At 50.2% G+C, this 142883-nt stretch overlaps 2 protein-coding genes across 7 annotated transcripts; one reads left to right on the top strand and one right to left on the bottom strand.

Moving 5' to 3' along the window:
* Nucleotides 1-37297: 37297 nt before the first annotated feature.
* LOC135875253 (GTPase IMAP family member 9-like) lies at nucleotides 37298-68831 on the bottom strand. 3 transcript variants are annotated; one of them, XM_065400260.1, is made up of 4 exons: nucleotides 68493-68831; nucleotides 56442-56624; nucleotides 54254-54353; nucleotides 37298-38154 (listed from the first exon to the last, which is right to left on the bottom strand). In XM_065400260.1, the coding sequence occupies exons 3-4, from the start codon at nucleotides 54297-54299 to the stop codon at nucleotides 37508-37510; spliced, it is 693 nt and encodes a 230-aa protein (XP_065256332.1). In that variant the 5' UTR covers nucleotides 54300-54353; nucleotides 56442-56624; nucleotides 68493-68831; the 3' UTR covers nucleotides 37298-37507. The 3 variants fall into 3 exon arrangements, with proteins under 3 accessions (XP_065256332.1, XP_065256331.1, XP_065256333.1); XM_065400259.1 differs by lacking the exon at nucleotides 56442-56624; XM_065400261.1 differs by lacking the exon at nucleotides 56442-56624 and having other exon boundaries at nucleotides 37298-38151.
* Nucleotides 68832-68937: 106 nt separating this feature from the next.
* On the top strand, nucleotides 68938-101432 carry LOC135875252 (GTPase IMAP family member 2-like). Of its 4 annotated transcripts, XM_065400254.1 has the most exons (6): nucleotides 68938-69084; nucleotides 73010-73103; nucleotides 77541-77640; nucleotides 89815-89883; nucleotides 96458-96494; nucleotides 100637-101432. In XM_065400254.1, exons 4-6 carry the CDS (start codon nucleotides 89851-89853, stop codon nucleotides 101401-101403), a joined length of 837 nt encoding a protein of 278 aa, XP_065256326.1. In that variant the 5' UTR covers nucleotides 68938-69084; nucleotides 73010-73103; nucleotides 77541-77640; nucleotides 89815-89850; the 3' UTR covers nucleotides 101404-101432. The 4 variants fall into 4 exon arrangements, with proteins under 4 accessions (XP_065256326.1, XP_065256327.1, XP_065256328.1 ...); XM_065400255.1 differs by lacking the exon at nucleotides 73010-73103; XM_065400256.1 differs by lacking the exons at nucleotides 73010-73103; nucleotides 77541-77640.
* The last annotated feature ends 41451 nt before the right edge of the window (nucleotides 101433-142883 follow it).

Raw genomic sequence — 142883 nt, 5'->3', positions numbered from 1 at the left:
GCGGCAATCATGGAGCCTGCACAGATCTCCGATGTAGTTTTGACCATTGTAAATACCTCGTGCATTATCTAGCAGTATGTGCAGTACCTGCAAAACCGGGCGAGGAAGCGACAACAGCGCGATTACTATACTGATGAGGACATGGACACAGACGTTCCTAGAAGCACGGCATGTGGCGATTGGGAGATCATGGTGGAATTGGGCCAGGTTCATGCTATGGAACGCCGCTTCTGGGCCTGGGAAACAAGCACAGACTGGTGGGACCACATAGTGTTGCAGGTCTGAGATGATTCCCAGTGGCTGTGAAACTTTCGTATGCATAGGGCCACTGTCATGGAACTTTGTGACTTGCTGTCCCCTGCCCTGAACCGCAAAGACACCAAAATGAGAGCAGCCCTCACCATTGAGAAGCGAGTGGCCATAGCACTGTGGAAGCTTGCAACGCCCGACAGCTACCGGTCAGTCGGGAATCAGTTTGGAGTGGGCAAATCTACTGTAGGGGCTGCTGTGCTTCAAGTAGCCAATGCAATCATTGACCAGCTGCTATCAAGGGTAGTGACCTTGGGAAATATGCAGACCATTGTGGATGGCTTTAATGCGCTGGGGTTCCCTAACTGCGGTGGGGCGATAGACAGAACCCATATCATAGAATCATAGAATATCAGGGTTGGAAGGGACCTCAGGAGGCATCTAGTCCAACCCCTTGCTCAAAGCAGGACCAATTCCCAACTAAATCATCCCAGCCAGGGCTTTGTCAAGCTGGGCCTTAAAACCTCTAAGGAAGGAGATTCCACCACCTCCCTAGGGAACCCATTCCAGTGCTTCACCACCCTGCTAGTGAAAAAGTTTTTCCTAATATCCAACCTAAACCTCCCCCACTGCAACTTGAGACCATTACTCCTTATTCTGTCATCTGGTACCACTGAGAACAGTCTAGATCCATCCTCTTTGGAACCCCCCTTCAGGTAGTTGAAAGCAGCTATCAAATCCCCTCTCATTCTTCTCTTCTGCAGACTAAACAATCCCAGTTCCCTCAGCCTCTCCTCATAACTCATGTGCTCCAGCCCCCTAATCATTTTTGTTGCCCTCCGCTGGATTCCTTCCAGTTTTTCCACATCCTTCTTGTAGTGTGGGGCCCAAAACTGGACACAGTACTCCAGATGAGGCCTCACCAATGTCGAATAGAGGGGAACGATCACGTCCCTCGATCTGCTGGCAATGCCCCTACTTATACAGCCCAAAATGCTGTTAGCCTTCTTGGCAACAACGGCACACTGTCGACTCATATCCAGCTTCTCGTCCACTGTGACCCCTAGATCCTTTTCTGCAGAACTGCTGCCTAGCCACTCGGTCCCTAGTCTGAAGCTGTGCATGGGATTATTCCGTCCTAACCTCATCAGGTTTGAACCTTGTTGAACCTCATCAGGTTTCTTTTGGTCCAATCCTCTAATTTGTCTAGGTCCCTCTGTATCCGATCCCTACCCTCCAGCGTATCTACCACTCCTCCCAGTTTAGTGTCATCTGCAAACTTGCTGAGAGTGCAGTCCACGCCATCCTCCAGATCATTAATGAAGATATTAAACAAAACCGGCCCCAGGACCGACCCTTGGGGCACTCTGCTTGATACCGGCTGCTAACTAGATATGCAGCCATTGATCACTACCCATTGAGTCCGATGATCTAGCCAGCTTTCTATCCACCTTATAGTCCATTCATCCAGCCCATACTTCTTTAACTTGCTGGCAAGAATACTGTGGGACACCGTACCAAAAGCTTTGCTAAAGTCAAGGAATAACACATCCACTGCTTTCCCCTCATCCACAGACCCTATCTTGGCCCCGGAACACCAGGACGGCCAGTACGTAAACCGCAAGGGGTACTTTTCCATGGTGCTGCAAGCACTGGTGGATCACAAGGGACATTTCATTACATTCATTCATTTCATTACATCCCAACATCAACGTGGGATGGCTGGGAAAGGTGCATGACGCTCGCATCTTCAGGAACTCTGGTCTGTTTGAACAGCTGCAGGAAAGGACTTACTTCCCAGACCAGAAAATTACTGTTGGGGATGTAGAAATGCCTATAGTTATCCTCGGGGACCCAGCCTATCCCTTAATGCTGGCTCATGAAGCCGTACACAGGCACCCTGGACAGTAGTAAGGAGCAGTTCAACTATAGGCTGAGCAAGTGCAGAATGGTGGTAGAATGTGCATTTGGACATTTGAAAGTGCGCTGGCGCAGTTTACTGACTCGGATAGACCTCAGCAAAACCAATATCCCCATTGTTATTAGTGCTTGCTGTGCGCTCCACAATATCTGTGAGAGGAAGGGGGAGACGTTTATGGCGGGGTGGGAGGTTGAGGCAACTCGCCTGGTGGCCAATTTCACACAGCCAGACAATAGGGCGATTAGAAGAGCACACCAGAAAGCGCTGCGCATCAGAGAAACTTTGAAAGCCAGTTTCATGACTGGCCAGGGTACGGTGTGACAGTTGTGTTTGTTTCTCTTGTTTCTCCGCCCCCTATATATATATGAAAGGAAATAAAGTCACAATTGTTTAAAAACCATTCTTTATTATTTATTGCACAACACATTGAGAGAAATCAGAAGGTAGTCCGGGGGGGGCGGGGAGGGATTTGGTTAGGGGGGTGGAAGAGGAGGGAAGGAAAAGTCCAGAAACCAAATCAAAAGTTCGCATATGCTGCTTGGGTGATCCTATGGGGTTGAGTGTGTGGGTCTCCGTAGCCTCCCTCCTCGTGTTCTTGGGCATTTGGGCGAGGAGGCTATGGAACTTGGGGAGGAGGGAGGGCGGTTATACAGGGGCTGCAGCGGCAGTCTGTGGTCTTGCTGCCTTTCCCGCATTAGATCCACCATACAGCAGAGCATATCAGTTTGCTCCCTCATGAGCTTGACCACAGTGTCCTGCCTGCTCTCATCACATGCGTCCCTCCTCTCTTTGTGTTCCTGTAATGCTTTATGGGACACCACAATTGTTTGCCTCCATGCATTCAGCTGGGCCCTATCAGTGCGGGAGGACTGCATGAGCTTGGCGAACATGTCATCCTGAGTTCATTTTTTCCGCCTTCTAATCTGGACCAGCCTCTGGGACGGAGTAGATAGGGGCCGAGTTGAAACATTTGCACCTGCGGGAGGAGAAAAAGGGAGGGTAGTATTTTAAAAGATACATTTCAGAGAACAAAGGGGACACTCTCAGTGAAACAGGCAATTCATAGTACACAGCACATGTTCTTTCTGTACAAGTTAGCATTTTGCCTCTTATACTGAAGTGCCTGCCACTTTGGTGTGAATAAGACATCACACACGTCCGGGCAACAGAATTCAGCTTGCAGGCAGCCATGGTAAGCCCTAGGGGCACACGGGATTCTGCTTCATTCATTTCAATGCTTTCAAACTGCCAGGCCCCCTTTCCCATAGCAAGCAATGCCTGGTGGGTTTGCCATATAAAAGGAGGGCCTGCGGGATGTCTGGGATGATCGCAGAGGGCCTGCGGGATCTCTGGGAATCCTGCCACCCCCTCCGACCATGTGGCTCCAATGAGGCTCTGAGCAGGGATGAGCCCTTTACTCTAAACGTGAACAACCCAGTGCGGCTGGGTTTCCCCCCGCCCTCCACCGTGTGGCTCCGATCAGGCTCTCACTCACCAGAAGTATCTTCTCCAGGGTCATGGTCCAGGAGCCCACCTTGGGAGTGGGGGGAGGCTATTGGCCCCAGCGTTAAGAATAGTTCCTGGCTAGGGGGGGAAATGGATTCCCCACTTGCCACCTGTGCACTGTCCTTCTCCTCCTCCTCCTCCTCTTCGTCCTCCAATAACTCATCTTCCTCGCTCCGTGCAACTTCCCCCTTGCAGGTGTCCACGGACAGTGGTGGGGTAGTGGTGGTGTCACCCCCCATAATTGCATGCAGCTCATGGTAGAAGCGGAATGTATGGGGCTGTGACCCAGAGTGCCCATTCGCCTCCCTGGCTTTTTGGTATGCTTGCCTGAGCTCCTTGATTTTTGTACGACACTGCTCTGTGTCCCTGGAGTAGCCTCTTTCCGTCATGGTCCTGGAGACTTTAGCGTATGTATTTGTGTTCCTTTTTTTGGAACGTAGTTCTGCCATAACAGATTCGTCTCCCCAACATGCGATGAGATCAAGTACCTCCCATTTGGACCATGCTGGAGCTCGTCTGCAAATCTGGGACTGCGTGATCTCTTGTGATGGTGGACTCTGCATGGTCGCCTGTGATGGTGGACTGTGCTGATGGTCACCTGTGCTGATGGTGACCAAATAGGAAATTAAATTAAAAAGTTCCCGGGGCTTTTCCTGCCCTCCTGGCTAGTGCATTGGAGTTGAGAGTGTTGTCCAGAGCGCTCACAAGGGAGCATTCTGGGATAGCTCCTGGAGGCCAATAACGTCGAATTGCGTCCACAATACCTTTAACCCAGGATTGCGATCTCGATTTAAGTGCTAATCCACTTGCCAAGGTGGAGTACAGAAATCGGATTAAAGAGCCTTTTAAATTGAAAAAAACGATTTGGTTGTGTGGACGGAATCTTTTTTTTTTAATTAACTCGGCTAATTCCAAAATAACCGACTAATGTAGACCAGGCGTAAGTCGTTTTTGAACCCAGTTATACTTATAGCCGTCACAACATTCCCTGGCAAGGAGTTCCACAGGTTGACTGTGCGTTGTGTGGAGAAGTACTTCCTTATCTTTGTTTTAAACCTGCTGCCTATTAATTTCATTGGGTGATCCCTGGTTCTTGTGTTTCAGGGGGCTGGTCAGGACACAGGGACTGAGAGGAGGAGCAGAGACCCGGTGAAAGGGGGATGAGGATAGCGTGACCAGGTGACCCGGCCGAAAAGGGACCCTGGCAGCTCTGGTCAGCACTGCTGACACAGCCATTAATGGTTTGGTCAGCAGTGCTGCAGCACTAAGTCAGGCTAGTCCCTACCTGTCCTGGCTCCGTGCTGCACCCTGGAACTTAAGTGGCCAGCAGGTCCAGCTCCTAGGCGGCGGGGGGGCCATGGGGCTCTGTGCGCTGCCCCCACCCCAGCACTGGCTCCGCCCTCCCATTGGCCAGGAACTGGCCAATAGGAGCTGGAGGGCGGGACAGTGCCTGTGGGCAAGAGCAGCATGCGGAGCCTCCTGGCCCCCCGGCTACTAGTGCTTAGGGTTACCATATTTAAAAAATAAAAAAAGAGGACACTCCATGGGCCCTGGCCCCGCCCCTTTGCCACCCCAACTCCACCCTTCCCCGCCCCTTCCCCAAAGTCCCCGCCCTAACTCCCCCTCCTCCCTCCCAGCCACGTGAAAAGGGCTGCCCGAGCGCTACCGGCTTCACGGTTTGCCGGGCAGCCCCCAGACCCTGCGCCCCCGGCCGGCGCTTCCACAGCACAGCTGGAGCCCGGGAGGGGAAGCGCCCAGCTGGGGGCGCGGGGTCTGGAGGCTGCCCGGCAAACCGTGAAGCCGGTAGCACTCGGGCTTTGGGCAGCCCCCATGCCTCCGGACCCTGCGCCCCCGGCCAGGCACTTCCCCTCCCGGGCTCCGGCTGCTGTGCTCCTCCCCTGACTCTTCGGCTCTGTTTAAGAGCCGAGCTGCCCGAGCGCTCCGGCTTCGGGCAGCCCCCATGCCTCCGGACCCCGAGCCGCCGGAGCAGAGCAGCTGGAGCCCGGGAGGGGAAGTGCCCGGCCAGTATTTTTCCCGGACATGTTCGGCTTTTTGGCAATTCCCCCCGGACGGGGGTTTGATTACCAAAAAGCCGGACATGTCCGGGAAAAAACGGATGTATGATAACCCTACTAGTGCTGGACCTTCTGCTTCCAGGGCATGCACAATGTGGTGTCAGCTCAGGCAGCCTGCCTTAGCCTTGCTGCATCACTGACAGGGAGCCACCCGAGGTAAGCACGCACCTCAATCCTGAGCCCCAAATCCCTGCCCCAGCCCTGAACCCCCCCAAACCCGGAGCCCCCTCCTGCACCCCAAAGCCCTCATCTCCAGCCCCACCCCAGCCCCTGCATCCCCAGCCAGAGCACTCACCCCCTCCTGCACCCCAAGCCCCTACCCCAGCCCAGTGAAAGTGAGTGAGGGTGGGGGACAGCGAGCCACCAAGGGAGGGGGAATGTAGTGAGCGGGGGGGCAGGGCCTGAGGGAAGAGGTGGGGCTAAGGTGTTCAGTTTTGTGCAATTAGATGGGGAGAGTGCAGGGCAGCAGGGCACTGGGTGAGCAAGAGGCAGATTTCGGGGTGCAGGGAATGGGGATCACGGGGATGTGGCAGCAGGAGGGAGGCTGAGGGGGGCACAGAGGACAATGATGGGGTGAAAGATGGAGGAGATCAGCTGGCAGCTCTCCCAGCCTGAGGCAGTGGTGGGGAAAGGAGTCCCCTCCAAGCAGCCAGGGGAAGGCCGTATTGCAGTGTTGCTAAGCTCTCACTCCCCACTGCGCCTGGGGCCATGGCGGGAGGGACAGGGCTTCACCGGTCGTGGGGTTGCAGTGTGGGGGGGGACAGAAAGGAGCAAACGGGGTTGTGGGGCTGTAGTGGGGGGTGGAATGGGGGACCCTGGGTGGAACAAGGGTGGGCCCCGGTCAAGTGGCAGACAGGGGTGGGACTGTGGGCGGGGCTGCAGGCGGAAGGGGTGGGGAGGGGTCCCCCCACTTGCTCTGGCCCAGGGCCCCAGGAAACCTTAATCCACCCAGAGCACACTGGGTGTTCTGGCAGCCCCAGCCCCCCAGCTGAGGAGGAGGAGAGGGTCCTTCTGGGGGTGACAAGCTCCAGCAGCCCTAGGAGGCTATTGAAGGCCCCCTACACCACAGTAAATATTCAGAAGGCAGCCGATGCCCCATGACACTTCCCGGGGTACCCAGGGCTGGGAGGCCCCTCGCTAGCACCTGCCCTTAGCATGAGGCAGCCTTGTCTGTGCCTGGCAGGGGTCAGCTCCCGGCACCCCCAGCCACAGGCCGCACCAGCTCCCGGCGCCCCCAGCCACAGGCCGCACCAGCTCCCGGCTCCCCCAGCCACAGGCCGCACCAGCTCCCGGTGCCCCCAGCCACAGGCCGCACCAGCTCCCGGCGCCCCCAGCCACAGGCCGCACCAGCTCCCGGCTCCCCCAGCCACAGGCCGCACCAGCTCCCGGTGCCCCCAGCCACAGGCCGCACCAGCTCCCGGTGCCCCCAGCCACAGGCCGCACCAGCTCCCGGTGCCCCCAGCCCAGGCCGCACCAGCTCCCGGCTCCCCCAGCCACAGGCCGCACCAGCACTCCCCTCTCAGCCTACGCAGGCTCCGCTCCCTCTGCAGATTAGCAACAGACACGCTCCAGCCCGCAGGCATCAGAGCATCCCCTGCAGTGTCCAGCCCTGGAGCCACTGGACACGCACAGAATTACAGACCCGCTGGTCCCAAAGGCGCAGTACAGCACCGCTTACGAGTTACCCTGGGAATACAGCTCCGCGTAGCACACAGCGCTGAGATTCGTATCTAGAGAAGGCGAGTGTACGTGTATTGAACAAAGATCAGAGAGTCCGATGGCAGCCGGCAGCACTGGAAACAAAGGGTGTCATAACTATAAAGGGAAGGGTAACAGCCCTCCTGTGTACAGTACTATAAAATCCCTCCTGGCCAGAGACTCCAAAATCCTTTTACCTGTAAAGGGTTAAGAAGCTCAGGTAACCTGGCTGACACCTGACCCAAAGGACCAATAAGGGGACAAGATACTTTCAAATCTTGGTGGAGGGAAGGCTTTTGTTTGTGCTCTTTGTTTTGGGGGTGGTTCGCTCTTGGGACTGAGAGGGACCAGACATCAATCCAGGCTCTCCAAATCTTTCTGAACAAGTCTCTCATATTTCCAACTTGTAAGTAAACAGCCAGGCAAGGCGTGTTAGTTTTTATCTTTGTTTTCTCAACTTGTAAATGTACCTTTTTGCTAGGGTGTTTACCTCTGTTTGCTGTAACTTTGAACCTAAGGCTAGAGGGGATTCCTCTGAGCTCTTTAAGTTTGATTACCCTGTAAAGTTATTTTCCATCCTGATTTTACAGAGATGATTTTTTACCTTTTTCTTTAATTAAAAGCCTTCTTTTTAAGAACCTGATTGATTTTTCCTTGTTTTTAGATCCAAGGGGGTTGGATCTTGATCCACCAGGAGTTGGTGGGAGGAAGGAGGGGGGATGGTTAATTTCTCCTTGTTTTAAGATCCAAGGGGTTTGGATCTGTATTCACCAGGGAATTGGTGAAAGGTTTCTCAAGGCTTCCCAGGGAAGGGAATTAGCATTTTGGGAGTGGTGGCAGCGGACCAGATCTAAGCTGGTAGTTAAGCTTAGAAGTTTTCCTGCAGGCCCCCACATTTGTACCCTAAAGTTCAGAGTGGGGAAGCAGCCATGACAAAGGGTTACAGATAAAATAAAACGGTAGCGCACAGACTAAAGCCTCAACTTAATTCATGGCACTTTATGATGTCATGAGAGCAGAAGCTCACCCAAAATCCTCCCCGTGTGTTCCAGCCTGCCGTGGCTGTGAGCTTCCGTTCATGAAGCAAGGCCACTGTCAGCTCACATCCTAGGTGAAAGATCCCGTGTGTCTCCCTGCGTTCTCCTGATAGACCTGACTAATTCTTTGATCTTAGTCATAAACCAGACACCCGCCTGCTGCACGTTCCTTCCTTTTTTTGATCTCTGATCGACTTTGCAATCTTGATTAGCTGGTGATTCCATGTGCACTTTGACTTCTACTGTCAGACACACACTACACAGTGGTCAGCCAGGCATTGTCTCCTGTCCCTCATCTGAACAGAACCTGTCACTCTCTGGTGACCTGTCTTACCGACTATGATGGGTTGGATCACAGAAACCCCCTTGGGAGCTGCCACCCGATGTGCCAAGACGACTTCTACCCCTGCTTTCCCTGCCAGCTCAGGACTCCAGCACCTTGTCTTGCTGAGCCAGACACTCCCGTCTGCTCCAACACAGACCCAGGGTCTGAATTACTTGCCCCAAAGCTGCAGGCTTCACTGAAAGCAGCTAACAGAAGTGTTCTTGTCTTTAACACTCAGATGCCCAACTCCCAATGGGGTCTAAACCCAAATAAATCTGTTTTACCCTGTATAAAGCTTATACAGGGTAAACTCATAAATTGTTCCCCCTCTATAACACTTATAGAGAGATATGCACAGTTGTTTGCTCCCCATGTATTAATACATACTCTGAGTTAATTAATAAGTAAAAAATGATTTTATTAAATATAGAAAGTAGGTTCCAAGTAGTAACAGACAGAACAAAGTAAGTCACCAAGCAAAATAAAATAAAATGTGCAAATCTATGTCTAATCAAACTGAATACAGATAATCTCACCCTCAGAGATGCTTCAGTAAATTTTTTCCTCAGACTGGACACCTTCCCGGCCTGGGCACAATTCTTTCCCCTTGTACAGCTCTTGTTCCAGCTCAGGTGGTAGCTAGGGGATTCTTCATGATGGCTCCTCTCTTTAGCCAGCTGAAGACAAAATGGAGGGGTCTTCCAAGGGTTTAAATAGACTTTCTTTTGTGGGTGGAGACCCCCCTCCTCAGTCCTATGCAAAGTGCAGCTCCAAGATGGAGTTTAGGAGTCACCTGGGCAAGTCACATGTCCATGCATGACTCACAGTTTTTACAGGTAGCATCCATTGTTTACATGCTACCTTGAACGTCCTCAAGTAGACTTCTTATGTGGATTGGAGCATTCCAAGATTCATTGTCCTTTAAGTGTTTCTTGATTAGGTACTTAACTTCAACATTCCTTTCTCCAGGAACTGACCAAATGCTCTACTAAGGTTATTTAGAAACCAAGCCAGTGCACAGCCAACATTCATAACATTCATAATGTTGAATACAAAAATGATACATGCATGCAAATAGGAGGAATAGATTCAGTAGATCATAACCTTTACGGAGATATGTTACATGGCATATGTAGCATAAAACACATTCTAAGCATATTTCCATAAAGCCTTATGGGAGGTACCATCACACAGACCTTGTACATTTTCAGTGTATATATTGGTGAGAACAGGTTATTGTGGCTGAGCCTGGGCCGAGCCCTGGTGCACACATGTTACCTAACCCAAACCTAAGACGAGCTTTTCCCTAGTCTAGAATCAGGTTAACACCTTGTACCTTGATTTCACTGGTCAAGATCAGCCTTCGGGGATCCTGGGGGTCAACATGGACCAGTGAAATCGAGGCAGGAGGTGTTGGCCTGCATCTAGAGTAGGGCTAAAGTTGAGATTAGTCCAGGCTTAGCTAACCCTGACCTATCCTTGACCCATTGTCCACTGCTGAGCCCCAAATGGGGCTAGGGTTACCAGACATCCCGATAAAATCGGGACCGTCCCGATTTTTAGCTGTTTGTCCCGCGTCCCGACCGATCTCTGGTCGGGACGCAATTTGTCCGGATATTTCACTCCGCCGGCGGCACTCGGAGGCAAGAGGCAGAAAGGGGGATTTCCAAAGGCAGAAGGAGCCACTAGGCTCCTAACTCCCATGGAAAGTCAATAGGAATTTGGCACCTAACAGCAATGGTGCCTGGAACTCTGCCCCAGATTGCCCAGGCAGCCTGCTCACAGCTCTGCCCCCATCCTCCACAGCCTTCCCAGCTCCTGCCTGGCTCTGCCGGGACTCCAGGATTTCCCCAGAGTTCCCCTCTGCAGTGTATTGAAGGGAGGTTGCTGAAGGTTTGGGGCCTCAGACTGGGGTTATTTATAATGGGGTTTTGCTCGTTCTGTCCTCTCCCCATCTGACCCCCCATCACTCGCTCATTCACTCACCTGCCCACACCGGTGACACCTGCTCCCAGTTTTGCAGGACCAGCCTGGTTCGGGGGATCTGGACAGTGATCTGACGAGGGCAGAACCGGCACCTGTGTGCGCTGCACCCCCTGCCTGTGACGTCACTGTGGGGGTATTGCTGGTGCAGCCCCTCCCAGTGCAGGGTCCCGTCCTGTGGGACTAATACTCACATGGCAGCTCTGAGTCTCTGTGTCCCGTCACTGCCCCAGTGTGGGGGCTGCAGCAGGCGCCCGGGTTCACACTGTGTCCTCACGCGGGGATGTGACACACCAGCCTGGTGCCCTAGTGTTGGATGCTGGGTGGTGATGCCAGTCTCATTGTAATAAAGCGCTGACTCACCAGAATGGCACCTCTTGCTGGTTGCCTCAGGGAATTAGCTCTCGCAGCCCTGGAGCGCCCTCTATGGGCCGGTGTCTCCCTCTGTTACCTGTCCTGTTGTCTCCCCCACCTCTGGTCCCATGTCCTCCCGGACCCTGGTGCCCCTTACCTTAGGGTGCTGCCCCACAGCAGAGCTCCCACACTCTGGGTCTCCCCTCCCAGGGGAATCCCAACCCCCTATAACTACCTCGCCTCAGTGGCTACTGCCAGTCGTCATCTAGCCCCTTCTCTCAGGGGCAGACTGCGGTCTGTAATGGCCACTCGTCACTGGCAAGGGTTGGACCTGCTGCCTTTCCATCCCCAGCTGCCTCCCTGCAGCCCTAGTACCTCCCCTGGCCTTTAGCAAGGCCTCAGCCTGGGGACTCACCAGGGCAGAGCTCCTCAGCTCTGCCTGCCCTTCCCCAGCCCTGCTCTGCCTCAGGTGCCCTGCTCGCTCTCCCAGGCAGCCTGTGCTCTCTGCTCCCAGCTGGAGCAAGAGTCTCCTCCTGCTCTCTCTCAGCCTGCCCTTTTAACCCCTTTCTACTGGAGTGGGGTGACCGCCCTGCTACACTCATGTATGGAGCCGCGTGGTCCCGGCACAACACGGCACATCAGGAGACTCAAAGCACCTGGGACCCTGCTTACAGAGGCAGGACGGACACCTGAAACCAGGCCTGTCCCCTGATCTCAGTGGGGCTGGAGCCCCCACTTGGTGCCTGGCCAAGGGGTGTGGTCTCTGCTCTCCCTTTCCAGGGTGTGCTGGCAGGTCTAGGGATGGGGTGTTATGGGGGGGAGCAGGTAACAGGAGCCCCTAGCACTGCAGCTCTGACGGCATCAGGCTAACAGCGCACCTGGGGCTCCCTGGCTCTCATGGCCTTTCTGCAGGTCCCTCCTCAGCACAGGGCGTGTGGCAGGCAATGGCCCAGCTGTAACCGCCTCTCCTGGCACGGGACTGATGGAGGGAGCGAGGAGCAGCCAGAGAGGGGATGGGGCCACCCAGCCACTGAAACACAAGACAGACACCCACAAACCCACCGACCCCAGCTACTGCCTGCAACGTGATCCCAGAGACAGAGCCAGCGAGCACCTTCAGCAGCCGCAGGGGGAGGAGGAACCCTGGTGTGAAATGGAGGAGCAAAAGGGAATGCACTGCCCAAGGTTTAGTCTTGTGCTCTGGCTCCACGTTCTCCCCTGCGAGGGTCACGGTGCTGGTCTCAGTTCGGTTCGCTTGGCAATAGAATATTAGCTGGGCCCTGGTGCAGTGTTTCCAGGTCACTCTGTGCTGCAGGGAGCAGCCTGCTCTGGAGATGGGCAGGGGGCTGGACAGGCCTTTCCCACCTCTAAGGGCTGGGACTAGAGGAAAACGTCTCTCCAGAACCATCTCTCCCCATGGAAGGGAAGGCAGAGAAACCAGGTCTCTCTGTGTGGTGGGCGGCTGCTTACCCACTGCTGGGGTTTGACACCACCGTGTGGCCTTTTGCTTCCCCAATTCATGATGTGGCCTTAATTGTCATTGTTCATCCAGGCTGCTGCTACGATACGAACAGTGGGAAAGACAGAGGAGTTCTTCACAGATTGTATCTTATACCATCCACAGATTGTATCTTGCTCCACTGGTGGATCTTGGCCTGTTTCACGTAACAGCAATACAGAGAGGAGACAAGGACAAAACAAGAAGCTCGGTACCTTTAGGTTTCAGCGTGGCAGCCGTGTTAGTCTGTATCAGCAAAAACAACGAGGAGTCCTTGTGGCACCTTAGAGACTAACACATTTATTTGAGCATAAGCTTTCGTGGGTTATAACCCACTTCATCGGATGCATGTAGCGGAAAATACAGTAGGAAGATATGTATATACAGAGAACATGAAAAAATGGGGGTTGCCATACCAACTCTAACGAGACCAATCGATTAAGGTGGGCTATTAAGGTGGGGCTTAGCAGCCATACTGAGGAACACGCAAATCACCAAATTTCTTATTACAGACACTTATGATCATCAATCATCAGTTCCTTAGCACCTAACCCAGTCATCACATTTCCAGGATTTCCTCCAGGAGGAAGGATGCACTTGTCTCTAAGGCACCTCTATCTGACTGGTTCGGTATGAAAAGGACAAGCTTAAAATATCACAAGTAATTGCTTAACGTTATGGTTCCAATCTCTCTGGGCCTGTCCACACAGCAATGTGAGGCTCAACCCTAACCCCCCTTGCGTCCACACACCGATTGTGTTAACTGAGGGCTCAATCCTAGGATCCCATGACCCTGCAGGGCTGGAGGGTCTAAGCCCTTGTTAAGCTGGGACCTAGGGTCCGAGCCCTATTGCTGTCCTGTGTGCACATGGCCCCAGCTTGACACAGGTTCCAGAAGTCTTCTGGATGTATCCCAGAGTTCCTTGGGTCAACTTCCTTAGTCCTCTCTATGCCGACAAGCCAAAATCCCTTATAGTTCCTCTAAACCCTAAATTCAGTGGACATAGTCTGTCCGTTGACTATGTCTAAGAGTTTTCACTTCACATGTTCTGAGGTGTATCACAGGATGAGGCATTTCATTGGCGGAACAAGACAGATCGTTGACATAGAGAGCCATAGATCTTATTTATAAGACAAATGTACAGTTTGGGGTGATGGCCAGGCAGTTTGGATTTCTTGGGGAATTGGCAGTTTGCCCCATTTGACCTTCACTTTTCTGGATCTCACAGCAAGTTATTCCAAACTGGTTTAAACTTACATTTTCTACCCTGTTAAAGCTGTAGCTTAATTAAGGCTCCTTGTTGGGATGGGCCTATTGACTCTCATTGTCTTTTCTCCAAGAGGAAGCCAAAGGTTTGGAAGATGCATAAAGGTGATTGATGGCAATCTGAGAACAGATTGAGACAGAGTGCGAACCACCACTTAGTAATATATTTTCAGGAGAGACAAGGTGGTGGAGGTGATATCTTTTACTGGACGAACTTCTGTTGGTGACAGAGACAAGCTTTCGAGCTACACGGAGCTCTTCTTCAGGTCTGGGAAAGGTACTCTGAGCAATCACTCTGTATCTGACCTATCAGTCTGCACCCTCATCAAACCCGCACAACACTTTCAAAAGATGAGCCAGAGTGTAAATTCACAACTCTGCTAGACACTAAAAACCATGGGCTGAACAGAGACATGGGAGTCCTGGCTTTTTACAACACTCTGTAACCCACTAACCCCTGATTTTTTGTCCTATGACTGCAAAGTTGTTAATGGGCCACTCTACCTTGAATGGTCCCTTGGAAGATGTGTGAACTACTGATGCTAAACAATTTGTTCTACCTGGCATTTAGCTGTGATGCTCGGGGTACCCTTTTAAAAAAAGTGTTAATATGTTGAACATTTTAAGATCTTGTTGGATTGTATGTATGATCATTGTATGTGATGTTATGAGGTATTGCGATATGTGCTACTGAAATACTTTGTGAGGTTGGGAGATGCCCACAGCTGGCCTTTCAGTAGGGACAAAGGAGCACCTATCACTGGCCAGACAGGTGTTAATGGCTCATCAAGAAGAATTACTCCTGGGGGAATTCTGTGCCACTGTCCACGTGCAGAATTCATGTGTCCCGCAGAACTTTTTTCCAGAAAATACATTCTGCCCAAGAAGTGCTGCAGTTCTGCCTTTCACCCACCAGAGGCTGCTTTGGCACCAGAACAGCCAGCAGCATGAACGCACCCATTCCTCTTCCTCTTTATAAGGTTTGTCTCCAGTCTTGTACAGAGACAAAGCCAAAGATAATTTGTCTGTTACCAGACAGGAGATGTCATTGTGAAGAGCGTGCCACTCCACTCCTGCTGCCATCACCTTACGTGCACAGGGCATGCCAGGTCACACCGGCTGGGGTGGGCCAGCGAGCTCTTCAAAACGGCGTTCCCCATGAGGTTTGATGGTGCGTGCAAGGTCACACCAGTGGGTGGGATCACATCAGAGGGGGCAGGGTCACGCCGTTCCCAGAAGTACCAATATGTCTGGTATTCCAGGAATGCATGAGTGGCCACCCTACTTGGATCTTCCATTTGAGTCAATCTGGCACCTGACCACTCCTTGACCCTTCCCAGCTGTGTCTAATTACCCCAAACGCCTGTCTGGGGCAGCTGGGAGAGGGGGAACATTGCCCCACCCACTCTACAAAGCTTTTGGTCCAAGGCCTTTCCAGGAACTGTGGTCTGGGTTTTTCTGTACCTTCGATCTCCCAGAACAGCCCCTTCCCCAGGACCAGTGTCCTCTCTCCCAGTGACTGCTTCAAGGCCTCCATCCGCTTTTCCCTGGACACATGGTGTCACGGAGTCCCCGGGCGATGCTCTGGAACTGCTCCCCACAAAGCCAGTCAGGACTTTGGGGAGCCTCCTCTCCCATGGAGCAGACTGTCTTCAGGGCAAGAAGCTCACACGGCTTCACCTCCTGGGTCTGACCTTGGAGCATTCAGCATATGCCCCTCCGTGTGCTTCCCACAGCGAGTCCGCCCAGGCGGGGTCCTGGGGAAGCCAGAGGGTCCTGCACGCACCCCCAACTTCGCAGTCAGACGTGACTCTCAGCCAGCCAGTAAAACAGAGGTTTATTAAATGACAGGAACATGGTCTAAAACAGAGCTTGTAGGTACAGCGAATGGGACCCCTCAGCCGGGTCCATTCTGGGGTCCAGCGAGCCAGACAACCCCATCTGCACTCACCCACTGTCCCCAGCCCGCCCCCAACTGAAACCCCCTCCAGCCCCTCCTTCTATGCTGAGTTCCTTTCCCGGGCCAGGAGGTCACCTGACCTCTTTGTTCTCCCACACCTTTAGCATCCCCTTGCAGGGGGGAAGGGCCTGGCCATTAGTTGCCAGGCGACAGAGGGTTGGTCAGAAACTGAGGCACTGACACAGTATTCAGAGGAAACATTAAGAACAGTCCCACTTCATCACATCTCTCCCCCCTTTGAGACCGAACTGAGCGAGGTCACTTTAGCCGGTGACCTGGGGAAGTTCGAACCCCCAACATTCCCATGGATGCCCCATCATCTCTCCCATTCCTTGGTGGGAGTTACACCAGGACATTCCAGTTTCACACCTTCCCGTGGGTCTGTTGTGCTTGATGGCACTTGTAGGCTGCATGTGGGAAGGTTTATGCGGCCCGTGCCCTTTTTCCAACCCAATACCCCTGGGATTGGGTCTTTTCCCAATTCAGGCTCTTTTGGTTAAGAGCCCCCATCTTGACCTTGGCCACCCTCTGAACAGGTGTCTCTGTCCCCAGCAGCTCGGCATCAGCCCCTTGCATTTGACACCGTCACGTCAGAGGAGAGTGGTCGGTATACACAGTAAAGCGCCGCACAAATAGATACAGCTGCAGCTTTCTAAGGGCCTGCACCATGGCTGGGCATTTCTTCTCCGAGGCCGCATAGTTCTGCTCCCGGGGCAGCAGTTTCTCGCTCCGGTACCCGATGGGGTGTCTCCCCTCCTCAGCATCGGCTTGCATCAGCACCGTGCCTAGCCCTGCGTCTGAGGCGTCGGTGAACACTGCAAAAGGCTTGGCAAAGTCTGGGTTTACCAGATTTACTGGGCCCTGGATTAGAGCCTCCTTCAGTATACAGAGAGCCCTCTGGCACGCTCAGATCAGACCACCTTGTCTGGCTTCTCCTTTTTACATAGCTCAGGGATGGGGGCAGCTAGAGGGCTAACCTGGGGTACAAACCTCTGGTAGCACCCCGCCATCCTGATAAAGGCCTGGACTTGTTTCTTGGTCTGGGGAATGGGCCAGTCTCTGATCATCTCCACCTTGCACTTTTCAGCTTTTACCATCAGTCCTGCCTCCTTGAGGCAGCCCAGCACCCTCTTCACCTGGGACACGTGTTCCTCCCAGGTCTGGCTAAAGACACACATGTCATCGACATATGCCAGGGCCAAGTTCTCCATCTCCCTCAGCTTGTCTAGAATCTCCCCAGGCCTAGGCATGGGGTTGGCATTGGCATCGGACACTGTGATGGCTTTAAGCTTCCGATAGTCCCCACAAAACCAGATCATCCTGTCTTCCTTGGGGACCAGCCCCACGGGTGAGGCCCATGGGCTGTTGAATGGATGGATCACATCTAAAGCCAGCATGTCCTTGACCTCTCTCTCCAGGTTCTGGGCTGCTTTCCCAGTGACTCTGAACGGGGAACACCTGATGGGGAGATTGGCTCCCACCTCAGGGAAGAGATCCACCAGGGGGTCTTCCCCCTTCTCCTCCCAATCCTCCCCTTCCGGGTCTACGGGTCCCCTCACTTTCCTCCCATACAGCATCTTGAAAGGGAAGAACCCTGTGGATTCCTGGGGCACCACCAGCTGCCTCCCGATTCCCCCCAGTTCTACTTCCCTTGGGGAGCCCATTCCTGGTACAGGAATCCCTTCTCCCACAGGACTCTGTCCCTGCAGCCTTCCCCAAGGGAATTTGCAGCGCTGTGGCCAGCAAGTTCCCTCAGCTTCTCCAAGGAGGGATCCCTCTGCAGCTCGGTCTGGAATTCAGCTGCTGGGGAAGGGAGTGGGACCTGCTCCCTCTCACTGGCTGGGCCTGGGGTCACAGCTCCCCTGAGCCCAGTCCCTGGTAGCTCCCTCCCTGCCGTGTAATCACTTCCCAGCAGCACGTCTGGACCAGGCAAACCTGGCTGGCAGCCGATCTGCCCTGCCTGTATCCTCCCCCACTCAGCTGGGGTCTCAGCTCCCCCCGTGCTCAGCGCGGCCCTGGCTGTCCCAGTGGGGCCAGGCAGTGAGCTCGCTGCTCTGGTCACAGCATCAAAGCCAGCGTGAGCCCCCTCTCAGGTGTGCCGGGGGGCGGAGAGCATTTCTCCGACACACTCAGCCCCAGGGGTCTGGTTACAGGTAGGCAGGTATCCTGAGCCCAACAGCTCCTCCCCCCCTGCCAGCCAGGTCATTTGCATTTTCACTGACTATTTCCATCTTAGCCAGTTGGTTCCCTGGATTCAAATTCAAATCCTTGGCCGTTACAGGAGCAGGGCCTGGATCCTGTCCCAAAGAGACACAGTTACCCCCCAACAGGACCTCACAGCCGATATCCTGGAGAACCCCAATGGCCAGCCAGCCCGACCCCTCCTGTGTCTGCACAGGGATCCGGGCAATAGGCAGGGCAAGGGGCTTCATCCCGGGGACCTTCACCCAGGTCACACAGCCCCTCAGCATCTGCGGCTGCACCACCCGGGGCCCGACAACAGTTCTCTCTGTCCCAGGGTCTCGCCACCCCAGGCATGTCTCCCCTTTGACCACCACCTTCCGCTCCCACAGAGGGTCTGAGGGGCCTGAGCCCAGGAGACTCCACGCAGACTTATAGGCCGGGGCCAGGAGTGGGAGCCTGCCCACCACCCCACCCATCTGGCTGACATTGTCTATGGCCTTGGGACCCAGCAAGGGAGCTAGATACCGGGGCTTTTCCGCAGGGTCCCCCTGGTTCAAATCGCCAGCCTGCTCCAAGGCCGTGTGGTGGGCATCCACATCCCCCCCCCCCTTAACCAGGGGCAGCAATTTAGTGTTGAGATTCCCTGTGGAACTGGCAGTACTACGCATTCACTACAGAATGGATGGGCGGCTCATTAATCTTTGACGTCTCCACTCGAAGTCCAAAGTCTTCAGGGCGTCCATTATTGATCTTCAGTATGCTGATGATTGTGTCATCCTCACGCACACTGAGAATGACCTTCAGTCCACACTGGATTTTTTGCACAAGCTTACCAAAGCCTAAGGCTAGGTCTACACTGCAGCGGGGGTCCGACCTAAGATACGCAACTTCAGCTACGTGAATACCGTAGCTGAAGTTGCGTATTTTAGGTCGGCTTACCTAGCGGTGAGGACGCGGGAAAGTCGACCGCTGCCGCGCTGCCGCCGACTCCGCTGCCGCCTCCTGCCGAGGTGGATTTCCGGAGTCGACGGCAGAGCGATCAGGGATCGATTTTACCGCGTCTTCACTAGACGCGGTAAGTCGATCCCCGAAAAACCGATTGCTACCCGCCGGATCGGCGGGTAGTGAAGACAAAGCCTAGGACTCTCACTCAATATTGAGAAGACTAAAGTGCTCGATCAACCTGCTTCAGACCTTGCACATTGTCAACCACAAATCACCATCGAGGGACAGACTTTGGAGACAGTTGAGCACTTTTTCTACCTCGGTAGCCAACGTTCTCAAAACTCAGAAATCGTCAGTGAAATCCAGCACAGGATCCAGTGCACAAGTGCTTCCTTTGGGAAATTGCTCTGATGTGTTTTCACGGACCGTGGCCTACGGCAGGACACCAAGATCCAGGTCTAAGACGATTTTTATTTCTAAACTCCTCTATGGATGCGAAACCTGAGTGACAACACCTCAAGAATTTGGAGAGGTCTCACCAACAATGCCTCCGGAAGATCCTTCGCGTCAAGTGAGAAGATCGCCACACTAACACCAGCATCCTCCCTGAAGCCAATGTCACCAGCATTGAAGCAATGGTCCTCCTGCACCAACTTCACTGGTCTGGACATTATGTGCGGATGCCAGACTCTCGCCTCCCAAAACAAGTCCTCTACTCTCAGCTCACCCATGATCAGTGATCCTGTGGTGGTCAGAGGAAACACTACAAAGACACACTGAAAGCGTATCTTAAGAAAACTGATATGGACATCATAAGCTGGGAGGTGAAAGCCACCAACCGACCCCAATAGCACCACATCCTCCATCAGGCAGTGGCCCACTTCGAGGAGAAGTGCCTTGCACTCTAAGCTGAAAAGAGAGAGGGAAGGAAGGAAATAAGAAAGAACTTTCTCCCATCAGGCAGCTGGCCCACCAGAAAATGTCTGTACCTACTGCGGGCGGATCTGTGGTCCCAGGATCAGACTCCTGAGTCATCTCAGGACCCGTACGTAAATCTGTGGTAGAGATCAGCCCTGAATTGAGGGATCGCTGATGATGATGATGGGCCCAATCCTGCTTTTCCTTGCAGAACCATCCCTTCCCATGGGTGTGGCCTTGTCCCACTACCCATTTAGTAAGGAGGGTGGTCTATTCAACTAGCCCCCCCCATTTCCCCCCCTTTTTTTGTATCTGGGGTGATCATTCTGCCACTAGGTTGTGAAATGTGGCTGGCAGAAAGACATGGGTTTTCTGTCCAACTGCTGTGTTTGATTCAATTAACTCAATCCAAATGACCTATGTTGCCTGCACAATTTAAGACTCCAACTCCTACCCTTCCTCTTGGGTACTCAGGGCATAGGGGACTCAGGTCTACCTCTTCTTGGGCTCCAGGCACACACCCGTTCCTGGTGGAGGCAGGTCACACGGGTCTGCAGGGTCTTTTTCCAGCGAATATTCTTAAACAGGAACATGTCAACACATCAACAGAATACACATGCCAAGCATCTAATGCTCACCACTCCCGGCTCTGCCCCAACATTTGTAGGCTCTGTCTCCCTTTCCTTTCTTTTGTCCCCTTTAGCTCTTGTCTTTCTTTAAAGTCTTGTCTGGGAGGGCTGTGATTTTAAACAAGCTTGCTAGATCCTTATAGCCATGAAATAAACGGCAATGGGCTCGATCCTTTTTTGCTAATGTACTACTTCCCTTAACCTTTAAAACAAAAAGTGCACACCCAAAAGAAAAGAAGATGCAGCGAGGAGGTGCGTGGAAAAGAAGAAGTGGGGGTGGGGAAATGAAGAGGGGCTTGTGTAGAATGACTTAGGAAGGAAAACCTTAATCCAAAAACTGAAAGTACAGACAGCAACTACAAATCTCACAAACTAAAGAAAAGTGAGGGCTCCATGGGTCCAAGCATCGGGGAATCCCACCCCCTATCAACTACCATTCCCTCTAATTGCAGCCGCTATTCCCTTCTGCTCTTCCAACATGGCTCTGAGAGCACAACTTTGTCTCTGACCTTCCCTACAATCTGCCTGGTCTTATCCGGGGATTCTAACCTCACTTCTACCCGTCTGCTTTTCCAACTCAAATACTTCCTGCTGCAGCCTGTCACTCTCTCTCTCAGGCCTTGGCTACACTTGCGAGTTACAGCGCTGTAAAGCCGCCCCCAGCGCTGTAACTCACTCCCCGTCCACACTGGCAAGGCATTTGCAGCGCTGTATCTCCGTGGCTGACAATCTATTAAAGAGAATGAGAAAGCACAGAACTGGAGGGAGAGAGAAAGCAGGATCCGCCAGGAAAACGCAGCGCACTGGCGGCAAAGCACGGAGCACCGGCAGCAAAGCACGGATCGGCTCATAAGCATCCTGGAGCGCCAAGCAGACACTATCCAGGAGCTCGTAGCCATGCAGAAGGAGCAGTACTGGAAACGCAAACGCCACCCCACCCCCCACAGCCGTTGTCCCAAAAGTCTTTCCGTTGTGCCCCACTGTCACCTCCAACCCACTTTCCCCAACTTCCGTGTTCTTCACGCCACCCGCTGCCTCCAACACCAGTATCTTCACCACCCAGCCCTGAAAACCACGACCCTTACCCTCTGCACTCAACCCCCATCACCATGCAGTATAGCTGTCCTGAAGTGCAGCACTCACTGCACAGCACACCAGACAGGACATACGCGGATCTGTGATTGAACTGTTCCCCACTTCACCCCCTTCACTCCCTTGCCCTTTCTGATTCCCAGCAGTTGTGTTTCTTTTCAATAAATACATTTTCTTTTCAATAAATGGATCTTTTGGCTTTGAAAACATTCTTTATTATTGCATAAAGTAAAAGACTCCTTAGCCCAGGAAATAAACAGGCACTGCAAGTCTGCTTGTCTGCTTAGCAAACACTGATTCCTAAAGATTGGAACTACTGCACTTCACTCCCATGCAGGGCACCAGATATCACTGCTGGTTTTCAGCCTCAAATTGCTCCCTCAAGGCATCCCTAATCCTTGCAGTCCCGCACTGAGCCCCTGTAATAGCCCTGCTCTCTGTCTGTGCAAATTCAGCCTCCAGGTGTTGAACCTCAGAGGTCCATGCCTGATATTATGGAGGGCACAGCACGTGGACATAACCGCGGGGATGCTGTTTTCGGCCAAGTCCAGCTTCCCATACAGAGATCGCCAGTGGCCCTTTAAACGGCCAAAGGCACACTCCACAGTCATTCGGCACCGGCTCAGCCTGTAGTTGAACCGTTCCTTGCTGCTGTCAAGGCTCCCTGTGTAGGGTTTCATGATCCATGGCATTAACGGGTAAGTGGGATCTCCAAGGATCACAATGGGCATTTCAACTTCCCCTACCGTGATCTTCCACTCTGGGAAAAAAGTCCCGGCCTGCATCTTCCTGAACAGCCAAGTGTTCCGAAAGATGCGTGCGTCATGCACCTTTCCGGGCCAGCCTGTGTTAATGTCAATGAAACGCCCACGGTGATCCACAAGCGCCTGGAGAACCATAGAGAAATACCCCTTCCGATTAACGTACTCGGATCCTAGGTGGGGTGGTGCCAGAATAGGAATGTGTGTCCCATCTATCACCCCTCCACAGTTAGGGAACCCCATTTGTGCAAAGCCATCCACTATGTCCTGTACGTTACCCAGAGTCACGGTTCTTCTGAGCAGGATGCGATTAATGGCCCTGCAAACTTGCATCAACATGATTCCAACGGTCGATTTTCCCACTCCAAACTGGTTTGCGACCGACCGGTAGCTGTCTGGAGTTGCCAGCTTCCAGATTGCAATAGCCACCTGCTTCTCCACTGGCAGAGCAGCTCTCAATCTCGTGTCCTTGCGCTGCAGGGTGGGGGCAAGCTCCTCACACAGTCCCATGAAAGTGGCTTTTCTCATCCGAAAGTTCTGCAGCCACTGCTCGTCATCCCAGACTTCCATGACGATGTGATCCCACCACTCGGTGCTTGTTTCCCAAGCCCCAAAGCGGCGTACCACGGTGCTGATCATGTCCATGAATGCAACAAGCAATTTCGTGTCGTACGCGTTACGCGGCTCGATAGCATCATTGGACTCCTCAATCTCACTGTCATTTTGGATCTTAAGGAATAGTTCGACAGCCAAACGTGACGTGCTGGCGAGATAAGTCAGCATACGCCTCAGCAGTTCGGGCTCCATTTCCCGCAGACAGATCGCGCTGCACAGAAACCGTTGAAAGATGGCGCCAAAGGTGGACGGAAACAAAGGGATTTCTGGGATGCGAAGCGATGCATCATGGGGCGTTGGAACAGGACCCAGAATGCCCCGCACCCACACCCCCTTCCCACAACCCACGGCGCCAGAATGGGAAGAGGTGCTCTGTGGGATAGCTGCCCATAATGCACCGCTCCCAATAGCGCTGCAATTGCCGCAAATGTGGCCACGACAGTGCGCTGGACAGCTGTCAGTGTGGACAGACTGCAGCGCTTTCCCTACTCAGCTGTACGAAGACAGGTTTAACTCACAGCGCTGTAGAGCTGCAAGTGTAGCCAAGGCCTGAGTCAATGGGGCAGCTCTGAGGGTGTCTGATTTGGCTTCCACTGACTTCAGCTTGAAAGCCAGTGAAAGCGCCAGACTTCCAAGGTCCATTGTCAAAATCAATCACTCTCCTGCACAAAATCAGTCACGCTCTTACCCATGTCTCGCATCTCCATCTTTCCAGGTGTTCCCTTCTCTTTGGACATAGTTTCTCACCCAACCAACCTAAGCTTAGCAACCTAAGCTCTTAACCCACGAACTATGACACAGTTCCTGTAGGAAGCAACCCCACCATCCTCTATTTCCTATTGCAACAAAACAGATTGTTTGTGCCAGCCATCTCCTTCCTCTCAACCATCCTCGCTGGGGCCTCCAAATCTGTTACCAGTGGGTCCCTTGAACTCAACGCTCTCGGTAACTCTGCTCTCTGCGAGGCGGTATCAGGACAGACCAAGAGAGACACAGCGATTCTCTCTGCTATAGGGCTAGCATGGATGAGCCAAACCCTGTGCTTTCACTTAAAGCCAGTACTTTAAGAGTTTCCAGCATTCCCACTTGAATGCCTTTCCCCCAAGTCACTGGTTTGTTTAGTCTCAAGCACATACAGACACAGGAGGTTAGAGAGCACCCCAAACTGATAATTACCCCTGGGAGTTTGGAGTGGTGTTTGGGTGATCAGCCGCAGATTTCCAGGGGCCAGCTTTCCATCTGAAGTGATCCGCTTGACCCAGATCCATAATCCCCCTCTTACACTCAAAAAGTTACAGACAAATGTCAATCAATTGTTCCATAGCTGACCAAACAAAATCAGTCACTAGGCAAAAAGCAGGGGTTACAAAAACATGTCACTAAAAACACTGTTAAGCAAGTGGTTTCCGAGCAGTTAGTCTGGCAGTGATAGTTTCCCCATAACGATAGTCTTACAATCTATCCCAACTTCCTGTTTTTCACAGATGCTGATCCCAGCATGTACTGAGAGGGGGTAGGGTCAAGCTCAGTTCATTTGATCGCCCCTCCCCCCACCCCCATTGTCTTGCCTTAGTTATGGTAAGTTCCATAAAAGTCCTACTAAATGGCTAAATGCCACAAGCAGAGATATTGGCCAGTCCATCCCAATAACTGCAGTGCCTGATTGCTAAAATGCCTCTCTACAGTTATAAAACTGACTTTTGAAATCTAAAACTCTATTGTCATTAAATAATTCTTGTCTGACCCTGCCTCATAATTTCCCATAACTGTGCAAATTCAAATCAAGAAACATCTAAAGAAATGCTTCCAAATAAACATTGATATTATCTGTCAAAATTATCAGCAAATAAAAACTGATTTCTGCCAAGCCTACCTATTGCCAGGGGTAGTGCTGGGGGAGGGGGTTGTGGGGGGTTATAGTCCCCCCAAAATTTGCCTTAGCCCCTGTGACAAAGTGGGAATGTTCTTAATGTTTTCTCTGAATACTGTGTGGGTGCCTCAGTTTCCCGTATGCATTTCTTAAGTATCTAGGTGGTGAGATAAGGGTGTTTGAATGTTGCAGAGCCCCAGAGGGCAGGTGTGATGCGATCTGCACAGAGAATGGCCGACACCCTGGCATCTGATGGCCTGGGCCCCTCCCTTGCAAGTTGCCAATTGAAGGTGTTGGAGAACAAAGAGATCAGGTGACCTCCTGGCCCAGGAAAGGAAGATGAAGACCAGAGGAGGGGCTGGAGGGAGTCTCAGTTTGGAGCTGGCTGGGGAAACAGAGGGAGGCCCAGAACTGGGGTCTGGGCTCCCTACTCCCCCAGATGGACCTGACTGAGGGGTCCTGTTCTCTGTACCTACAAGCTCTGTTTTAGACTGTGTTCCTGTCATCTAATAAACCTTCTGTGTTACTGGCTGGCTGAGAGTCATGGGGAATTGCAGGAAGTGGGGGGTGCAGGGCCCTGACTCCCCCACACTCCGTGACAGCCCCCCAGAGCCACTGCATAGCAGCCACTGCTCTCCCGCCACCCAGTTCTAAAGGCAGCGTGGAGAGAGCAGCGGCTGCTCCCCGACAGAATTTGCTGCTTGGCTTGTATTGAGCAGGCACATACAAACTGAGCATGCTCAGTAACATCTGCTGAAGCCGCTGCCCTCGCTCTGCCCTTACTTGAGGTTAAAATCTGCTGCCTGCTGTTCACAGGGGTTCAAAGGGGCAAACTGGAGTTGGGGAAGGGGGATGGGCAGAGTCTGACTGTGCAGGGAGGTCACACAGCTGGAGGCAGGGGCAGGAGAGGAGCCAAGGGGCAAACTCAGGGTCGGGTGTAGGCGTCAGGGTTAAGGCCAGGGTTGAGGCATTTCCAGATGGTGGCAGAGGGCAAAACCCTGGCACAGGGAGGGGCAGTGGGGTAACTGTTACCCTGCTGGGATGATCCACCTGCTGTGTTTGCAAAAATAGGGTGTAGGGCAGGACAGAATGTCACAGCACATGCTTCCCACGGCTGGATCCTTAAAGCAGAGGTGGGCAAACTACGGCCCGTGGGCCATGTCCGTCCTGCCAGCCATTTAATCTGGACCTCGAGTTCCCGCTGGGGAGCGGGGTCAGGTGCTTGCCCTGCTCCGCAAGTGCTGTGGCTCCACGTGGCTCCCGAAAGCAGCGGCACATCCCCGATCCGGCTCCTATGCGTAGGGAAATCCAGGGCGCTCCGCACGCTGCCCCTGCCCCAAGCACCACCCCTGCAGCTCCCATTGGCTTGGAACCGTGGCCAATGGGAGCTGTGGGGATGGCTCCTGCAGACGGGGCAGCATGAAGAGCTGCCAGCCAACGCCTCTGCATAGGAGCTGGCGGGGGACATACCGCTGCGTCTGGGAGCCGCTTCAGGTAAGCGCCGCCCAGAACTTGCAATTCAGACTTCCTCCCGCGTCCCAGCCCTGATCTCCCTCCCGCCCTCTAAACCCCTTGATCCCATCCCAGAGCACCCTCCTGCACCCAAACCCCTCATCTCCAGCCCCACCCTAGAGCCTGCACCCCCAGCCACAGGCCTCACCCCTTCCCGCACCCTAACCCCAGTTTTGTGAGCATTCATGGCCCTCTATACAATTTATATACCCTGATGTGGCCCTCGGGCCAAAACATTTGCCCAGCTCTGCCTTAAAGGCTTAGGGCATCCCAATGCCTAGACATGGCAGCTCTTCTTTATCTGTAGTGGTCCATGTTTTCATGGTGCAGGTGGCCACGACACTGCCCCATCTCCTCCTCCTCATGCTGCACTGGCTGGTGCCATGGTGGGGACAGCTGTGAAGCTCCCCCATCTCCTCTGCTGGTGGTGCCTGGGGCCACGGCTGATCGCAGCTGATAAAAGCTGCCTGGGTTGGGGGACCCGGCTCTGGGGCTGGCAGAGCCCTGGGGGAGCAGCGACTGTTGGAGGAAGGGCCCAAGGGCCTAAGCCAAAGCAGGTCAATCCACTCCACTGTGAGGAGCCCTGGACCCTCCATCTAGCCTGGGTGACGCACCTCAGCAGGGCACCGTCCAGGGGCTGCTCTTGGGCACTCTGGCCCCTGCCCAGATTTACTTCTTCACTGCAGCTGGAGCTGGGCACCAGGTGTAATGTCAGAAACCACTACCAGCAGGTTTTGCTACCAGTAGCAGTTACTGATACCCGCGGATGTTCTTTTTCTACATTGTCACCATTTGCTACCTCCTTTCTCATTGGTCTAAGGCAGGGGTCGGCAACCTTTCAGAAGCGGTGTGCCGAGTCTTCATTTATTCACTCTAATTTAAGGTTTCACGTGCTGGTAGTACATTTTAATGTTTTTTAGAAGATCTCGCTCTATAAGTCTATATATTATATAACTAAACTATTGTTGTATTGTAAAATAAACAAGGTTTTCAAAATGTTTAAGAAGCTTCATTTAAAATTAAATTAAAATGTTGATCGTACGCCGCCGGCCCGCTCAGCCCGCTGCTGGTCTGGGGTTCCATCCGCCGGCTCCTGCCAGCCGGGATCTCAGCTGCCGGACCCGCTCAGCCCACTGCCGGTCTGGGGTCCCAGCCCTGCCCACATACAGTGGGTACCTACCTTCTCCTTGGTTCTGGCCCATTCTCTTCCTCTCTGTCTGCACTGAGCTGAGGGTGGGAGTGCACTGAGCACAGGGCTGGGGGTGAAGGAGCAGGCTGGGGGTTGGGGTTTAGGGTCTGGCCAGGAGCTAGAATGAGGGAGGGGGCTCAGGGTTGGGGCAGGAGGTTTGGGTGTGGAGCACTTACCGGGGCAGCTCCCATTTAGTGCGAGGGGTGCAGGTGGGAATGTGGTGGGGGGCATGAAGGAGCTCCCATTTGGTGCTCAGGGTGGGGTTGGGGATGTGGGGGGTGCAAGAGTCAGGGCAGAGGGCTGGGGGCATGTGAGGGGGTGCAGGTGTCAGGGCATAGGGTGTGGGGGGCCTGGGTATGTATGGGGGTGCCAGAGTCAGGGCTGTGGTCATGGGGGGGTGAAGGAGTCAAGCAGAGGGCTGGGTGTGTGTGAGGGGGGGGCTCAGGGCAGGGGTCTGGGGTGTGTGCGGGGCGCAGGGCTCAGGGCAGAGGGCTGGGTGTGTGTGAGGGGGTGTCAGGGCAGAGGGGGTGTGAGGGGGGGTCAGGGCAGGGGGCTGGAGGGGATATGCCCCCCTTCCCCCCCCCCCTTCCCCAAGGCCCTGCCCCCGTTTCTTCTCTGCCTCCGCCGGGAGCAGCCAGTGAGCAGGCTGTCTCTGCTCCTTCCTGACCCCCTCCATCGCAAGGGCCATCAGCTGATCAGACGGCAGGGAGGGAGAAGAGGAGGAGGAGGGGCAGGTACCCAGCACACTGCTGGAAAAGACAGAGGAGCCGGCAGGAGTCGGCAGGACCCAGCTTCTGCCCCCTGCCCCTTGCTCCCTGCCCCCGCGGGAGGGGTCGGGGGGGGTGGTGGGCGCAGAAGAGTGGGCCGGGCCAGGCTGGGCAGGATTTTTAATGGCACGCTGCTGCCTGCCGGGACTCCAGCAGGCAGCAGCGTGCCATTAAAAATCGGCTCGCGTGCCGTCTTTGGCACGCGTGCCATAAGTTGCCGAACCCTGGTCTAAGGTATCAAATGCTGATGGGTTTGTTGTGCCGCTCACAATTTGCTACCTCTCACCTTTGTCATCCTCTGGTCCAGGGGGTGCAAATAATTACAAAGGAACCTCACTAGTTGAATTGCTAGAGACCACCTCCCTCCATGCTAATGGTGGGACAGGAGAAAGCATTGCAGGGGAGTGGGCTGGTTCAAGGGTCAGGGAAGATTATACAGTAGTGGAGCTTTTATTGTGCGTTTAAGTTGTAATCTCTGTGAGGCAGGCACTGTCTCTTGCTGTCTCCGTGTAAGGCCCAAGACAATAGGCCCACAACTGGACATTACTGGAATACAAATAATAAATAAATGTTAGTGATGAAGGTTTGGGAGCTCCAGGAGGGGAGAAGGTGCCAGGCTCAGAATCCCACTCTACCTCTTTGTTGACCAGTTCTTTTCCCCGTTACCCAGAATGCCCAGGTTCACAGACTGACTCTTGAACTGAAGAAGTATGTCATTTGTTTGTTGCTTCAGTGAGTGATCAGCCCACCGAAACCGGGCAGAGCACAGGGTTAAATGCAAGCGCACCCCCAGATTCATATGCTCAGCTTAAATACACTGTTACAAAGTGGTTCATTATCTATTGTATAAACACTTTTCTGCCTAACACTGAGATTAATTTGCTAACTCAGTTGCTCACCAGATTGGATGACTGACCAAGTTGTTTATCTGATCAGGATGCTGGCTCAGCTTTTCACCTCGCTCTTCTTTCCTTCCCAGACAAGCAGGCATCTTTTCACATGACCCAACCCCTAAAATAGACGTTCTGCACATTACATATCCTACACTCGTGCTCTCCCTCTTCTGTTTCTCTTCTCAACCCACATCCCCCAAGCTTCCTCTTCTTGTTTTTCTAGCTTTCCCTTTTCTCTTATCTCCTTGTCTTCTCTTCCTCCTTGGTCCTCGCTGGGCTCACTCCCCACCTCTCTATCCTGCTTCTCCTCACCCCAACCCCTCACTTATCCTCACCCCCCTTCCATGCCTGCAGGATGCCTGACCCTGAGGAGGAGGAGAAAGAAAAGGAATAGGGAGGACATGTTAAGCAAGATCCTGCAAGCCAATGCTGCATCAGACTGCAAACCAAGGGCTTGGATGACCAACTTGGCAGATGGCATGGAGAAGGACAGAATGTAAAGAGAGAGAGGCCAGGAGTCCCAGCAAGAAAAGAAGCAGGAGATGCACTAGGACAATCTGGGTCTTCTCAGGCAGCAAACACAAATGCTGCAGCTCCCAGTTGACCTACAGGCCCAAAAATCCCAGTCACCCTCCCTTTGCAGTCTGTGGAGAGCTCCATGGTAGCAGCTCCTTACACCCACCAACATTTCATTGAGCACAGGAACTACCCTAACCCTAACCCATGCCTCACCAATCTACTAGAATTCTTTGAGGGGCTCAACAAGCATGTGGACAAGGGGGATCCAGTGGACATAGTGTATTTAGATTTCCAGAAAGCCTTTGACAAGGTCCCTCACCAAAGGCTCTCAAGCAAAATAAGCTGCCACGGGATAAGAGGCACTTCACTATTCTAAACCAAGGACCTTAAAATACTGTATTCCACTTGACTAATAAATGCTGGCTTGTTTTGACATGGCCTACACTGCTGCAAACACCTGCTGGCTGCATCGCTCCCAAAGGGGTAAAGTCTCCGGCAGGATCTGAACTCATTTGAACCCACTCGATGAGCCACAGTGAGAAACAGGTGTGCTAAGGCCAGAGGGCCCCGTCTTGGAGTAGTGGAGACCCGGAACACATTCTTGCTAAAAGTGGAGGCCGAGGGCCTAGTATTAAGATGGGGACATTAGACAGACTGTTTTAAGGTCAGAGGCAACTCATACCTGTAAATCTTTAACATGATGCATACTGGATCTCTCAAGGTACACACGCACTTCTGTCCTTCCATCACACACATGGGAGGGGAGCAGGGAGAGGGGCCCAGGCCCTTGCCAGCTCCAGGGGGCAGAGTTAAGGTTGTGTGGGTGTTTACCTTAATGCTATATATATCCTGGTTCTCAGAGGTCTGAGTGTAGCTGAACTTAACATTCTGGAAGGGCACAAGATATCACCAAGCAACCGTAACTCTGTGTTAACAAAGCTTTTTGTCGCTGTAACGCTGGTAATTGCCAAGAGCATCTTCATGGGGTATCCTGAGGCTAAGGCCTGGCTCATGTGGCCACAGCTGAGGAGTGTGGAGCTCACAGGGTTTTGCAGGTCCCAGCTGCAGGGGCTGGGCTAAGCAGTTTGGTGTAAAGCTGCAGGAATCTCTGTGTGTCCTTGGTGAGAAGCAGAGATTAAAAGTCAGCTTTTGCTGGGAACAGGCTGGGCCACCTTCTCTGGGATTTCTGCAAAAGGGGGCTGCTGGGCATAGTTTGCCCTGCTGCTGTACAAGGAAATGGGACTGTGACGCTTCCCAGGGCACCCAGGGTTCTGAAGCACCTCACTACCACCCGCCCCTTAGTGTGAAGAAGCCTTGTCTGTGCCTGCCAGGGGTCAGTCCCCCAACTTGACTGGCCATGAGCAACACATCCTGCTCTCTGTCTACGGGTTAGCAATAGGCACTCGCCAATCCCTGAGCCCTCCGAGCCTTCCCCCTACAGTGTCCAGCTTCTGGGCCACTGGACACTTGCAGCATTCACAGATTTGCTGCTTCCAAAAAACATTCCCCCTGTGCTCACCAGTTCCACCTCAGATCACTGCTCCGCTTCACACCTAGCACTGAGACATATTCATAGTGATAGGGTTGCCAGGTGCCCGGTTTCTGACCGGAAAGTCCGGTCGAAAGGGAACCTGTACCATGTCCAGTCAGAAGTATTGATCAGACACCAAAAGTCCGGTTACTGAATGGGTGCCAGAACAAGGGGGTCGTTGCCTGAAAACACCACCACCAGCCTGCCAACCGCCCCCTGTGAGCCTGGCCCAGGGTGTGGGGACCAGGAGGGGTCAGGGCAGGGGGCAGAGCAGTGCTGCAGGGGAGAGCCAGGTCAAAAACCCATGCCAGCCCCTTCTCAGCCAGAGCCACCTTCTACCTGCATCTCATGGGCAGACAGGCAAGCAGGCTCTGCGTCAGCTCCCAGACCAGCTCTGCAGGCGGCAGGTGAGTGCTGAGGGAAGGGGGGAGGAAGAGATGGAGGAGGGAGGGGGGGAGGGAGTGAGCAACCAGGAAGAAGGGGGAGCGAGCGACCGGGGAGGGAATTGTAGTGTCCACTTTTAAGAAATTGGAGATTTGGCAACCCTATATAGTGAGGGCAAGTAAAAGTTTATTAACAAAGAGCAGAGATTCAAGTGATAGTGAGGAGAAGTATTGGAAACAAATAGTTACAATAAAATCACAACCTAGACTGACATAACTAGATACTTTCATGTCTTACAGAGCAATGCAACCCAAAGTCCTTCCAGTGTTTTACATTCAAGCTTGGCTGTGATCTTCCGTTCAAGAGACAAGTCACCCCGTCAGCTTGTTGTCTTGGTGAAAGAGCCAGGGTGTCTCTTGGTATCCCTAGAAGTATCAGGACAGTCCTTTGTTCTGGTTAATAAAGAGGACACTCACTGCTCATTGTTTCTTTTTGTGACTTTCCTCTCTTGTTGATTTCACAACTCGGTTAAATGTTGGTTCACATCAGACTTAGAATGCAAATAGCCCTGCCGTGTGAGCAGACAGTACACATGTAACAAGACCTGGAGACAGGCCTCTGCTACCTCCTGCCTGACAGGAACATCTATCTCCGAGGTATATCGCCTCCTGGGGACCTGCTCTACTCCCAAATCTTACACAACATATTTTTCAATGTAGATACATAACTCTGTAAATATTAGCCATATGTACATTTCGCAGTGATTATGATGGACAGAGGGATATTGGGTCTCCATAGAGACCTCATCTGCCATCCTTCTGTGAACTACTATACAGATATCTGACCCATGGTATCCCCGTAAAGCCTTAGGCACCCCCGTGCCCTCTGCCAGTTGGCACCAAGAGGGCCCTGGTCACAAGGACTTGTTTTATGCTAACAAAATACCCTGACTCCATGTGACCAATTTTTCATCCAAATGGAAACTAACCAGCAAGGCCCCAGATTTCAGCTACTGTTTTGCTGAAGGACCAACACCGGCAGTCACCTCAGTTGTGCTAGAATTAGCAATAGACTTAGTTTGCGAAGCAAGGAATAGGGTTGTTTGGATTCAAGAGACCTTTGTTCAGCTGGGTGACATCAAGGAAGGAAAAAGTCAGCCCACAATTAACTCTTTCCCCGTTAAAATGGAATGTCTGTCACCAGCGTGTTGGGAAGAATTGAAATGTAAAGGGTGATTATTGTGGACCCAAATAAATTAACTGTATTTTATTGGCGTCTAAACAATTTCTATGGTTTTTTTTAATTAATTTTTATTTCTCAGGGGCCGGGCTGGTGCAAAGATATTTTGTGCCCTAGGCGAAACTTCCACCCTCTGCCCCCCCATTCCCTCCCCTCCCCCAGGAGCATCGCTTATTATAAACTTTCAAAAATGAATACTGCATAATATGGCATTGTTCATTAGAATTAATATATGTTCAGCTTGAACATTTATTAATTTCATTATTTAGTCTACATATTTAATGAAAATAAATGAATAACCTGACAGTGCTGACATTGTTATTGTTTTCACTTTGCACAACATAGCATGGATCTTAAAATAAATCACATACATTGTACACAATACACTGTCACTTCCTTCATTCTTTCATATCAAAATCTACTACATTTTATTCTACCTTTATAATATCCAATTATTGTTATTAATAAAATTGATAAAATTAGAGCCTTACATGGTGTCAAGTATCAGGAGGTAGCCGTGTTAGTCTGTATCCACAAAAACAACAAGGAGTCCACCAGCAACTACACACCACACCACAGAAACACTAACCCAGGAACCAATCCCTGTAGCAAACCTCATTGCCAACTCTGTCCCCATATCTACTCTGGCGACACCATCAGAGGACCCAACCACATCAGCCAAACACACCATCAAGGGCTCATTCACCTGCATGTCTCCTAATGTTATATATGCCATCATGTGCCAGCAATGCCCCTCTGCCATGTACATTGGCCAGACCAGACAGTCCCTACATAAAAGAATAAATGGACACAAATCGGATATCAGGAATGGTAACGTACAAAAGCCAGTAGGTGAACACTTCAATCTCCCTGGTCATTCTATTACAGATTTAAAAGTCACTATTCTTGAACAAAAAAACTTCAGAAACAGACTTCAAAGAGAAACAGCAGAACTCAAATTCATTTGCAAATTTAACACCATTAATCTGGGCTTGAATAGGGACTGGGAGTGGCTGGCTCATTACAGAAGCAGCTTTTCCTCTCCTGGAATTGACACCGCCTCATCTATTATTGGGAGTGGACTACATCCACCCTGATCGAATTGGCCCTGTCAACACTGGTTCTCCACTTGCGAAGTAACTCCCTGCTCTCCATGTGTCAGTATATAATGCCTGCATCTGTAACTTTCACTTCATGCATCTGAAGAAGTGAGGTTTTTACCCACGCTAGCTTATGCCCAAATAAATCTGTTAGTCTTTAAGGTGCCACTGGACTCCTGGTTGTTTTTATAACATTAGAATGGCGGATACTCCGTCATACTGGGGGATCAGGTTTGGTGGGGAAGGGAAGCAGACCGGGTTCAGTCAGTCGGGGGGTTCGGGTTTGGCCGAGAGGAGAAGGAAGCAGACTGGGTTCCAGTCAGTGGGGGTTTGGGTTTGGCTGGGGAGTGCAAGGGGAGCAGACTGGGTTCAGTCAGTGACAGTGACGGTTCAAGTTTGGCTGGGAATTGGGTTTGATAGGGAAGGGAAGCAGACTGGGTTCGGTGACTGGGAGGGTGGGGTTTGGCTGGGGAGGGGGAGGGGAGCAGACTGGATTCGGTCAGTGACAGTGACGGTTCGAGTTTGGCTGGGAGGAGAAGGAAGCAGACCGGGTTCGGTCAGCGGGGGGTCGGCTTTGGCTGGGGAGTGGAAAGGAAGCAGACCGGGTTGAGTCAGTGGGGTATCAGCTTAGGTGGGGAAGAGAAGCAGACCCGGTTGAGTCAGTGGGGTATCAGCTTAGGTGGGGAAGAGAAGCAGACCCGGTTGAGTCAGTGGGGTATCAGCTTAGGTGGGGAAGAGAAGCAGACCCGGTTGAGTCAGTGGGGTATCGGGTTTGGCTGGGGAGGGGAAGGGAAGCAGACCAGGTTAAGTCAGTGGGGTATTGGGTTAGGTGGGGAAGGGAAGCAGGCTGGGTTCGGTCAGTGGGGGTTCGGGTTTGGCTGGGGAGGGGAAGGGGAGCAGACCGGTTCGGTCAGTGGGGGTTCGGGTTTGGCTTGGGAGGGGAAGGGGGAGGGGAGCAGACCGGGTTTGGGTGGGGAGGGGGAAGAGGGCGCAATCTGGGTTTGGCCAGGGGGCGGGGGACAAGGTAGGATTCAAAGAGCAGCAAGGTGAAATGGGCGCTCTCCTCTCCAGTCCCTGGCATGCAGCAGCGGGCCAAGTGCAATTGCAACAGGGCAATGGGAGCGTGTCGCCTGCTTTGCCTTCACGAGTCCGTCCTGCGCCTGGGCCAGGGAGTTGAATGCTGGGCTCTCGCTCCAGCAGGGGGGCGTGGGGCAGGCAGGACTGTGAGGTAGAGAGTGCGCGGCCCTCACGCCAAAGCAGGGTCGGGAGGGTAGAAAGCTGGGGCGCAGGGAGGTGGGTTAAAGGGGCTTAGCCGCCCCTCCATGCAAGCGAGCCCACAGAGCTGCCAGCCCCGGCCTCCCTCCCTTCTCTCCCCAGGGAGCAGCAGAGCCCCTGCCTGCAAATCCTGCAGCCCGCTCTCCGAGGAGTTGCACGGCACTGACAGCACAGCTCAGCCCCGGCGGGGGTCTTACACTTCCCCCCGCAAGCTGCTCCACTCTCCTTCTGGCTGCTGCTGTGCAGTCTACAGTACAAGAGAAAGGAGCTAGTACCGAATTGTACCTACCAACACAGTAATCAAATCAAAGGACTTCCCTGACTTTCTAAATGGCTGGAGAGCAATTCATTGGGAGCGTGGTTCTTATCATAAAAAGAACAGGAGTACTTGTGGTACCTTAGAGACTAACACATTTAAAACACGTTGACGGAAGCAATCTATGTAGAAATCCAGTCTGTTGTTTCGACCATCCGGAGGAGTCCACGCAGAATCCTTCTGTGGGTTAGTATGCTGTTCAGAGGTATGTTGGAAATATTCTTTGAGTCGGAGACGTCGAAAGTAGGATTCTAGGTCACCGCAGAACTGTATCATGTTCGTGGGTCTGGAGGGACAAAAGGAGAGGCCCCGAGATAGGACAGACTCTTCTGCTGGGCTAAGAGTATAGCTGGAAAGGTTAACAATATTGCTGGGTGGGTTAAGGGAACTACTGTTGTGGCTCCTTGTGGCATGTAGCAGTTTAGATAGTTTAGTGTCCTTTTTCCTTTGTAGAGAGGCAAAGTTTGTCTTGTAAATGGCTTGTCTAGTTTTTGTAAAGTCTATCCACGAGGAAGTTTGTGTGGAAGGTTGGTTTCTTATGAGAGTATCCAGTTTTGAGAGCTCATTCTTAATCTTTCCCTGTTTGTTGTATAGGATGCTGATCAGGTGGTTTCGCAGTTTCTTTGAGAGTGTGTGACACAGTCTCTCAGCATAGTCTGTGTGATATGTAGATTGTAATGGATTTTTTACCTTTAGTCCTTTTGGTATGATGTCCATCTGCTTGCATTTGGTGCCACAAGTACTCCTGTTCTTTTTGCGGATACAGACTAACACGGCTGCTACTCTGAAACCTGTTCTTATCATATACGTCCTACCTCCCTACACGCTGCGATCTGCAGCCGGCGGCTGCTTAGTGGTTGCACCGGCCCTGCTCAGGGACAGCAGCATGTTGGAAGTCCCTGGGAGTGACAGGATTCTCTAGCAGCTGCTTTGACTGACAGGAGTTACCCAGGCACTTGTTTGCCAGGTGCAGTGCAGAGATCTGAAAATCATATCCCCCAGGGCTGGCAGCATCCAGTGCTACAAGGATTGTCTGGTTGGGGAGGTGATTTGCAGCTGTTTTCTACTGCAGGGAACTGAAGTGTAACAGCAACACGTCTACTCTCCTAGATCTCTTCCTGTACAGAGAGGTGTGCATCTCACAACCTGCTCCCTTTGGGAGCCAGCTGGGGGAAGGAGGAGCCGGGATTGTTTGGGCAGATCAGAAAAAAATCCTGGATGTCACTGTTCAGTCTCTACTGCTTCCCACCCTCACCGCTAGTCCCTGGGTTTGCTGGAAATCAGCATGAAAGCTGGCTCTTTGGGAAGTAGGAGGCCCCCACTAAGGGTATTCATATGCAGCCTTTGTGCCTAGGGGGGCAGGCTTAGAAGGATACAGATACACAGTTCAGAATCACTAAACACCCCCATTAAACACCCCCAGAATGTGGAGCTGCAGCAATTTTACACTTTTGAAAATTTAGTTCAAGTTGGAGGAGTCACAAACCTCACGTTTCCATGAGTGTAACTGTTATTTCACTGAAAACCAGGGGCAGAGGGATTTCATTCCACTATGCGTCTGGAAATCCAGGCAGACAGCGTCGTGCTGGTGAATGAGAACCACACGAGAACAAACAAAGGTAACTGACTGGTCTGGTTTCACTGCTGAAGCCGAGAGAAAGATAAAAAGTACAACCATAAAATGATGAAAATTAAATTTGATTTAAAATTCTTTCAGGTTTTGCTATCCAAGATGAAATTAGTGATACAATTAAGGGAAATGTAAATATGTTATTTTAATCTCAGTGTCGAAGATTTTAATACCAATAAAAGCCTTGACATTAAAACAAACGTTCCAAACCCCCTTCTAAAATGGTAGAAGTACAACAAACCCGTCTCAGAAGATCATTTAGCGATTAGAGTATAGTACAAAACCTTTCTAAAAATGACTTGTCCTTCTTAAACATTTCTTCAGTATAACAGGGCTGTCCACCGTTTCCACACACCATGTCATCCACCATTTCAAGCAATTCAGTCACCTGAGCAGACTGTTCATTTCCTTCGGCTCTGTTGTTGAAAGCGAGGCGTCGGTTTCCACAAGTCTGAACCAGACTCCAAAGCTCTTTATCACCATTTGTTAGGAACACGTCCAGTGTTTTCTCCTCTAAATCTTCTTTTCGGGTGAACAGGAAGATTATGTAATTCTTTGCTTTGAACCTGAAAATCCTCTCTATTTCCTTAGCCACGTCCTTTTCTTCTTGGGTGAAGTGACCCAGCTGCATGACGTGAATAATGGCATGGATTCCTGGAGCGAGGAGTTTAACAGACTCACCTACTTTTTTGGAAGTCTCTTTGTTACGTGCGTAAGTGTCAAAAAGGCCAGGAGTATCGACCACTGTAATTTTCCTCCCATCAATGAACACTGCCTGTCTTTCACACTGCATTGTAACTGAAGACGATGAGATTTCTGAACGAAATTTTTTAGCACCAAGAATCGTGTTTCCTGTTGCACTTTTCCCAGCTCCAGTTTTACCAACAAGGACGATTCTCAGATCAGATTCTGCTGGGAACAAGTAAGAGAGAGTACGCCAGCCGGTCAGTACAGCTTACTTCAATCATGGGAAAAAATTGTTCATGAACAGTTTGTTGAACAGGAAATCTTAGCTCAGGTTCCCTTGTCTGTGATGGTTAACTATTTCAAAAGTTTACTAACCATAAAGAAACTTCACTCCACACCTGCCCCGCCCCCAGCCTCTTCTCCCTGCCCCCTTCCCTTCACAATGATTTTCATTGAGCTGATCCCCTCCTAAATAACACCCCACAAAAATATATGGCACTAACATGCTGTTTGCTGCCTTCACATTGTTCACTCTGCTGGTGTGTTCTACCCCTTCCCCCGCCCGCTGTCTGTCCTGTCTATTTACAGTGTAAGCTCCTCGGGACAAGGACCACCTGCTACTCAGCATTGCCAGCGCTCGTGATTCTCCATGAGTGACGGGATTGCAGAGGGGCTGGAGCCTGTCTGACGATGCTGTGAAAGCGCCAGCCCCTTGGGAAGTGCAGCCCTGCCAGAAGCCGGCAAGTCTCCCCTCCACTGGCCGCTCTCACATGGGGGAACAAAGATCCCAGCGCTCAGGGCAGCGCCCCTCCCTCCTGCCCCCTCCCCTGCTGTGAGCAACAGGGACAGGGTGGAGCTTCTGCTCCTCCCCCTGCCCTCCCAGCCTGGAATGGAAAAGGGAACCTGCTGCAGCCACCCCAGGCCCGGGAGAGGGTGAGGAACCCCAGGAGGAGCAAAGGTGAGGCTGGGGGTGGCTGAACAGACGGGGACTGGTGCTGAAATAATTGCTGGGCAGGGGCTGGGCAGCTGTGGGGTGAGAGCTCCTGCAGCAGGGGCCACACTCACCTCACCCAGTACATGTGGGGGAGGGGGCAGCACTCAGTGTCACCCCCCACGTTCCTGGCCTGGGCAGGGGGAGTTCACCAGCGAAACACCCCAATGCCCGACAACAGGCTGCTGACACAAGTGTTTCTGTGGTGCCCCAGGGTAAGAGACAGAGAGGCCGACCTACCCAGAGGCGCATTGTGTAGCCCAGTAATGGCTGAAATGGCATTACTAAGCCTGAATGTAAAAGACCTGGGAAAATGAGCCCAGCATAGGAGTGACTGACACGGTTTGAATACTGCTTTATGCACCTGTAGGTGCTGGGCATATGATGATGTTGCTGGGGTTCAGACTATGGGACTGGTCTGCACCAAACGGAGCTTGTCTCAGTGGATTTTACTTCAGTTAGTGTTTGATCCTGTTTAAAGTTAGGGAAACAGTATTTTAATAGTTAAAATTCGGTGCTGTGATGGCTGATAGGGACTGAACTGGAGCAGCCCTCGCAGGGGCCGAGCTAGGGCTCTGTGGGTGCGATGTGGAGGACACAACCCTAGCTCTGTGTTCCCTGCTTCTCAGAGGTTTCAATTCAGCCACCTCCATATTCTGCATGGTCACAAGGCTCTGTCATGCAACCGTAACTCTGCGTTAAGAAGTTTGTTGGCAATTAATTGCCCTTGCATTGTGATGAAGTGTTGGTGCTGGGGGCCATGGCTGAGGGGTACCTGTGAGGAACGCAAAAGGGCTCCCCGGCAGAGCCGTAACTAGCTATTTTTGAGCCCGAGGCAAGAATATAAAATTGCGCCCCCCCCCAGCGCCGCCCAGCCCCCCCGAAACACACACACATACCCCAGTGCCGCCCTGCCGAAATAGCTGTGGGCCAAAAAGGAAAGTTGGGGGGGGGGGGGTAGAAACAGCATGTATAGGGTGACCACATCACAGCAGTAAAATAGGACCCACCCCCTCCCCGCTCGGCCCCACCATCACACCCCTCTTCACCCCCTAGCCCCTCGCTGACCTGCTGCATCCCTCCTAGTCAGTCCCCCACCCACCACTCGCCTCCTTTCACCTCCTCCCTCCCCTTCCAGAAACCCCCATGCCCGCCCCTAGAACCCCTGCTGGCTCACTGCTCGCCTCTTTGCCCACCTGCTCGCCCCCGACTCGCCACTCGTCCCCTCCAAGTATAAAGCCTCATTCAAAGACCCAGGGGTCACTATATTACTGCACATAGCAGTCAATCAATGCAGTTTTAGATAAATCTCTGCATTATGCATTTTTGTATAAGGTAGTCTAATTAAGGTAAAAGAAAAATGTCTTTTTGCTAGAAGTAGAATAAGATCTTCCCCCCCACCCCACTTTGTAATCAATTGACCTGTTGAATGAATGAGGTGTGAATGAGGAAGGCATGGAAGGCAGGCACCTCCAGACAGCTGCAGCCCTTGGACAATCAAACTTGTCAAGTGGGCTGACTAGAGAAGAGCAGACATACTGATGGCTTTGGGGGTTAGAAGCAAGCACCTTCCTTTGGGAACACCCTCTTTGCAGCATTGGGACAACACCCAGCCCAGAGAAAAGCAGCAAAAAGGACCAATGGACACAGTCCCAGATTTTGAATCTGGGAGATTTGCCCTCCTCCAGCCACCAACTCGCCGCTCACCTCCTCACCCCCCGCCCCAGTAGAAAGCCTCATTGAAAGACCCAGGAGGTCACTATATTAATGCACACAGCAGTCAATCAATGCAGTACCAAAAATTAAAATACTGAAACTGGATGCCCCCCTCCATCCACCGACTCGCCGCTTGCCTCCTCACCCCCCCTCCAAGTATCAGGGGCGGCAGTTTTGTAGAAATTTTGGTGGTGCCCAGAACGCTCAGAGCCCGCCCCCCCAAACTCTGCCCCCCACCTGCCTAAGGCTCTGTGAAGGAGTTTGGGTGGGGGGAGGAGGTCTGGGGTGCAGGCCCTGGGTTGGGGCAGGGGATTGGGGTGTAGGACGGTTGAGAGGTTGGGCTCTGGGATGGAGTCTGGGGTGCAGGCTCTGGGATGGAGTTTGGGTGCAGGCTCCGGGATGGAGTTTGGGTGCAGGCTCCGGGCTGGGGCACAGGGTGGGGGTGCAGGATGGGTGGAGGGGTGCAGGCTCTGGGAGGGAGTGCGGAGGGCTGGGTGCAGGCTCTGGGACAGAGTTTGGGGGCCGGACAGGGGGTGTGGGCTCTGGGAGGGGGTGGTGGGTGCTGGGGGGGAGGGAACTGCCATCACATGTGGCTTCCTTCCTCCCCTGCTGCCCCTCACCATAGCTTCCCTGGGGGTGGGGGATGGGGCTGCCCCTTGTCCAGTGCTTGCAGGAATGGTGGCTGGGGGGAGGGAGGGCGGATCACAGGGTCAAACACTCACCGAAGCCCTAGCCGCTGCTCAGGTGAGTGACGACCACTGGCTGCAGATGATCCTATCTCCCACCGGAAGCCCCCTCGGCGTCTCCTCCAGGTGGGTGCTGGGGAAGGGGAGGGCTGTGAAGCCCGTGCGTGCCTCCTCCCCCCACCTGACGTGCAGCATCTGCCTCAGCCAGCTGCTCGGCTACCTGATGGCGTCCTGTTGCCAAGGCAGCAGCAGCTTTCGTTCCGGCAGGGATGCTCTGGGGCTTTTATGCGCCCCTCAGCTTTCGGAACCCAAGGCAAGTGCCTCATTCGCCTCGCCCTTGTTACGGCACTGCTCCCTGGGCACACTTCACTGCCACTCAGCACCCAGCCCTGCCCTCCTTCTGGCCCCCCAGTGCCCTCAGTATGGCTACAGAGCCACCAGAAGAAGGGAAGGTGGGAGCTGATGGGACAAAGGGAGTATGTCCAGCAGCCGGTGGGGAGCCCCATAGCCCCATTGCACTCTGGGGGTTAGCACAGAGGTGGAGGGGCCCTGCTCACCCATCTTCAGAATGGGAGGATCACAAGGGTGTGAAGTGTCCCATCCATCTCAGCAGCTGTTCTCCTCCTTTCTCTCCCAATCCTAGCACTCTGTGCCAGAGGGGAGCCCCAAGCGTATCCCACTGTCTTCAGTGTCCCACGTTGGTCTCAGAGCAACGTGTCTGAGCCATGCACTCAGTGTACCTGTTCCCCGGCCAGACCTGACCCAATGCACCTGGTGCTGCCCAGCAGGAGGTCAGCCGCCTCTCCTGGCACTGGAGGGATTTATCCAGGCTGGGACTCTCGCGCTGGCCTCATTTTATACCCCAGCCCTGTTGTGCCAGACCAGTTTTCAGCACAGTCTGCCTGTGCAGGTGGATTTTAGAGCACTTTGAAATATCAGCTGATGATGCTGGCATAGCTGGTGCCAGCACTTGCCAAGGTCTCCATGCCTCAATTGAATGCTGCCAACACAGAGCTGGAATCAGTCTATCTCCCCTTGTGTTAGTATTGTTAAAATAGGTATTAGAATTATAAGGGTGGGTTTAGTTGTCAGACTTCATTGAATGCTCATGAGTTGCTGCCGGCACTAATCTCTCTTAGAACATCTGTATCCAGCCCATTGAGATATTGTGCTGTGAGCCTTTATGACGGTGTAAATACCAGACCGAAAGAGACATTAACTAGTGTGAAAGGCGGGTCTCCAACAAACGGTGTCACATCCTGCCCAACAAGGAAGGTCCCTCGACACCAGGTGGCCTTTGGTGGAATATTAAAAGGACAAAAGACTGTTGTTTGCTTCCCCTCCCACCCATGAAATGAGTTGTGCAAGTGAATTCCAACTATCAGATGAGGCTGCAGCTCAGAGCACAAGAGGGGAGGGGAATACAAACCCCTAAGAAGAAGGAACTGGATCTTTATGCTTCTTGGACTCTGGGGGGGAGTTTCTAGGCATAAGTGAGGGATCCCCAGCTGCTTAGCCTGGGTTAGCCCTAAAGGACATATACAGCTTGCTTATTATAGAAGTTTCTATTCCTTTCTGAAAACTAAGATTGGAACTAATTTATATTTACTTGCTTTAACCTTGTAAATCACTCTTGTTTCCTTTTCCTCATGCCAGCACCCCAGGCCAATTCACTTGTGTATTAGTATAGATCAAAGTGATTGTTAAATGTATGAGAGTGTATTTGGTGCTTAAACTTCATGAAAACTAGTGAGATGTTACTTGCATTGTTTCACTTATCTGTATCTTGTGTGACAGACCCAGAGCAGTGGGGTACAGGAGTCTGGTCCTATTGGGATCCAGGATGTGGGCGGGCGAAGCCCGCCCACTGCTAAAGGATCCCCCCCAGCCTAAGTGGGGTCCACAGGGCCTGGAGACCAAAAAATTACGGGGGACAACTAATAAAAGAACAGGGACAGGAGTGAGGTCAAAGGGTCAAAAGAAGGGAACCAGACGGGGACACTGAGCAGAGAACCCCGGACAGCGCCCACTGCTCCTCAAAGGCAGCGAGGGAGCCAGTGGACGCCGCCCAGAGGAACTCTGCCCGGATATGTGAATGAATGGAGGACCTGAAATAGGCCCCACAGTCGCAGGAGACTCCATCGGCCAACCTCCGCACTCTGGTTTTATAGATAGCCAGTTTTGCCAGGGCCAGGAGGAGGCTGACCAGGAGGTCCCGCGACTTTGTGGGGCGACGGATAGGGAGTGCATAAATAAAAAGGTGAGGGGAAAAGTGTAACCAAAACCTTAACAAAATATCCGTGAGGAGCCGGAATAGGGGCTGCAGCCTGGCGCACTCCAGGTAAACATGCACCAGAGTCTCCCTCACGCCGCAAAAGGGGCAGGTGTCTGGGATAGTGGTAAACCGCGCCAAGTACACGCCCGTGCTCACGGCTCCATGAAGGAGCCGCCAACTGATGTCCCCGGTGGGCTTCGGGATCAGAGCAGAGTAAAGGCTGGCCCACCGGGGCTCCTCACCCTCCAGAGGTGGCAGAAGGTCCCGCCACTTCGTATCGGGGCGGGACGCGAGGGTGAGGACATGAAGAACATGGAGCACGAGCGTGTATAGATGTTTCCTTGGCGCGGTCCGGAACAGAACCAGCTGCAGATCGTGCAGCCAGCTCATGGCGAAGGGACGGGAAGGGGGCCGGTTAGGTCCACGGGGCAGGGACCTGATGAAAAGATCTGGAGGGCTCGGAGTGGAGGGTGGGCGGGGCGTGCTCTCTCGTAGGACCCGGTCGAGATAGTCCCGAGCAGCGGGTGGCAAAGCGGCCCTCACCTCCTGAAGTACGCGCTGGGGAGTACGAGGTCTGGAGAGCCCCATGCGCTGAGTGAGCGTCAGGGGATCCAGCCAGTCTCCCCGGTCGTAGTCCAGGAGGTCTCCGACTTTGGTGACTTCTGCCAGGACCAACCTCTGGCGCACCGTGGGGGACTCCGCCACCTGCACACGGAGATGGGGGTTGTGTAGCAGGGGCTCCGCGAGGAGATCTGCCCCCAGGGTGGCCGCCACGGACCTGGTCACGGAGAACAGTTTCCAGGTGCGGAGGAGGTCCTGGTAGAAACCGGCAGCCCGGAGAGGTCTCGCGGAAGACCTCTCGGATGGAGACAAAAGAGCTGCCGGTCATAGCGGAGCCCTCGGAAGCGGCGCAGGAAGGCGTGCGCCAATACGCTCCATGCCGGACTACCTGCACCATAAAGGAGCCTCTGCAGGGCTTGGAGACGGAAGACGTGGACCTGAGCATGCAGACATTTCAGGCCCTGCCCTCCCTCCTCCAGGGGTAGATGAAGAACTCCTGCAGAGACCCAGTGCAGTCCTGACCAAAAGAACTCCAGAATCGACGTCCGGAGGTTGGCCAGGAAACCCGGGGCCGGGACCAGGGTGTTGAGCCGGTACCAGAGCATGGACAGGACCAGTTGATTGAGCACCAGTGCTCTCCCTCGAAAGGAGAGACACCGGAGCAGTCCTGTCCATTTCCGGAGCTGTTCCGACACCCTGCCCTCTAAACCTAGCCAGTTCTCCGGCGGAGACGGATGCGTGGCAGAAAGGTAAATGCCAAGATAGAGCAGCGGACCCGCGCTCCACCGGACGGCCTGAAGCGCGGGTGAGAGGGAGCTCGCCTGCCACCCGTCCCCTACCACCAGGCCAGAGCTCTTGACCCAGTTGACCCGGGCGGAGGAGGCTGCTGAATAGATGGTCTGGCAAGCCTTCACCCGCACCAAGTCGCACGGGTCCTGGACCATGAGGAGCACGTCGGCGGCGTACGCCGACAGGACCAGCCGCAACTCCGGCTCCCGCAGCACCAACCCCGTCAACCTCCTACGGAGGAGACAGAGGAAGGGCTCGATCGCCAGAGCATACAGCTGGCCCGAGAGGGGGCACCCTTGACGTACTCCTCGCCCGAAGCTGACCGGTTCGGTCAGGGTCCAGTTGAGCCTGACCAAACACTCTGCGGAGGCGTACAGCACCTGGAGAAAAGCCACAAACTGGGGCCCGAAGCCAAACGCTCGCAGAGTGCCCAGGAGATACCCGTGGTCCACCCGGTCGAACGCCTTCTCCTGATCCAGGGACAGGAGGGCGAATGACAGACCATCCCTATACCCGAGTTCCAAGAGGTCCCGGACCAGATACAAGTTGTCGAATATGGTGCGGCCCGGGACGGTGTAGGTCTGGTCTGGGTGGATCACGTCCGCCAGCACGGACCCTAGCCGCAGCGAGATGGCCTTCGCTACGATTTTATAGTCTGTGCTGAGGAGCGAGATGGGACGCCAATTCCGTAAATTGTGGAGGTCCCCCTTCTTCGGCAATAAGGCGAGCACGGCTCGCCTGCACGAAAGAGGGAGGACCCCGCCCTGCAAGGACTCGGCCCAGACGGTGACAAGGTCCGGGCTGAGGACGTCCCAAAACACACGGTATAACTCCACGGTCAGCCCGTCCATGCCCGGAGATTTATTGGTGGGCATGCGGCGGAGGGCTTCCGAGAACTCGGCCAGAGTGAGAGGCAGCTCCAGCTGGTCTCGGTCGCCCGCGCTGACCGTTGGGAGTTCATCCCAGAGCTGTCTGCAAGCGTTAGGATCGGTCGGATCCAGGGAGAAAAGGCGAGCGTAGAAGGCCCTGGCCCTCCCGCACATCTCCACCGGATCCGTGAGGGGGGTACCGTCCTCTGCTAGAAGGCAGGTGATGTGCTTCTTGGCCCCCCTCTTTTTCTCCAGGGCGTAGAAGAAGCGGGAGCCGCGATCCATCTCCTGAAGGAGGCGGATGCGGGATCGAACAAAGGCACCTCGGGCTCGATGGTCCTCGAGGGTCCGGAGCTCCTCCCGCTTCTCCCGGCATGCTCCGCAGAGGGATGGATCACCGGGGCTGGCGGCCAGACGCCTCTCCAGCTCTAAGACCTCCCTTTCCAACTGCCCTATCGCCGCATCCCTCCGTCGGCTGGCGCCCCGGGTGTAGTCACGGCAGAAGAGCCGGGCGCGCACCTTCCCCAGGTCCCACCACCGCCGCGCCAAGGAAAAGGCACGCCGCTGCCCTCGCCAGGCCAGCCAGAACTCCTGGAAGGACACCACGAAGCCCACATCCTCCAATAAGCTATTATTAAAGTGCCAATAGGCCGGCCCCGGCCTCTCCGCGCAGAGAGAGGCTGTCACAGTGGCCAAATGATGATCTGAAAAAGGGGCTGGCTGGATGCTGGAGGAGTGGGCTCGTGAAAGATGGAAGCGTGACAAATAAATGCGGTCCAACCGGGAGTGGCACGACCGATGGACCTCCACCCGGACAAAAGTGAACGTCGAAACGTCATCCGGGTGGTGGTCGCGCCAGACGTCCACCAGGGAGTGATGTTCGACGAACTCCCAGAGGACGTCCGCAGCGGCCGGGTGCTGCTCGGTCCCCGAGCGGTCTCGTTCCTCGAGGGTGGCATTAAAGTCCCCGCCCAGGACCAGGCACTCGCGAGGATCCAAGGTGCCGAGGAAGGCGGACGCCTGCTGATAAAAACGCAACCTCTCCGGGCCTGATGTCGGGGTGTAAACGTTGACAAGATTGACCACAAGCCCCTCCATACGGACCCGGAGGTGTGGCAGGCGGCCCGGCACAGCCTTGGCAACCCCCAGCACCTCGGGCCGTAGGTCGGGAGAGAACAGGGTCGCCACTCCAGCCGTACAAACTGTGAGGTGGCTAAAGTAGACCCTGTCCCCCCACTCCAGCCGCCAGCTAGCTTCAGCGGCTGGATCCGTATGGGTCTCCTGCAGGAAAATCACAGAGTACCCCCCCTCCCGAAGGAAGGAGAGCACCTGGCTCCTGCAGAGACCCATCCTACAGCCCCGGGTGTTTAATGTTGCGAAGATGATCGGTGCCATAAGGAGGGCTGGGGGGGGATCCTCGCTGGCAGAGACACCCACGGCCTCCGTCGGGCCGCGCAACAATCCGTGACCTACCCCGTAGGCGATTAAGGAGTCACGGAAGAGGCGGACCCATTGGTAGGCCATGGCGGCCTGCCTCCCGGTCCTCTTACCCTCCCCCATGAGGGCCCTTGTGGCCCGGAGGATCAGATGGAAGTCCCCCCAGCGCTGGAGTGCAAGCTGTACCTTGTTGCGGGAGCCACGGATGTCCTCAAGGAATTCCCGTAGCTCCTCTCTCAGCGTATGGGGGGGTGGGGTTACCGATCTATGGCTATCCCCGAGTGGGACCCCTATCATAGCCCCGTGGCCCACCGAGACGGGCAAGCAGGGGGCAGACCCTCGACGTGGCGTCCGATGGGCCGACGCCACACGGTCTGCCCCGTTCCCCGGTTCAACAGGGGGTGGCGGAGGGAAGATAGCAGCCCCTGGTGGGTCGGGACAGGGAAAAACAAAGGCCGCTCCCTGGGGGTCATCCTCTGGGATATGGAAGGAGACAGCCCCAGGGGCGGCAATAGTATCAGGGGAAGTGGAGGGGACAGGGATGGGGTCGGTGTCAGGGGCAGGGCCGGAGTCAGGAATAGGGACAGGGGAAGGGGCGATAGTGGGATGGGGGGTCTCAGCAGCCAGGCTACTGGGTGGGGGAGATGGTACCCCGCAAATAGGCTCAGGGGTTTGCAGGGAGGGAGGTGGGCCCTCTGTAATGCCGGGCTCGTGCCCTAGGGCAGATGGTAAGGGCACGGCATCCGTAGGTGGAGAATCAATTATGGGTCCCCCACCCGGGAAGGAGGTCGACTGTCCCGTAATTACGAGGGAGTCCCCTGGTGACTCGGGTCCCGGTTGCATGGCACTGGCCGTCACCTCAAGAGGCTCGGCGGCCGCCAGCGGGGTGCCATCTGTAGCCGGGTTGATGGAAGAGTCCAGGGGCTCCTCGGAGGCGGGAGCGGAAGCAGTGGGTAAGGGGACAGAACATGGGGAAATGGGGGCCGAGGTGAGGTCGCTCAGATCGAGGCCCGCTGGCAGAGGGTCATCCTCCCCCTGGGTAACCAGGGTCAGACCCAGGGCCTCGATCTCCTCATAAATGGAGGGGAGATCACCTTCCACCACCCCAGGGCTCTCCCCGCCAGCACTTGAAGCGACGCTCGCCTTGGTGTTTGCAGGGGCGTCAGATCGTAAGGGGGCGAGAGGGGCTCCATCAGGGGCTTCCATAGGAAGGGACTCTGGAGGAGGGGCAGTGCTATTCCCCGAAGCTGCCACGTCTTCCCCAGCCAGCAATGGTGGACAAAAGCCACCCGGGAGCAAAGCGGAAGGCTCAGTATCGGTGCCCTCCTTCCTGGTCTTCCGGGGGGCTACCGCATCAGATGGAAGGAGCGGAGCTCGAGCCTTCCTCTTGCCCCGCTTCCCCTGTACTAAGGACCAGCCCTCCATGGCATCATCCGGGGGCTGGCTAACAGGGGTCGGGTCAGGGAGCAAGGGCGAAGGCTTAGGGACTCGGGGAGGCAATGGTGGGGCAGCATGTAGGAGGGAGGATTTACTCTGGGGCATGCCCTCTTCTATGCCCGGCGATATCCCTACCTCACCCTCCTCCACAGGCCCCGCCAGATCGCAGATGGCAGAGGCGGGGCCCTCCCGCTCGTCCAGGCACACTGTGGGAGATACCCCTTGGGCCCGAGCGGGAGCGTTGGTGGGCCGGAAAGGAGGAGGGGCGGCTTTGGGCGCCGGGCAGCCAGGGGCGCCGGCGATGATGGTGCCGGCGCCCTGCCGGGGCTCGGGGAAGGGACACCCATAGAGCTGGTGGAGGGAACAGCAGGGAGGGACGCCGCGGCCGGTTGCGGGGCCGCGGCAGTGGGGGCACCCCCTGCCAAGGAGGGCCTGGCTTTTTTGGCGGGGCCTTTACCTTTCTTTGTGCCCTGGCCCTTCCTGCCGGCTGGGGGGGCTCCCCCAGAGTCGGAGGGAGCGAGGGACGTGGCAGCAACGGAGGTTACCTCGTTACCCGCTGCTGCCGGCGCTCCAGCAGGGGCGGTAGCAGGTGGCTCGGCAGCGGCAGGTGAGGTAGAGGCTAGGGGGGACGATGGTGGGGCGGGTGGAGGAGGGGCAGCAGTGTCTGCCCGAGGGGTCCCACTCGCCTTGTCCCCTGCCATAATGAGGATGGGGGGAGGACAAATACTGGAGGGGGGGCAGGGAGAGGGGAAACAGGTCGACCACTCCTCCCCGCTAGGCTGCAGGCAGGGGAGGAGGATGCCAAAAAAAGGGGGTGGGCAGGATGGGGGGGCCATTAAGGGCTAAGGGTTAGTCACTGACTCAGGGAGGGATTCTGGCTCCTCTAGTCGCACCAAGGAAGGGGAGATATAACAGCATTAGGGGGTGCAGTGAAGCAGGGCCAAACTAAAACGGGGCAGGGCACAAGCACATGGGAGGGGACATGGGCGCATGAGGAGGGGGCCTAATCAGGGCAAGGGGACCGCAGGGGGAGGGGAACAACCAGGCTGGGAATGGGGTAGGGGAACCACGGGGCTAGCTTCAGAGGCTGGGGTGGGTCAAACAAGAAAGGCTGCAGAGGGAAAGGGCGGGGCAGGCAAAAAAACTGGAGCTAGCGAGGGGCTGGGGAAAGGGAGAGGGGCAAAAGGCTACAAGGGGCAAATAGGTAGGCAGCAGGGTAAAGCTGGGGGCTTGCTGCAGGGGGGAGAGGGTCAGTCCAAAGGGAAAGGCACGTGCATCCACGTGCGCTTGCAACAAAAGAAAGTCCTTGGAAGCTGGCTGCTGTATCAGGCCCAATGGTGGCAACAGGGCGTGGCAAGCCTAGGTGAGCGGCTGAGTCCCAGAGGCAGGAGCTCGAGGTAGATTGTGAGCAGCCAGTAGGGGTGGTGGAGGGGGCAACGATGATGGTGGTGGTGGGGGTTAGGGGGGGCACAGATGGACCAGGGGGCAAGCTCCACGCCACACCCCCTGTGTCCCACAAACACAGTCTAGACCCCCACCACAAGAGCACAGTTCAAAAGTTACTCAGTCTGTGAGAACCCCTTCCACGGTGGTCTGTAGAAGTCCTACGCACTCCCCTACTGGGGGATGGTCCTCTTCTTCCCCTCCTCGGGGCTTCAGCAGCTCCCAGCCGCAGACACAACAGCTGTAGGCGGCAGTTTGGTGGCCAGCAGGAAGGACCCCTCTCAGGCGGTGGTGGTAGTGTCCACAGCAGCAGGAGCAATGGCTGGGGTCCCTCCCTCCCCTCCTCTGGGGAGTGGGCCAGCAGCCCCCCCCCCCAAGGGGCTGTAGCAGCAGCAACCAAGGGTGCGGGGGGGGTCTAGCAGCCAGCTAGCCAGCAAGCAGATAGCAGAGAAGGGCAGGGGGTGTTAGCCCAGCCAGGGGAGTAGCTGGAGCAGCAGACAGCAGTTGTTGTAGGGAGAACCCAGGGCCTAGTAGGAGGAGGAGCAGCCCCCTACCTGCCTCCCTTCAGGCCAGAGGGCTACAGGAGTCTGGTCAACAGCAAACACACCAGCCACTGGCTGAACAGTTTTCTGTTCCCTGAGTGACCAGAGCAGGGGCTGCACTTGAGTAATCAGGAACCTGCTAGAACCAGTTAAGGCAGGCAGGCTAATTAGGACACCTGGAGCCAATTAAGAAGAAGCTTCTAGAATCAATTAAGGCAGGCTAATCAGGGCACCTGGGTTTTAAAAGGAGCTCACTTCAGTTTGTGGTGTGAGTGTGAGGAGCTGGGAGCAAGAGGCACAAGGAGCTGAGAGTGAGAGGGTGTGCTGCTGGAGGACTGAGGAGCACAAGCGTTATCAGACACCAGGAGGAAGGTTCTGTGGTGAGAATAAGGAAGGTGTTTGGAGGAGGCCATGGGGAAGTAGCCCAGGGAGTTGTAGCTGTCATGCAGCTGTTACAGGAGGCACTATAGACAGCTGCAGTCCACAGGGCCCTGGGCTGGAACCCAGAGTAGAGGGCGGGCCTGGGTTCCCCGCAAACCTCCCAATTGACCTGGACTGTGGGTTCTTCCAGAGGGGAAGGTCTCTGGGCTATTCCCCAACCCACATGGTGAATCTCTGAGGCAAGAAAATCTGCCAATAAGCGCCAGACCCACCAAGATAGAGGAGGAACTTTGTCACAGTAAAGCTTTCAGAAGAGGCCTGAAATGAATAGCTGGCCTGTCTTTCTGTAAAGACCAGAACAAAAATCCAGGAAAGGGGAGTGTAACAGCTATGCATCACTCCTCACCCCCTTCTCTTGTTACACATTCAGTCTTGGTAGGTGGGAGTGCACAGAATCATAGAATATCAGGGTTGGAAGGGACCTCAGGAGGTATCTAGTCCAACCCCCTGCTCAAAGCAGGACCAACCCCAACTAAATCATCCCAGCCAGGGCTTTGTCAAGCCTGACCGTAAAATCCTCTAAGGAAGGAGATTAGGTAACCCATTTCAGTGCTTCACCACCTTCCTAGTGAAATAGTGTTTCCTAATATCCAACCTAAACCTCCCTCACTGCAACTTGAGACCATTACTCCTTGTTGTGTCATCTGCCACCACTGAGAACAGCCGAGCTCCAACCTCTTTGGAACCCTCCTTCAGGTAGTTGAAGGCTGCTATCAAATCCCCCCTCACTCTTCTCTTCTGCAGACTAAATAATCCTAGTTCCCTCAGCCTCTCCTCGTAAGTCTTGTGCCCCAGCCCCCTAATCATTTTCGTTATCCTACGCTGCACTCTCTCCAATTTGTCCACATCCTTTTTATAGTGGGGGGACAAAACTGGACACAGAACTCCAGATGAGGCCTCACCAATGTCGAATAAAGGGGAACGATCACATTCCTCGATCTGCTGGTAATGCTCCTACTAATCCAGCCTAATATGCCGTCGGCCTTCTTGGCAACAAGGACACACTGCTGACTCGTATCCAGCTTCTCATCCACTATAACCCCTAGGTCCTTTTCTGCAGAACTGCTTCCTAGCCATTCGGTCCCTAGTCTGTAGCTGTGCATGGGATTCTTCCGTCCTAAGTGCAGGACTCTGCACTTGTCCTTGTTGAACCTCATCAGATTTATTTTTGCCCAATCCTCAAATTTGCATCCCGTATGGAAGAACAGAGGAGTTTGCCCTGCATGAGCAGCCAAAGAGGAGGGTGTGGCAATAGGGTGACAAGATTTGCAAAGTGAAAAACTACGACACCTACAGGGTGTGTCCATCCAAGAGACTGTCAGTGAGGGTGGAGAACCACAGGGGAGAGGGGACTGAAGGAGGTTGGGGTGGATCAGGAAGCAATATTGAGTCAGAGGACACCCAAAGGATGAACCCAGGGGTATGTTTGCAGGTAACAGGGGAAAAGCCAAGATGAATAAAAGTGTGGCTAAACTGAAATCTGTGCACCATTTCTTGCTGTTTGTTTTTCCAGTGATACAGAAGGAAAGAAAGAGGGTAAATCCTGGGAGAGGACACAGAGCGAAAAAATGACCCTGAAGGCATCAATAAAGGTTAATAGCAACCTCGCCCCAGACACTGGACGAGTGCAGCAGCTCATCAGGGCTCCCTATAGAAGACAATTGGCAGGGGTGGGGAGGCTACATGGGGAGTTGAAATCAGAAATGTGTGACTGGAACCAGATTTATAGGATAGAAAAAAAGAACAAGGGAGGAGAAAGATGGAGGCTGGGGAGGATGAAAGAGGCCAACTGGGACAGAACTACAGGAGGAAGAATGGTGGGAGGCAACAGCAGGAGGCGGAATCTTTTGCGAGGGCACAGAATGAGGAGATTATCTTTGAAGCCATCAAAGCAGCCATCAGTTCTCCCCTCAGAAGAAAGCAAATAGTGGGGGATACAGGGTTATCTCAGTGTTCTTCAATTCTTTTCATGGACAAGGGACCTCTAGAAAGCTCTATTTCTGTGCGTGCGCGCACACACACACACACACACACACACACACACACCTGCCTGTGGAGAAATTACTGAGTCAAAGTTCTTCTCCTCTCTCCTCAGAGAGGACAGGCTGAGAAGGTTCATCATGGAGGGACTTAACTGCCATCGGCTCCACAGGGAGAGTGGGAATCCTGAGCACACTCCATCTGCCCCCTGCTCTGTCTCAGGATAGACCAGGAAGAGTGAGCTGGACTTTGAACATCTGTTCATCGGTGATTCTCAGGTGGGAGAGCTGCAGGGCCCATGTGGCCCATTCCATATATGAATATAATGCCTGACCCAAAGCCCACTGAAATCAATAGAAAGGCTCATAAGAACATAAGAATGGCAACATCCTCTGGTAAGGAGATCCACAGGTTGACTGCTGCCTATTAATTTCATTTGGTGGTCCCTAGTTCTTGTGTTATGAGAAGGAGTAAATAACACTTCCTTATCTACTTTCTCTACACCAGTCATGATTTTATAAACCTCAATCCTATCGCCCCTTAGCTGTCTCTTTTCCAAGCTGAAAAGTCCCAGTCTTATTAATCTCTCCTCATACGGAAGCCGTTCCATACCCCTAATCATTTTTGTTGCCCTTTTCTGAACCTTTTCCAGTTCCAATATATCTTTTTTGAGATGGGGCGATCACATCTGCACACACTATTCAAGATGTGGGTTTATATAGAGGCAATATGATATTTCCTGTCTTATTATCTATCCCTTTCTTAACGATTCCCAACATTGTTAGCGTTTTTGACTGCCGCTGCACATTGAGCGGATGTTTTCAGAGAACTATCCACAATGACGCCAAGAGCTCTTTCTTGAGTGGTAACAGCTAATTTAGACCCCATCATTTTATATGTATACTTGGGATTATATTTTCCAATGTGCATTACTTTGCATGTATCAACATTAAATTTCATCTGCCATTGTGTTGCCCAGTCACCCAGTTTTGAGAGAAGTCACTGAGTTTTGAGTTGATTGATGTCAGTGGGTATTGGGTCAGGCCTATATTGAGCCAATGAACAACTGCCTGGCAGCACAACCTGGGCCCATGATGCAATGACTTGATCACATGATTGTCACAACTTTCTCCAAAGACAACTGGTAAAAATCTCACCTTTATGTGATCCAGATGCAGCAGGGGGAGTTGCCTGGTCAGACATTGTCTCTGTTAAGGAGTCTCTCCCCACAGCAGTGCTCAGTATCTCATGGAATTTCTGAATTAAAAAAAAGGAAAGTGGTCACTTAGGCCTGGCTCCACAAAGGCACTGAGGCGTTGTGATGCTGAGTGTTGCAGTGCTTAACTTGTAAACACCTAGAAAATCACTGGGCTCCACAGAGCCTGAGTTAGCTGCCCAGGCTCCCTACACACTGAATGGGGAGAGACAGGCACCTCTGAATGGGTTCCTCAAATGCCCCACACTGGGCAGGGAGCCCCCTAAGCCAGCCAATGGGAAATGCTAATGAGAGAGGTGAGTCCTAAGCCCTTCCTGTCTCTGGGACTTAGGCACTTAAGTCTGGGCTGGAGGAAGGTGGCTGTCTCTGCTTGTTTCAGAGTAGCAGCCGTGTTAGTCTGTATCTGCAAAAAGAACAGGAGTACTCGTGGCACCTTAGAGACTAACACATTTATTTCAGCATAAGCTTTCGTGGGCTACAGCCCACTTCTTCGGATGCACAGCTGGGAACCCTATCCTGGCAGGCCCGGCTCTGGCTTTTTTGCCGCCCCAGGCAAAAAAGCCTGAGCCATCCCTACCCTTCCCCCCCCCCCGGCGGCCAGAGCGCGGCAGGGGAGGGCGGCAAGCCCGGACGGGGCTCCGCTCTCAGGCTGGAGCGCCATGCCGCCCCCCTCCAGGTGCCGCCCCAAGCACATGCTTGGTGGGCTGGTGCCTGGAGCCGGCCCTGTATCCTGGAATCAGGTGCCTCAGCTATTTCTCATTCAAAACAGGTGTGTGTGTGTGTGTGTGTGTGTGTGTGTGTGTGTGTGTGTGTGTGTGTGTGTGTGTGTGTGAGAGTGATGAGTACCCTAACCCTGGACTATTCTGATGTGTTGAAGCCTCTGTATAAATCAAATATTAATTGGTCCAGACAGCAACTGAGTGACTCTATAGTGCAGTGGTTTGGGAATTCACATGAAGGGTGGGAAACCCCAGTTCAAATCTCTTCTCATCAAGCAGAGGGGATGACTTGAGCCTGGGTGAGCTCCCTAACCACTGTGTTAAATGTTATAAGAGTCCTTCTCTTGCCTTTCCTCCCATCCCCCCACATTTTGCGTAGAGGTAGGTGTCCTCTAACTAGATAGATGATTTGTGATGTTGCACAGATTTGATACCTTTCCAAACAGAAGCATGAATTAATAAGTTATGGGTCATAAATTAGCACATGGTGAAGGCAACATAACAGTTTATTGTGAATTAAGATGAGGGTCACAAAACACACGTGTTACACCCACTGGTGAATTTCCAGATAAATCAGAAGTAGCTTTGAATCACTGCATACATACTTAGTGTCAACATGTGATATCCAGGTGTATGTTTAGTGAAAGGAAAAGGTTGGCTATTATGACAGACTATACCCCAGTATTCACATCCTACACACTATTGCAATAACTTTTGTACAAAGTATGTCTTAAATTATGAGTTTTCAAATAACTTAGCTGGTCAGTATCATCCTGATAAAATATATGACAACACTATATGTAAAGTTATAAGATTTCCCTTTATGATGTTATTAACACATGTTCCAAACCCCACAGACATGTGTGATTTGTTGGACCCCCTGTCCAAGATGCCACCTGATGTGCTGGGGTCCCACTGAGCCAGCCCTTTCCACCAGCCTGGGCTCCCGCACCCTGTTCTTGCTATGCCAGGCCCTCAAGCCTTCTCCAGCAGACACACAGGTAGGGACACACGCAGCTGCAGACACAGACTGAAATCAGCTGTGTGTGGGAGGATTCAGCTCGGGGATTTACCCAGCACTCACGTGCACACCCCCTTTGGGGTGTAAACCCAAAATAATATTGTCTTGAGCTGTACAGAAAGATCTGCACAGCACAAGTTCGTAGAAATCACCCTCTCCTTAAATGTGGAGAGAGAGATGCACAGCTTCTTGTCCCACCCCCAGATATGAATTGCACAAACTGGGTTATATTATAAACAAGAAATAAGTTTATTAACTACAAAAGGCAGATTTTAAGTGATTATAAGGGATAGCAAACAGAACAAAGCAGATTGCTGAGCAAATAAAACAAAATACACAAACTAAGCTTAATACACTAAAGAAAGAGTTTACACACAGTAATTTCTCACCCTAAATGTTGTTTTAGGCAGGTTGTAGAGTTTCTGCAGCTCAGAGTCAGGTTATGTCTCTTTACTGGTTAGACCGCTGTTCTCAGCCCTTGCCTTTCCTTTGTTCCTTCAGGTGTTCTTAGCAGTCTTCCTTATTGGGCAGGTAGGCAATAGAAAAGAGTCCTGACTGCCTTGCTTCTCAGCCTTAAATAGAATTTACATAAGGCAGGAAGCCTTTGTTTACAGTGGAAAAGTACCAGCAGCATCCAAGGTGGTATTTTGTACCAGATGGCCATATCACATTATCTTGCAGTGTCAGGACAACCATGAGACTAGGTTTATTTGCAAGGTCAACAGGAAGGAAGTCCTGGGAAGATGGGGGATCCACATCTTCGAAGACTCATTGTCTTTTCCTAGTGGCCCATTAAAGCTGATTGCTTACTGTCTGGTGGATGTTTCCCAAGTATACCCACAGTTATAATTGTTACATAGACAATATTCCTAACTTCAGATACAGAAATGATACATGCATACAAAGTGGATAAACACATTCAGTAAATCATAACCTTTCCAATGATATCTCACATGACCCATCTTCCATAAAACATATCTTAGTTATGCCCTATTCATAGCATAACAATGCTTCTATGAAGAAGACTGTCAAGGGCTGGATCCCCACTCTGAACTTTAGGGTACAGATGTAGGGGCCTGCATGAAAACTTCTAAGCTTAACTACCAGCTTAGATCTGGTCCGCTGCCACCATTCTCGATGCTAGTCCCTTCCCTGGGTAGCCTTGAGAAACTCTTCACCAATTCCCTGGTGAAATACAGATCCAAACCCCTTGGATCTTAAAACAAGGAGAAATTAACCTTCCCCCTTCCTCTCTCCCACCAACTCCTGGTGGATCAAGATCCAAACCCCTTGGATCTAAAAAACAGGAAAATCAATCAGGTTCTTAAAAAGAAGGCTTTTAATTAAAGAAAAAGGTAAAAATCATCTCTGTAAAATCAGGATGGAAAATAACTTTACAGGGTAATCAAACTTAAAGAGCTCAGAGGACCCCCCTCTAGCCTTAGGTTCAAGGTTACAGCAAACAGAGATAAACACTCTAGCAAAAGGTACATTTACAAGTTGAGAAAACAAAGAGAAACTAACATGCCTTGCCTGGCTGTTTACTTACACTAGCTTGAATAGGAGAGACTTGTTCAGAAAGATTTGGAGAACCTGGATTGATGTCTGGTCCCTCTTAGTCCCAAGAGCGAACCACCTCTAACAAAGAGCACAAACAAAAGGCTTCCCCCCCCCCAAGATTTGAAAGTATCTTGTCCCCTTATTGGTCCTTTGGGTCAGGTGTCAGCCAGGTTACCTGAGCTTCTTAACCCTTTACAGGTAAAAGGATTTTTGAGTTTCTGACCAGGAGGGATTTTTAGTACTGTACACAGGAGAGCTGTTACCCTTCCCTTTATAGTTATGACAAAGACTATGAACTGTAACGTCACACCTTGCCCAAACAGATGGTGGCAAACAGATGTGTCCTAAACAAAGGAATGTGTGCTCTGCTTAATTTGCATTTAAGCAGTAAAACACAGTCATCAAGCAGGAGGGGGAACAAAGAAAGCTCAAACAGGTGAGAAAAAGCCAGCAGGGAACATCCTTCCACACTGATTCATTGTCCCAGCTGGAAATGTTTTTCGAAAGAGGGACTGAAACTATAAAAAGGAGAGACAAGCACCCCAAGCCTCTCCTCTCTGCCCACTGCATTGGCTGCACCCGAAGAGAAAAAGGAGCAACTGTTGGACTGTGGGGGCAGGGGGCGGACCTACAGAGTTTAGTCAGTAAGACTTCTGAAAGCATGTTGTGAGACACTGCTTTAATCGGATATAGTTTAAGTTAGGCATTAGTAAACTTTCTATCTTTATTTTTCTTATAACCATTTCTGACTTTTATGCCTTATTACTTGTACTCACTTAAAACCTCTCTTTGTAGTTAAACTTGTTTTGTTGTTTTATGTTATCTAGTGTACTTAAATTAAAATGTCTGAATAGCTATTTAAAATAAAAATAAAAACTGGTACAGAAGGTAGCAGATCTTCGATTGCTAGAGAAGCAAAAAATAGTGGAATTAGAGAAAGAAGCCGATAAAAGAAAGAAGGAGGCTGATGAGAGAGAAGAGAGAGCTCGTAAGGGGCGTCTAGAGCTGCTCGCTGCTGAACAGGAGACTCACAAGATGGAACAGGAGACGGCCAGACTTCAGCTCCAAGTAATGGAAGAGCGGAGAAAGTCATCACCACCTGGTACTCCACTTCCCCACCGCCATGAGAAAAACTGGGAAAGGATGTGTCCCATTTACAATGATACTGAGGATATAGAGGAGTTTTTGTCTACCTTTGAATGCCTCTGCAATCTGTACCAGATCCCCAAGGGTCAGCGAATGCCTGTCCTGCTGACCAGACTGACTGGAAAAGCCAGGGAGGTATTTAATGAATTGGGGGAACAAGAAGCCTTGGATTATGGGCGGTTTAAGGATTCTGTGTTAAGGCGGTTCAGGGTTACTCCTGAATCTTACAGAGTTAAGTTTAGAAAGTTTAAGATGTCTAATGATTGTACTTTTGTAAAATGTGCTCATAAGCTGATGGGTTTTGTTAAAAAGTGGGTTATGGGAGCCAAGGCACATGGGAATTTTGAAAAACTGCTGGATTTAATAACTTTGGAACAGTTCTTAGACATTGTGCCTGACCATGTGAGAGCAGCTGTGTGTGACAGGGACCCTGAGTCAGTCCTACGGGCAGCAGAGATTGCGGATGCCCACACCCAAAACAGGGCTCGAGAAGGGTGTAAAACCCCAGGGAAAACTAATCACCATTCTCCCCAGTTCAAGAGGAGGGAAGGATTTAAAAGTAAACCTGACTCTTCTAAAGGAGTTCAAGGGGGCCCGGAGGATAGGAACTCACATCCCAGGACGGAACAGGTTACATGCTATCACTGTGGTATGCTGGGCCACATGAGACCAGACTGCCCGACCCTGAAGGGCAGCCCAAAACCAGCAACCCCAAATGCCACGGCAGGAGAGTGCAAGAGGGGAGGACTCCTGTCTCAGACGGAGAAAGCGGGACAATCAGCGAGTTATCTAAAGTGCCTATACACAAATGCAAGAAGCCTTGGAAACAAGCAGGGAGAACTGGAAGTCCTGGCACAGTCAAGGAACTATGATGTCATTGGAATAACAGAGACTTGGTGGGATAACTCACATGACTGGAGTACTGTCATGGATGGATATAAACTGTTCAGGAGGGACAAGCAGGGCAGAAAAGGTGGGGGAGTTGCATTGTATGTAAGAGAGGAGTATGACTGCTCAGAGCTCTGGTATGAAACCGCAGAAAAACCTGAGAGTCTCTGGATTAAGTTTAGAAGTGTGAACAACAAGGGTGATGTTGTGGTGGGAGTCTGCTATAGACCACCAGACCAGGGGGATGAGGTGGACGAAGCTTTCTTCCGGCAACTAGCAGAAGTTACTAGATCGCAGGCCCTGGTTCTCATGGGAGACTTTAATCACCCTGATATCTGCTGGGAGAGCAATACAGCGGTGCACAGACAATCCAGGACGTTTTTGGAAAGTGTAGGGGACAATTTCCTGGTGCAAGTGCTGGAGGAACCAACTAGGGGCAGAGCTCTTCTAGACCTGCTGCTCACAAACCGGGAAGAATTAGTAGGGGAAGCAAAAGTGGATGGGAACCTGGGAGGCAGTGACCATGAGATGGTCGAGTTCAGGATCCTGACACAAGGAAGAAAGGAGAGCAGCAGAATACGGACCCTGGACTTCAGAAAAGCAGACTTGGACTCCCTCAGGGAACTGATGGGCAGGATCCCCTGGGAGAATAACATGAGGGGGAAAGGAGTCCAGGAGAGCTGGCTGTATTTTAAAGAATCGTTATTGAGGTTGCAGGAAAAAAACATCCCAATGTGTAGAAAGAACAGTAAATATGGCAGGCGACCAGCTTGGCTTAACAGTGAAATCCTTGCTGACCTTAAACGCAAAAAAGAGGCTTACAAGAAGTGGAAGATGGGACAAATGACCAGGGAGGAGTATTGCTCAGGCATGCAGGAGTGAAATCAGGAAGGCCAAATCGCACTTGGAGTTGCAGCTAGCAAGAGATGTTAAGAGTAACAAGAAGGGTTTCTTCAGGTATGTTAGCAACAAGAAGAAAGTCAAGGAAAGTGTGGGCCCCTTACTGAATGAGGAAGGCAAACTAGTAACAGAGGATGTGAAAAAAGCTAATGTACTCAATGATTTTTTTGCCTCTGTCTTCATGAACAAGGTCAGCTCCCAGACTGCTGCACTGGGCAGCACAGTATGGGGAGAAGGTGACCAGCCCTCTGTGGAGAAAGAAATGGTTCAGGACTATTTAGAAAAACTGGACGAGCACAAGTCCATGGGGCCGGATGCGCTGCATCCGAGGGTGCTAAAGGAGTTGGCGGAGGTGATTGCAGAGCCATTGGCCATTATCTTTGAAAACTCATGGCGATCGGGGGAGGTCCCGGATGACTGGAAAAAGGCTAATGTAGTGCCCATCTTTAAAAAAGGGAAGAAGGAGGATCCTGGGAACTACAGGCCAGTCAGCCTCACCTCAGTCCCTGGAAAAATCATGGAGCAGGTCCTCAAGGAATCAATTCTGAAGCACTTAGAGGAGAGGAAAGTGATCAGGAACAGTCAGCATGGATTCACCAAGGGCAAATCATGCCTGACTAACCTAATTGCCGTCTATGAGGAGATAACTGGGTCTGTGGATGAGGGGAAAGCAGTGGATGTGTTATTCCTTGACTTTAGCAAAGCTTTTGATACAGTCTCCCACAGTATTCTTGCCAGCAAGTTAAAGAAGTATGGATTGGATGAATGGACTATAAGGTGGATAGAAAGCTGGCTAGATCGTCGGGCTCAACGGGTAGTGATCAACGGCTCCATGTCTAGTTGGCAGCCGGTTTCAAGTGGAGTGCCCCAGGGGTCAGTCCTGGGGACGGTTTTGTTCAATATCTTCATTAATGATCTGGAGGATGGCGTGGACTGCACTGTCAGCAAGTTTGCAGATGACACTAAACTGGGAGGAGTGGTAGATACACTGGAGGGTAGGGACAGGATACAGAGGGACCTAGACAAATTAGAGGATTGGGCCAAAAGAAACCTGATGAGGTTCAACAAGGACAAGTGCAGAGTCCTGCACTTAGGACGGAAGAATCCCATGCACTGTTACAGACTGGGGACCGAATGGCTAGGTAGCAGTTCTGCAGAAAAGGACCTAGGGGTTATAGTGGATGAGAAGCTGGATATGAGTCAACAATGTGCCCTTGTTGCCAAGAAGGCTAACGGCATTTTGGGCTGTATAAATAGGGGCATTGCCAGCAGATCGAGGGACGTGATCGTTCCCCTCTATTCGACATTGGTGAGGCCTTATCTGGAGTACTGTGTCCAGTTTTGGGCCCCACACTACAAGAAGGATGTGGAGAAATTGGAAAGAGTCCAGCGGAGAGCAACAAAAATGATTAGGGGGCTGGAGCACACGAGTTATGAGGAGAGGCTGAGGGAACTGGGATTGTTTAGTCTACAGAAGAGAAGAATGAGGGGGGATTTGATAGCTGCTTTCAACTACCTGAAAGGGGGTTCCAAAGAGGATGGATCTAGATTGTTCTCAGTGGTACCAGATGATAGAACAAGGAGCAATGGTCTCAAGTTGCAGTTGGGGAGGTTTAGGTTGGATATTAGGAAAAACTTTTTCACTAGGAGGGTGGTGAAGCACTGGAATGGGTTACCTAGGGAGGTGGTGGAATCTCCTTCCTTAGAGGTTTTTAAGGTCAGGCTTGACAAAGCCCTGGCTGGGTTGATTTAGTTGGGAATTGGTCCTGCTTTGAGCAGGGGGTTGGACTAGATGACCTCCTAAGGTCCCTTCCAACCCTGATATTCTATGATTCTATGATTTCCTTTAAGGAATAATGGACTTTATATATTTTGTACTCTCCAGGAGAGGGCTGGGCTGTACAGGACATCCATTTCTAGGGTGAAATCCAGGACTGTGGGCTGTTGGGGTCACCCTGCAGTATAACCAAGGCTGGTGAGAGCCAGCGGGTAACCCAAGGGTGGCTGGCAGGCCAGAGGCCATACACACAGGGTTTCAGGCTGGAAGGCTGTTTGTGAGAAACCCAGGTGGGAGCTACACAGCAAGGCTTTGTAAGACACCCAAGGGGGCAGGGCAGGGCAGGAGAGTCACAGCTGCTCATTAGTCTGGATTGTGCCCTGGTATGTCATAGATTTGAATAATCATCATCAATCTTAATTACAATTGACATTTCAGTAATTAAGTAGCTGTTTAAAGTCCTAAGTATCTATGTTCAGATTTACTTTGCTGAACTTTCACTACCGGTGCTGTATCATTTGACTGGTATACGGGAAAAAGCTTGACTGGCAAATTGATAAGTATTAAATCATTTAACTTGAAGTAGTGCCCAAGGAGGACCCCATTCAGGGCCCTATTACACAAAGACAGTTCACAGGAACTCAAAGGAAACCAAAATGGGGATCCCAAATGACAATCGACTATTTAATTTTGGGGTCTTAACTTCTCCAAGTTTCAATAATTCTATCTATAAAATTGGCATGTTTTTATTTTAAACACTAACAGTGTGGTTGGAACTGTAGAAGATGCAGAAGAAAATACAGTCCCTGCCTCTGGATCTTCAGTCTAATGTCCCACTCCTCCAACTGACCGTACGCGGATGAACATATTTGCTCACGTGCTGCCCATGTTGCTATTTACAACCACTTTTAATGTTAGGAACATTTTAACTAAGTCATCTGTGGTGCTGTGCACTGGGGATGGAATCCACTAAAGGTTTTTACCACTGCAGTGTTTCTGCCTCTGGTTATGTGCACTGCTGCCTCACTCTGTGTCTGAATGCCTCTCTCATGCCCAAGCTGCAGTGCAATCCACAAACCAGGGGAAGATGCCAGTCCCCTGCCTGCAATCCAGGGGCATGCTCAGGAGGTGGTGGTACTTATAACCAAGTAGTGGGAGCACTTGCCCAGGATGCAGGAGATCCAGGTTCAGTTTCCCATCTCTGGCAGTGGGGGAAGAAAGGAATTGAACAGGGGTCTCCTGACCCCTCACCACAGTGCCCAAACCCCTGGGCTATGGGATGTTCTGATGTTGGGGTCCCTCAATCCCTCCTGTTGAAGCTGTTTCACTTTGGATAAATACTTCCGTAGTCATTGGGTGAGAGACTGACTCCTTAGTCCAGTGGTTTGGGCACCCGGGGGGGGGGGGGTGAGACATTGGGTCCCATCCCCCTGCTCCACTCACTCTTTCATGATGTATCCACAGTGGAACAGCTTCAATAGCAGAGTCTGAGGGAGCCCCACCCCAGATTGTCCCACAGCTCAGTGGTTAGAACAGGGGTGCAGCCTGTAAGGGGGAAAGAAGGAAGGGAGACCACCCCCTTGCAGGTGTATCCAAGGTGCCTTTTTCCAACCAGGGGGGCAAAGGGCCATTGGTGGTGGGCTGGAGAGTGAGCCCGCCCCACACTCACCCAGGTCTGGGCCTGGCTCCCCACTCCCAGCATTGTGATAAGGCACACGGGGTTACATGGTGCTGTGACCCCATGCACCATGCTCCAATGTCACTCACTCATATCTGGCCTGTCTGCCCCTCTGTCAAGCTGGAGGGGTGGCCGGGCGAAGCCTGAATGGCTCTGTGACCCTGTGCACCAGGATGCAATGCCTAAGGTGGGGCACAGGGCCCAGTCTCGCAGGGCAGGAGTCATAGCTGCTGGGTAAACTGAGGCTGGCTCTCTCACCCAAACACTAGAAATGTCCCATCGTAAAACCTGGCTCCACCAGTGGTTAGAGAACTCAGCTGAGAGGCGGGAGAACCCTGTTCAAATCCTCACTCCCATCTGGTGGAGGGGGAGACTGAACGTGGGTTTCCCACATCCCAGGGGAGAGCTCAAACCACTGGACTAAAAGTTAAGGTAGGCAGTGGCTCCATCCCCATTTGCTGCTCCTGTGGAGTCAGCCAAATTTTGAACAGACCCCCTCTGAGCACACCTACCTGATTGGGTCCTGTATATGACACAGGTGGATAAATACCTGTCTTCCCCTGTTTGCTCTGGGGCTTAGGTGGGAGACTGATGCTAGAGGAAGCAGTGCACATTCACAGAGCTCCAGGTGCCAAGGGAACTTGTATCCTAAAAACTTTTGGGCCAAGTAAGTTTAGATACCTACAGGGTTTGGAGGGAGTTTTTTGGATTGTAGTGGATCCAAAACTGGGACTTCGGTGCCTAAACCTGAGCTTTAGACACCAACCTCTGGGGTTTAGTTGCCTAAATACCTTTGTGGATCCCACCTTAAGGGTACGTCTGTGCTAGAATAACTGACTCGTAACACGGCCAAGGCTGGTCCAGGTCAGCTGACTCGGGCTGTGGTGCTAAATATTGCAGTGTACATATTCAGGCTTGGGATGGAGCCTGGGAGCTGGGACCCTCTCTGCTCATGGGGTCCCAGAGCTCAAGTTTCAAATTGAGCCCAAACATCTACACAGCAATTTTACAGCCTCGCAGCCTGAACCTCAGCTGACCAGGGTCAGCCACATGTGTTTAATTGCTGTGTAGACGTACCCTAAGCGACTTGCCCAACATCAAACAGCAATCTCTGGCAGTGCTGGAACCAGAACCTGAGTCTCCCACAGCTCAGCCTAGCATCCTAACCATAGCACCCTTCTGCACAAAACTTGCCAGTGGTGTCACTGATGAGCTGCTAAAAAATTAACAACCGGTTCCCTCCTCCTCACCCCACAAGGGGGTCGTGCCCCCCCACCCCCAGGACTCCTGACCCACCCAACCCCCCAGGTTCCTTCATGCCCCCCTTGGGACCCCTGCCCCATCCACCCCCCTTCCCTGTCCCCTGGCTGCCCCCTGCCACCCCATCCAACCCCTCCTCTCATTCCTGATGGCCCCCCGGGACCCCTTCCCCATCCAACCACCCCTTCTCTCTGTCCCTGACTGCCCCCCACCGCCCCATCCAAGCCCTGCCCCTTCCTGACTGCCCTCCCAGAACCCTTGCCCCCATTCAATCCCCCTGTTCCCTGCCCTCTGACAACCCCGACCCCTATCCACCCCCCCGAACTCCCCTGCCCTCTGTCTAACACCCCCTCCCTGTTCCACACAACCCCCCAGCCCCACCATACCCACCACTGTGCAGACCCTCTCCCAGCCACACAACTCCCCTGCTACACAGCCACCCCACAACACACAACTCTGTTCGCACACACTATACACACACATCCCCTCTACACAGCTGCACTCCCCAAACTGCACAATGCTCTAAGCTGGGGGATGGGAGGAGGCGGGGGCCCGGGCAAATTGCCCCACACATTCCCCCCCCCCCCCCTCTTGCCGGTAGCCCGGAGGGTGGAGCTCAGCAGCTGAGCTGGCCATCCTGCGGCTCTGAGGGGGGAGGGGGGAAGACAACATGATCCTTGTGGGGTTGGGGGCGGGAGCCCCTGCAGGGCCTGGGGCAAATTGCCCTGCCCTCCCCTCCGGGCAGCCCTGGAGAGCTTGCAGCAGCCGCCCTTACCTTGCTGGGGCCGCTCAAAAAGCGGCAGCAGGACTCCTCGGGAGCTCAGCTCAGCTGCCCAGTGTGCAGGTGTGTCTGTGAGTGACCACCTGTGGCTGGCCACGCTGCAGCTCTAGGGGGTAGGGAAGCGGGGCAGGGGCCGGTGGAGCCTCCCCAGCTGGGAATCCTGGAAGCAACAGGAGGCCCGCGGAAAGGAATTCTTTGCCCAGGCCCTTTAAGAACCGGTTCTCTACCTGCCTCTAATTTTAGCAGCCGGTTCTTGCGAACCGGTGAGAACCGGCTCCAGCTCATCACTGAGTGGTGTGTGTGGCATGATGTTCCACTCAGCTCCAGACCTCAGACAGTCCACAGGCAAGGAAAATATACCCACCCCATCTCCTGCATGCAAGAGTTTGGCCTGGCATACACTAAAAATGTAGATCAACATCGCTATGTTGTTCAGGGGTGTGAAAAACTCACACATCTGAGCACCATAGCTGTGCTGACCTAACCCTTGGTGTGGTTAAGTTGACAGAAGAATGCTCCAGTTGACCTAGCTACTGCCTCTCAGGGAGGTGGAGTTACTACAGTGATGGAAAAACCCCTTCCATGATATCTCTGTAGGAAAAGTCTACACTATATGGCTATCTAGCAGCCGGAGTGCAGACATGGCCTTCTGCTCTCTCCTACCCCACTCACTCAGAGACCTACCACTGTCAAGAGGAGAGCACCCGTCCTGCAGACCCTAGGATGTGCACAGGAGAGTGTGTGAGCGCAAGGGGTTGGGTGAGCAGGAGGTTAGGGAAGGGGCAGCAGAGCAGGGAGGCTTGGGTGAATCCAGTTAACTTAATAGTTTTCAGCTCTCGGTTCTCCAGCTAGGAGCTGGACAACAGAAAAAGGTAGAAGTTTAACTGTGCTCACAACTACAGGTGGGATTCATAAAGAACTGCCATTGATCTCAATGGGGGTTAGGGGCCTACGTAGTCAGGGATTCACAAAGGTGTTTATTCAGCTTTTTAAATGTAACAGCTGATCTCACTAGTACCAGTACAGACACAATTTCTCATTTTGAGGTCTCTCGAAGGAAATGGGCTAGAGATTTGCTTTTATAGAAAAAAGAATCATTAGGTGTCTAGCAGTTATTTGACACCTATCTGGCCTACAGCACAGTTTTCAATGAACCTAGTAATAACTTCCTATGTTGTTACTGTAATCAGGTAACAATTAGTTTCATGCACTTGATCTCAGGTGACTCTGGTGAAAAAAAGCTTACGCTTAAGCTCTTCTGCTACAAAAATTACAAAAAAAGTTAGACTGTGGGAGCACTTCCGTTCTTAGCATGCCGTAATTCAGGAAGCTGTAATCGAATTCACTTCAAATTCAGAAGAGAACTTCTGACTTGGTCCCAGACTTAGTCTTCCCACTGTGGGTTATGGGGCTCACCCAAGATTTTAAAATGCAATTGGGTTTACAATGAAAATGCCATTGCAATCATCTCTATAAAAAGAACAGGAGTACTTGTGGCACCTTAGAGACTAACAAATTTATTTGGGCATAAGCTTTCGTGGGCTACAACCCAAACCGATCTCTATAAAAAGATACTGATAAACCCTTGTCTTATTAGCCACCAGTAAAGGCTTCCCAGCAGATCTTACCCGATGGCTAGACATAGCAGTTAAGATGCTGGCTCTGGGATAACCAGATCCCTGGTAATTCTGGTCTTCAAATAAAGCACCAAGTCCAATTGGCTACCATTCATGGGGTCCTACTCAATGTTCACAAGGACACAGGAGACTGAGCTATTCAGTAAAAGATGTGTGAATATCAAAAGCTAAAACAATTTTAACACAAATGAATGTTCACCTGAAAACCTGTTGCATAACTAAGAAATAGTCAAAAAGCAGAGTTTGTGACAAGGCAACATGGAGAACAACATTCCAAGTCTACTTACAAATAACAGGAACATTTGCAGGAGACAGGATTTTGCTTTGGAAGGGATCCATTAGCAAGAAAGCGTGTTTTATCCTTAATGAGCATGTTTCAACAGCTGTAGTTTGAACCACGGACAGAACTGGAAGCCCGAACACCTTGAATACAGCTCTTAGATTTTTAGGACATCTCCCCACTATGATGCCGAAGGCATTAAATTAATGGACTAGCTTGGAAATTACAGGCTGCTTTTAAAAGCTCCTTAACCAAATTCGACTAAAGCTCTTAATAATCACTTCCTATGTGCTTCCAACTCTCGGAAAGTGGCATCCCTGGTGTTATATCCTTGGGGGTAGCAGCTTTAGGACAACCAAATACACAACACCTGGGATCTCGTCCATGTATGTGTACACACACACACACACACACCTGCCTGTGATGTGTTTCTTCTACCTACAACCCAGAGCGTTGTCAGTGACTAATTTCCATTGACAAAATTCTCTGTCCGAACACTGGAGCAAAGTTTAAATCACACAAGCCAACAATACCTCTGTGCTGCCGCCGCAGTTTGCAGAACAAGCAGATGCTTTTCCTGTAGCCTCCGAGCTCCCTCCAGCCTCTGCAGCGTCCTCCCGGGCTGCTGGGGTTTGAACAGGGATATTTATAGGGCTCTTTCTGTTACATAACAAGTTTCGCTTTTACTCAGAATCAGACAAAGTGTTCGCTGGAAGCCAGAACGAGTTCAGCTTCCTTATGCGTTCATGCTGCTGGTCCGGGTGGGGGAAGGAGGGGCCAGCTAGGTTCAGCTTCCCTGCTGGGAGCGAGGGGTACCGGCACTCCCATTGCCCAGTTGAAAGCACTTCTCGGGCTGTGCTGCTGAGGAGCAACACAAACCCAGTTCTTATAACCCCCCTCTGGATCATTTCAGAGCGAGGTGCTGGCTCACCAGGTCCCAGCTGGCCCCTCCTTCCCCCATCTGATTCTGAGTAAAAGCGAAACTTGTTATGTAACAGAAACAGCCCTATAAATATCCCTGTTCAAACCCCAGCAGCCCGGGAGGACGCTGCAGAGGCTGGAGGGAGCTCGGAGGCTACAGGAAAAGCACCCGCTTGTTCTGCAAACTGCGGCGGCAGCACAGAGGTATTGTTGGCTTGTGTGATTTAAACTTTGCTCCAGTGTTCGGACAGAGAATTTTGTCAATGGAAATTAGTCACTGACAACGCTCTGGGTTGTAGGTAGAAGAAACACATCACAGGCAGGTGTGTGTGTGTGTGTGTGTACACATACATGCACGAGATCCCAGGTGTTGTGTATTTGGTTGTCCTAAAGCTGCTACCCCCAAGGATATAACACCAGGGATGCCACTTTCCGAGAGTTGGAAGCACATAGGAAGTGATTATTAAGAGCTTTAGTCGAATTTGGTTAAGGAGCTTTTAAAAGCAGCCTGTAATTTCCAAGCTAGTCCATTAATTTAATGCCTTCGGCATCATAGTGGGGAGATGTCCTAAAAATCTAAGAGCTGTATTCAAGGTGTTCGGGCTTCCAGTTCTGTCCGTGGTTCAAACTACAGCTGTTGAAACATGCTCATTAAGGATAAAACACGCTTTCTTGCTAATGGATCCCTTCCAAAGCAAAATCCTGTCTCCTGCAAATGTTCCTGTTATTTGTAAGTAGACTTGGAATGTTGTTCTCCATGTTGCCTTGTCACAAACTCTGCTTTTTGACTATTTCTTAGTTATGCAACAGGTTTTCAGGTGAACATTCATTTGTGTTAAAATTGTTTTAGCTTTTGATATTCACACATCTTTTACCAGATGATAGAACAAGGAGTAATGGTCTCAAGTTGCAGTTGGGGAGGTTTAGGTTGGATATCAGGAAAAACTTTTTCACTAGGAGGGTGGTGAAGCACTGGAATGGGTTACCTAGGGAGGTGGTGGAATCTCCTTCCTTAGAGGTTTTTAAGGTCAGGCTTGACAAAGCCCTGGCTGGGATGATTTAGTTGGGAATTGGTCCTGCTTTGAGCAGGGGGTTGGACTAGATACCTCCTGAGGTCCCTTCCAACCCTGATATTCTATGATTCTATGAATAGCTCAGTCATGTGGGTCCTAGGCCTCTGTGAATGGTAGTGAGTCCTAAGTGATTCCATGCCAGACTAAGGCTTTGTCTACACTTGCAGCATTAAAGCGCTGCTGCGGTGCCAGCACTGGGAGAGAGCTCTCCCAGCGCTCGAGATAAACCACCTCCATGAGGGGTGCAGATCCCAGTGCTGGGACTGGGAGCCTGTCTACACTGGCAAGTTACCATGCTGAAACTTGCTGCGCTCGGGGGTAACTTTCGAACCCCTGAGCAAGAAAGTTTCAGCACAGTAACATGTCAATGTAGACAAGTCCTAAGAGCACTGTAAAGGAGCCTCTGCAGGGCTGAAGATGGAACATCTGGACCTGGCTGTGAATACTGACCAGTCCCTGCTCTCCATCTTCCAGCCTAGGGGCTGCAGGGACATGCCGGCTGCTTGTGGGAGCTGCATGGAGTTAGAGCAGGCAGGGAGCCTGCCTTAGTGCTGGGCCCCCACTGCGCCACTGAACGGATTTTAATGGCCTGGTCGGCAGTGCTGACCAGAGCCGCCAGGGTCCCTTTTTGACCACGCATTCCAGTCGAAAACTGGACGCCTGGCAACCCTAGAACCAGTGCCAGAGCATGAACAGGACTAGCTGGCTGATGGCCAGTGCCCTCCGCCAAAGAGAAAGGCACTGGAGAAGGGGTCCCCCCCATGCCCACAACTGGTCGTGTTAGAACAAGAGGGACAATTATGTACTCACCCCCCCTTACTACCTGCACGCACCCAAGCTGTATTGGGGAAAGTTAGCATGAGTGACTCCATTTTGGTTTGGGCCCGCCATTAGTTAAAAGCGAGCACATCACGTACTGGAAAATGGGAAGGGGAGAGGGAGGAACATCTGGAAGCAATAAAGGAAGGAATGCAGACAGTATGGCCTTGAGAAGGGGGAAAGAGAGGGGGGCTTGTGCATGAGCTCGGGGGCCTGTAATGCTAGCAGGCACGAGGAGGATGCTTGGTCAGGATAGGTGAGAGGCAAGTAAGTGGCTTATTCATTGGCCAAAAGTTACGATGCACGAGGGTAGCATGCACTGCTAAAAGGTATATAATCTTTGTGTAACCAACAGTCGGTGTGTCTTCCTCTGGCATGAGTCGGGGAAGAGCACCCATTCAGCTGACTGATAAATAAAGGATTTGATGTCTGTCTTCTCGCTTTCCGTGCCTCCTTGGGGTAATTGAGTAAAGCTCCAGGGGGAACGAGCCCGTTTGGCTAACAGTCGGACAGTCTGGTCTCCAGATCGGTCCAAGTTTCCAGTGGGGATATAAAGGACATGGGGACCCAGGTTCAATTCTGTCTAGGGGGGAGAAGGACAATCCCTTTTCAAATCTCTTCTCCCTATCAGGCAAAGGGGGAGATTGAATTTAGGTTCCCCACACCCCAGGTGAGTGCTCCAACCACTGGGCTAAACTTTATAAAGGAAGTACCACCACCACCACCACGTTTTGCATGGGAACTGATCTGGTAGGCGACCTCTGAGCATGCATATTGAATTGGGCCCAACACATGAGGCAGACACTCTGCCTATCTTCCCTCCCAAAAACATTTATGGGCAGAGGGAGTTTAGGCACCTACAGCCATAAGCTGCAGGTGAACGGGAGTTTCATTGATCACAGTGCAGCCTAAAACTGGGCCCTAGGTACCTAAGATCCTTTGTGGAGCTGGGCTGATATCCCACCACACATACATGCAAAGCCTATGTACACCAGCCTGCATGTGTAAGGGGGCTGTTGTCCCCTCACTAACACTCAGTGGGGCAGTTTTGGTTGCTGGCTCCCAGTACCAAAAGGAAGGGGAGGGGTCGATGGGAAATCAGGAGTCTGAGACTGACAGTCCCCAGGGGCAATGCTGCAGGTCAGCCTGATTGACAGGGCGGGCAGGCTAATCAAGGAGTCAGGAGGCCGGGGGGTCCCGTCCTGCTGTGAGCTGGAATCGCCTGGGTCAGTCAGACAGAGTGGGGCCGAGCTAAGGAGAGAGCAGGGGCCCGAGCTGAGCTGGGAGCAGAGCTGGGCCAGCCAGAAAGAATCTGAGAAACCGCCTAGAGAGTAGATCCTGTGCTGGGAGCAGGGCCACACCAACTGTAACTTCGAGATCCCTGGGTCGTTGGCAGATGCACTTAGCTCAGTCTGTAGAGCATAGCCTCACTAATTTCTCATCTCAGTACCTCTGGGTTCCCCCAGGGAAGAAATAACATTAATAACTTTTTTGCAAAATATTTAACAAAATACAAACAAAAAAACCATGAACCCCTTCCAAAATACACAATGATTGATCATTCACTATTTTTAAAAGGAGATCTGCAAATACCAAACAACTCCCCCTCCCGTCTCTTTATACAAAGCTCTGATAGGATTAACATCTCACAAACCCAGGGGCAAACTGCAGGAACGTCTTTGTGCAAAAGTTAATGCATAATCATTGGCAAAAAACTTCATTAACGCAGAGTTAAGGTTGCCCAGTGGTATCTCATGCCCTTCCAGAACTTCCAGTTCAGCAAAACTCAAACCTCTGAAAACCATAAAACACAGAGTTAAGATACATGCCAGCACAACCTAACTCTGCTCCCTGGAGCTGGCAACAGCCAGTGGGAATTATCGACACACACTCCAACTGCATTTACTGTATTCGGCTGTACTGAACAGTGGAGGCATTAGGTAGAGCAGCTTGGCAAAGCTGCAATTTATTTTCATAGATTCATAAATTCCAAAGTCAGGAGGGACCATTGTGATCAAGTCTGACCTCCTGTGTAACACAGGCCAGAGACTTGCCCTAAAATAATTCCTAGCGCAGAGCTTTTAGAAAAATATCCAATCAAGGGACAATCTCTGGGGGTTACCCTCAAGTGAGTGAGACCCTTGGGCCAAGATCAGAACTATGCTTTGGTTCCCAGGCCTGGGCAAAAATATGCTGGTAGAATATGCCAATTTAAGAAAAGCTGTCTTTTTCCCCAGGGGGCTGTATCTCCGGAACCCCTTGGTCAAATGACCCCACATTTGGATCATTTATCGTACCCCACACCCTCAAAGAGACTCATCAAATTTCAAGGTAATCCAAATAATGGTGCAGATTTTAGAGCACTTGGAAGAGTCAAGGCTTTACATAGAAAACTGGTCTTAACCTCAATTATAGCCACGTGCTATGTCTGCTATAATTAAAATGTTAGTAACTTTTAAAATGTGATTGTAAATAGGAACACTGGCTCTGCGTGAGCCAAGCACCAGCATGCAGTGAATTGGAGGAGTGGGACATCAGATTGTGAACTCTGGGAGCAGGGACTCTTATCTTCTGCTGCATCCAATGCAACACTAACGGTCGAGCCACACTGTTAGTGTTTCTCTTCAAATCAAGGTAGTTTAGTTCAGGGTGGTGGCAGCTGTCGTTTTGTTACAGTAGCACCCAGATCTTAAGAGTTTTAAAAGTGCTTAGGTAACGGATGATAGTTTTTAGTTATTAGCCGTAGGAGGGGTCCCATTCTAGATTTCTCACCCTGTGGGTTGAAAGACGTACAAAAATTACCTGCACACTGGCTTGGCTTTTTAATCAGTCTGAGGAGCAAGAGGTTTGCATGGAGGCTTAGCTCTGTGATGGCCAGATCTTCAGTTCCATATAGACAGAGTAAAGCTGTTGTCTGGTCCTCAGCTGGATATGCCAGTGAATTGATTCTCTCCATTCAATGTAGTGAAAGGGATTACAGTCTGAGGAAGCTGATTGGTGGAATTATTCATTGTGATTAATACTAATCACCAAATTTGCTTCTTTTCTTATTCATGAATCTTTCATAAACCAATCCTGATTTATTTGAATGAACAAATTTTAGCTTTAGGGTTATTTGCAAATTTCTCCATTTCACTGTTTGCTATTCACTATTTGTTATTGCTGAGGTGGGATTTGCCACCTAAGTCACATGACAGTGTTCCTGCTCCTTGATGGGTTGACTAACTTTTCTGAGTGGAGAATAATATACAGCAAATGAGGAATACTCTTGGTCATCCACAAATATCTTGGTTTACCTGTGAACTGTTCTGTTTGTATGAACAACACCCATTCTCCAAACACTTAAGGAACCAAAAGTCAGTTCACATTTATGTTATCAAATATCAAAATGGCTTGAACATGTTTGAATCAAGCAGCATTACAAAATTTGAGTCAATGTTTCCAAACAGTCCTGCTATATTCAGTTAGCTCTAGTTTACAGATTTTTATATATTTGGACATCTCTCTCTCTTTGCTTGAACCAGTGTTAGGATTTGACTTCCTCACCAGTAGAACTGGCTGATAAAGGATCATTACCAGTCTTCATCAGTTGGGTCTGAATTAAGAATTTTAGATCTGACAGTTATGGTTCCTGTTCTTGTAATGAGGCAAATGTGGAGAGGAAAAACTCATCCATAAGTAGAATAATAGTTGATATATTTCACCACACAAGATAATATGACTCCATTACAATAAAATAACAGTCACCATGTCACATGGCAGCCTCTACCTCAAGCACACTCCTACAGTGCCTCATGCCTGCCTCAGTTTCCCCTTCCATTCAGCCATGAAAGGACTATAGTCTGTGTCCAATACAAAGCCTGCCCCTGAGCATAACTTATCCATAAACATCCATGCAGTAGTTAACCTAAACCCTTGTGCTGAAGCCATTCTCCACAACCCCCCAGGAAACATATCAAGGTGCAGCAGTTTTTTCCATTCCCTTCTTCAGGGACATCACCTCCAGGTCCCCCACCTGATAATCAATAGCAGCGCTTTGTTCCCAGTTCCTTTGGCCCCTGACCAGGCCCCACTCTCCTGGCCACCCCCGGAGAGCAAACAATCTCCTGACTTTTGTCACAGCCAAAGTCCGGTATCCCACAAGAGTAGAGTTGCCAACTTTGTAATATTTAAAAAACGGACACTCCAGTAGGAATGCTGGAACCAGGGCTGCCGACAGGGGGTGAGGGGTGGAAGAGGGCAGCTGCCCTGGGGCCCAGTGATTTAAAAGGGCCCACGGCTCCCGGCTGCTGCTACCACAGCAGCGACTGGAGCCCCGGGCCCTTTAAATCACCGCTGGAGCCCCGGGGGCGCTGGAGGACTGGCTGACGGAGGCTAGCCCCAGCCCTGCCCCTTCCAACCAAGGCCCAGCCCCTTCCAGGGGCCTGGAGTTGTACTCCCCCCCCATCCCCGCCCCACGTTTGCCCAGGGGCCCGGCAAGTCTGTCAGCTGCCCTGGCCGGAACATCCCTCACCCCCTGCCCTATCTCTTTTCCCCCCAAGGCCCCTCCTCCCGTTCGCTCCTCTTCCTCCCCTTAAGAACATAAGAACGGCCATACTGGGTCAGACCAAAAGTCCATCTATTCCAGTGTCCTGTCTTCCAACAGTGGCCAATACCAGGTGCCCCAGAGAGAATGAACAGAACAGGTAATCATCAAGTGATCAATCCCCTCCCAGCTTCTGGCAAACAGAGGCTAGGGACACCATCCCTGCCCATCCTGGCTAATAGCCATTGATGGACCTATCCTCCATGAATTTATCTAGTTCTCTTTTAAATGCTGTTATAGTCCTAGCTTTCACAATCTCCTCAGGCAAGGAGTTCCACAGGTTGACTGTGTGGTGTGTGAAAAAATACTTTTTTGTTTGTTTTAACCCTGCTGCCTATTAATTTCATTTGGTGGTCCCCTAGTTCTTGTATTATGAGAGAGTAAATAACACTTCCTTATTTACTTTCTCCACACCAGTCATGATTTTATAGACCTCTATCATATCCCCCTTTAGTCATCTATTTTCTAAGCTGAAAAGTCCCCGTCTTATTAATCTCTCCTTATATGGAAGCTGTTCCATACCCCTATTTTTTTTTACCTTTTCTGAACCTTTTTCAAGTCCACTATATATAAATATTTTGAGATGGGGTGACCACATCTGCACACAGTATTCAAGATGTGGGTGTACCATGGATTTATATGGAGGCAACATGATATTTTCTGTCTTCTTATCTGTCCTTTTCATAATGATTCCCAACATTCTGTTTGCTTTTTTGACTGCCGCTGCACATTGAGTGGATGTTTTCAGAGAACTATCCACAATGACTCCAAGATCTCTTTCTTGAGTGGTAACAGCTAATTTAGACCCCATCATTTTATATATATAGTTGGGATTATGTTTCCCAATGCACATTACTTTGCATTTATCAACATTGAATTTCATCTGCCATATTGTTGCCCAGTCACCCAGTTTTGAGAGATCCTTTGGTAGCTCTTTTCAGTCTGCCTGGGACATAACTATCTTGAGTAGTTTTGTATCATCTGCAAATTTTGCCACCTCACTGTTTACCCCTTTTTCCAGATAATTTATGAATATGTTGAATAGGATTGGTCCCAGAACAGACCCCTGGGGGACACCACTATTTACCTCTCTCCATTCTGAAAACTGACCATTTATTCCTACCCTTTGTTTCCTATCTTTTAACCAGTTACCAATCCATGAGAGAACCTTCCCTCTTATCCCATGACTCCCCTTCCCCCATTGCGTGCTGCTTTTCCTCTCCCTCTCCTGCCCAGGTTGGGAGGGACTTGCCTGCAGAGCCAGGGCTGAGAGCTGCAGACGCACACCACAGGTAGGAGGCAGCCCTGGCTGAGCCTCCCCCGCCCACAGTAACTGGACATTCAGTGTCTAGTCAGTAGTACTGACTGGACACTGGAAAGTCTGGTTGAAAAGGGGACCTGACAGTCAAAAACTGGACACCTGGACACCGTACAGAAGAGAGATCCCCACAGGGTTCCACTCTCCTGGCCCCTAAATATGTTAGACCTACCCCTAAATATGAGTCCTTCCCTTGCTGAGGGAACATCTCTCCAGGACCAACCCCTTGTTCTGGGCCTCCTCTCAGAGTCCTCCCCTCAGGTCTTCACCACAAGGGCTCCCCACTGTGTTCCACTCCCCAGGTCCCCTGCCTGGGACTCCTACCCCTGCTCAGAGCACATCCCTCCAGAGTCCACCCTCTTGCTTCCAAGCTCAGCTTCACCTGACCAAACTGGATCTTCCACTTTTACTGAAGGGCCACGGCTCGAGCCTTCCGCTCATCAGGGGTCCCCAGCTGTGGCCAGTTCTCACCAGCAGATCTGTTCTAGCTCTTCTCAGAGCTCAGCTCTCCCTAGCAGATCTCCTGCAGTTTTCTCAAGCTGCTTCCTGTCTGATTCTCTTGGTCTCTGGCAGTTCTCATCTGCTGATCTCCTCCCACTACAGCCCAACTCTTAAGACCTGTTGGAGATCAGCTGATGAATCACACTGGCCTCTTTCCTTTTAAGGACCAGTGTCACCCTGTGACACATCATCTAACTGTGTATTATCAAAGCAGTAATATGAAAAAGAGAGAAATGCTTTTATTGCATGAAAGACACATTCTGCACACACATGAATTTTGGTTGGTGCTAAACTAAAACTGCTATGGGAATACCCCTTTAATACAGAATAGCAATAACTACTTTCTCCTCTTTCTTTTATTTAGAAATCCAGTGAGATACTGAGTATTACATTGGGATTGAACACGTTGCTGGTTACAATGTCTTCCAAGAAATCTTTCCCCACCACATTTGGGCAGCCTGAAGGTAAAGTTTTTATCATCTGCATTCAGGGAGAGTTATGACAATACTGAGTTGCCAGACAACTCGGCACTTGCTCAGTATGGGCTTGATCCATGGGACATTGAAATCAATCCAGGGCAGTGGTTCCCAAACTGGGGTTCGTGAACTCCTGGGAGTTCGTGAAATGTTACAGGGGGTTCTCAGGAAAAAATTCCCTAACAGCAGACAGAGCTGTCCTTAGGGACCCCGGGCACCACAGGCCCAGCAGCCCAGAGCCCTGGGGACTTCCAAGAGCTAAGCAGATCAAAGCTAGCATATCTATCACTCTGAGGAGATTTAAACATCAAGACTCACAAGAAATGGAAAGGGAGGTGGATATTTTTTTGCTGTTTTTAAAATTAAATAGGCTGCTTGTATTGTTTTTAAAATGATTATGAAGAACAAGTTTAAGCTTTGTTGTAACGTGCGTTGTTTGCCTGGACTGCTCAAGACCTGAATGCTTGTGTAGGAGGAACTCTTTGAGTTGGCTTCTTAAATACCTTCATGCTGTTTCACATCTGATACTCCTTGATGAAACATAGGAGCCTTGTCTTATAACAGGCTTCTTCAAATGATACAAGCTACAAAAGTGAGATCTTGGAACAGTGTTGCCGTTTACAATATTTTTATTACATTATGAAATGATAAATAATAATTAATAAATAGTGTGTAATAAGCATGTCATAAAAACAAATTTTATATTTCCAAGGTCACTGCTTTTATATTTATGCTGAGGTAAAGGAGAAAATCCCTGGAAATATTCATTTTTAGGAGGGGGTTCGTGAGACATGACATTTTAGTGAAAGGGGTTGACGGGTTGTTAAAGTTTGGGAACCACTGATCCAGGGGAATCTTTCCATTTGGCCCAGGTATTGTGTTTATATCTAAAATGGGACATCTGGTCACTGCAGCTCTCACAGCAGAGATTCAGTGATGACTAGAATTCAGAGACCGGCTCACTCTGCCTGGGCTAGACTTAGCTCAAGCAGAGAGAGAGATGAAAACTGGTCAGGATTATCACTCAGCCTGGGGATCCAGTGCACGACAACTCCCCCTCCCTCCAGTCTGTTCTCTCTGCGGACAGAGGAGGAGGAGGATCACTCTCGGTCAGCAATCCCTTCTCAGGCAGACTCAGGAGGGTAAGGGGGGAAAGAATTCCCAGTGGCCTCCCCCCATGAAAAGAAGTAAAGAAAACTGAGCTAGCCATGTGCCTCTCCTAGTAGCTTACAGCCTGAGGAGGAGGGCTGGTGGCCTGCTGCCCACTCTGATGGCTACAAAGATAATCTCATCTCTCTGTCTCCTCTCCCAAGGTTTCTCCCCTTGCTGTCCTCTTCCACTGTTCTTTGTTTTCTACCTCTTGAAGTTCTAACCCCCTATCGTCTTTTCCCCCCTCCCAGCCTGCATCTTTCTCTTCCCTTTCTTTCCTTCTGTTCCCTAAATTTGCTTCCACCCACACACCTGATTTTGATGCCTCATGTATCCCCACATTTGTCTTCTGTTGCATTCTGCAGGTGTCTGGGGAAGAGACGTGCTATTAACCTTTGTTACTGCCTTCAGGGTCATCTTTTTCCTCTAGCTCCTCTCCCAAGATTTTTCTTTCCTCACGGAAGTTCTTCTTTTCCTTTGGTATCCCTGAAAAAATAAACCTCAAAAAATGAGACACAGATCTGGGTGCCCACACAAATCTCTCACGGAGACCAGTGGTTTCCAAAGACACTATGCCCTTTGTTTATAAAAAGCTTTTTATTTAGTAGTTGGAACAAAGCAGTAGAGAACAATGATTTTAAAACAAACAAGCTATGCACATTTAGTCCCATCTCATCTTCTGCTTCACTACAAGCCAAGTTAGCCTTTGCTTCAGTTACCTCACAAAGAGCCTGTTTCTCCTCTGACCCCTAGGCTGCTGTTATATTGCCAGTTTGACCCAAAATTCATGAGCTTGGTGCAGCCTCCATTTTGTGATCCCACCCTCCTTTGTCGTCATGGTGATCCAGAAATTAGCCCTTTTGAAGCACCAAGTGTGTGTGTGTATATGTATGTATGTATAAAACTAGTTGGGAAAGTCCTTTGTTTTTCCATACTGAATGTAGTCAGATCATGATCACTGGTCCCTAGGCAACCACCAACTTCCAGTCCAACTTTTAATGTTTTAATTTGCCTTTATCCATCTGAGTGCGGTCCAAAACAGAGTTACCTTGTGCTGGGTGCAATACCTTTTGTATTAGAAAATTATCTTCCATAATTTTTAGAAGATCTAATGATGTTTTTATGACTGGCTGCATGGGACTTCCATGTTTCTCAAACTGAAGTCCCCCAGAACACAATGTTTATTGCCACACAGTATAGAAAGGTGCTTAAGGAGTAGCTCATCCTATTCTCTGATTTAATTAGGTGGTCTGAACCAGGCCACCTCCAGTACCACTCCTGGGCTTTGTTAGTTAGCACATTGACCCATATGCATTCAAGATCCTGTGGTTCTGACTGATCAAAAACTCTAAAACAGGCAATGGTGTCTTTAATATAGAGTGCCCCGCCAGCTTTTTTACCCACTCTTTCCTGCCTAAACAAGTTATAAACAGTAATTTTAACTTTCCAAACATAAGAATCATCCCAACATCCTCAACGAGATAAGAACAGAGATAGCCGGGGGGAAGAGATTGGACATAAGCAGGAGGGGGGGGGGGGTGGATACTAGACTAACAGGTCATACTGGCTGTACGGTGTCAGTACCAAATTGGGTAACAAATGTGAGAGAGGCCAAACGGCATAAATTAAGATGTTTATACACCAATGCGAGAAGCCTAGGTAACAAAATGGAGGAATTGGAGCTCCTGGTCCGAGAAATGAAACCGGATATCGTAGGAATAACCAAAACGTGGTGGAACGGTAGTCATGACTGGAGTACAGGTATGGAAGGGTATGTGCTCTTCAGGAAAGACCGGAACAAAGGTAAAGGTGGGGGAGTAGCATTGTATGTCAATAATGAGGTAAACTGTACAGAAATAATAAGTGATGGAATGGATAAGACGGAGTCTGTCTGGGCAATACTCACAATGGGTTAAAGAACTACTAGAGCCTCCCCTGGGATAGTGCTTGGGGTGTGCTATAGACCGCCGGGATCCAGCCAGGATATGGATAGAGAACTCTTTCAGGTTTTTAGGGAAGTAAATACTAATAGAAACTGTGTAATCATGGGAGACTTCAATTTCCCAGATATAGATTGGGGAACAAATGCTAGTAACAATAATAGGGCTCAGGTTTTCCTAGACGTGATAGCTGATGAATTCCTTCATCAAGTAGTTACTGAACCGATGAGGGGGGGATGCCATTTTAGATTTGGTTTTTGTGAGTAGTGAGGATCTAGTTGAGGAAATGGTTGTAGGGGACAACCTTGGCTCGAGTGATCATGAGCTAATTCGGTTCAATCTAAATGGAAGGATTAACAGAATTAAATCGGAGACTAAGGTTTATGATTTCAAAAGGGGTAACTTTAATAAATTGAGGCGACTAGTTAAAGAAGTAGATTGGACTAGCATATTTAGGGATCTAAAGGCGGAAGGCGCCTGGTATTATTTTAAGTTGAAGTTGCAGGAGCTGTCGGAGGCCTGTATCCCGAGAAAGGGAAAACGGCTCGTAGGGAGGAGATTTAGACCGAGCTGGATGAGCGAGCGTCTCAGAGGGGTGATTAAGAAAAAACAGAAAGCGTACAAGGAGTGGAAGATGGGAGGGATCAGCAAAGAAACCTACCTTAATGAGGTCAGAGCGTGTAGGGATGGAGTGAGAAAGGCCAAAGGCCGTGTAGAGATAGACCTTGCGAGGGGAATTAAAACCAATAGTAAGAGATTTTATAGCCATATAAATAGGAAGAAAACAAAGAAAGAAGAAGTGGGACCGCTTAAGACAGTAGATGGAGTGGAGATTAAGGATAATCTAGGCATGGCACAATATCTAAACGAATATTTTGCATCGGTCTTTAATGAGGCTAATGAAGGGCTTAGGAATAGTGGCAGCATGACGGATGGGAATAAAGGAGGGGGGGTTGTCATTACTGTATCCGAAGTAGAAGCCAAACTCGAACAGCTTAACGGGACTAAATCGGGAGGACCGGATGATCTTCATCCGAGAATATTAAAGAAACTTGCGCGAGAAATTGCAAGCCCGTTAGCGATAATTTTTAATGAATCTGTAAACACGGGGGTGGTACCGTTTGACTGGAGAATAGCTAATGTGGTTCCTATTTTCAAGAAGGGGAAAAAAAGTGACCCGGGTAACTACAGGCCTGTTAGTTTAATGTCTGTAACATGCAAGGTCTTGGAAAAAATTTTGAAGGAAAAAGTAGTCAAGGACCTTGAGGTCAATGGCAATTGGGACAAATTACAACACGGTTTTACGAAAGGTAGATCGTGCCAAACCAACCTGATCTCCTTCTTTGAGAAAGTAACATATTTTTTAGATAAAGGTAATGCGGTGGATCTAATATACCTCGATTTCAGTAAAGCGTTTGATACGGTACCGCATGAGGAATTATTGGTTAAATTGGAAAGGATGGGGATCGATATGAAAATCAAGAGGTGGATAAAGAACTGGTTAAAGGGGAGACTGCAGCGGGTCGTACTGAAAGGAGAACTGTCAGGTTGGAGGGAGGTTACCAGTGGAGTTCCTCAAGGTTTGGTTTTGGGTCCGATTTTATTTAATCTATTCATTACTGACCTCGGAACCAAATGTAGGAGTGGGCTGATAAAGTTTGTGGATGACACAAAGTTGGGTGGTATTGCCAATTCGGAGAAGGATCGGGATATCCTGCAGGGAGATCTGGATGACCTTGTAAACTGGAGTAATAGTAATAGGATGAAATTTAATAGTGAGAAGTGTAAGGTTATGCATTTAGGGATGACTAACAAGAATTTTAGTTATACGCTGGGGACGCATCAGTTGGGAGTAATGGAAGAGGAGAAGGACCTCGGAGTCCTGGTTGATAGCAGGATGACTATTAGTCGGCAATGTGACGTGGCGGTGAAAAAAGCTAATGCGGTCTTGGGATGCATTAGGCGAGGTATTTCTAGTAGGGATAAGGAGGTGCTGGTTCCTTTATACAAGGCATTGGTGAGACCACATTTGGAGTACTGTGTGCAGTTCTGGTCACCCATGTTTAAAAAGGATGAACTTAAACTGGAACGGGTACAGAGAAGGGCCACTAGGATGATCCGAGGAATGGAAAACCTGTCGTATGAAAGGAGACTCGAGGAGCTCGGTTTGTTTACCTTAACCAAAAGAAGGCTGAGAGGGGATATGATTGCTCTCTTTAAATATATCAGAGGGATAAATACCAGGGAGGGAGAGGAATTATTTCAGCTCAGTACTAATGTGGACACGAGAACAAATGGATATAAACTGGCCGTCGGGAAGTTTAGGCTCGAAATTAGACGAAGGTTTCTAACCATCAGAGGGGTGAAGTTCTGGAACAGCCTTCTGAGGGAAACAGTGGGGGCGAAAGACCTCTCTGGCTTTAAGATTAAGCTAGATGAGTTTATGAAAGGGATGGTTTGATGGGATAACATGATTTTAGTTAGTAGGCAATAACGTGCCATCGCTGGTAATTAGTAACAATGGTCAATGATGGGATATTAAAAGTTACTACAGAGAACTTTTTCAGGAGGGTCTGGCTGGGAATCTTGCCCACATGCTCGGGGTTCAGCTGATTGCCATATTTGGGGTCGGGAAGGAATTTTCCTCCAGGGTAGATTGGCAGAGGCCCTGGAGGTTTTTCGCCTTCCTCCGCAGCATGGGGCAGGGGTCGCTTGCTGGAGGACACTCTGCGACTTGAAGTCTTTAAATCATGATTTGGGGACTTCAACACCTGAGTCAAGGGAGAGAATTATTCCAGGAGTGGGTGGGTCATGTTTAGAGGCCTGCATCATGCGGGAGGTCAGACTAGATGATCATAATGGTCCCTTCTGACCTTAAAGTCTATGAGTCTATGAGGTGTCAATAATGCTAATTTCATAGAATCATAAAACCATAGGACTGGAAGGGACCTCGAGAGGTCATCTAGTCCAGTCCCCTGCACTCATGGCAGGACTAAGTATTATCTAGACCATTCCTGACAGGTGTTTGTCCAATGTGCTCTTAAAAATCCCCAGTGATGGAGATTCCACAACCTCCCTAGGCAATTTATTCTTGTGCTTAACCACCCTGACAGGAAGTTTTTCCTAATGTCCAACCTAAACCGCCCTTGCTGTAATTTAAGCCCATTGCTTCTTGTCCTAATTTATAGGATTATAGGCCCACATTAGAGTTGGGTAAACTATGGTTTTAAACTGAGTTGGGATATTAGAATGAGCAATAGGCCCAAAGCATGCAACCAAAAACAATGAGCTCATGAGAAGGAAGAGTTGCTGTCTTACACTTGTAGTGACCCTTCTAAATATCAGTGTTATCTTATTTAAAGTTTGAGCTAAAGTAATAGAAATAAAACAGGGTTAATTGGGTACCAGCTAAAGTAAATAACTGGCTACATAAAAACTGCTTCATCTGGCCTTAGCTAAGGTCTGATAATTGACAATGACGTCACTTGCTTGTTAAGGGGTATAAAAAAGTAAACTCTTTAAGGGTTCACTGCCTGACCATGTTGGAGCTGTGTAGGTCTAAGCTCCCCTGGACCCATTTGTAAGTCTCTTAATCAAATGCATATAAATGTTTTGTTACTGTGTGGAGGTAGCAGATTGCTTATTATTTAGGCTTTTTAGAAATGTTTAGAGCAATTGTTTAAACCCCATTTGGCCTTCGGATTTAATAAAAGAATTTAATATTAAATTAGTGTTGTGGTAATACCCTGCATTAATAACTAAAATTCCAACACAACTATATCAAATTCCTTTTCATCAATGAGAATTTTTAATTCCTCCAGCTTGTCATCCTAACATTGGTATATAAGCAAATAAAAAAATTATTTTCTTCTCATTCTTTGCCGCCTCAGTTCAATTCGTTCTCAACGTGCTGCATTTGAGCTGCATTTGCCTCCTTAGCACCCTCCCTCTGTGTTGTTATTTTAACATCCTCCTGGCTGCTCCAGCTAATCTCCAACCAAAAAGATAAGCGCCCCTACCGTGAGATTTGGCACTGGTGCAACTGCTGCTGGAATACAGGTTGAATTCTGGTGCCCACAATTCAAAAACGATGTTGAAAAATTGGAGAGGGTTCAAAGAAGATCCACATGTATGATTAAAGGATTAGAAAACATGTTTTCTAGTGTGAGACTCACAGAGCTCAATCTGTTTATCTTAACAAAGAGAAGGTTAAGGGGTGACTTGATTACGGTCTATGAGTACATACATGGGTCATCATAGAACTGGAAGGGACCTCAAGAGAAGTCATCTAGTCCAGTCCCCTGCCCTCATGGCAGGACCAAGCACCATCTAGGCCATCCCTGACAGGTGTTTGTCTAACCTGCTCTTAAAAATCCCCAATGATGGAGATTTCACAACCTCCCTAGGCAATTTATTCCAGCACTTAACCACCCTGACAGGACGTTTTTCCTAATGTCCAACCTAAACCTCCCTTGCTGCAGTTTAAACCCCTTGCTTCTTGTCCTATCATCAGAGGTTAAGGAGAATAATGTTTCTCCTTCCTCCTTGTAACAACCTTTCAGGAACTTGAAGACTGCTATCATGTCCCCTCTCAGTCTTCTCTTCTCCAGACTAAACAAACCCAGTTCTTTCAATCTTTCCTCATAGGTCATGTTTTCTAGAAATTTAATCATTTTTGTTGCTCTTCGCTGGACTTTCTCCAATTTGTCCACATCTTTCCTGAAATGTGGCGCCCAGAACTGGACACAATACTGCAGTTGAGGCCTAATCAGTGCAGAGTAGAGCGGAAGAATCACTTCTCGTGTCTTGATTTCAACACTCCTGCTAATACATCCCAGAATCATGTTTGCTTTTTTTGCAACCGTGTAACACTGTTGACTCATATTTAGCTTGTGATCCACTCTGACCCCCAAATCCTTCTCAGTCACTGCTTCCCATGTTAGAGACCCCATCGGTAATTACGGCCTACATTCTCTGTTCCTAGATGTGTACGTTTACATTTAGTTGTATTAAAACCAGGTCTTAATTTGTGCTGGGGCTTGTCGGAGCACTACCCCGGCTCCTCTTCTGTTATAGTGTCCCTGTGCCCCATGTGTGCAAGCTCACACCAGCGGGAGCAGAGCAGTGCTCTGGGCGGCCCCGTGTAGATCACTGATGATGCGTTGGAGAGGTTTAAGCTGAGGACTGTAGGTGATGGCCATTGGAGTGCTTCATCTGGCCTTAGCTAAGGTCTGATAATTGACAATGACCACACGATCCATCGTCTACAGCCAAGCGCTGAGGTACAACCGCATCTGCTCCAACCCCTCAGACAGAGACCAACACCTACAAGATCTTCACCAAGCATTCTCAAAACTACGATGCCCACACGAGGAAATAAGGAAACAAATCAACAGAGCCAGATGTGTACCCAGAAGCCTCCTGCTACAAGACAAGCCCAAGAAAGAAACCAACAGAACTCCACTGGCCATCACCTACAGTCCTCAGCTTAAACCTCTCTAACGCATCATCAGTGATCTACAACCCATCCTGGACAATGATCCCTCACTTTCACAGACCTTGGGAAGCAGGCCAGTCCTCACCCACAGACAACCCGCCAACCTTAAGCATATTCTCACCAGCAACCACACAACGCACCATAACAACTCTAACTCAGGAACCAATCCATGCAACAAACCTCGATGCCAACTCTGCCCACATATCTACACCAGTGACACCATCACAGGACCTAACCAGATCAGCTACAACATCACTGGTTCATTCACCTGCACGTCCACCAATGTTATATATGCCATCATGTGCCAGCAATGCCCCTCTGCTATGTACATCGGCCAAATTGGACAGTCCCTACGTAAAAGGATAAATGGACACAAGTCAGATATCAGGAATAGCAGTATACAAAAACCTGTAGGAGAACACTTCAACCTCTCTGGCCACACAATAGCAGATGTAAAGGTAGCCATCTTGCAGCAAAAAAACTTCTGGAGCAGACTTCAAAGAGAAACTGCTGAGCTTCAGTTCATTTGCAAATTTGACACCATCAGGTCAGGATTGAAATGAAATGAAATTGAAATATCCCATCTCCTAGAACTGGAAGGGACCTTGAAAGGTCATCGAGTCCAGCCCCCTGCCTTCACTAGCAGGACCAAGTACTCATTTTGCCCCAGATCCCCAAGTGGCCTCCTCAAGGATTGAACTCACAACCCTGGGTTTAGCAGGCCAATGCTCAAACCACTGAGCTAGAATGGCTAGCCAACTACAGAAGCAGTTTCTCCTCCCTTGGTGTTCACACCTCAACTGCTTGCAGAGGGCCTCACCCTCCCTGATTGAACTAACCTCGTTATCTCCAGACTGATTCTGGCCTGCATATTTATACCTGCCGCTGGAAATTTCCATTACATGCGTCTGATGAAGTGGGTATTCACCCACGAAAGCTTATGCTCCAATACGTCTGTTAGTCTTAAAGGTGCCACAGGACTCTCTGTTGCTTTTTACAGATCCAGACTAACACGGCTACCCCTCTGATACTTGACATCATTAGGAGGTTTACTTGATCCCTGAACAAATTCCCTGCAGGTTGGAGTACAACAGAAATGAATTATTTTACTAAGAAAGTTACCCCTTCTTTTGGTGACTGATTACTAATTCTTTTTCCTTTTCTGTATTTTTCCTTTTTTGTTTGTTTTCAATAAACCTAGATGTTTACAGAGATCCATAGAACATCCTGAGTGGGATGTAAAGGCCACTGAAGAAAAGATAGAGGAGGGGTGGGGTATTCTTGAGTTTGGTGCTGATCTGTTTTCTCCAAGGGTAGTTATTTTCTTTTTCAGTGGGAGGGGGGCAGTTACATTTAGAGTGGGGATAACTGTTTTCCCCACACAAAAGCAACCATGTTCTGTCAGTAGGAATGACTTATTTTTAGATTAAGGAAACTAAACAAGAAGAAACAGCAGTGAAGTCTGCTTGAGTGTTAGTTACATACATCACAGTCTAATATTCTCTTAGGATGCAACGAATAGCCTTCTTTCTGCTAATTGCTCCTTCTCCTTCCACCTTCTCCTTAACTCCTTTAACATTGGGGACCAGACCATTCTCCTGATCTACCTCCATAATTATGTGAGCATCTAAGCTTCCCTTGTATCCTAGTTATTTACAGGGCCAGCTTACAAAATGCACTCTCTATGTCTGGTGGCAGCTCCTCCCTTTATCAAGGTTCAGTTTTCAGCCCTTTTCCTCTTTGACCATCTTGGGCCAAATTGAGACTTGGAGTAAGCAGCAGGTACACATCTTTTTATGCCTTTAATGATTTCTCACTATCTATCCTCCACCTGCTTTGACCAAATTTGTGGCATTGTCTCATCTTCCTTCAGTTAATGTCTTGTTTTATGCCCTCCTCAACTCAATATTTCCCTTTTATTTCATTACCTAAAATCAGACCAGGGAGGGGGGACAAGGGTAAGTGTGTAGGAATCCATGTTTACGAGGACTTGCTATGTGCACAATTTGCAGGTTTAGAGTCAACTTTTTTTGAAGATGATTTTGTATTCAGTCTCTGTAGGCCACCTGCCTAGCTCCTTTTAGCTATCAATTTCCTATAGACATGCTAGCAGATCAGCTCACTTACACTATAGATTCAAGCTTAGTGTGAGACAAAACAAAAGCAAGCAGCCAGTCCAAAAAAATGAAAATATTAATATATGATTTTAATGTAAAATGAAATCCTGAGTGGTCTATCCTTCCTCCACTCACTGCATTAAAATGAGTCCCACAACCCGTGGTTCCCACAACAAAGCCATAGTGTGATCCTCAAACCAGGTGAAGATAGGCAGGGCAATACCTGTGTTTCCTGCAGGGCCCAATCCAGTAGGACTCTGGAATATTCAGAGGTGGGTCTCTCTCAATCTCTCTTGTTGAAGCCATTCCACTTTTTATTAAATATGTATTAGGCCAGAATGACTCTATAGACCAGGAGTACTTGTGGCACCTTAGAGACTAACAAATTTATTAGAGCATAAGCTTTCGTGGGCTACAACCCACTTCTTCGCATCCGAAGAAGTGGGTTGTAGCCCACGAAAGCTTATGCTCTAATAAATTTGTTAGTCTCTAAGGTGCCACAAGTACTCCTGTTCTTTTTGCGGATACAGACTAACACGGCTACTACTCTGAAATCTATAGACCAGAGCACTCACCTGAGACATGGGGAAACCCTGCTCAGATCCCTTCTCATCAGGCAAAGGAAGGAATTCAGCTGGTGTCTTCCACCTCCTGGGTGAGTTCCTTAACCACTGGGCTAAAGGTTATAAGGGATCTGTTGGCCTCCAACCACCATCCATTTTGTAGGTAGTTAGGCTGGTACCCAAGCTGCCTGATGCCAGGAGAGGGGTTCCTGGCTGTGGGTCACAAATAGAGATCGGTGCCTCCCTGCAGCTTGGGCTTTAGGCACCCTGAGAGTCCAGGGCTTAAAATCACATCCTTGTCATCAGCTTCTCCCATTGGCTCCTTGCCCAGCACGCTGGCTTTGTGAATCCCATTCTCAGGTGCCTGTCTCTCCCCATGCAGAGGGTAGGGAGCCTGGGTGCCTAACCCAGGGTTTGTGGATTCCAGTGATTTTCAAGATGCCTAAAAGTTCGGTGTTGCGACACTCAGCCCCTTTGTGGATTCAGGCCTTAGACCCCGATCCTGCAATTGAATCCACTAGCACAGACCCCTGCCCTCTGGTAAATTATAGTCAACAGGTCTCTAGCCAGCCCAGTATCCATGCCGGCAGCTCCAATTGTAGGATCAAGGCCTTAGCTTCTAAACTCCTGTTGCAGGGACGTGGAGGAAGAGTTTCAAAGGCACAATTATCAGCTAGGGACCTGGCTCCTATGGATGTAAACTGCAATTTATGCCTCTGAAAATCTCCCCCACTGTCTCCTATTCATCTGTAATGTTTCATGCATATTCATGGCACTGTATAAATAAAATAATAATAATTAGGAAATAAATCCCCCCTCAGTGTGCACAAGAACAATGAGACACATACCAGTTGGGATTTGGCTTTGATGTATAATACGTTCTATTGATTTTTCAGGAAGAAGCTGTTTCAGATCCCTGTTTTAGAGGAGAAATGTCAGCCTATCAACTTGGAAAAACTGCCCGGGTATGTACTAGTGATGGACAAATCCACAGAGGTTCTAAGGTTTGGTTATTATGCATCAGACAGAACCCATTTGATAGAGAAACCAGACTTGTAAGCTCATGAGAACAGGCCCTTTTGAGACTGTCAGTATTTGGTGTGTTTGGTCACATACCAGGAAAGAGGCCTTCCACTTCCACAAGTACTGCAGCCACTGCTGGTCATCCCAGGTCTCCAGAACTATCAGGTCCCCCCACTCAGTGCTCTTTGCTGATATAATAATATATGTCCCAAAACAGTGCCCTGCTGGCAGCAAGTGATTGAAAAGTAGATCATCGAGAATTCTGGTTTGGAAGCTTAGGATTACAAAATCAGATGTATGAATAGACTCTGCCTTTGACTCTGGGTCTTCCTCTGCTTTCTTGAATCCCTGCTTGAACAATTGCAAAAACACAGTGCCTCCTAACTAGGTCAGATCATGGTCCATCTTGCCCAGTATCCTGTTTGTAACAGTGGCCTGTACCAGAACTTCAGGGGGAGTGTACAGAACAGGGCACTATCTTGCACTCCTAGCTTCTGAAAGTCAGCAGTTTAGGATCACCCTGAACATGGGGTATTGGCTAATAGCCATTGATAGACCTATTCTCCATGAACGTATCCAGTTCTTTTTTTGAACTCAGTTATACTTTTGGCCATCACAACTTCCTATGGAAATGAGTTCCACAGGTTAGTCATGCATTGTAGGAAAAGTACATCCTCTTATTAAATCTCTGGCCTACTAATTTCATCAGGTGACAGTTTTTCTAGAGATGGATGAATAAAGGGGGTAGGGAGGAACGGGAATTTTTAAGGAAATTTTATACTGATTTTTCTCAAAATTTCAACAGATTTTGATCAGCTTTGTAGTTGGTCAAAAAACAGAGGGAATTTCATGAAAATGTTTTCAAACTTTTTTTTATTATTTTTTAAAAAATAAATTCTAGTTCTATGGCGCTTTGAATATGCTGGAATAAGAGTTTGGAAAGAGTTTGAAAATTGTGATGAAACTCTAACACAGTGTGATGCCACACAGGCACAATAAGATACCTCAGTTTACTACATTGATGAATGTTATGCCAGTGGAGTTTTTCTAATATAGAAGAAAAAGCCAAATACCTTCTCTAACTCAGTTCATTTCAATTTCACAACACAATCTGTCACTCTTATTGCACACATCAAAGATCTGAAATATATTCTGTTTTGTTCATTGGTTCTTATGTCCTCCTAACCACAGTCATATCTGTGTGTCTTCCAGTCATGTATTAAGCAAGGAGGGTAACTTCTGCCTAATGTGGTTTGCTCTTCTTTCATCTTTTCCTCATGAGGTGAATTGTGTGTACAGTGCAGTGTATTGTTTTGGTAGGGTTTGTTATTGTTTCAGTTTTTTGTTTGAATTCAATTTTTTTGTACATTCACATGCTACTATCTTGATATATGAGAGAAAGCAGGTAGAAGGTGTATGACTTGCACTTAATTGGAAAATGGCAAGGTTTGTGATGATTCATAATTCCTGTAGGAGTCCATTCCAGTGTCTTGGACTGTCCACCAAGAAACTTCTGTCTCCTGCACACATGAACTTTACCCTTCTAGTGGACAAGTCCATTGTATCGGAGCAGTGGCACGGTCAACTACTGCCTTCTTCTTGGAGCTGTAGATTGTCTTGCAGCTATCTGGGGATCAAGCCATGGAGACCCTTGAACATTAGGACAGAGGCTCAAAAATTGACAATCTATGGGAAACTAACAGAGAGCAGACTGCTGACTGTTACTTTTCACCTTATTATCTTCTAGGTGTTTTCAAATTGATTGCTTAGTTATTTGCCCCGTTATCTTTCCGGGTACAGAAGTTAAGCTGACTGGTCTAATTCCCCAGGTTGCCCTTATTTCCCTTTTTATAGATGGGCACTGTATGTACCCTTTTCCAGTCTTCTGGAATGTATCCCATCTTCCACGATGTCTCGAAGATAAACGTTAATGACTCAGTATCTCCTCAGTCAGCTCCTTAAGTATTCTAGGATGCATTTAATCAGGTCCTGGTGACTTGAAGATATCTAATTTGTCTAAGTAATTTTAACTTGTTCTTTCCCTATTTTAGACTCTGATCCTACCTCATTTTCATTGACATTCACTATGTTAGACATCCAATCGCTACTAACGTTTTTGGTGAAAACTGAAAGGACAGTGCTTTATTTACTACAGTTCACAGGGGTGGAAGAAAGCACAAAAGATGCTTCTAGGAGGAAAGGACAACTATGCCAAGGCTGAAATCAGCAATAAAGCAGCAGGGTCTTGTACAGCTCCATAGGGTACAAAAGCAGAATGAATAGGAAGGGGCAGAATTTTAAAAAGACTTAAGGATGAAGACAAGACATGTTAACATGATGCTATGGAAAAGAGGGGACACTGGAGGGATTTCAAAGATTGTATCTAGAATAATGAGAAAAGAAGATATGCCTGCAGTAACATTTTGAATGGACTGGAAAAGGGGTGATGGGAGATAGTTACGATGGAAGCCAACGACATATTTTTTACAGTAATTTTTTGGGCAACTATTTATTTCCTCAAGCACGCAACGCTTGAGGCAATTGATATTAAAGACTGCACATTTTCTTCAGTCCTCTCTCTTGCTAGAATCTGCACAATTAACCTAACTTTCCTTAGAGGAAAGTGGTGTCTTAAACAATGACCTGTACTCCAATGTCCAGTTAGCACAGTGTCCAAATAAGAATGCTGGTTGAGGGGGGAGGGGGGAGAGGAAGGGACACATATACACACATCTGTGCAACTTTTCATTAGATAATGAGTTAATTGTTTTCCCCTCTCAGTGAAGTGGGATGTGATAAATACTGACTGCTTCACTTCCCTCAAAAGTGTCCAGAAGTACGTAGAATCTCTTCACTGTCCATGGTCACTCCATTCAGACTGGCTAAATTAGGAGTGGCTTTTGCAGGAGGGGTACATACAAGACGCCTCTTTTTCATGCAGTTGGTATGAAGTCAGACCATAAGAATAGTCCGTGCTCTCAGCGGCTTCTTGCCCCGTCCTCTTCCTGTTGAATACATGGACTAGAAGGAGGTGAGGAGTTGGGGCCATGGTCTTGCCCCTCCCACTCTGCACTAGCCCGTGGAGCAGGGTCAGGGGGTTTGGGAGGAGTGATCTGCTCCATCCTAATGGAGAGTGAAGAATGCACACCACACCCTCACCCCACTCTGTCCCCTGCAGGCACCTCAGTTTCCCCCAGTGTTTGTCCTGGGTCAGTGTTACTGTGCACTGCCCTTATGCAGGGTTGTCTGCAGTTGGCACAATTGAATACATTGTGTTTTGCCAATGGAATTTGTTCTGCTGATTTCCAGTGGCCCCAACTGTGAGGGTTTACGTCCCTCCTTACAGGGCAGCATGGCCTAATGGCCAGAGTCCATGCAAGCACCCCTGGTTGCAGGGCCGTAGGACCTTACTACTGGCTCAGCGAGGGGGTCCTACCGAAACACGCTGAGGCTTACCAGGTCAAGGTACCAGTCCTTCACCTCCCCTGGGTCGCTCCCTACCGGCTTGGGAGTTGGGGTCTCCCATGGATCCCAGGGTTCTCCGCGAGTCTCCAGGTCCATCACCTGCCCTGGTTCCTCCCGCAGTAGGGGTTCGTGCCGGCCTGTAGAAACCTCTGTTCCTGGCAGCTTCAAGAGCGTCAGCTGGTCCTCTGCAGGAGCTTCCCAGTTAGGTCCTTCCCTTGTGGCCGCCAGCCCCGACTGAGCTGAGTTCCCTCCTTTTATACTCAGTGAGCATCTGGAGCATGCCCAGTATGAATGGGGCGGAACTTCCTCTGTCAGAGCTACTGGTCTGACGTCGCTGGGGCTAGTGCGGGGCGGGGCTGCCCCGTCACACCCACAAAGATTTTGGCTGAGATATTGGGAAGGCATTCCACAGGCAGCAATGTTTGGGTTGCACTAGGTGTGAGAATCAGGATAAGAGTGCATTTTCAGCTATTAAGCTTTCCTGATTTCAGGAAACAGGTTGCTCAGTGCTGTACAAATGCATTTAAATGATGTTTTAAACTGAGGTTATAATTAGAACTCTGCAAATAACCAATTTTTTTGTTCAATGGCAGTGTGACGGGTTCAGTCACAGAGACTCCTTGAGACTGTCACTCGATGAGCTGGGATACCACTGAGAACAACCCTCCTGCCAGAACAGGCGCCCCTCCACTCCTGTCTTGCTGAGTTAAACACTCCAGTCAGCTCCAGCACAGACCCAGAGGTTGGGCCACCCATCTGCAGTTCACAGAAATTGAAATTCACTCAGACCAGGGGCTACTCAGTTAACAGGGACTTTCCCAGAGCCCAGTGTTCAGCCTTTGTGGGAGCCTGAACCCCAAATAAATCCATTTTACTCTGTATAAAGCTTATACAGGGTAAATTCATAAATTGTTCGCCCTCTATAGCACAGCTAGAGAGATATGCACAGCTGTTTGCCCCCCTCCCCGTATCAATCACTCTGGGTTAATTAATAAACAAAGGTGATTTTATTAAGTATAAAAAGTAGGATTTAAGTGGTTTCAAGTAATAACAGACAGAACAAAGTAAGTCACAAAAGCAAAATAAAGCAAAAACACCCAAGTCTAAGCCTAATACATTAAGAAACTGATTGCATATAATATGTCACCCTTAAAGATATTCCAATAAGCTTTTTTCACAGACTGGACTCTTTCCTAGTCTGGGCCCAATCCTTTCCCCGGTACAGTCTTGGTTAGATCTAGCAGACATCTCAGGTGGTAAGCAGGGGTTCTCATGACTGGCAGCCATCCCTTTGTCCTGCTCCACCCCCCTTTTTATAGCTTTTGCACAAGGTGTGAATCCTTTGTTTGTGCTTAGACTCCACCTCTGCTTCTCAATGGAAAAGTACAAGGATTAAGATGGATTCAAGTATCAGGTGACATGATCACATGTCACTGTAAGACCCCAGCCTCCGTTCTTCTTAGGTTAGCCCACATGTACACAGGAAGGCTTGCAGGTAAACAAAGCCAGTGACAGCTCATTGTCTCTGGTCAATGGGAGCCATCAAGTTCCTAAACCACCATTAATGGCTCACACTTTGCATAATTACAATGGGACCCCAGAGTTATACTTCATATTTCTAGTTTCAGATACAAAAATGATACATGCATACATATAGGATGAATATATTCAAAAGATCATAACCTTTGTAATGACACCTTACAAGAGACCTTTTGCATAAAGCATATTCCAGTTATATCATATTTACATTCATAAGCACATTTTCATAAAGCATGAGTGCAACGTTACAGGCAGAACTGAAAAAAATCACGTTGAGTTGAAAAAAATATTTTTGGCAAACTGAAAAAAGTAAAAAAAATTGTTTGGGTTAAAAGGTTTTATTTTACCCAACACACAACATTGTTTAATTTGCAGCTTTTTTGAAAGTTTTTTTTTTTTTTTTTTTTTAAAGTAAAGTCAAGGTAAATTTCAAAATGGAAAGTCATTTTGAATAGAAAATCAATACTTCATTTAGAAAATATCAAAATGAAACATTTAAACTTTTTTGAACCCCCCCCACCACCACCACCACCACCACCACCACCACCACCACCAAAACATTTTGGCAAATTCATCCTGAATTTGCAAAATGTTTTGGTCGATCCAGTTCTGCATTTTTCAGAGAAAAAAAGTTTCATTCAAAATTTTTTGTCCAGCCTTTATGCCGTCTTCTCCCAGATTTGGCTCTGACAGAATCATGGCCACTTAGTTTACGAATTGACACCTGCTTTGTACAAGTCAGTGTTGCAAAGGCAGTATCAGTACTGAAGTACAAGCTGCATCCTCTCTGCCTTGTGCATCAGTCAAACTGTTGACTAAGTTCTGAATCCAGAATCTCTATTGCTGATGAAAATGTAGGTATGTACGAGGCTGCAATAACAGAACTGATTTTCAGAGGCTTAGTTTGACCTTACTTGCAGTTAGGACAGCTCTAATGGCCTCACACCTGCTAACATACATGTGCTTAACTAAGGCCTGGTCTACACTAGCCAGGTCTACACTAACGTAGCTGAAGTGAGCGTACTTAGATCAACTTACCGCGCTGTCTTCACTGCAGTGAGTCGACTGCTGCCGCTCCCCCGTTGACTCCGCCTGTGCCTCTCGTGGCGGTGGAGTACAGGAGTTGACAGGAGAGTGCTCGGGAGTCGATTTATCGTGTCTAGACTAGATGTGATAAATCGACCCCCACTAGATCGAGCGCTGCCAACCGATCCGGCGGGTAGTATAGATACCCTTAAGGCAGCTACGTAACTCTTGACTTCAGTAGGACTACCCATGTGCTTAAAGTCAAACAGATGTGATAAAAATGCTGATGGAGGTTAAACATGAACTATCAAGGTGTCATTCAGAAATGCACTTTTCTGATCATAAGCAAACTTCATACCAGTTATTATAATTATTACTATTTATTAATTGTATTACTGAGCTTTTTTAGAAGAGGATTTTTCTATATTCTGAGCTCCTTCCTTAAAGTATGTTTGTAAATAACACATTTTATTACAAATATTTCAGAAAGAGATGGATGGGAAGAAGCAGAAAGGAGATGATGGTAAGACAATTACACAAAAGGCCCTATTCTGGCCTCATTTCTATGTTTTGCTCAGCTCAAATTTTATTGTAAAATAAAAGAGCACCACAAACTCTAGGGGATTGAGACATATTCTGAATATACCTTTAGTCACCGCAAATTATTTTAATGGCTCTAGCATTAGGGGGGGGAGGGGGGAATTGTAGTGACATGTCCCTTGTAACTTTGTCTTATGCTGGGGACAACCATCAATTTTGTTAAACATCTTTATTAATGATCTGGATGATGGGATGGATTACACCCTCAGCAAGTTAACGGATGACACTAAGCTGGGGGAAGAGGTAGGTACGCTGGAGGGTAGGGATAGGGTCCAGAGTGACGAGACAAATTGGAGGATTGGGCTAAAAGAAATCTGATGAGATTCAACAAGAACAAGTGCAGAGTCCTGCACTTAGGATGGAAGAATCCCATGCACCGCTACAGGCTGGGGACCGACTGGCTAAGCAGCAGTTCTGCAGAAAAGGTCCTGGGAATTACAGTGGACGAGAAGCTGGATACGAGTCGACAGTGTGCCCTTGTTGTCAAGAAGGCTAACAGCATATTGGGCTGCACTAGTAGGAGCATTGCCAGCAGATCGAGGGAAGCGATTATTCCCCTCTATTCGGCACCGGTGAGGCCACATCTGGAGTATTGCGTCCAGTTTTGGGCCCCCACAACAAAAAGGATGTGGACAAATTGAAGAGAGTCCAGCAGAGGGCAATGAAAATGATTAGGGGGCTGGAGCACATGACTTATGAGAAGCTGAGGGAAGTGGGGTTATTTAGTCTGCAGAAGAGAAGAGTGAGGGGAGATTTGATAGCAGCCTTCAACTACCTGAAAGGAGGTTACAAAGAGGATGGATCTAGACTGTTCAGTGGTAGCAGATGACAGAACAAGGAGTAATGGTCTCAAGTTGCAGTTGGGAAGGTTTAGGTTGGATATTAGGAAACACTTTTTCCAGTAGGAGGGTGGTGAAGCACTGGAATGTGTTACCTAGGGAGGTGGTGGAATCTCCTTCCTTGGAGGTTTTTAAGGTCAGGCTTGACAAAGCCCTGGCTGGGATGTTGGGGTTGGTCCTGCTTTCAGCAGGGGTTGGGCTAGATGACCTGAGGTCTCTTCCAACCTTAATATTCTATGATTACAAAGAAAATCCCTTTCCTAGTATCTGTAATTTTGTCCATATCTCAGGCTGCTACAGCAGCTGCAAACAAACCAAGACCCTACCAATTTTGATCAAGGAGGTGGTCAGAGTGGAAGCACGGCAGAACTTCGTTCCAATCCAACGACAGTGAGAGTCTATGTACCAGGCACATCCCATTCCCCAGCTCCCTCAATCACTTCTGCACAGAGATGATCAACTTTTTTCAAATTTCAACCAAAAATGGAAACAAAAGTATGAATAGATGTGCTCTAGTGGGACACTACTGAGAGTATCTAATTCAGGACAAACTGATGAGAAAAAGGGCAGTCACAGTCCAAGAAAGAAAGAAGAAAGGAAGGGTGAGAGTTAAAATTGGTTAAAGGGCTCAAATACATACAATAGTTGCAAAGTTCTTGGTTCAGGCTTGTAGCTGTGATGGAATAAACTGCAGGTTCAAATCAAGTCTCTGGAATACATCCCCCGCTGGGATGGGTCCTCAGTCCTTTGTTCAGAGCTTCAGTTTGTAGCAAAGTCCCTCCAGAGGCAAGAAGCAGGATTGAAGACAAAATGGAGGGGTTTCTAGGGCCTTTTATATCCTCTTCCATGTGGAAGGAAACCAGGGGTGAAAGTAACTTAAATTTCTTACAGGTACTGTTTTATAACAACCCCCCCGGGGGAGGGGACTCAGGGCAGGGGGGTTGCAATATGACAGTACCTATAAGAAATTTAAGTGTGGGATGGAGTGGGGGGGGCTCAGGGCAGGGGGTTGGGGAGGCTCAGGGTGGGGATGTGGGGGGGTGCAGGAGTGAGGGCAGGGCGTGGACTTGGGGCAGGAGTGTGGGGGTGCAGGAGTCAGGTCAGGGGTTTGGGGGGGCTCAGGGAAAGGAATTGGAGGGGTGAGGGGAAAAGCTTGGGGCTGGGAGTGTGGCCACTGTGCTGCCCAGCCACCCCAATCCCCCGGGCTGGCCGGGGCATCAGGAACCATGCTGCTCAGTCGTCCGGATCCCCGGGGCCGGGGCGGCAAGGACTGCAATGCCTGGCTACCCGAGCACTGTGGCTGGAGCCTAGGGCACTGTGGCTGTGCTGCCCAGGGGCTGTGGGTGCTGGCTTGGGCCCACCGGGGTTGGGGCCTCGCCCGCCCCATCCCCGTCCATCTGGCACTGGGGCCGGGGCTACTAGGCTGGTTTGGGCTCCTGTGGGGGAGGAGGATAGAAGGGGAGGGAGGGGAGCCAAAAGGCAAGTGTGGGCTGTCCATGCCCAGCACTTGCACTGGAAGCTTACCTGTGTGTTACCCAGCCAGCAGCATTCAGAGCCCCGTCCCCAGCCAGCCACTCTTACCGGTGCACCTCTGAAGGAAACCCATTGTTCTTACTGTGGAAAATTACAGCAACAAGATGGAGTTTGGAGTCACATGAGCAAGTCACATGTCCATGCATGACTCAGTTCTTTACAGGTAGAAGCCATTTACAACATGCTAGTTTGAACATTCCCAGGAAGGCTCATCAGATGTGGACTGGCGTCTCCCAAGGCCCATTGTCACTCCTTGATGGGCTATTCAACTTGAATAGTCCCTTCTCAATATGCTGGCCAAATGCTTTACTGGTGCTTCTCAGAATCAAACACACTGAAATACAAATGATACATGTATACAAATATAATCATAACCAGCAAATTATAACCTTTCCATAGACACCTCACTTCACAATATATGTTGCAAATACACAGTGTTTGCAATAATGATCTATATGGTCATATTTTAATCAGATAATGTCACAAGGTGTATGAAATGTTTTATCCTGTTTGACCAGCTATATAGAGCTAGGGAAGAACAAGAGGTAATTTATAGACAAGTCAACCTGATTCACTGTATGCAGCACAGTAGAAGTGGGTTTTTAAGGGGAACTTTGATGTGGACAGTGATTTTGCAGATGAACTCAGTGAGATCATACCATGCGTTGGGGGTTACAATGAGGAAGGCACAGGAGTGATTATGCAAGAATCTAAAAAACCTATTAGGATCATTAGCAGAGTGGAGGGGATGGGGCAATGCAATGGTTGACAAGGGAGGATATGTAATGGGGTGAAGAGTTCTATAGACATTTGAAAGTAGAGACAAAAAGCTTAAATTTGATGGTCAAATGTTCAGAGATTTGAAAGGCTCTGATCTCCAGCTAAAGGAGGAAGTGGTCTGAGTAGAACACAAGGGTTTGTTTTTATATGCCTCGTGTGTACATCTGATTCCAGGATCCAATACAAAGAGCGTCAGTTCTGTGTGTGGGTCCAGGGGTTATCTGTGTAAATCCAGATACAGAGGTGCTCCAATTCGACAGTTACGAGTATGGTATAAGAACCTATCCTGTTGGACAGGAAACCAACGACAGAATAGAAAGAGAAGCTACATGATCAAATCAACGGGCAAGGAAGACAAATTTACTGTTAGTATTTTGAATGCACTGAAGGGTCTGATGTGTATGTTTGGGAGGCCAGAGAGGAGGATGTTGCAATATCAAGGCAGAATATACTGAGGTTCTGGAAAGAAACTTGGAGGTACGGTTGGAGAGAAAAGGACTGGCCTTGGAGATGCTGAGGATTAAGAAATAGTTGGATTGGATACGACCTAGATGTTTGGGACAAAGGAGAGAGAGGAATAATTTTAAAAAAATCGCCCCCAGATTGTGGGCCGGAGTGATGATGAGAATGGTGGTGTTGAGAAGAGTGATAGAAAAAGAAGGAAGTGGAGAAGGTACGCGTGAGAAGATAAGGAGTTCAGTTTTGGTCATCTTTGGTTTAAAGTGACAAGACATCCAAGAGGATAGAGATAAGCAGAGATGTGGGATTGGATGGATATTATTTATTCTGGGCCTCTCAGTTCAGAGTACATGATTTTAATGCAGGTTAATTAAAAATTGTATAATTAGATGCAACTCCTACTCATTTACTTTTATCTGTGCAATGATGTTCTGACTGTCAAACCTGTTCCCAGAAGCCGCAGATGACAGCAGCGAATCGGAATTCAGAATCATCCTTGTTGGCAAAACTGGAGGTGGGAAAAGCGCAACAGGAAACTCCATCCTTGATGAAAGGAAGTTTGAGTCCACACTCGACACAAAGCCAGTAACTGTGACTTGTGAAAAGGGGGAAAGGACTGTGGATAGGAGGAAGCTTGTGGTTATTGACACACCTGCCATTTTTGACCAAAATGTTTGTGATAAAGACACATATAAAGAGATTGTTCGCTGTATCACACTCTCCGCCCCAGGCCCCCACGCTCTGCTGCTGGTGACCCAGGTGGGCCGTTACACTGAGGAAGACAAGGCCGCAGTGAAGCGAGTACAGGAGATTTTTGGAGTTGAAGCCATGAGGCACATGATTGTCCTGTTCACCCGGAAAGAGGATTTAGACGGTAAAGCACTGCTTGAGTATGTGAAAAACTCGGATAATAAAGATCTTAAGGGGCTGATTCAGAAGTGTGGAGACCGATGTTGCGCTTTCAGTAACAAAGCAACTGGAGCAGAACAGGTTTCTGAGCTGATTGATAAGATCCAGAGAATGGATAAGGAGAATGGGGGCAGATATTATGTCAATAAGATGTATTTGGAACCTAATTTAACTGAAGAAAAAGTGAGAGATTATATTGGAACAAACAGGAAGAAAGCTTTTTTTACAGAATACCAGGAAGTTATTTGTATTGGTGTTGCTGCAGTTATTTTTGTTGTTGCTGGATCGCTCCTGATTTACCTCTATCACTAACAGCCATTAATAAAGTCTCATTGCAGCCTACCCCTACTGCTTCCCGCACCTGCATCTCAGCTTCTCAGCACCCTCACCCTTATGCTAGTGCAGCAGATTCACACAATATGAATAAAGCTCAGCATTTGTTTTTCATTAACAATATATATTGGTCTAGCCTCTTAGATGAGAGAACAAGTTGTAATGGTCTCAAGTTGCAGCGAGGGAGGTTTAGGTTGGATATTAGGAAACACTATTTCACTAGGAGGGTGGTGAAGCACTGGAATGGGTTACCTAGGGAGGTGGTGGAATCTCCTTCCTTAGAGGTTTTTAAGGTCAGGCTTGACAAAGCCCTGGCTGGGATGATTTAGTTGGGAATTGGTCCTGCTTTGAGCAGGGGGTTGGACTAGATGATCTCCTAAGGTCCCTTCCAACACTGATATTCTGAGATATTTTGAAGGGCAAACTTCAAAACCCACCAAAGGTGTGATTATGAAATATGGTGATATGCAGCTTTGTTTTTGTCTTTGTTAAGAGCCTAAATCCCATTGACAAGGTATCTTAAGTGCTGAAATCCCTTTTGAAAATGAGACTTGCACTCTTAAACCAAGTATCAGGGGGTAGCCGTGTTAGTCTGTATCTACAAAAACAACAAGGAGTCTGGTGGCACCTTAAAGACTAAGGGATTTATTTGGGCATAAGCTTTCGTGGGTAAAAACCTCACTTCTTCAGATGCATAGAGTGAAAGTACTTAAACCAGTTAGGCATTGCAACCAGTTAGGCATTGCAACACTGAGTGAAGCAAGGTCTAAATACCTTTACAAGTCTGGGTTTATGTCTACAAGGAAAATGTAACTTACAGAATCAGACTTGTTTTTTTACACTTTTAAAAGTTAAAATGCTAATATTAAGTTCATTAATACTAATATATTATGGCACCACAGTTAAATAGGTTGCAACCAAAAGATTTTTAGCTTACTTACAAATCTGTGATTGTTAAATTAATTTCTCCAAGCAAACCCAGCCTGTGAACCCGAGAGTCCCTCAGTCCCAACTGGCAAAGGGGTCACTGTCTTGTAACAGCAACTCCTGTCTGGCCTCAGCATCTCCTATCTGGCCTATCTACCACATGGCTGCCAGAGTGTTTATCTGTAATGAAGGTCATGTGAGAGATCAAATGAAAGCTTATATCATACTGGTCATCATAAGCATTACATGATGTATGTGTGGGAAATAATTAAGTTGTCTGTACTAAAACATGTTGAAAACAAGGGGTCTGATAAACAGGGTTGACAAACAAGTCTTTCCCGGGCAAAGGAATGTTGTGATGTACCTGTCTGCCTAGGTCTCTGATGTAAGTCAAGTATTGTGAAGCCAAATGCAATGGGAGGTACATTTGCATGTGAGCTAAACAGGAAGATTAGGTTAGCCGGAGGATGAAGAAAGCAGCATGGTGTCAGCACACCAGAGAACAAGCAGCAGGGGGAAAGAACCTTTCTCTGGGGGTACACTGGGAAAATAATACATTTCCAAGATTTACTGGATTGTAAGAAGGAGGAAGAAAAACCCCTTGGTTATCCTCCACTGAGGAAGCAAAAACGATAGTGTCGTTTGTATTCATGAAAGTTGGATCTTGGCCATGTGAGCCAGTGATTCTGGCAGATGACTTAGGTGAAACCTGCTTTAGATAAGAACTTCAGCAAGTTAACAAGTCCTAGTCTTGTAGGAGAGGATTATCTTGTTGTTTTATTTGTAACCAATTGTTTCCGTATCCTTACTCAGTATCACTTAAATTGCTATCATTAATAAACTTCTTGTTTATCACAAGAACCTCTCCGTGTCGTACTATTAAGCCAAGTGTGAATCCTTGGTTGAATCAAACAGGCTGGTGTGCACAATGTCTCTTTGGAGCCAGCAAACTTGGTAATTTCTGGGTGTGTCCAGTGACAAGGGCTGGGCACTACAGGGGGATTGTAGAGGGGCGGACTTACCCCTGCAGCCAGGCCCTTCTCTCTCTGAAGGCAGAGAGAGACTACTCCGAGCTCCTGGCTCCCAGCCTCTTATATAGGGCCAGCTGAGGCCTGATTGGGGCGTGGCCCCAGCTGCAGCCACTTCCCCCAATCAGCTCAGCCTTCACGCTGCCTGCTCCCCAGGCTAGCTCAGGCCCTTCCAGGCAGGAGCAGGTGTCCACCCCGCTACAGAGCGTGCTCAGTAGTCTCTGACTGCCCTGTTGGCTGGAGCTCTCCCTCCTTCTCCTCCTCTCCAGCTGCCCTGCTGGCTGGAGCCCCTTCTCCCTCCCTCCCTTCCTTTCCTGGACTGCTGCTGGCCGCTTCAGGCCATCCGGTGGAGCGCAGGTCCACTGCTCTATCTCAGCGTTTACCTCTCTGCCACGCATCCGTCTCCGCCGGAGAACTGGCGCGGTTTACAGGGCAGGGTGACGGTGCGGCTCCGGAAATGGACAGGACTGCTCCGGTGCCTCTCCCTTCGAGGGAGGGCACTGGTACTCAATCAACTAGTCCTGTCCATGCTCTGGTACTGTCTCAACACCCTGGTCCCGGCCCCGGGCTTCCTGGCCGACCTCCGGAGGGCGATTCTGGAGTTCTTTTGGTCAGGACTGCACTGGGTCTCTGCGGGGGTTCTCCATCTCCCCCTGGAGGAGGGAGGGCAGGGCCTGAAGTGCCTTCGCTCTCAGGTCCACGTCTTCCGCCTCCAGGCCCTGCAGAGGCTCCTTTATGGTGCAGGTAGTCCAGCGTGGGGCATACTAGCGCACGCTTTCCTGCGCCGCTTCCGAGGGCTCCGATACGACCGGCAGCTCCTTTATCTCGATCCGAGAGGTCTTCTGCGAGACTTCTCCGGGATGCCGGTCTTCTACCAGGACCTCCTCCGGACCTGGAAACTGTTCTCAGTGACCAGGTCCGTGGCGGCCACCGTGGGGGCAGATCTCCTCGCGGAGCCCCTGCTACACAACCCCCAGCTCCGTGTGCAGGCGGCGGAGTCCCCCATGGTGCGCCAGAGGTTGGTCCTGGAGGAAGTCACCAGAGTCGGAGACCTCCTGGACTACGACCGGGGAGACTGGCTGGATCCCTTGACGCTTGCTCGGCGCATGGGGGTCTCCAGACCTTATACTCCCCGGCGCGTGCTTCAGAAGGTGAGGGCCGCTTTGCCGCCCGCTGTTCGGGTTTACCTCGACCGGGTCCTGCACGAGGGCACGCCCCGCCCACCCTCCACCCCTGGCCCTCCGGACCTTTTCATCGGGCCCCTGCCCCGTGGACCCAACCGGCCCCCCCGCCCCTTCTCCGTGAGCCGGCCGCACGACTTGCAGCCAGTTCATTTCCTGACCGCGCCAAGGAAGCATCTCTACACGCTCGTGCTCCACACCCTTCACTTTCTCACCCTCGTGTCCCGCCCCGATACAAAATGGCGGGACCTCCTACCATCTGTTGAGGGTGAGAAGCCCCGGTGGGCTAGCCTATATTCCACCCTGGTTCCGCGGCCCGCCGGGGATATCAGCTGGCGGCTCCTTCATGGGGCCGTGAGCACGGGCGTGTACTTGGCGCGGTTTACCCCTGTCCCAGACACCTGTCCTTTCTGCGGCGTGAGGGGAACCCTGGCTCACGTTTACTTAGAGTGCGCCAGGTTGCAGCCCCTTCACTGGCTCCTCACCAATCTTCTGTTGCGGTTTTGGTTGCACTTTTCCCCTCACCTTCTCATTTACGCACTCCCTATCCGTGGCCCCACAAAGTCACGGGACCTCCTGGTCAAATTCCTCTTGGCCCTGGCTAAACTGGCCATTTATAAAACCAGGGAGAGGAGGTTGGCCGATGGAGGCTCCTGTGACTGTGGGGCCTGTTTCCGATCCTCTGTCCGTTCACGTATCCGGGCAGAGTTCCTCTGGGCGGCGTCCACTGGCTCCCTTGACGCCTTTGAGGAGCAGTGGGCGCTGTCCGGGGTTCTCTGCTCCGTGTCCCCGTCAGGTTCCCTTCTTTTGATCCTTTGACCGCACACCTGTCCCTGTTTTTACATTAGTTGTCCCCCGTTATCATTTGAGTTTCAGACCCTGTGGGTCCTCCCCTTAGGCTGGGGGGGATCCTTTAGCGGTGGGCGGGCTTACGCCCACCCACTTCCTGAAGCCCAATACGTACAGGGATGCTCTAAAAGAGGGTCGGGAACTGGGGTGCACCAAGTGTTACCTGCAAGGTGAAGTAAAGGCTAAGGCAGAGGGGTGACAATGTGACTCATAGTTCTGGGGAGCCTGAGAAAGCCTCACAGTGATGTAGTGTTGGCAGGATTTACACACAGTTTGCTGGTTGGCTGAGGTTCACATTCCAAGCACTGGTCAGTGATTGCCCTGACCAAAAGGAATCCAAGTTCACACCCTGTCCAGCTCAGCTTAATGCGACTGTCATGGACACAGGACCCACAGAGGTGCCTGAGATGATCCTGGTGAGTTTTGTAAGGCCTGACCCATATGGAGTTTATTGAAGCTGCCAAGGTGAATGGCCAGGTAAGCCAGGGATGGAGAGACGCTGGTGCCCAGATTTCGCTGGGCATGGTTAGGGAAACTGAACCCTAGGTGAAATGTAAAACTCCTTCCATTGGGAAAATCTGAAACCACTGCGCCTGTAGCTAAACTGAAGTTGGAGTGGGAAGGCCTAAAAGGGACCTTAAAGGTTGGAGTACTGGGTAGCATTCCAGCTGAGGTGTTAATTGGTAATGATAGATTGACTGCATCCAAAGCTGTTAGCAGGGTGACTTGTAGTCAAAAGGAATGTGTCTCTTTGGTCCCAGACGGGGACTACAAAGAAAGAGAAACGGCTGAGTTCGGGGCGGACATTTCCAGCCCTGGCTCAGGAGAGAAAGGCCGTGTGCATCCAGGAATGGGAGGGGAGGAGTCACCCCCCCTCCCATCCTGGAGACAGCTATTGGAGCTGGCAGTAGCCAGGACTTTGCAGCAGAGCAGAAAGCAGACCCCTCCCTATAAAGCAGGGGTCGGCAACCTACGGCACGCGTGCCAAACATGGCACCAAGCCGATTTTGAGTGGCACGCTGCTGCCTGCCCTGTGAGGAGGGGCGGAGGGGCAGGAACGCACCAGGCTGTGGGAAGAAGCGGGGGAGAGGGAAGCTTGGCTGCCCCAGGACCAAGCTTCTGTCTCCTGCCCCCACAGGGGAGAGCGGTGTGGGGGGTGTCCTGGCCCCCAGCCCCACTCAGCCCCCCTCCCCACCGCTCTCCCCTGCGGGGGCAGGAGGCAGAAGCTTGGTCCTGGGGCAGCCAAGCTTCCCTCCTCCCCCGCTTCTTCCCACAGCTTGGTGCATTCTGGCCCCTCCTCCTCCCTCTCCCTCTCCCTGCCGCCAATCAGCTGATCGCCCTTGCGAGGGGGAGGGGGAGTGGAGCCGACCCAAGTGGCAGCGTTCTCCCTGCTCTGGAGAGGAGGCAGAGAGAGGTAGGGACGGGCCTTGGGGAAGGGGGTGGAACAGGACATATCCCGCCCAGCCTGAGCGGCTCATGGCAGGGAGCTGGGAGCACCCCCACGAGCTGAGCACCCCAGCCCTCTGCCCTGACCCCTGAAGCCCCCCCACACACCCAGCGTTCTGCCCTGAACCCCCCCCCACCCAGCCTTCTGCCCTACACTCCCACTGCCCTGACCCTTGACCCCCCCACTCCCAGCCTTCTTCCCTGATCCCCCCACATGCCCACTGCCCTCTGCCCTGACCCCTGAACCCCCCCCACACCCCCTGCCCTCTGCCCTGACCCCTGAACTCCCCCCCACACCCAGCCTTCTGCCCTGCACCCCCACACACCCCCAGCCCTCTGCCCTGACCCCTGAACCCCCCGCCATACACAGCCTTCTGCCCTGCACCCCCCCACACACACACACCCAGCCCTCTGCCCTGATCCCTGAACACCCCTTCCCAGGTCTGGGGTCCTGGTTGCCAGCCCCGGCTGCCAGCCCCGCTCAGCCCGCTGCCGGCCTAGGTGAACAGAACCCCAGACTGGCAGCGAGCTGAGCAGGTTGGCGGCGTAAGATCAGCATTTTAATTTAATTTTAAATGAAGCTTCTTAAACATTTTGAAAACCTTGTTTACTTTACATACAACAATAGTTTAGTTATATAATATAGACATAGAGAGAGACCTTCTAAAAAACGTTTAAATGTATTACTGGCACGTGAAACCTTACATTAGAGTGAATAAATGAAGACTCGGACCACTTCTGAAAGGTTCCCGACCCCTGATATAAAGCATAATGGGAATCCTCTTCAGTGGGCCCTCTCAGCCAATGGGAGCTGTAGATCCGGCACTCAGGGCAGGGGCAGTGCATGGAGCACTGGTAGACACCCCTACACCTAGGAGCCGGAGGGACATGCCGGCTGCTTCCCAGGAGCTGCACAGAGCCAGTTAGGGAGCTTGCCAGCCCCGCACACCTGGACTTTCAACAGCCTGGTCAGCGGTGCTGACGAGCTGACAGGGTTCCTTTTTGACCGGTTGTTCTGGTTGAAAATCGGACTCCTGGCAACCCTAGGGCAGAGCCTAATGGTTAACAAGGGAAAGCCCAGGAAGAAGAGCAAGCCTGACCAATAGGGAGTGAGATATCCTCCCCTGGGAACCCTGGAGAAGGGAGACGCCATTTTGGAGCAGTCTGGAGCCAGCCATGGAAAGGGCAGCGGTGGCTGTGGGGGAGGCTGGTGAGGCCCAGGCCTGCATGCAGGGACCCCCTGAGAACTGGCCTCTGGCGACCTGGAAGCAACATCCCTCAGCTTGGCCCTTTCCCTCTCCAAGGTGACTCCCAGTTTACAGAGCTTTGCTTGGAAAATTTCCCCCAGCCAGGCAAAGTTCTCCCCCCACCTCCCCAGGTGAGATCAGTCACCACAGGGCACCACTGCTCTGGCTGCTAGTCCAGGGCTGCCACCTACTGTGAATCTGAGCGCTGGGGTGGGAGACTAAAGTTAGGATTTTTAGTATAGTTGTTATAACCTGCACCTTGAGCCCTGCGCCCTTTGTGGGGAGGGTAAATCCCGGGAGCAGCACCAGCCTGAGCCCTGCATGAGGCGGATACCAGCAGTGATCGTCAGCCCCTCTGCAATGACTGAGGAGTCCAGAGCCACCTCTCAACCTGAGGATCATTCACGGAGTTCTGAGTGCGCCGTCTCTAGTTAGCTAGTCAGGGAGATTGTTTGGGAGACCCCTTCCTCCCTAACCACTGTCCTCAAGCCAGGGGGTCAGGGTCTGGGGATTTTATTACCTGCTGCCTATTAAACCTATGGAGGGACCTACCACTTTATCTCACATGTGAGTCTTTGGGGCTGCACTGAACCCAGTCACCCATGTTGCTAACTGCTGCACAGAAGATAGCATGGTCACAGATAATCAAGGGCCCTACAAAGTATGTGCACCAACGGGACACTAATTTTACATTTGCTATATCAGGTCATGTGACTGGGGAAATTCATGGGTATTAACAGTGTGGGCACCAGTGACCCTGAAATCAGTGTTTTACCCTGTTACGTTATATTTACCTCCTATTTAATATAATTACTGTGTTGAATATATTGTATGTGTTTGTGTTATTTGCTGGGAGTCTCCAACTCTCTGGCAAGTAAGTGGGGGTTACCCTGTGGATAGAATTTTCCTCCCAAGCTGCCCCAGTGACCCTGCATGATAATGAAAGAGAAACTGCGAAAACAACTAGTTTGTAATTAATAATTCAAGCATGACACAGCAGAGTCCATGGGCTTACATGAGGATTTGTTGCTATAAAAGATAGGCGAGAGCCAAGGGGCTTTGGGTTTCTCCTGCCAAGACTTCCCCCAGAGCATCGTGTTGCGGCCGACAGAACCCATCTCCTCCCTACCCATGATCAATCTGGCTGGCCACTAGTTTGATCCGGACCCTGAACTGGTAACTAGAACATCGACTGGCGGGACAGTGTGTGTGTGTCTGTTTATGTGAGCATATGCTAGCTGCTTTGCTATTGTATTCTTAATAAACGCAGTGTATTGCCTTATCCCCTGAAAAAGATCCCGTGTGCTTCTTATTAGCATAACACAAGGGGGGGTGGGGCTATCACCAAATAAATTCAGATGGGAAGAAAATAAAGAGGCCGCACAGGCCGAATCCCACCAGTGGCTGTATAGGCAGGTGGCTAAGCATCTGTTGGTAAAAGGACTGAAATACGATACCCACCTGAGACCAAGTGTTGAGCACTGCTATACATTCTGTCCCTTCGATCCTCACAGTGACCTCTGCTCAGGGCCCTGTCCGTCCTGAGGGGATCCCAGCTGGACAGACTTTTCCAGGGGACCTTCAAATTCTGAGAGCCTAGGCAGCTCCCTTCCCAAGCCCTATGGCTATTTCCCGACTTTCCCCAAGTTGTTCTCTGCTTTGATACACTAGGACGGGATTCTTTTCATTCTGACACCTTGCTGCTGTGTGTCGACCCTGGCCACACCTGTAGCAGAAGGACTTTGCTCTCCCTTGTCGCCCTGATGAGGCAGTGGCTCTAAAAGTGGGCTTCTGGACCACTGCAGCCAGGGGCTCCTTGTGCCCTGAAGTCTTTGTGGGACTGATGGTACTCTGCGGTTCAGCCATCTGCTCTGCCAGGGCCTGCATTCGTTGGGCTAGTTCCTCTTCCCGTGACTTGCATGCTGTGCCTCTGGTAATGCGACCTAAAATTGCAATTGCTTTTTTTGCAACTACAGCACATTGTTGATTCATGTTGAGGCTGTCATCCACCACAACTCCCAGATCTGTCTCAATAGAGCTGGTGCCAAGCCAGTTATCCCTCATTCTGTATTTGTGCATTTGGTTTTTCTTCACTAATTGTAGCACCTTACATTTGTCCCTGTTGAATTTCATTTTGTTGTCTATAGCCCAGTTCGCCAATTTATCAAGATCCCTCTGAATTTTAGCTCTTTTTGAGTGCTTGTTCACGTCGATTCCAATCAGGTGTGTGTGCACAACGTGCACGGCCATCGGAACATTTTCCCTCGGCAGCTCCCGTTGGGTCAGCTGGGGAGCCCCCTGGAGTGGCACCTTCATGGTGCTCAATATATAACCCTGCCGACCTGACCCCTCTTCAGTTCCTTCTTACCGTCTGTGGCGGCATTGGAACAGTGACTTACGAGTTCACAAATCTTCCCTAGTTACTAGCTTTCAGTCTCCATTTTGTTTTCATTCTTTTCTTAGTCTACAAAATAAAATAATTTTGTTTGTAGGTTAGTGTAGTTAGCAGAGGTAGTGGTGGGCGGAATCGCCCATAACTCCCGCCGGCCCTGGGCATCAGGCCATGCCGAGAGCCCAAGGCTTTAAGTCTTGTGCTACTTGCAGGAAGCCTGTGCCGAACAGCGACCCGCACACCTCGTGCCTCAAGTGTTTGGGAGAAGAACACCAGTCAGGTTGCTGTAAGATCTGCAAGGCCTTCAAGCCCCAAACCAGGAAGGAGCGTGACTTCAGGCTCAAACGACTATTGATGGAAGCTGCTCTTGGACCTTCAGCCCCGGACACAAGCTCGGTGTGGAGCACCCCAGCTTCGGTACCAGCAACGGTGCCGAGAAAGGACTCTGCACCTAGAGACTCTTGGCACCGAAGCCCACCAGCACCGCAAGGTGTGTCAGCATCTCAGCACCATTCCACATCTCTGGTGCCACAAAAACGCCACAAGAAGGTGGACAGAGGGCTCTCTCCACATAGAGCTCGACCCTCACATAGGTCTGTGGCGCACGTGGCTCAGGACCTTGAGCCGTTGACTCCAGCACCCCTGCAGGCACCGTTGAGTCCGGCTCTGAGCATCTCGCTGGAGGGACATGGTCCAGTGGAAGTTCTGGAATCCCCCTCCACCCCAGACACTTTTGAGGTTTCTACAGACCTCATACAAATTTTGGAGTCTGGGGTCCTGGCCATATCACAAAGGCCTCTGGCACCACCACAAGTGCCGCAGTCCAGGGGGAAGCCCGCGATGTTGCAGCATTCGTCGATGCCGGACCAGAACTAGCATGGGCACCAATCCACATCTCCCTCTCCGTGGCGCTCCCCTACCCTGCTACATGACATCTCGGAACCGAGGGAACACCGATCTGCTTCCCCAGCACGGATAAAAGGAGACGTTCCAGGTCGCCGGTGCAGAGCTGGCACCGATAAGCTCAGTACCAATGTGGACACAAGAACAAATGAATATAAACTGGCCATCAGGAAGTTTAGACTTGAAATTAGACGAAGGTTTCTAACCATCAGAGGAGTGAAGTTCTGGAACAGCTTTCCAAGGGGAGCAGTGGGTGCAAAAGACACATCTGGCTTCAAGACTAAGCTTGATAAGTTTATGGAGGAAATAGTATGATGGGATAGCCTAATTTTGGCAATTAATTGATCTTTGACTATTAGCAGTAAATATGCCCAATGGTCTATGATGGGATGGGATCTGAGTTACTACAGAGAATTCTTTCCTGGGTGTCTGGCTGGTGAGTCTTGCCCACATGCTCAGGGTTTAGCTGATCGCCATATTTGGGGTCAGGAAGGAATTTTCCTCCAGGGCAGATTGGCAGAGGCCCTGGGGGGTTTTCGCCTTCCTCTGTAGCATGGGGCAAGGGTCACTTGCTGGAGGCTTCTCTGCACCCTGAAGTCTTTAAACCACGAGTTGAGGACTTCAATAGCTCAGACATAGGTTAGGGATTTGTTACAGGAGTGGGTGGGTGAGATTCTGTGGCCTGTGTTGTGCAGGAGGTCAGACTAGATGATCATAATGGTCCCTTCTGACCTTAAAGTCTAAAGTCTATGATTCATTGCTTCTACATCCTGACTTGCAGAAACACTGGCAAGTTGCTAAGGAAGAGGCACAGAGTCATGGGCACCGTACATCATGCAGCCAACGAAGTTATTCAGGTGTTCGTTAGGGTGGGCCAGGACCTATAACACCGGTGGTGGGAAGTGTGATTGGAGTGGCCCCCACCGGGACAGGAATTCTGAATTTGGCCTGCAACCCATTGTTATGATTTTGATATTCCAAGTGGTCGTGGCTTCCTTTTATTAGCATCATGACATGCTGGACTTGGCGTAAGATTAGAAAGCTGCAGCTCTCTCAAGTCCCCCATCCAATAAGCCAGTGGCTCATACCTCCCCAACCCCCGCCTTGGGGAGGGGAATATGCCACACTTGCTTCTCTCTCGGAAGGGGAGTGCGTGCAGCTTGCCGCCCCATGATCATCACCCTGCTAATCTGGGGTGCGGAGTCTGTGGCACCAACAAGATCATTTGCTCCGTCTCAGCCTGTAACTGATGGGAACTGATTTCAGTTTCAGTTGCTATAAATGCCAAGGTTGCACAAGGATCAGCAAAGTCCAGCTACAAGAAATCCCGGCCTCTCACTAAGTTCTACTCACGGGCCAGTTGGCTGGTTTTTGGCTGGCCTTGGCGGTTTTTCTACTCTCTTGCCAAGCAAGAGATGTAATTAGCTGGGAGGGGTGGGGGGCTGCTGCGTGCTCCATCCCACTTCCCAGCTGGTCCCCAGCGATGAGAGGAACCACTGCGATTTACGGCAGGTGAGGGCCCAGCAAGCTGTACAGGCCGAGTGGGACCAGGTGATGGCTGCAGCACACTCCCAGCTGTGACACGCAGCGCCATGCGCACCATCCTGTAACTAGCAGCCGTGCACATCATAGCGTCATTGCATCCTCTCCACCTCCCAGAGATGCCACCCCCATGTACCTCATCCCCCACAGCCTTGCACCCCATTCCCCTCCATACACTTCTGCACTCCCATTATGTCTCTGTACAGCCCTGTGCCCCCCATATCCTCATGCACCTGTAGCCTTCTGCCTCCCCCTGCAATCCCATCCACCCCACCTACCCCCCACAGCCTCTCCTCTCTCCTCCCTCTCACCACCACCCTGCTCTCATGTACACAATGTATATTTTATTTTCTATAATTGACCTGCTCTGGCCCACCATAAGAGCAAGACTGAGTGATGTGGCCCTGGCAGCTGAAAGTTTGGGGACCCCTGGATTAGAGACTCGGATGACAGGAATGATGGTTGTGTCGTCCACCAGGACAGAGAAAGGTGGGAAGAAGGGAGAATGATCAGGAGCTCAGATGAGGCCATGATAAATTTCATCCTGTGGCTGTAAGGAAAAAAAGCTGGATCTAGATGTAAGGGATCTAGAGGCCCAGAAAGACTTTGGCAAAGAGAATCAGGAGGCTGTCATTGAACAACTCCCTTGAGCATCCCACGCCTCACTCCTTCTGTGCAGTCCGGCTGCAGTTCCTGAGACAATGTGTTTCCTTCAGTCAGCGAGGGGCATTTCAGGGGTGGCAGCTGAGAGGGGTGGGCTGACTGTTCCAAGGGAGATGGTAGAAGGTTTGGCAGAGGTGAGGCTGATTTTCCCTGAGGGTGGGAAGGTTTCAGCAGCAGAGAGCAGTCAGGGGCCCGTCAGTTGCCAGGAGCATTTGGAGGTGCTTGGGTTGAAGCTCCTGTTATGTGTGAGAGTGACTCCAAATTCAAATTATTGCAGAACCAGTTTGGAGCCACCAAAGAGACAGCTCCTGAACTGTATAGAGAACAAACCACATGTTCAAGGCCTGTCCACATTGTTGACGTCACCAGGCATCACCATCACCCCAGGTAACTCAGGAGGGTGGAAAATCACAAGTGTCAATGAAGCCTTCCTGCACTAGGCCTGAACCAAACTCCTTCCATGTTTAAATTCTAATCGACCTCAAAAGCCAGGTGCAAGTGAAATGTGTAAGCAGCCTGATATCAGTGGTAAACCCCCCTTTGCAGTACCAAGCGGTAATAATGAGGCCTGCATACCTCTGGCCAAAGGAAAGATAATAAATCAAAGGAACGGGACAAGATAGTAGTTCAAGAAGTGTTACTAACGAGCTGAACTTATAGCTGCCAACATAATCTAACTGCTTAAATGTAATTGCTATTTGCTTAGTAATTGTTACCAGGGACGGGAGGGGTAGAGAAAGAGGAATGGGGGGAAGGAAGGGAGGGGTAGCGGGGGAAGAAGGGGGGGGGGATGAGGCTTGTCTGCAAAAGGTATAAAGGAAGAAAAACTGTTTCTGTTAGTGTGCTGGATTTGAGACGTGCCTGTCTCCTAGCACCACTTTGAGATCTCAAATAAACTTTGTTTGCTTCTCCACCTGGTGTGTTTATTGGCGCGAAGCACACCGGGCCACGAACATAACCGTTGCCTTGCCTTGGGCACTCTGTGCTGGCAACAACATGCTCCCAGTTCAAATACAGCAAGAGAAAGAAACTCCATCTCACTGTGGGTAACACACACACACACCTTACAACCTCTGCAAAAGGTGCATATAGCAAGGGGGTGGGGAGAAGAGAAACTAGTCTGAGTGGGAGTCAGGGACACCTGCAGCTACTGCTGATTCGGGCATGGGAACAGAAACCTCAAGAGTGTTGTTCATCTGACAACTATTCAGAGATGTTTCCGTGCACATTTTACAAATACAAAAACAGGAAACTAGCACAGTCTTGGTAACCACCCTACCCCAGTTATCATGCTGCAGAGAGACTGAAAGGAAAGCCTCGCCCATGAATGTACTTAACTATATTTCAACAAAAACAAAATGACTTTTTCCTCTCAGTCTGCCCTTTCAGTCATCCTCACACATGAGATTATATGAAATACGTTTCAGATAGGTTCAAATTCGTTCCATGTTCACTTTTATATGGTTATGATATATTTTGTGTAAAGTATGCTTTGTGAAGTGTCATTTGAAAAGTCATAGAATCATAGAAGATTAGTGTTGGAAGAGACCTCAGAAGTCATCTAGTTCAACCCCTTGCTCAAAGCAAGACCATAATCATAATTTGCTGAACATCTTCGTCCTGTTCAAATTTGTACAACATTGAATGTGGGACTATGAGATTTTACTATATGTTTGTTATGAAAATACTTTGTAATTCTGGGGAATGCCCGCACACTAGCTCCTTAGAGCTCACAAAGGACTGTAAACAAAGATCTTGCATGTCGTCCCCAAAAATGCCTCAACCATGACATACACAGAAGGTGCAAGCAAAAAAATTGCAATTCACCTGAGAGGCTTTGAATCTCATGTACATAGGAGACAGCTTTGCTACACCTGGACAGGGGGAAGCGGCGGTGCGGGATGATATTCCTCAAAGAGAGGGGGAGGGTATAAAATAAGACCTCTACCTGACCTCCTCTCCTCCCCCACTTCTACTCACAGCCACAAGAACATTTGAAAGGTAAGAACCATCACTGAACTGTGGGAAGGGGTGTCCCAGGCTGGAAGAGGACACAACCTGTGACGTGTATTGCAATTTATGGTGAGACAATCTGTTTTGCTTTAAGAACTATTAGCCTTGGCAAAGTGTAGGAATTAGATTTCTTTTATTTCTTTTGGTAACTAATTCTGACTTTTATGCCTCAATCACTTAAAATCTTTGTATAGTTAATAAACTTGTTTTAATATTTTATCTAAACCAGTGTATTTTGACTGAAGTGTCTAGGAAATCTCTACTTAGGTTAACAAAGATTGTGGCAGACTCATTTCCTTTGATAAAATGACAAATTAATTAATGAGCTTACACTGATCAATGGGGTCTTAAACAGTGTAAGGCACATATTTCAGGGATGTGAGACTGGGGTTGGAAGAGGTGCAGGTGTCACCCTGGATTTAATTCATGAATGGCTGGGCACAGCACTCCTCTATTCAGCTGGGTTGAATTTACGATGTTGAAGGCTGCATGAGCTGGCCAGGAGTGGCTGTTCTGATAGCACGGCAGTGTAAAAAGCACCCTGGGCTGGAGAATGAAGGGGAAGCAGTGGTTCCATAGGGCAGATTCTACCCTGGGAGAAGTCACAGGAGCGCTAGCACTTCCTTGCTCCCTCCACACAATGAACCCCTCAAGGTCCATCAGAGGGAAGTCCATTCCTGTAAACCCAGGAGACATGTTGGTGAAAAAAGCACAAATGTCACTTCCCTGATTTCTCCCCTTGTACATCTGAGCTGCCCCTGACACAAGGAAGAAAGGAGAGCAGCAGAATACGGACCCTGGACTTCAGAAAAGCAGACTTTGATGGGCAGGATCCCCTGGGAGAATAACATGAGGGGGAAAGGAGTCCAGGAGAGCTGGCTGTATATTAAAGAATCCTTATTGAGGTTGCAGGAAAAAAACATCCCGATGTGTAGAAAGAATAGTAAATATGGCAGGCGACCAGCTTGGCTTAACAGTGAAATCCTTGCTGATCTTAAACACAAAAAAGAAGCTTACAAGAAGTGGAAGATTGGACAAATGACCCAGGAGGAGTATAAAAATATTGCTCAGGCATGCAGGAGTGAAATCAGGAAGGCCAAATCACACTTGGAGTTGCAGCTAGCAAGAGATGTTAAGAGTAAGAAGAAGGGTTTCTTCAGGTATGTTAGCAGCAAGAAGAAAGTCAAGGAAAGTGTGGGCCCCTTACTGAATGAGGGAGGCAACCTAGTGACAGAGGATGTGGAAAAAGTTAATGTACTCAATGGTTTTTTTGCCTCTGTCTTCATGAACAAGGTCAGCTCCCAGACTGCTGCACTGGGCAGCACAACATGGGGAGGAGGTGACCAGCCCTCTGTGGAGAAAGAAGTGGTTCGGGACTATTTAGAAAAGCTGGATGAGCACAAATCCATGGGGCCGGATGCGCTGCATCCGAGGGTGCTAAAGGAGTTAGCGGATGTGATTGCAGAGCCATTGGCCATCATCTTTGAAAACTCATGGCGATCGGGGGAGGTCCCGGATGACTGGAAAAAGGCTAATGTAGTGCCCATCTTTAAAAAAGGGAAGAAGGAGGATCCAGGGAACTACAGGCCAGTCAGCCTCACCTCAGTCCCTGGAAAAGTCATGGAGCAGGTCCTCAAGGAATCAATTCTGAAGCACTTAGAGGAGAGGAAAGTGATCAGGAACAGTCAGCATGGATTCACCAAGGGCAAGTCGTGCCTGACTAACCTAATTGCCTTCTATGAGGAGATAACTGGCTCTGTGGATCAGGGGAAAGCAGTGGATGTGTTATTCCTTGACTTTAGCAAAGCTTTTGATACGGTCTCCCACAGTATTCTTGCCAGCAAGTTAAAGAAGTATGGGCTGGATGAATGGACTATAAGGTGGATAGAAAGCTGGCTAGATCGTCGGGCTCAATGGGTAGTGATCAATGGCTCCATGTCTAGTTGGCAGCCGGCATCAAGCGGAGTGCCCCAAGGGTCGGTCCTGGGGCCGGTTTTGTTCAACATCTTCATTAATGATCTGGAGGATGGCGTGGATTGCACCCTCAGCAAGTTCGCAGATGACACTAAACTGGGGGAAGAGGTAGATACGCTGGAGGGTAGGGATAGGATACAGAGGGACCTAGACAAATTAGAGGATTGGGCCAAAAGAAACCTGATGAGGTTCAACATGGACAAGTGCAGAGTCCTGCACTTAGGACGGAAGAATCCCATTCACTGTTACAGACTAGGGACCGTGTGGCTAGGAAGCAGTTCTGCAGAAAAGAACCTAGGGGTTACGGTGGACGAGAAGCTGGATATGAATCAACAGTGTGCCCTTGTTGCCAAGAAGGCTAACGGCATTTTGGGCTGTATAAGTAGGAGCACTGTCAGCAGATCGAGGGACGTGATCATTCCCTCTATTCGACATTGGTGAGGCCTCATCTGGAGTACTGTATGCAGTTTTGGGCCCCACACTACAAGAAGGATGTGGAAAAATTGGAAAGAGTCCAGCGGAGGGCAGCAAAAATGATTACCGGGCTGGAACACATGACCTATGAGAAGAGGCTGAGGGAACTGGGATTGTTTAGTCTGCAGAAGAGAAGAATGATGGGGGATTTGATAGCTGCTTTCAACTATCTGAAGGGGGGTTCCAGAGAGGATGGAGCTCGGCTGTTCTCAGTGCTGGCAGATGACAGAACAAGGAGCAATGGTCTCAAGTTGCAGTGGGGGAGGTCTAAGTTGGATATTAGGAAACACTATTTCACTAGGAGGGTGGTGAAGCACTGGAATGGGTTACCTAGGGAGGTGGTGGAGTCTCCTTCCTTGGAGGTTTTTAAGGCCCGGCTTGACGAAGCCCCGGCTGGGATGATGTAGTTGGGAATTGGTCCTGCTTTGAGCAGGGGGTTGGACTAGATGACCTCCTGAGGTCCCTTCCAACCCTGATATTCTATGATTCTATGAAGTCCCTCAGATCATTAGGCGTCTCTGTGGGGGAGTCACTGGGAGATGAAGACATGGCCCCAGAGCTGTGCAAGGGAGAACCTCCCTCCAAGGGCACTAGGACCCATGTGGCCTGGGGAATGAAGGAAAGAAATTGCAGTGAGGGGCCAGCCAGACTTAACAGCAGAAGGCCTAGAAGCAGCCTCAGCAGGGATTGGCCCACTACAGTTTTCTCTCTGAACAATCTCTCCCCTGTGCTCTATGCATGTTTGTTCCAACGCCCTCAGCCCCTCCCTCATAGACTTTACCTCAGCCTCACTCCACCTGTCCCCCGAACCCTCCTTCCCTCCCGCCTTCTGCCCCTTTCTCTCCCTTCTATGTTCCCCTGTCCCTTCCTTTAACTTTCTATTTAGCTTAACAAACTCCACCCAAAGAATGAAACAAACAAAAAAACCCACAACCAACCTCCTCTCCCTCCAATAACCTTGTAGCACTAGCATGTTTTGCAAACCACCACATTGCTTCGTCTGTATGTTCTAACCCTTTCCCAGAACCTTCATCTGTCTTGTCGATTTACATTGTAATCTGTTTGGCACAGAAACTGCCTCTTACTTTCTCTTTCATAGATTCCAAGGTCAGAAGGGGCCACTGTGATGATCGAGTCTGACCTGCTTCCTGCTGTGAAGGAAAGATAGGAAGAGCAGTGAGAGATCAAAGTGGCTCCTTCAGGAGTTCTTTAATTAAGAGAAAAATAAAAAAGGAATGCTATAAAAAGTGGAAACATAGACAATGGCTAAAAAAGAATATAAAAGAATAGTAGAAGCATTTAGGGAAAAATCAAAAGAACTAAGGGACAAAATGAGTTACATCTAGCAAAAAGACATAAAAGGCAGTAAGAGGAGGTTCTATAAATACATGAGAAGCAAGAGAAAGACAAAGGAAAGTATAGGCCCTCTACTTAGCAAGGAAGAAGAGAAGAACAAAAATAATGCCTATTTTGCTTCAGTCTTTGCTAAAAAGGTTAATGATGACCTGATACTTAACACAATTAATATTAACAACAAGGAGGGGTGGGGAGACATCTGCTAAAATAGGGAAAGACCAGGTTAAAGAATGTTTAGGTAAGTTAGACGTATTCGATTCAGCAAGGCCGGATGAATACGTCTAGGGTACTTCCTACGGTACTTAATGAACTAGCTGAAGCAACCTCAGAACCATTAGCAATTATCTTTGAGACCTCATGGAGAATGAGGCCTTGTCTACACTGGCAAGTTGGAGCGCACTAAATCAGCCCTGAGTGCTATAACTCCTGAGGTGTCCACACTGGCAAGGCATGTAGAGTGCCCGGACTCCGCGGCTGGAGCGCCCCTGGTAATCCACCTCCACGAGAAGTATAGAGCTTGCTGGGCCCTGGCTGGAGCCCCGCGGTGCCAGTGTGTACGCCCTGCTCTATTGCTGTGCTCTGATTGGCCTCCAGAAGTGTCCCACAATGCCTTTTCTAGCCACTCTGGTCATCACTTTGAACTCTACTGCCCTGTCCTCAGGTGACCAACTGTCAGACCTGCCCTTTAAATTCTCTGGGAATTTTGAAAGTCCCTGTCCTGTTTGCTCAGCAAGGCGGAGTGCTCTCAGCGCATCTTTCCAGGTGACCACGCCTCCCCGCGCCAGGCGATCCCCAGTATGGAGCAATGGCGAGGTGCTGGACCTCATCAGTGTTTGGGGGGAGGAAGCCGTGCAGTCCCAGCTGCGCTCCAGCCATAGGAATTACGATACCTTCGGACAGATATCAAGGGCCATGATGGAAAGGGGCCATGACCAGGACGCACAGCAGTGCAGGGTCAAAATGAAGGAGCTGTGGAATGCCTACCACAAGGCGTGGGAGGCAAACCACTGCTCCAGTGCTGCCCCTGTGACCTGCCATTTCTACAAAGAGCTGGACACAATACCCCACCTCCACTGCCAGGGCCGGCTCCAGGGTTTTTGCCGCCCCAAGCAGCCCCCCTCCCTCTCCAAAAAAAGCCGCGATTGCGATCTGCAGCACTTTGGTGGGAGGTCCTTCGCTCCCACGGGAGTGAGGGACCTGCCACCTAATTGCCGCCGAAGAGCCGGACCTGCTGCCCCTCTCCGGTGTGGCTGCCCCAAGCATCTGCTTGCTAAGCTGGTGCCTGGAGCCGGCCCTGTCCACTGCAAACAGCCCCGTGGACACTTCAGGGGTTGTGCCAGCCCAGAATGCGCCGAGCCAGGAGCAGGAGGAAATCAGGGGCAAGGGTGCTGAGGAGGAGGGTGCAGAGCCAGAGGATGACTCGGCATCCATAGATGCATGCAGCCAGGAGCTCTTTTGTACCCCAGAGAAGGATAGCCAGTCACAGCAACTGGAACTTGGGGAATTGCAAAGATCAGAGGAGGCACCTTGTAAGCACCTTTGATTTTGGGAAGCAAGTTGTTGGGGGCGGGCTGGTGGGGTGAGGAGAGTTGCAGAAAGCAGGATTGGGTCTGAGTAGTGCCTAGAAATGGAACAGGGCATTGATGAATCTCTCACATCTTGGCACTCGGCCTCACAGATCTTATCAAAGGTCTTGTGCAGGTACTGGGCAATCCGATTCCATAGGTTCCTTGGCAACACTCCTGTGTTCATTGTCCCATTAAGGGTAACATTCCCGAGCCATTGTGCCATCAGGGGTGTGGGGGTTGGGGACCATTGCTGCACAAAGGGAAGCCGCATAAGTGCCAGGGTGGAAGCCGCAGTCTTGCAGAAAACCCTGACTTGCTTCCCTGCTCACCCTCAGCAGCGAGATAGCTTCAATGGTGAACAGGGCCGGCTCCAGGCACCAGCCAAGCAAGCTCGTGCTTGGGGTGGCAGATTCTATGGGGCGGCATTCTGCCCAATCCTAGGGCGGCACAGCCGCTTTTTTTTTTTTTTTTTTTTTGGTTCGCCGATCCGGCCGCCCTGTAGGGGGCGGCAGCGCGGAGGAGGGGAGCACCCTGCTGGGAGCGGGCTGCGTGCTCCGTCTGCCCCAGCCAGTGCCAGGTCTGTAGCAAGCCCAGCAGGGCAGCCTGCATCCTTCCCTCCCCGCCGACCGGAGCAGCGCGGAGCCCTCCCGGCAGGCGGCGCGGCGGTCGGGGCCGTGTGGCGAGTGCTCTGCTGAAACCCTGGCCGTCCCCCTTCTCTCTCTCCCCCCACTCCCTCCCCCTCCCCCCGCTAGCCGGGGCATGTCTGCAGTGCAGGGAGTCCCCCTGCACCCTGTGGAAAATGTGAGGATAATGTTGAGTATAAGGCCCCCCTGCAGTGTTAGCCCTCCCCATAACATCCAGTCCCTGAGCAATGACTTTTACGCTCACCTTGGGACAGCCGGTTGGGATAGGTATGTGAATTGTGCTTGTGTTTAAGACTGGCTGTATCATTGCTCTGTCTAGTGTTAACAATGGTGCCTCTGTAAAAAGTTGCCTTTTGCCTTCACAGAGGCAACCTTGGCATGCCAGTCGTCCTTGTTATCGCCAGCTGAACAGCTGTGCAGACTCAGGAAGCAGCCGCAAAAAAGTAAAGAGGACCTGCTGCATGAAGTTATGCAGCAGGCTGGTGCTGAGAATAGAAAAATGCAGGATTGGCAGGACAGCACGATGAGGGAACGGAAGGAGAACTCGGAGCGGCTCCTAAACATCATGGAGTGGCAAGCGGACTCGATGCAGGCACTCCTAGCACTGCATATGGAGCAGCTCTGCGCCCGCCCTCCCCTGCAGCCAGTGTCCCAAAACTCTTTCCCTTGCGCCCCCATGTCACGGCCAGCAGAGTTTGGCCACCAGCCTTTCCTCTCTCGCCACCCGCTGCCTCCCACCCTGGCCACTTCACCATCCCAACCCTGCAGACTCCCACCATTACCCACTGCACTCAACCCCCCTCCCCGTGCAGTTTAGCCAGCCTGAAGTGCAGCACCCGTTGCACGGCACTCCAGACAGCAAGGCTGAATATGATACCTGGACATACGCAAATCTGTGAATGCTCCTTTCTCCCCCCTGCCATTCCCTCCTCCCACACAGTACAGATGTGTCACGCCATGTGTGTTTTTCCAGCTGTTGTGTTTCTTTTCACTAAATGGTTTTTTTTCTTTTGGAAACATTCTTTATAGCATTAAGTGAACGCAAGCGTAGCCCAGGAAAGCAACAAGCACTGCTAGTCAGTGCCTCATATGGAGCACTCATAGATGCCGACTAGCATTACAACCACTGCAATCCTGTGCATGGCACCAAACATTACTGGCTTTCAGCATCAAATTGGTGCTTCCAGGCATCCCTAATCCTCACAGCCCTGCACTGCGCCCCTCTAATGGCCTTGGTCTCTGGCTGCTCAAATTCAGCCTCCAGCCACTGAGACTCAGCGCTCCAGGCAGAAGTGAAACTTTCCCCCTTCCCATCACAAATATTACGCAAGGTACAGCACGCAGCTGTAACCATCGGGATGTTGTCATCAGCCAGGTCCAGCTTCCCATACAGACATCTTCAAAGGACCTTTGACTGTTGAGTGGGCCTTTGGCCATTTATTCTTCACCTGCTCAACCTGTTGTTGAACTGCTCTTTGCTGCTGTCAAGGCTTCATGAGCCACGGCATCAAGGGGTGGGTGGGATCTCCCAGGATCACAATGGGCATTTTGACTTCCCCTACAATGATCTGGTCCGGGAAGAAAGTCCCAGGTTGCAGCTTCCTCAACAGGCCAGTGTTGCGAAAGATGCATGCGTCATGCCCTTTCCGGACCAATCTGCGTTAATGTCTGTGAAATGCCCACAGTGAGTGATCCACAAGCACCCAGAGAACCATAGATAAATACCCCTTCCGATTAATGTACTCGGAGGCTAGGTGGACTGGTGCCAGAATTGGAATATGCGTGCCATCTATTACCCCTTCGCAGTTAGGGAAACCCATTTGTGCAAAGCCATCCACAATGTCACGCAGGTTGCCCAAAGCCAAATTTTTTCTGAGCAGGATGCGATTAATGGCTCTGCACACTTCCATCAACACAAGGCACACGTATATGTTACATATAACACGTATATGTTACACAGTATTGTTCCTAAGTAGGTGAGTGCAGGGGGGGGGAGAGAAGATTCTGAGTCTCAGGTCTGGCCCAGCCGATCCTTTCGCTCTGTCATTGACCCACGTCTGCCAATAACGCTCTGATTCTGTCTCTCCCCAGCAAATGTGACTCTGGATCCAGTCACGGCACATCCTGAGCTCGTCCTGTCTGAAGATCGAAGAAGCGTGAGCCGGGGACACAAAAAACAGAGTTTGTCTGACAATCCGGAGAGATTTGATTATTTGCTCAGTGTGCTGGGCTCTGAGGGCTTCACCTCGGGGAAACATTCCTGGCAGGTGAAGGTGGAGGGAGGGGCAGACAGAGACTGGGCTGTGGGGGTAGCTAGACAGTCTGTGCAGAGGAAGGAAGAGGTTGGCTTTACCCCTGAGAAGGGGGTCTGGGTGGTGCAGAAGTGGGGCAGTGCCACAGACTATCGGGCTCACACCTCCCCTGTCACCCGCCTGTCCTTGAGTAGAGAACCCAGCAGGATCCGGGTCTCTCTGGACTATGAAGAGGGGTTGGTGGCATTTAATTATGCTGATGATCTGGCCCCGATCTTCACTTTCCCACGGGCCTCTTTCAATGGGGAGAAAATCTTCCCTTTCTTCTGGGTCTGGGGTACAGGATTCCAGCTTAGCCTGCATCCCTGAGACTCAGGGTAGCCCGGGGCCCTGTCAGTACCAGAGAGAGCAGGGTATACCTATCTCACGGTTCTGCAGTGACTGCCCGGTCTGCTTGTTCTCATGTAGGATTATATCAGAGAACAGAGTCAGAGAAAGGCATGGGGGGTGGGAGGGGAGAGGAAAGAAAAAGTATGTCCGGTGCGTGGGGAAGGAGGGGATGGGAGATGGGAACTGGGGGCTTGGGGGGAGGGATGGAGGATGGATAACAAAGCAAACAGCTAGAAGGGGGAGGGGCACAGACCTTGAGATGAGGGTTTAGTACTTCTCCTTGTGGAGTCAGTGGGGGCTTGTCTACACTTCAACAGCTGTGCCGGTGCAGCTGCGCTGCTGTAGCGCTTTAGTGAAAACGTTACTATGAGAGAGCGTCTCCCGTCAGCGTGGTGACTCCACTCCCCGAGAGGCGGGAGCTACGTCAGGTCGGTGTAACTGCGTCTCTTGGGGGGTGGGTTCACACGTAGTTATACCGATGTGAGTTTGTTGTGTCCACCTGGCCTGAGAGTCTCTGTCCCAGGGCAGGATCCTTGTCCGGAGCCCGCTCAACGCACCAGTACATGTGACAGAAATGGATCCCTTAGAATGAGTCTGTGGGAGGTTCTGGCTGGACCCTGCACGGGCGCGGAGGGTGGAAAGGAAAGCTGAGGGGTCTGCAGGCAGTGCCAGAATGCCATTGGCAGTGCGATCCCTGTGCCATCCTAGAGCCAGCTGCAGAACGGGCACCAGGAGCTCCGCCCTTTGAGCCCTGTGCAGGTCTTGGCCAGAACCCCCGTGGTGCTCACTGTCTGAAAGGGGCGAAGTAAAACCAGGGCTCTCGCCCTGCATCTCCACCCCCTCTTCCTGTACAGGGCACAAGGGCTGGCAGCTCACTGCACTGTCTCCACGTGCTCATCGGGGGCTTCTAGCTGATTCACGTACAATTGCTCCACTCGCAGCATGGGCCCTTTGCACAGCCTGAGGGGGCAAGGTGTAGCCAATTAGCTCATTTTATTATCCATGTATGGTTGTGCTGTGTGATGTAATGATTAACTCAGATGCTAAGTTACTTCTAATTAAGGTATGCTAACTAGATTTAAGGTGTAGGATTATAGAAGTATAAGAGTGATAAGTAGCATTAGGTATATACGTGCAGCAGGGCTGAAACGCAAGGCCTGCAGGCTGAGGCCTGTCAGATTTCAGCTTAGCCATACTAGGCCATAGGTTTAAGAATGCCTGACGTGAGTAAGTGACCAAAGATTGACCCTATGCCAGTAAGATCACAAGACTACTGGAAAGATGTGCCAACAGGTGATGTTGCGGAAAATCAACTGCAATATACTGTTCAAAATCACGAGATACCTTATCGTAACATCATTTACAACACGTGTCCTGGACGCAGGGTACATGTTGTGTGTAGATGCTAAGGAAAATAAGAGGAACTACAGACGACCTGTGAAAAACAGGGCACCCCGATATCCATGGGGTGTGGAAACACAGATAAGGGAAAAAGAGTGAAATTGGGAGTAGTCAAGAGAAAATTCCCAGCAGGAGCCATTTCTCTACTGATGCTCAGTTGGTGAGGAATCCATCAGACTCTCAGAATATCTTTAAGGAAATGCAGTTCATCCTAATTGAGTGACCACAGCAGGCTCCCCACTAGGGCCCCGGTCACACTTGGGTAATTAAAACCTTTCTTGTGGCTCTAAGAAAACGTGTAATACACACTAGATGTGGTACTTGTGAATGTGCGTGTCACTATCCATGGTCTTCACGTGTTCCTAGAGGCTCTAACTCTGAAGCAAGTAGGTGATTGTCACTCTGTTGATCTCGACACTGTGGCAACCAGAGCCGAACCCAGGGTGATGTAGGATCACATCACTACATTTATTCTAAATAAAAGAAAAGGCTACAAAGGGCAGACCCCTGCCCCAGGATCAGCCCCTACCATTGTGCTAAAATGACTACTCACATCTTCTCTCTGGGTTGCTCAGAAGTGTTTATATCCTACTGTAAACATGTCGTTCTCTTGCAGCAAGGAATGCAAAGTATTTTAACAGCAGAAATTACGAAATAAAATCCTACTTTATGTTTTCAGACCATTGTCAGATTGTGTGTTAGGTATATCGTACTATGCAATGTGTGGCTTTCGGCCAGAGCTAATCAAAATTTGGAAATCGTTTGACATTTCAAAACACAATTTCCTCCATCATTCCACACAGCTACACCTAACACAGTGACTGCAGCCAGAGTGCAGGCAGATCATTCCCAGTGGCCATTGCCAGCTCCAGGGGGCAGAGTTAAGGTTGCGTGGGCGTTTACCTGAACTCTGTATTTCCTGTGTTTTCACAGGTGTGAGTTTTGCTGAACCTGATGTCCTGGAAGGGCATGAGAGACCACTGCGTAACCTTAACTCTGAGTTAATTAATTGTTTTGCCATTTAATTCAATTTTGTGTTTTGTATTACACTGATATTCATTAAACCATAAGTAAGGCCCTGCTTAATTCACGATATTGAGGATATTGCAGATCCCGCAATATTCGGCTTCCATCGCAATTATGTCAGCTGTGCAGCTGACAACGGGACCCCCGAAATGGGCAGGACTGACAGTAGGCTCCCACTGTCAGCCCCATACATAGCGGGGCTCCCGCTGTCAGCTCTGGGTGGCTGGTAGTTGCAGCAGACTATCTGGTTATCAAAAAACTTAGCAGGCACAACATAATATTTGAGTGGTTATATTGTTCCAGCAAATTTTTCTTCAAAATTGGTCTCCTCTGGCTTTTCCATCTTACTGCAATTAATAAAGGTCCAGTATTATTTTTCCGCAATTTTCCATGTCTTGTCCGCAACTCAGCCACCATTATTTGACAATCATCCCGCGATTCAAGTAGGGCCTTAACTATAAGTGTTTTCTTTTTTCCTTCTATGTTAGTGGCTTCTTGTTGTTGCTTTAGACATGTATTTTTGATTTTTTCTTTTACTCCATCACGATAGTTTTCAGGGTGCCCACCCAGTTAATTGATATAAGTTCTGATTATTGCAGATTCATAGTTTTGGGGTTCAGAGTGTGAATTCTTGTGGGATTTATTGTAGTGCTGTTCAAACAGCAATGAAGTTACATCTCTCGCTCCTGCTGATCCCATGTCATTGTGGAGGATCTTCAGCAGCTAGCGTTAGAAGAGCTGTTGGAATAATCCACTCAGTCCATTATTCCTACAAATCAGACGTAGTTTATCACTTGATGCCAAGACGAGATTGTAGGAATTACTTGCGTAGTGACTGTTCAGTTTGGCCAATGTACATAGCAGAGGGGCATTGCTGGCACATGATGGCATATATAACATTGGTGGACATGCAGGTGAATGAGCCGGTGATGTTGTAGCTGATCTGGTTAGGTCCTGTGATGGTGTTGCTGGTGTAGATATGTGGGCAGAGTTGGCATCGAGGTTTGTTGCATGGGTTGGTTCCTGAGTTAGAGTTGTTATGGTGCGGTGCATGGTTGCTGGTGAGAATATGCTTAAGGTTGGTGGGTTGTCTGTGGGCGAGGACTGGCCTGCCTCCCAAGGTCTGTGAAAGTGAGGGATCATTGTCCAGGATGGGTTGTAGATCACTGATGATGCGTTGGAGAGGTTTAAGCTGAGGACTGTAGGTGATGGCCAGTGGAGTTCTGTTGGTTTCTTTTTTGGGCCTGTCTTGTAGCAGGAGGCTTCTGGGTACATGTCTGGCTCTGTTGATTTGTTTCTCTATTTCCTTGTGTGGGTATCGTAGTTTTGAGAATGCTTGGTGAAGATCTTGTAGGTGTCGGTCTCTGTCTGAGGGGTTGGAGCAGATGCGGTTGTACCTCAGCGCTTGGCTGTAGACGATGGATCGTGTGGTGTGTCCAGGGTGGAAGCTGGAGGCATGAAGGTAGGCGTAGCGGTCGGTGGGACATGATTTCAACAGCTTCCACCCCACCATCAACCTCAGCCTGGACCAATCTACATGGGAGGTCCACTTCCTAGACACCACAGTACAAATAAGCGATGGCCACGTTAACACCACCCTATACCGAAAACCCACCGACCGCTATGCCTACCTTCATGGATAAATGGACACAAGTCAGATATCAGGAATGGCAATATACAAAGACCTGTAGGAGAACACTTCAACCTCCCTGGCCACACAATAGCAGATGTAAAGGTAGCCATTTTACAGCAAAAATACTTCAGGACCAGACTGCAAAGAGAAACTGCTGAGCTCCAGTTCATTTGCAAATTTGACACCATCAGATCAGGATTAAACGAAGACTGTGAATGGCTATCCAACTACAGAAGCAGTTTCTCCTCCCTTGGTGTTCACACCTCAACTGCTAGCAGAGCACCTCACCCTCCCTGATTGAACTAACCTCGTTATCTCCATACTGATTTATACCTGCCTCTGGAAATTTCCATTACTTGCATTTGAAGAAGTGAGGTTCTTACCCACGAAAGCTTATGCTCCCAATACTTCTGTTAGTCTTAAAGGTGCCACAGGACCCTCTGTTGATCATAAGTCATGTTCTCCGGCCCCCTAATCATTTTTGTTGCCCTCCGCTGGACTCTTTCCAATTTTTCCACATCCTTCTTGTAGTATGGGGCCCAAAACTGGACACAGTACTCCAGATGAGGCCTCACCAATGCCGAATAGAGGGGAATGATCATGTCCCTCGATCTGCTCCTACTTATACAGCTCAAAATGCCATTCTGTCGGGCAGAAATAGACAGGGCAGCAACTATGCTGTAAAAAGCTTTGAGCCAGGTATGGAAAATCATCAGTATCATACCTTGAAACTACTCATTTGGAACCCCAGCTATGTAAGTTGATCAGGAAATGTTAGATAGATGCGATTAGGGATCTTTTCTGTTTTGTCTTATGGATCCTCTGTGCTAAGCCCAGGTGCTTTTGTTTTGTTTTGCTTGGTAACCTTTAAGCTATTCTTGGTGCTTAATTCCTGCAGTTGCTTTTTAATATCTAGCAACAACCTGAGTTTCCAGATGTATTTTCTTTCTTCTTTTATTAATAAAATTTACCTTTTTTAAGAGGTTTGTGCACATGTTTTTTAGTTAGCTGGTGGCAACAGCTGATTTCTTTTTTTTCTTTTCCTTTCTCAGCTCTTACCCGGAGGGGGGGTGAAGGGGCTTGAGGGTACCCCACAGGAAGGAATTCCCAAGTGCACCTTCCTGGGCTCTCAAAGGGGTTCTACACTTGGGTGGTGGCAGCGTTTACCAAGCCAAGGTCAGAGAAAAGCTGTAACCTTGAGAGTTTAATACAAGCCTGGAGTGGCCAGTATTAATTTTTAGAATCCTTGCGGGCCTCCACCTTCTGCACTCGAAGTGCCAGAGTGGGGAAATCAGCCTTGACAGGCTCCCTCCAGCGCAAAGAGCAGCTTGTTTGTTCTTCAAACTTCCTATATTGTTAAATCGCCCTGAGAGCTCATGCACTGGCGATATTTGGTAAAAATAGATTGTAATTAGGCCGTTATTTAATATTTTTTTGGTCCAGCCTAGTTCCTGTTGATAACAATAGGAGCCGTTTCTCCTGGGCTTCGATGGGACCAGGACTGGGCTCTGTATGCGTGTAAGCTCTGTAAGGGAGTCCCGCCTTGGTCCCCTACGCTTCTCCCTAAACACACTGTTTTCTGGTGATCTCAGGCCTGCCGACAGGAAAGGGGGCAATTGCTCTGGGGCCCAGGTGATTTCGAAGGGCTCAGGGCCCCGGCCATGCAGGAATGATTCAAGTAGGGTGACCAGATGTCCCAATTTTATACAGACAGTCCCGATATTCGGGGCTTTTTCTTATATAGGCTCCTATTACTCCCAACCCCCGTCCTGATTTTTCACACTTGCTGTCTGGTCACTGGAGATTCGAGTGCTGCCTGGCTGATTATCAGAGCAAACCCCGAAGCACATGTTCAGTCGTGTCCCTCCCCCTCATTGCCCCATCCTGCTGCTGCTCCCGGGATCCTCACCCGAGCTGAGCAGAGCTGGGGGAAGGGGGAGCTGATGTGAGGGTGTCCCCTGCCTCGGTCCCTCATCTCCACAGAGCGGGGAGAGGGGACACAACACAATACAGCCTGGTTCAGGAGGACTCAGAGCTACTGCAGTCTGCTCTGTGGTAAGTGCCTTTCTTAGGCTTTGTCTTCACTACCCGCCGATCCGGCGGGTAGCAATCGGTCTATCGGGGATCGACTTACCGCGTCTAGTGAAGACGTGGTAAAATCGATCCCTGATCGCTCTGCCGTCGACTCCGGAAATCCACCTCGGCAGGAGGCGGCAGCGGAGTCGGCGGCAGCGCGGCAGCGGTCGACTTTCCCGCGTCCTCACCGCTAGGTAAGCCGACCTAAAATACGCAACTTCAGCTACGGTATTCACGTAGCTGAAGTTGCGTATCTTAGGTCGGACCCCCGCTGCAGTGTAGACCTAGCCTTAAAGAGACAGTGCATGGATTCTGAGATTTCCCCAGCAGCCAGCTCACAGTCTCTCTCTCTCTCTCTCTCTCATGCGTGTGCACATACACACACACTATCCTGTCTGTCTCTGTGTCTCACACACACTGTCCTGTCTCTGTGTCATGTCAGTCTCTCTCTCTCTCTCTCTCTCTCTCACTCACACACACACAAACTGTCCTGTCTGTCTCTGTACAGTAACTCCTCACTTAAAGTTGTAGTTATGTTCCTGAAAAATGCGACTTTAAGCGAAATGATGTTAAACGAATCCAAGTTTTAAACAGTTTTAAACAAACAATTTAATACAATACTCAGCAATGATGTTTGTAAAGCTCTCCCCTCCACCCCTCCTGATTGCTGGCAGAGTTTAGTACCGGTTGATAGTGAAAAATTAACACAGAAGGGCTACGTGGAGGGTCACAGTGAGCCTCTGAGGCTACCAAAATCCACCAGGAAGCATGGGACCTACAGAGACAAGGTCAGAGCTTTGTCACATGAGATATTTGCGAGATGCCAGGTCAGTCTCCATTTATACATGTGCATTGAGCAAATCCAATTTACTGAAACACTGTCCTCCACTAAGAATAGCAAACAAATCCACAATATGAGGTAGTAGGCACTGAACATACAACTGGATTCAGTGTCACTTTGAAATGTCAGATGGAGCCATCCTTCTTGATCACTGGTATCATGGATGTTGCCTACTCACTGCTGTGATAGATGTAGCCAGGGGTGAAAGTAACTTAAATTTCTTACAGGTACTGTCATATCATTTGAATGCGGGGGGCTCAGGGCAGGGTGTTAGGGTGTGTGGAGGTGCAGGAGTCAGGGCAGGGGGTTAGAGGTGTGGGGGGCTCAGGACAGTGGGTTGGGTGTATGAGAGGGCTCAGCGCAAAGGGGTGTGGGAGGGGTAAGAGTTCTGGTCTTGGGGTGTGGTATCTGGGGTGGGGCTGGGGATGAGGGGTTCAGGGTGTGGGAGGGGGCTTTGGCCCGGGGTAGGGGGTTGAGGTGCAGGGGATGAGGGCTCTGAGCTGGGGCTACAGGATCTAGTGTGCAGGAGGGGGCTCTGGGTTTGGGGGGCTCAGGGCAGGAGGTTGGGGTGCAAGGGGGTGAGGGCTCTGGGCTGGGGATGCAGACTCTGGGGTGGGCCCATGGAGGAAGGGTTTGGGATGCAAAAGGGGGCTTCAGGTTTGGGGAGGGGGTCAGAGCTGGGAGTTGGGGTGCAGGAGAAGGTACAGGGTCTGGGCTGGGGGTGAGGGCTTTGGGGTGGGGCCAAGGATGAGGGCTTTGTGGTGCAGGAGGGGGGTCTGGGTTTGGGGACCTGAGGGCTGGGGCAGGGGTTGGGGCTTGGGCTTACCTTGGGCAGCTCCCAGTCAGTGGCACTAAGGCAGGCTGCTTGTCTGTCTTGGCTCCGTGCTGTGCCCTGGAAGAAGCCAGCAGGTCTGGTTCTTAGGCAGGGGATGTGGGGCAGGAGGGTCTGCGGCGCACATGCTGCTCTTGCCCACAAGCACCACCTCCCCAGACCCCATGGGCCAGTTCCCAGCCCCCCGCCCTGGTGTCACTGGACTACAGAAGAAGAAGCCTCATCTGCTTCCAAATCCCCTGTAGTAGTGGGAGCTCTGCTTCTAGCTCCCCGGCCCCAGCACAGCCACTACTTGGGGAACCGTTACCGGGCATCCAGAGCTCTGCTCCGAGCTGGCCACTTTCTTATCCGTATGGACTTCTGGTGTAAGCAGAGTCTGAATGAGATCTCCCTGGCCATCTGGTGGTGAGCTGTGGAAAAGGACTTCAGGGGCTAATCTCATTTGCAAGGGCACACCCACCCTGCCTAGGTGCTCAGCATGATGGGATTGCTGGCCTAAATGGTCACTTATAGCTGATATAGTCTCCTTGTTATTGGGGTAGGGGTAATAAAGGGTTGTCATCCTGGTTGTGTGAATGAAGAAACAACAGAACTTTACTTGGCATTTTCCAATGGAGGGACTCACCCTCAACTGAACAGCACTCACTAGGCATGGGACATGGATTCCAAGGCTCAGTGAGTTGAGAGAGGGTGGGGATAGTGATACCAGACATCTCTGTGTTCTTGGGGAATCAGGGTGTAATATCCAGCCTGACTCATGAAAGACATCCTCTGCCCCTGCCCCATCCTCTGCATAAACCAAACCCCATCAGAGGAAAAAAACTTGCAAAGAGCAGTGAAGGGTGTTGGGAGACACACCTAGACCTCTCCTGACAAGGGTGACAAGATTAAGACATCTCCATTAGCATACAGAATGGAGAGCAGAAACAACTCCCCTAGCCTCATCTGCATGGAAGATGGGACAGGAAGACATCTCAATTTACATATAGAATGGAGAACAGAGAACCACACTGAATTCTGGGACCAGAAAAAGCAGGGAAGCACTGCATCATGGGAATCTCTGCTCCAGATGCTAATGAACCTATGTCTGCACACACCCAGCTCAGCAATTATCAGACCAATTCTAGTAATGAATCCTTAATTGATATCCAAATACTGAAGCAGCCTAGTTGCATTGTGAGCTCCCTGGAAGAAAACACCACCCATAGCCTAGAGTGATCAGCTCCTATTGTCTAGCCTAAAGAAAACCCTTGAGTCATCAGTTTACCTATAAACAAATCTAGTGTTCTCCCTTGAACAATTGTATTTTCTCTACAAAAATCCCTACTCACTCTGTAGTCAGGGTTCTGATGCTTAGATCCAAACTCTGCATCAGTTCCACTGGGACTCCATCTTCTCCTGACTGATTGTGCTGGGGGCTCTGCCTGTCTCCAGCATTCAGGACCCACCGCTACCACCATCACCTGGGATCCCCGACCAGTTCAAACCTCAAGGAGTGGGTGAGATCCCCCTTTTCTCTCTCTCTGTTTTCCTTTCTACCTTAGGTATTAACCTTTAATAATGTATGTTATGTTGGTTTAGCTCTCCTTGTGTAGTTATCACTATTATTCAATAAATAACTTTTATGGTTAACTTGGTTGCTTCTCTCTCTCTTGCTGAACTTTACTCGTTTGTGTTTTTAGCTTCCCCCATTCACTCTACAGCAACGCTTCTTTTACCTAAGCTAAAGATCCCTGCAGCGCCCAAAATACTGTAGGGTTTGCTCATCGAGTAGGTTATTGCCAGTGCAATTGTGATGTGAGAGTGGGGATAGGGACGTGCTGAATCTGGGATGCATAAGGGTAACAGCTTGAAAGTGCTGCTTCCTCCAGCCCAGTGAGTCCAGAGACATATAAGGGGTCAGCTTGAAAGTGCTGATTGACCCGGTCTGCTCAGACTTGCTCTGTTAGTGTGTGTGTGTGTGTGTTCATCCGGTTCTGGGGCTGGAGGAACTCAGCCCGGGGGAACCTAGGTCCTGCAGGATAGCTCCATTGAGAGGGGACTTGCAGAAGGGAGAAGCAGAGCTCTATATGAAAAGACAAGTGACACAAGCAGTACATTGATAGAATTACAGAACCCCCTTCCCCAGAAGAGTAACCTGAATAAATGCGCATACCCCAAAGTAATGGGCACATCTGGTAACAATAGGTGTTTGTGTCTGGCCAGTGCAGTGTGTCTCCTTATTCTCCCTTCTGTTAGGCTGGGAGGTGAGCTCTGGGTATGCATGATCCAAAGACAGCAGCTGTGAGTGAGGTGCAGGGAAAGGATTGGGTATGTTAAGGGGACTTTTGGGTTGCTGGACATCTTTCTTTGCTCATGAGTGATGTTTATGAATCCTGTTTGTGGTGTTTCCCCAACATAATGCCACATTGTTTCCCTCCTTTATTAAAGGCTTTTGCTACACTCAGACTCTGTGCTTGCACGAGGGGAAGTGTTGCATCTTAGAGGCCCTCGGGGGTGTTGTGTAATTGTCCCAGGTCACTGGGTTGTGGTTTGAGCTCATTTTGTATTGTGTTATGGAAAAGGAACCCCTAGATACTGAACCCAGCCCTTGTTGCTGCCAACTCTGGCGGACAGAAGGGTTACACTGGGGCGCACTGGCCTACTTTCATCTCTGGATGTAGCCCACTCACTGTGAAACCGGTGACAAGGCTCCAGTGTTTACTAAACAGTCCAAATCAGCTTCTGCCAGAGGCTTTAGCACATAAGGCACAACGCTGGACTTGCACTATTTTGTCTGGCTGTCAGACTTAACAGTGAATTTCACTGATTTTGCTCATCTGCCCAAGTTCTATTTCAAAAACTTGCTGTATTGGTGAGGGTATGTGATGGGTTCGGTCACAGAGACCCCCTTGGGACTGTCACCTGATGTGCTGAAATTACCACTGAGCCTGTTTTCCCTGCCAGTCTGGGCCCCCAGTACCCTGCCTTGTTGAGTAAGACACGCTAGCCTGCTGCAACCCAGGCCCAGGGCCCCGGCCCCGGCCCCAAAGCTGCAGACCTTAACTGAAAACAGCTCAGCAAGATACTTGTCTCTGAGGCCCCATAAAGAGCAGGGACCTCCTCATGGTCGGCTTCCTGGCACCAGCTGAGTTGGCCATCTCAGGCCCGAGAAAGAAGCTCCACCGTGGAGAGGCTCTCTGTGTCTGGGGATTCATTTTTCTTGCACTTGTTTGGGCACACATCTGTGTACCAGAGTTCCACTGCGAGGGGTCCACTGACTCTCACAACATCTTGAAGCACTGGGTGTCATCTGAGGTCCTGTGGCCAGTGAACCCCGCTGGTGCCCTTTTGTTCACTTTTGATTCCCACCTCTGTTGACCCTGGTTTCTTTTTAGCCCCTCCTCTCTCCTGAGGGGGCAGTCATTGTGTTTTCTATAGGGAAGAAGACCCCATTCGTGCACCCCCTGATTTTGCCAAAGGTCATATAGGCAGATGCCTGTCAGCAGAACTAAAGATACAGTTTTCAAAGTGGAAGTTTGTGCAAATTAGCTCAAGAAAGCACTTACATAAAATGTCACATGGAACTGGACAAAATGAGACAGCTCGGAGTGCAACGCAGCCTCTGAGCTAACACCCCCCTTCCCAGCATCCATGTTTTCATGTGTTTGTGAACTGCTGCCCTGCAGAAACAATCCCCATAGAACGTAGGCCATGTCCAAGGCACAGAAATGCTGGCCACTGGCCATGCCCCCCACACTCCTGACCCATCTCTGCCCCTTTGAGGAGCCCTGACCCCAGAAGCCTGACCCCTCTGGCCACTAAACCACTACTCCCACCGATCCCTGTAGCCTCAGGCCTCAAGGGAGCCACCTTACAACCCCTCAGGAGCCTCGGCTTTGCCTCCCCCACCTGATCCTTAAGCTTCCCTGCTGATGAGCCTCACACTCAGACAGGTCCCTGCCGCTTCCCAGTTATTCCCCAGCACTGAGAGCTGCTGTGGTTTTGACAGGCAGCAGCTGAGAGCCCTGCCCATGGCATGCTGCACTCACAGAGCGGCACTTGGGTGCCTGCCACAGGGCGCTCCCCACTCTGATGTGCACGGCTGCTAGTTACAGGATAGTGCGTGTCACGGCTGGGAGTGTGCTGCAACCAGCACCTGGTCCCAATCTGCGTGTGCAGCTTGCCAGGCCCTCACCTGCCGGAAATCGCAGCGGCTCCTCTCATCACTGGGGGCCAGCTGGGAAGTGGGATGGAGCATGCAGCAGCCCCCCGCCCCTCCCAGCTAATTACATCTCTTGACTGACGCCCAGGCCAGTCAAAAACCAGCCAAGTGGCCCGTGAGTAGAACTTAGTGAGAGGCCAGGATTTCTTGTAGCTGGACTTTGCTGACCTTGTGCAACCTTGGCATTTCTAGCAACTGAAACTGAAATCAGTTCCCATCAGTTACAGGCTGAGACGGAGCAAATGATCTCCTTGTGGGCACCACAGACTCCGCACCCCAGATTAGCAGGGTGATGATCATGGGGCGGCAAGCTGCACGCACTCCCCTTCCGAGAGAGGAGCAAGTGTGGCATATTCCCCTCCCCAAGGCGAGGGTGGGGGAGGTGTGAGACACTGGCTTATTGGATGGGGGACTTGAGAGAGCTGGAGCTTTCAAATCTTACGCCAGGTCCAGCATGTCATGATGCTAAAAAGAGAAAACCACGACCACTTGGAATATTAAAATCATTACAATGGGTTGCAGGCCAAATTCAGAATTCCTGTCCCCGTGGGGGCCACTCCAATCACACTTCCCCCAGGTGTTCTAGGTCCTGGCCCACCCTAATGAACACCTGAATCACTTCGTTGGCTGCATGATGTACGGTGACCATGACTCTGTGCCTCTTCCTTAGCAACTTGCCAGTGTTTCTGCAAATCAGGGGGTACAAGCAATGCTTTTACAACAGCTAGAGTCATTCCAAGGGGCACAGGACTTGCAGCAAAATACACGTTGTATTTCACTTTTAACTTACTATATTTAAGCGCAGGCTCTTAAAAGCTAAAATCACAATCTTGAATAGTGACAACAAGGGAAAGCATTTGTTTTCCTGGTCATGGCTGATCCGATGCACCTGGGTAGTAAGGAGCAGAGGACATCAGCCGCTAAGGCACACATGAAGTTATCACCTAGATACACAATCACAGATTCATTTGCAGAGGGGTTGTTTCCAAACACACATCTTGGGGCTGGAGGGTGTTTTTATTACATTTCTACCAAGTCCCGGGCTCTCCTAAGCAGGCTCCCAATTCCACTGTTTTTTATCCTTGGACATCTTCTACCACCTACACTTTATGATCCATAGGTTCTATCACGGTCTGATTGACATAAAGCCATAATGGGGGACACACATTTTACCTCTGCCTCTGACATTAGCAGAACAAAAACTGTGATTTCCTCCAATTCTCTGTTATAAGTGAAATTTACTATTTTCCACCAGGCCTGTAACTTTTCTCTGTTTGGCTGGCGTTATTTCAAATGATGCTTCTGACCTCTAATGGGAGTATTTCACTCATCCCATCGCGGATTGTATCCTTTACCACATCTATCCTCCAGCCCTGCATCTGTTTGCATGCCAGAGCTAAGGAAACATTGGCTTGAAGGGCACTGTGACGTTATTAATATAACCTGGGACCGTATAGATCATTGTTGCAACCACTGTTATATATTTGCTGCAAATATTGTACAAAGGTTGTCGTGTAAGGTGTCTACGGAAAGGTTATGATTTGCTGGTTATGACTATGCTGTCTGTATGTGTGTACCATTTTTGTAGTTGAAGTTATGAATTTTGACTATGTACTTGTATCTCAATGTGTTTTGATTCTGAAGTAGCCTCAGTAAGGCATTTGGTCAGCTTCTTGAGAAAGGAATTTGCAAGTTAAGTGCCCAATCAAGAAACACTTAACTGACAATAGACCTTGGAAGACTCCAATACACATAAGAAGTCTTCCTGGGAATGTTCAAGATAGCATGTGAGCAATGGCTGCCACCTGTAAAGAACTGAGTCATGCATGGACATGTGGCTTGCCCATGTGACTCCAGGCTCCATCTTGCTGCTGTGATCTTCCACAGGGCAGAGGATATAAAAGGCCCTGAAAACTCCTCCATTTGGTCTTCAGTCCTGCTTCTTGCCTCTGGAGAAACTGTGCTACAAACTGAAGCTCTGAACAAAGGACTGAATGACCCATCCCGGCTGGGGATGTTCCAGAGACTTGATTTGAACCTGCAGTTTATTCTATCGCTGCTACAAGCCTGAACCAAGAACTTTGCCATAACTGTATGGAATTGATGCCATTTAACCGATTCTAACTCTCATCTCTATCTTTTTCCTTTTATGAACAAACCTTTAGATTTTAGATTCTAAAGAATTGGCAACAGCGTGATTTGTGGGTAAGATCTAACTTGTATATTGACCTGGGTCTGGGGCTTGGTCCTTTGGGATCAAGAGAACCTTTTTCCTTTTACTGGGGTGTTGGTTTTCATAACCATTTGTCCCCATAATGAGTGGCACTGGTGGTGATACTGGGAAACTGGAGCGTCTAAGGGAATTGCTTGTGTGACTTGTGGTTAGCCAGTGGGGTAAAACCAAAGTCCTCTCTGTTTGGTGGTTTGGTTTGCCATAATAGTAAAGGAACCCCAGCCTTGGGCTGTAACTGCCCTGTTGGAGCAATTTGTCCTAAATTGGTACTCTCAATTGGAGAACCAGCATCGTTACTGGCACCTACAGCCCACAAGAGCCAGAAGTGGTCCTTCTCTTGGGATTGTTCCCAATCCTTCAGGAGTTGTGCCACACCAGCTTGTATGGAACTTGACTGATCAAAAGATATTTTGATAGGTGCCACTAAACCCTTGATGTGTTTTCCCAGAGCATTTATCTCGTTTGCTATCACTTCCTCACTTATGCTGTTAAGGGCTGCCACCCACCCCGCCCCGGCTCCAATTGCTGCAAAATGCAGAGCAAGATAACCTCCCATTCACCTCCTGGTGTCACTCTTTGCAAAACAGCCGCCCCCAGCCTTCCCTGCTCAGTGTCGGGGGTAAAATGGATTATTTCAGCCTGAAGTGACTTGGTTTTTCCTCTGGTGCTGTCCAATTAGGGATGTCAGTCCACAAATGAACACAGAGGGGTTTACAGATGGGAAGAGAAATAAAATTTAAACTAGCATTTGTCACCCATCTGCAGTCCCAAAGTCTCATACTGATGTTCCTTTTCTTTCACTAGCAGGTGGCCCTTGGTTGCGGCGTCTGGAGGTGGGTCATGGGTGGGATTACTTTTGTCCCCTTGAGGTTTAAACACTTCCAGGGGGCATTGGCAGCGTCGCTCCAGACTTTTCTGGTCACCAGGGTTGACATCAATTTCCACTTCATTGTTCGCTTTGCATGTCACTGTTATCCCCACGCCTCGAACACAAGTTCTGAACATAGGCGCCGACTTCTGCTCACGCTGGTGGGTGCTCTGCCCCCGCCCTGACTCCACCCAGGCCCCGCCCCCATTTCAACCCCTTCGCCAAAGTCCTGCCCCAACTCTGCCCCCTCCCTGCCCCTATTCATACTCCTTCCCCAAATCCCTGCCCTGGCCCCGCCTCTTACCCGCCTCCTCCCCTGAGTGTGCCATGTTCCTGCTCCTCCCCCATCCCTCCTGGAGCTTGCTATGGCGGCGGCAAGCACTGGTAGGTAGGCAGAGGAGTGGGGATGCACCATGCTCAGGGGAGGAGGTGAGGTGGGGTGGCGGGGGGGAGAGGAGGGGAGCTTGGCTGCCAGTGGGTGGAGAGTACCCACTAATTTTTCCCCATGGATGCTTCAGCCCCGGAGCACCCACGGAGTCGGCACCTATGTTCCTGAATTCATATCATCAGAGGAGCAGGATCATGACACCTAGGCCAGACAAATTAGAGGATTGGGCCAAAAAAAACCTGATGAGGTTCAACAAGGATAAGTGCAGAGTCCTGCACTTAGGACGGAAGAATCCCATGCACTGCTACAGACTAGGGACCGAATGGCTAGGTAGCAGTTCTGCAGAAAAGGACCTAGGGGTCACAGTGGACGAGAAGCTGGATATGAGTCAACAGTGTGCTCTTGTTGCCAAGAAGGCTAACGGCATTTTGGGCTGTATAAGTAGGGGCATTGCCAGCAGATCGAGGAACGTGATCGTTCCCCTTTATTCGACATTGGTGAGGCCTCATCTGGAATACTGTGTCCAATTTTGGGCCCCACACTACAAGAAGGATGTGGAAAAATTGGAAAGAGTCCAGCGGAGGGCAACAAAAATGATTAGGGGTCTGGAGCACATGACTTATGAGGAGAGGCTGAGGGAACTGGGATTGTTTAGTCTCCAGAAGAGAAGAATGAGGGGGGATTTGATAGCAGCCTTCAACTACCTGAAGGGGGGTTCCAAAGAGGATGGAGCTCGGCTGTTCTCAGTGGTGGCAGATGACAGAACAAGGAGCAATGGTCTCAAGTTGCAGTGGGGGAGGTCCAGGTTGGATATTAGGAAACACTATTTCACTAGGAGGGTGGTGAAGCACTGGAATGCGTTACCTAGGGAGGTGGTGGAGTCTCCTTCCTTGGAGGTTTTTAAGGCCCGGCTTGACAAAGCCCTGGCTGGGATGATTTAGTTGGGAATTGGTCCTGCTTTGAGCAGGGGGTTGGACTAGATGACCTCTTGAGGTCCCTTCCAACCCTGATATTCTATGATTCTATGATTCTATGAAAAGCAGCGCACAGGAGTGCTTTGTGTCCAAGATGTCCCAGCACTCACACGGTCAATAATCTGAAACACAAAGCAAAACAAACCTTCTCCCCTCCCCGTGTAGCAGGCGGTACTACTAACATTTAAGCTAAACTTATTAACTTTTACTCAGCCCCATTCGGGTTTGAGTATCCTCCCCCCCACTCTTTTCTGCGGGGGGGGGGGTCTCTTGAACTTTTCACTGTGCTTTGAGCACCCACTTGGGGCCCAACAAATCCATCAGCCCTGATTTGGTTCAGGCTGGCTGGGGCTGGACACAACCACTGTTCATTTTGCTAGTGAATACGTACATTACTGGGGCATGGGCTGTTTTCAATAACACGGGGCACAATCTCACCAGAGATTCCTGATGCTGCAAAGCCCAAACTAGTGCCAAAGTCTCCTTTTCACAGGAGTGAATTTTCTCTCTACTTCACTTAGAGTCTTGGGAGCAGAAGCCAGGGGTTAGAATAATAGAATCATAGAATATCAGCGTTGGAAAGGACCTCAGGAGGTCATCTAGTCGAACCCCCTGCTCAAAGCAGGACCAATCCCCAACTAAATCATCCCAGCCAGGGCTTTGTCAAGCCTGACCTTAAAAACCTCTAAGGAAGGAGATTCCACCACCTCCCGAGGTAACCCATTCCAGCGCTTCACCACCCTCCTAGTGAAACGGTTTTCCTAATATCCAACCTAAACCTCCCCCACTGCAACTTGAGACCATTACTCCTTGTTCTGTTATCAGGTACCACTGAGAACAGTCTAGATCCATCCTCTTTGGAACCCCCCTTCAGGTAGTTGAAAGCAGCTATCAAATCCCCTCTCATTCTTCTCTTCTGCAGACTAAACTATCCCAGTTCCCTCAGCCTCTCCTCATAAGTCATATGCTCCAGCCCCCTAATCATTTTTGTTGCCCTCCGCTGGACTCTTTCCAATTTTTCCACATCCTTCTTGTAGTGTGGGGCCCAAAACTGGACACAGTACTCCAGGTGAGGCCTCACCAATGTCGAATAGAGGGGAATGATCACGTCCCTCGATCTGCTGGCAATGCCCCTACTTAAACAGCCCAAAATGCCTTCTTGGCAACAAGGGCACACTGTTGACTCATATCCAGCTTCTCGTCCACTGTAACCCCTAGGTCCTTTTCTGCAGAACTGCTTCCTAGCCATTCGGTCCCTAGTCTGTAACAGTGCATGGGATTCTTCTGTCCTAAGTGCAGGACTCTGCACTTGTCCTTGTTGAACCTCATCAGGTTTCTTTTGGCCCAATCCTCTAATTTGTCTAGGTCCCTCTGTATCCTATCCCTACCCTCCAGCGTATCTACCACACCTCCCAGTTTAGTGTCATCTGCAAACTTGCTGAGAGTGCAGTCCACGCCATCCTCCAGATCATTAATGAAGATATTGAATAAACCGGCTCCAGGACCAACCCTTGGGGCATTCCGCTTGAAACCAGCTGCCAAATAGACATGGAGCCGTTGATCACTACCCGTTGAGCCCGATGATCTAGTCAGCTTTCTATCCACCTTACAGTCCATTCATCCAGCCCATACTTCTTTAACTTGGCGGCAAGAATACTGTGGGAGACCGTATCAAAAGCTTTGCTAAAGTCAAGGAATAACACATCCACTGCTTTCCCCTCATCCACAGAGCCAGTTATCTCCTCATAGAAGGCAATTAGGTTAGTCAGGCATGACTTGCCCTTGGTTAATCCATGCTGACTGTTCCTGATCACTTTCCTCTCCTCTAAGTGTTTCAGAATTGATTCCTTGAGGACCTGCTCCATGATTTTTCCAGGGACTGAGGTGAGGCTGACTGGCCTGTAGTTCCCCAGATCCTCCTTCTTCCCTTTTTGAAAAATCGGCACTACATTAGCCTTTTTCCATTCATGCGGGACCTCCCCCGATCGCCATGAGTTTTCAAAGATAATGGCCAATGGCTCTGCAATCACATCCGCCAACTCCTTTAGCACCCTCGGATGCAGCGCATCCGGCCCCATGGACTTGTGCACATCCAGTTTTTCTAAATAGTCCCGAATCACTTCTTTCTCCACAG

The sequence above is a fragment of the Emys orbicularis genome, chromosome 2 (assembly GCF_028017835.1).
Source record: "Emys orbicularis isolate rEmyOrb1 chromosome 2, rEmyOrb1.hap1, whole genome shotgun sequence".
Lineage (NCBI taxonomy): Eukaryota > Metazoa > Chordata > Testudines > Emydidae > Emys > Emys orbicularis.
Note: the sequence above shows the minus strand (reverse complement) of the source record. Positions and strands in the feature narration are given on the sequence as shown.

Coding starts and splice junctions, on each gene's coding strand:
- LOC135875253 (XM_065400260.1), bottom strand. CDS start 54,299: ATGTCTGACCAGGCAACTCCCCCTGCTGCATCTGGATCACATAAAG. Junction 38,155..54,253: donor TGCATCTGGATCACATAAAG/GTGAGATTTTTA, acceptor ACTTGTTCCCAG/CAGAATCTGATCTGAGAATC.
- LOC135875252 (XM_065400256.1), top strand. CDS start 89,851: ATGTCAGCCTATCAACTTGGAAAAACTGCCCGG. Junction 89,884..96,457: donor AACTTGGAAAAACTGCCCGG/GTATGTACTAGT, acceptor CAAATATTTCAG/AAAGAGATGGATGGGAAGAA. Junction 96,495..100,636: donor GAAGCAGAAAGGAGATGATG/GTAAGACAATTA, acceptor ACCTGTTCCCAG/AAGCCGCAGATGACAGCAGC.